Here is a 144,179-nt window from a genome sequence, read left to right on the forward strand (position 1 = left end):
AACATCATATAAACATATCATGATCATCATCATGTAAGTCCTCATCCAACGATCCAATAAGCATAAAAAATAAATAGCCACATATAAATCCATGAGACATAAAGTGCATCATATCTAGTGTCATAACAAACCAACACCATATAGGGTCTAAGCCGATGAGAAACTTAAAGCCATAAAATATGGAAAGCGAAAAAGAGAGCGAACACTACATTTGGAGCTATTGACCCCATGGTTAATGAAATTTGCTGCTTATTTTTTAGCAGTCCTCTTAAATGATATTTCTATATGAAATCCTTGAAAAATATTTATTACAAATAAAATTTCTAGGCAAAATCAAAGGCAAATAAAAAGGAGAAGAAAAAAATGGTAAAGCCACGTGTCCCTTTTTCTAATAAGCAGTGGTTGCTTATTTTAAGCCCCTCCCTTTTTCCTATAGCCTATTTTCAATTATTAAGCAACCGTTGCTCCACAAAAATAGTAAAAGATTCCAAATTTTCCTTTTCTCATAATTAAAAGATTGCATGGGGACACTCTCACTGCTTATTTTTATGTAGAAAATAGAGTTAAGTAGTCGCACGAGGACATGAGGTTAGTTTCCATTCTACTCCTAACAATAATGCTACTTGTATGTAGATTGACATATTCTAGCATCGATTATAATGAAGTAGACATGCTTCTAAAGTATGCTAAAAATGATTGTATAATAAGATGATTCGCCTATAAATAGATATTTGAATAAGGAAAGACATTTTCAATAATATAATCAAATACTTTATCATGAGACTCTTATATTAAACATCAATGCTATTTTCACATTCGAAAAGATCTTGGGTGTCATACTAGATATGTTACTTCTAAGGTTATGCGAATATATTATAATATTCAAACATTAAAAGGTTAAGACAGTTTCATTTAGCTATATATACCACCTAGCTACCTCAAAACCATCTATAATAAGACTTTCCCATCTTTAACTAGAATTTTCAATAGTCTAGTAAATTAGAATATTTTGTAGAAAAACAAGTTGGAAACTTCTAAGTAATCTGGTCATGAGAGGGGAAATTTGGAAGAATGAAAAAAATTCATTAAAATATAAGTTGAGGATTGCAATCTCTTAGCCATGATTAAGCATTTGCATTTCGGCCATCCCTCAAATTGCAGAAAACAGTTCTCAAAGATGTAAACCATTTCCATGTTTTTAACACAGTCAAAGCTCTTATGGTGCATACTGGCGTTGCTAAATGAAACAATTTGAAAAATGGGCTTACGACATATTAATGTCGTTGTTTCAATTAGCCATAAATAGTGAAGGAATATGAGGAAAAATATAGTCTAATGTTGCAATTACCACGCAATTACAATATCCTACCAACATGCATGCAAAACGTGGATGCACAAACAAGGCACGCGATCTGTTTGTCGAAATGGATGATAATCATACAAATCATAGGAATCTACAGCCTGTTTGATATAAAAACATAGAGGTCGATACTCGTAGGAATCATGAAAACTTGAAGAGGTGATGCGGTCTCATGGACTGCAACAAATACGGGGTAGGCACAAAATGGATTACTATTAAGGCTTGAGAGCTTTCATGAAAATTCAATTGGCAAATACAGGCCCAAGTTGTGGCCTGTACTGGCACGATCCATGCCATTAGTAAATGGAATCTTGATGTAAACATCGACCAAGCACAATGAACGCCATTTTGTTGAGTATGACAGTTGAAATCATATGGGTGGACATGCATTCGAAACAAGTAAGCATACAGATGGTTCATGGACTGTTTTGGAATGGTTAAAAAATGTCATACAAGGAGGATAATGTAGAAAAACCTAACAGATTACTAATCATACATAGAAATATCTCTTTATCTGCGCAGTTAGCTTAAGAAGATGGTAATCAGAATGGATAGACAATGATGAACAGACAGAATTGTAATTCATCTTAAACTCATGCTTTGATACACCCTACAAAATGCCTTACTCTTCACCTTTGATGAGCTCTAAATCATAGCACACACATCTTATTCAGATTTACATTCTATAGATAGCGACTTGAGCAAGTATAAAGTTCAGATAAAAGGTAGCTTGGGTACTCTTTAAATGTCAATGATCTCAATTCAAGTCATAGGTGGAGATTTAAGCAGAGATAGATGAACGAAATCACATGAAAATTAACGTCGTTTTCCCTTGATAAATGGCTCTGTAACATTTAGGTTACTTCTACATACCTTAACAAAAAGCATCACACAACATTAAGAAAAAGAAGTATTTCCTCTCTCCCAAGGTTCATATGTGTTTTTCTCCATTCATGATGATCTTCCACTAAAATTTTATCCACGATAGACCTGGCATGGTTGCTCTTGGCTTTGCAAGATATTTAGCTGCCACCGTGAATGCTTAATGAATTCATATACTTAACAACTCACAAAGAGTACAAGCGTCACTGCCTTAATGGCAGAGTTTCCTTTCCCCATTAGGGTCAAATTATTTAATGGAGTGTGAGGGAGTGGGGAGATTTGATCCCCTGTTCGACTTCTCAAAGCTGCTTAAAAACATAGAGATGGAATCCACCCCTCACACATGAAAAATTCATGCAAAACATCAAGTATTCCCTCTTCATAGTGAGGGAATAAGAATATTTTACCAGTTAGAATGCATGCCAAAAGTGTGCCCACTTTTCTACAGTCATGCTTGGTTGTGTCACAAACCAGTTTTATGATAATAAGTTTTAGATTAAATTATTAAGTTAGACATTAATACTATTGATGATATTTGACATTATGATGTTTGACGACATTATTTAATGTGATGTTAATTATCATGCTATTTGATATTATTGATGACATTTTTTATTTAATGTTAATTATGTGATGATGTTAATGAATTTTTATATGATATTCTGACATATTTGTTGAGTGTGAGGTGGATGTAAGGTCGACCATCGAATGCAAACATATGATTGTGGAGGAGTCTCCTATTTCGTCGAGAATAACTCACGACCTGTACACACATAAATTAATAATTATAATTAAATAAGATTTATTACATTAAAATCAAATTAGAAAGTTATAATAAATAAAATTATAATATTAATTAAATTTGAATTTGTGATTTCGAACATTAAAATTATTAAAATTTAAACATGTTTTAAAATTAATACATGAGATAAAATTGGAACAAAAAGTTGAACTCTCGCTGACTCTAGTCTAACCTATCAAATTTGCATCACTTTAGGAGAGATAACAGAGTCATCTCCAGGAATGCACAAGTTCACCAAATTTGGTCTCCTGGTAACTGGCAATTCCAATTCAAATTTTCTTCACTTCACCTTAGCCTTTCATCAATTGAGATCCATGAATCTTGGATCGAATTTCTCAACCAAGAAAAAAACTTGTTTTTTCTTCACTTCGTACCCCTCCCCTCTACCTCTCTCTCCAAGCATTTTGATCAGCCTGCAAGGGTTGTTTTGGGAGGTCGATTTGCTAGAGGAGTCGCCCTACTTCACATCACCATGTACCTACTAAGTATCACTAGTATTTATTTTGCATTCATTACTTTATTTTCTGCAAAACTACTGAGATTGTAGCATATACATTACCCTCTGGATTTTGATTTCCTAGTTTTGCTGAAGAATTCAAGTGATTTTCTTGTGCCCAGTTATCTGTACGTGATATTTTCACATGCAAATTTCCCTTAACTCTCTTTTTGACTTCCTAAGCTAAGCACAGAAGCTCCCAAATGACCTTCTTATGGATCGATTTTGGTGCGTTTACAGTACTGTTGGCAGGATTGATACCCATCTGGCTAAATCACCCCCACCACACATATTTATTCTCTTCCATCTGCATTTTGATGAATGGTCGATCTGCATTATATACTTTGGATTTAATTTTGATCGCCTTATATTCATTTTGGACTGATTGGGTTGCTGGGATAAATATTGAATTGGTTGGGCAAAAATTGAACTCTTGTTTCATATGGTTGGTAAAACTGATATATTGGGGGAGGATTCCATAAGATCACCCCTACACTCTTCTTTTCTCCTTATCGATTTTTCCTGTAGAGTTCTTTCCTGCACCAAAATCGCAATCTATGAATTAGTTACTGTGAATTGATTCTTAGCTCAGAAATCTTATTGATTTAAAAACATTTGGTTTTTAGCTGGTAATTGATTGTTTTGGACAGATTTTAGACAGTTGATTCCATGAGGCATATTTCGCTTGCAGGTTTCCTTAATTCATTTCATGATTTAGACTACCTATACTAATAGTTGAAACTTCCTATGCATTGTTGATGATTTGTCAAATTTGATTAATATCCTTTGTTATTGTTGTCCAGATCTAGTTGAGGTGGACACAATTTCTTGAAATTATTATTTACTAAAAACGATAATTCTTCCCTCTGTGTTTCAATTTACAAGCTGAAGACGGGGATTCATTTTTTGACTTATAGCTTGATAGGCCGAGTGGTGTCTCCATTGATAAGTTGGGTATAAGATTAGAATTCAACACAAATCAATTGATTTTAGTGTTGTCAACATATTTACATAATTTATCCATTTATATTGGAATTTAATGAAAATGAAATTCTGTAAAATGGATGTGATCAAGAACTATGAAATAATAAATAAATGTATCTAACTGGGTTGGGTGGTTTTATTTAACTGGGTTGGGTGGTTTTATTTTTCTGTCTTTGATGGATGTATATTGGAAAGATGTGCTTGTTTATGGGATAAACCAAGGAAAGGTGATTTTCTTTTCATCTACCCCAAAAGGGTTAATTTGGCCAAATATCTTAATTAATTTCTCCTTGCCATAACACATGTAGTTAAGTTCAACATTTTGGTTGTTAGATACTACATGCACGCACAGGTTCCATTCTCAACAATTGATTTCGTTTTGCTAGGAAACTCTGTCGTGAGGGACGAGAGCTTATCATGAGCACTGGGAAGCGAAAGCTTCATTTGGTTCAGCGGATAAAACACCTGGGTCATATGTCCATCTTCCAGATTGCAGATGGAGGTGAGTCTGATGGCAATGGACACGCTACATCCAGAGATAGAGATTCATATTATAGCATTGTAAAATCCTATGTATTGATGTATATTGTGCTATTGTTTCATTGTAATAGATCAACAAGGTCTCATGATTATAGGCTAAGTAAGTCATGTAAATGATCTACGAGGTCTAATGATGTAAATACGACAGGAAGTCTCTATGTGAGATGTAACTAACCAGAAAGTAAGGAAAACTACTAACCCACTAACCTACTAACATGTGTCCTCCGTGTGCATGACTCGTGGTTTATGTGTTTTCATGCTTAGTTTTATATCTTTCATTTCATGAATGCTTGGTTATGTTGATGCTTGTTTAAGTTTTTCTAAGTTTACTTTAATCATATCCATGAATCATTGCCTATGTGTTTCTTTTGATGAGTTATCTTTTCCTTGTGAATGCTTAATACTTAGGATGGATGGTTAGGATGATATTAATTTAAGTCGATAAAATAATCTTATTCATATGCACACTAACTATAGGTTACAATATTTATCAATTTTGACATGATATTTCATACTCATTATCATCTAGCTTTTACTTTACTTTACTCAATTCTTTATGCATGAATGCTTAATCTTTCCCTTACGTTAATGGTGATTTGCATTCAAATATTTAAATGCATGATAGATATTAATAGGATTTAATTATGATGGTTAAATTAAGGTTAGGACTAGCGGGTCCTTACAGGCTAAGTGCATAACACGTTTCTTTCACTATTTATAAATGCATTTTTCTTTGACTATAATTAGCCTCTAATTTGCAACTAAAATATTTTAATGAAGATTCTCTAATACTTATTTTGAATGCATGTATTAGGTAAATAATAAATACAATGTCGAATAAATTGTTTAATTTCTATTTAAAAAAATAGGGTTGTGACAAAACTTGTCTTTAGCAAGGAAGATTATTGGATTGGCGATGGAAGTTAGAAGGATGAGTCAAAGCAGTAAATGGCAACATAATATTTTTTGTAATGAATTTCGACTGTTGAAGGATAGGCCACTGGTTTTAGTTGCTATAGTAGATTATAAACTAAAATGTGCGCTTGTAAGTCAAGGAGTCTACAATTAGTATGTTTATGGAGGTTGCATTATGTGCACAAACTGGCATCTGTGTTCAGGCTATGGTCACATATATAATTTTTTACTTTTAGTATTACTATAAAATATATCTTTTATCCATTTAAAAAAATTCCATATTATAAAAATATGTTATATTTAAGTACTATTTTCTTTGGACATATAGTGTTGCAGTTAAAAAAATTTGTTGGTGATGCGGCCACCAAGGTTCAAATCCCTTTTGCACCACTGTGCTCGCAAGATTTGTGTCTTCATTGGGTCGTTATGCTCGCATGTTTGAACAAGTGAAGTGTGGGGATGAGGTCCTCTATTTGTAACCTTACCGGTTCATAGCTCTAGGTCAAAATCGTTTCACGTGGAGTCGAAGGATGTGTCATGCCAACATCATTAGTCACCTTAAAAAGTTTACTAGACATTATTTAAAAAATAATATATTTAAGTATTATCAGTATAACATAAATATGTTATATTTATATATTTTTATATAATATTATAATATTGTATATTTAAATACTATATATTTAAATATATTTATTTTATATTTAAAATATATAATATATAATATAATTTATATTTTTATTATATAAATCTTTTTATTATTTTTAAAAATGCTTTTTATTACTTATTTTATAAATGAATTTTGTTTTGAAATTTTGAATTTTTTTTATTTTGGATTATAAAATATTCTAAATCTAAGATCAATGTTATATTTAAATATTTTTTAACATGATATTTAAGTATTACATATTTAATATTTACATAAATTATACATTATTGAATATGAATATAAAATAATATATGAATAATATATATAATATAACTTTTACATAAGAGAGAAAGACCTACTTTTGATAATCAACCATTGCTAATTTCTCTAAATAATTTATTTGATGATAAGACTCATTAGCCCATGTACTTCTTAGGTTAACGATTTAGGCTAATTGAAAAGTATGCAAATCAATGAAATTAGTTTTGTTTAATCCTAGATTTAGGACTCTTTGAGTTTATATGGTGATTTTTGTAGCTTGATCAACAAATAAATTTCTCTTTAGGTATATAGAAGTTTCTACACACATAGGCTCAAGACTTTTAAATGTATTGAGAAGCATCATTGAGATCTCTCAAATGACTTTGATTCAAAAATTGTTGATCTAAAAAGGGAGAATTTTATCTTCAAGCTCTGCAAATTTCCCACCTTTCCCTGCGTTTGAATCTGATCCATCTGCATGACCACCTCCTCTGGGAAGGTCCCTTCCTCCCTACAACTCGACCCCCAACCTGATACCACGATCGGTTCACATGCTGCTGGTTATGTTGCTAGGACCCCACTATCTGCAGGTCATACGGAAAAAACCGCCAAGTGTGATATTCCTTCCTCCTCTTCATCGGTGGTAATGACGGACTCTGGCCTGAATGATGGAGTGAAGAATATACCACTCCTCGAGCCGAAATCGACTGCCGGACAGAAGAATGCAAAGCTTGGTAAGAAAGATTCCAAATCCAACTGGAAAAATGCCCTTCTCGGGTCCACTAATACGACTTTGGAAGCAGATTTGGTTAACTTTACCCAAACTAACGAAGGAACGAAGATCAAGCTCCCAAACAGTCTCATGGATAAAATCATCTCATCTCTTCACCTGGCGATAGTTGGACGCTTCTTCTCCTTCAAGCCATCTATTGACATGATTAGGAGATGGGCCAAATCAAGATGGAAACTAAAAGGTAGTTTCGACATCTCGGCAATGCCAGGTGGTCTCTTCCTTTTCAAGTTCACTGCGGAGGAAGACCTGATGCTTGTCCTTCCAGGCTCCTGGGCTTATGGGAAGCATTTCCTAACTCTGACTAAATGGAAGTCTGGTTTTGACCCCTCAGCTGAACTCAACCGCATGGCTCCTGTTTGGGTTAGACTACCTAGCCTACCACGAGATTTCTGGGAGGAATAGATCTTCCGCTAGATTGGGAACTCATTCAACAACTATGTTACAACAGACTCGATCACTCTGGCTAAATCCAGGTTGGTGTATGCATGTTTTTGTGTCAATGTTGCGATTAACAAAGCTCTCCCTAATTTTGTTTCTCTAAACTCGAAGTGGGAAAAATGGTCTGAGGCCATTGTCTATGAAAATGCTACCCTTTTTTGTCAGAAGTGTGCTAAACAAGGGCACATTTATGCTAAGTGTAAAACCCAGGAGTCTGCAGAACCCAGTCTGAAGGAAAAGGCTATTATTGATGAACCCATTAGTCCAAGTGCTCCCTCTTCATCAGCCCCCTTGGGACTGCCTAATGCAAACGAAGTCCCTAATGACTACCCCCACACTGACAAGATCCTTGAGATCTTAGAAACCCCGGTTGATCCTGCGAAGAATGTTAGTCTAGTTGTATCCCTGGAAGAGGGTGAAATCCCTCCGGTGTCTAGCCTTCGGCTATCCTCTGATCCCTCTCCATCCCCCTCCATGGTTGCGGGTAATAACTACCTCTCCCCTGTAGACACCTAAAAATGTCTCATTGATCATGTACTAATTATTCTTCTAATTGATTAAATAATTCTTTAATTCTTTAATTAAGTTAATTAATCATATTCTTCTATTTCATATTTCCTCATCATCTTACTAATTATTCTATTTTCTATTTCTATTATCACTTAATTATTTTAACCATTTTTCTAATATTAATTAAATATTTATTATTTAATTAATTCTGATTAATTCTCCAATTTAAATAATCTTTATTATTTAAATAGATTAATTAATTCTCAATTTCATCTAATCATCTAATCATCAACCCTTTTCTAAATATTAATTAAATATTTATTATTTAATTAATTGTGATTTAATTCTTTAATTTAAATAATCTTTATTATTTAATTAAAGTCCATTTCTAAATAATTAAATAGTTTCTTTAAATTATTTAATTTAACTAATTAATTCTTCTAGTTCTTCAAATTATTTCATTTAATTAATTCTTCTAATTTCTTCTAAATTCAAATACATGTGCATGATTTCAAAAATCAAATTGAAAATCAAAGTCAAGTTCTAAATATATTCAAATACTAAATTAAATTGAATAAATTTAATTATTTGAATTAAATCTCATGCAAAGATTAAATTGAAAATCCAAGTTAAAGTGCAAGCACATGCTAAATTAATTAATTAAATCATTTATCTCTCCAATCTCTATTTTCATCTTTTAGTTAGCTTTTTTTAAATAAAGCTCTCTTTGTCATCTTCTTAATTTCCTCCAGTCATTCTTTTTCTTCCCTCAGTTAGCTTTTTCTCAATCAGCTGACTCAATTAATCTATTCAATCTATTCTGTTTCACCTCTAAATCAGCAGTTCAACTATCAATTTTCATGTTAGCTCACCTGTGTTCCACTTGATCAATCTATTCCACCTTTCAATCAATCCTCTCTAGTTATCTATAAATTGAGCATTCCATCCTCACAATTCTTTGGAATCACGAACATTGAATCTTTGTGTCAATTGCAGGTTGCCAGCGCAATATCTGAGAGCCACCATACCACAGAGAGGAAAAGAGCAATGGAAGCCATGATGCATAATAGAGAGTTTTATATTTTTTAATTTTATTCTATAACTACAGATAGCAATCTTTATTTCAAAGGTTAAGGTGATAAAATATTTATTGTTGTTGTGTATTTTGATGATATCATATTTGGAGGAGATGATAATGTATGTAGAAAGTTTTCAAAAGAGATGCAAAAGGAATTTGAGATGTCTATAATAGGCGAGCTTTCATTTTTCCTTAGTCTTCAAGTCACTCAATCAAAAAAAGGAATTTTTATTTCTCAGACCAAGTATATCTTGGAGATGTTGAAGAAGTTTGGTATGGAGAATTCTAAAATGGTTGCAACCCCTATGGCTACTAGTTGTAAGTTAAGAAAGGATGATGGATTTTTGGATGTTAATAAAAAATAATATAAATCTATGATTGAAGGATTATTGTATTTGACATCTTCAAGACCATATATTATGCAAATAGTTTGTTTGGTTGCTAGATATCAAGCTAATCCTAAGCAATCTCATGATCAAGCAGTGAAAATGATATTTATATATTTAAAAGGGACTCTGAAATATGGATTAAATAGTATAAGAAGGATGATGATTTCACTTTGAAAGCATATACAGATGTTGATTGGACTAGATGTGATGATAACATGAGAAGTACAAGTTGCAGTGCATTTTTTCTTGGGAGACAGATTGGTCTCTTGGTTGAGTAAGAAAAAAGATTCAATGTCATTATCTACTTTAGAAGAAAAATACATTGTAGCAACATTGTGTTGCACTCAGATTATATAGATGAAACAAAATCTTAGTGATATTAAGGTGAAGTATGATGAGGCGATTCCTATTATGTGTGATAATACAAGTGCTACTAACATTTGAAAAAATCTAATAATGCATTCACAGACTAAACACATTGCAATCTACTATCATTTCTTAAGAGAGAAGGTTGAAAGAAGGAAGTCAGATTGGAGTATGTACCTACTAAGGAACAAATCGTAGATATCTTTACTAAGGCTTTGGCAAATGATACCTCTGGGTATCTCCAACAGAAGTTGGGGGTTATTGACCCTTCTTCTTTAAACTAGACGAATTTAGATGGTGCATCTATCCAAGGGGAGTTCTAGAGTTCATCTTTTGCTCCTAAATTGATGTGGTGGCTAATTTTAGGGAGAGCAGTGGGTGATGTAGTTATAAGAGTTTATCAGAAAGGGGGAGAGATAGTTTAGAAGTGTACCCTTTGTCCTTGATGTCAAAGGGGGAGAGAGGTATAGATTGGGAGAGATATCAATTATGGATTTAATTTGGAAGTTTACCCTTTGTCCTTGATGTCAAAGGGGGAGAGAGATATAGGTTGGGAGAGATATCAGGGTTGCCATCAATGACGAAGGGGGAGAATCTTGGAAACTCGAGTTGTTGTGTTGTGTTGTCATTGATGTCAACTTGTTTGGTGTTGTCACTATGTGTTGTAAATTTTATTGAAGTGACTGTTGTTGAAAATATGAGTTTATATGGTTGTCATTGATGTGAAACTTGCTTGTCTAGATGGATTCAAGTCCAAATATGATCCTATATTGTTGCAAGTTTATCTATCTTATGTTTTTGGTGTTGGTTGTGGCAAGTTCAATATGTAGGAAAGAGTACTCAATGTATGCAGGAAACAATATTTGATGCCACGTAGGTTGCATTTGTCATCCTTAAGTACATTTGTCCGTTTTCAAAATTCGCAAAAATCCAAAAAAATAGGGTTGCATTTATCATCCTTAGTTGCATTTCATTTCATCCAAAATCTCATAAACTCCAAGAAAATATCAACAAAGAAATCAAAGCATTGGCTCAATTTCATCACCAAACATCCTTTATCTTAGTCCAAAACAAACATTATGACTTGGCATTACTAGTATCGTAGAGAAGGTGACCCTCCAATTGAAAGAGTATCATCCCTATATCAACCTTCCAACTCGCATGGGACCATGTCATGACAATCAAATAATCAATGATGAAAAATCAACTTATACTATCATTTCCAAACAAATGTCATCCCTATTTCTCCATCACCAGAGAAAAATCTATCTCAAGAAATAGAGATCTTAGAGCAGGAAGTGAAAAATAGTGAAAAGAGTAGATACAAGATGTCCAAAATACTTCAAAAATTTAAAGGTCCAAATTCATACTTTAAGCAATTTGACACACAAGCTCTCATCTCACAATTAGATATACCAGCTCTTATCTCACAAATAGACATGAAAAACCAATTTTAGACAATGGCCACTAACTTCAACCAAGTCCCAAGTCAAACCTCATTTGACCAATTCTCAAATAAAACCTCATTCAACCAAGTCCTAGACCAAACCTAATTTGTTCAAATCCCAAATCAAACCTGATTCAACCAAGTCCCAAATCAAAACTTATTCAATCCAAAACAACCAGAGTTCAACCTGACATAACCAAAGGATAATATCATACAACTAGAGTTTGGTATGATTCAACTAGGATCACCACCAAATTTTGAACCCATTTTTCTTCCATTGAAACTAGGCGTTCCTCAAACAACCACACAACCCCTAGTACCACAAGTAATTATATAAATAATTCAACCCCTACCAAGGTCACATACAATTACACAACTAACTTTGCCTTTGGTTGCATCACATGTCAATGAACATCCTCTTATGTCCTCAAATGCACCATCAAGGGTGTTACAAACACACCACCCTTTGGACATCAACTAAACATAGTCAATGTGTCACCCATCGTGCAACAAGGTAAATCAATAATTACATTGTAATACACAAATTTTGAAGTGATATCACAAACAAGATCAGCCAAACAACTAAAATTGCAACCCAAAACTTGCAAAATTTTGCTTCAAAAACTAGGTCATGCATAGGAGACTATTTCCAAACATGATCATTTACCCATGTCTAGCAATGACACATTTCAAAGTAATCACACTAATGACACGCCCACCTTCCATCAAGAAATTTCTCCTCGAGTAGCCTCCATATCTCCCACCATTTCCTCATCCCCTAAATTTTTACAAGAGCAATCTACACCATCTTCATCAAATGATACATCCAAATATGGAACCTCCCAAGGGATATCCACAATAGGTTTCCAATATAATCCAATTCATGATGCAATTCCCTTCCATGCTTTAGAAATGAAAGACCCAATGCTACCATATGTTCCCATTCTAGAGAGTCCCATGCAAAGTCCATCCCCCACATGTCAAAACATTGAATCCTTTCTATAATCCCCCATACATATGAAAAATCTACCCCATGTCAAGAGGATGATCCAAAGCACAAAGAAACAAGTCCTCAAACAAATCAAGATAAAGATCCCAAAACTTTATCATTCCATCTGATTGTTGACCAAGATCTCATCTTCCCAGAATTTTATGATGATCTCACTGTTCATGTCCATCCTATCCAAGGAGATCCCTTTCCATCTCAATAACATAGTGTCCCTCCAAGTCCTTTGACACTCTGATTTCTAAGCAAGATCATGATGTCACTTTTGTCCTCCCTAATGATAAACAAACCCTTAAAATGGAGTCCAACGATCCCCTTCCAAGCCAAGATCAAAGTATCCCTTCACCTTCATATCTATCACAAGATCCCATCTTCCCTCCAAATCCCCATCAAGATCCCTCCATCTTTTCATCTCCATGTCTTAATCCTCCATATCTCCCACAAGAATCCATCTCCCCATATGGACCTATCATTCCTCCTATTCCACCTAAAGACCCCATCAATCCTCCTAGTCCCCCTCATGACCCCAACACCTCTACACAAATTGTTCATGAACCTCTTACATGTCAAATGGGTTCCTCTACTTGCATCGACTCTAGTCTACTTCATGATCCTATCATTTCTTCCATACCATATCCACCTCAAAATGGTCTCGCTTCTTCTTCTTAAAGCAAAAAGTATGCCATTAGTCAAAATATTATCTAGGTAAATGATCAGGCCTCCATGAACAAGGTACACTACGATCCCTCCATATCAAAGTAAATCTTGATTGCAATGGACTCGATTACATACCTCACTATCAAGATGTTGGTATCCCTACAAAATCTAAGTCCAAATATATGCCTTGTTCTTCATCTCTTCCATCCATCTCAGGTCAGTACATCCCTCCATCCACTAGCTCATAATTGACATATCTTTTTCATAAATAAAGATCATCTAAAGCACTCATCTGTGAGAGCCTTCCACCTATCCAAAAACCTCCACATCATTCCTATCCACCCATGAGTGGCATTCCTCTTTCAATAAATTTGGATGCCAAGCATAAAACCCATAATTGTAGCTAAAGATACAAAAATCAAGCTTGAGATCTTATGAGAGAAGATCCAGACGATTCAACATCAAACAATGAAGTTTTCCTGCAAATCACACAAATGCAAACTAAAAAATATAAACTAGCACACATGCATGCTATGACAAAAATACTCCATTGCACTCCTTAAATCAAGGTCTCATGTAACTAAAATTGCTCTCAAAAGCACGTGCCAGAAGCTATGGTTTATTGAAGATTTAAAATGCAAAGCAAAATAGGCAGCTAAAATGAAGAAAGCTTGAGAAATGCAAGAGCACAAAAGTGAGATAATTGCTAAGTTGCTAGATATCCTCAAATGAGAGAGGGGGTTGGGTTTAAATAGTTGTCTTCAGGGTGGATCCAGGTTGTAGGATGAATGTGGGATAAAATATTGGTTTGGAGGTGTAAGTGTTTATCCCATATTCATTAGGTGGATGAAATAGGTAAGAGTGGAAAATGATAAATAGAGGGTGAAATTGATATGTAGGAGGTTTGGAAAATGTTTTTTTTTTTTTTTTTTTAAATTTTTTATATTGATTATAAAGAGAACAATAAAGTACATATCCACCAAGAAGGTCCAAAAAATGAAGAGGCAGCATAACGTAGCTACCTCCAACCCTAGGAGATGTTACAGATATAAGATTATAAGTCAGATATATGCCAGATATACATATATACACATCAAATATAAAAAATGAGCCCATCTGATCAGCTATATACATGACAAAAGGTCTCTCAAATAACTAAGTATAAACCCAAAAAGAGATACAACTAACTAACGAGAACCACCGAGGGGCTAGTGATCCATCCATGTTGTCTAGCCCAAAGGCCCCTCCATCCATACAATCCTCCTGCCATCTCCCATCTGAGCCAGCTGAGCCAGCTATTATCGCACCACATATCTGTTTCCTTGGATTTCATCCATGAGTGCATCAAGAGTGTTGACAAATGGGGTGTTCTCCCTACTGGTTCTCCCCCAAGTGTAGCAATGGGAGAGTTCATAAATAAAAACCTTGGTGTGGCAATCTTGGAGAAATCTCCGAACTTAATTTTTTTTCCAGCCACGTCATGATAGTGACTTGCGAGACAATAGTATAGTATGTGAGTCTACGAAAAGACTCAATAAGAACTCTAGCCCTGCCTTGAGATTTTTCATCATTCCTAATTTTCCATATATACCAAAGAATGTCACATGAAAGAATAAACCAAAAGAGATTACTATCCTTCTTAGCACCATAGATGTAACTAGAAAAATTTCCAAAATATTAACAAAGAGAGGATTAGAGAAACCAAACATTAGCCATATTTCTCTAGCAATAATGCAATCAAAGAATATGTGCCTGGTTGTCTCAGCCACTTTGCAAACACTGCATATATCTTCATTATGCTGCTTAAGTCTAATAGGCATCCTCTTAAGCATTAAAAGCTACTTAAAACATTTATTCTTGGGAGCAATGGAACTGCTCCACATCCTATTGAGCATCTCATGCCATTGAGAGAGAAAAATCAGAATGCCAAACAAAACTTATATGAAGCAAAATGTTGTCATTATGAGTGATAACATTGTAAAAAAATTTAGCTTTAACATTACATAACATAGTACCTTCCATCCATGTATAAGTAAGGAACCTATCATTACTATTCATACATCTTTTAGGGAGCTGCAAAAAATGACAAGCATCACGGATCATATTATAGGTCCTTCTATTGGACACAAGTAAATCAAATTTACTAGAGATCTTACTTGAGGAGAAAATATTATCATTAGTAATTATATCCTTAAACAACAAATACCTTTGCTAGTCCACCTTTTGGCCGAGCAACCTTGAGTGATTGCAAGGGGCTTAGATTTACGGAAGAGGTTCCACCAAAGTGATTGTTCTCCACAAATGAAATCATTACTACTACCCTACTATTATAAATTTGGCCGCTAACATATTCCCAAGCTTTCCAGAGGGATTTGAAGACAAGCGAGCCCGCTATAGAGATGGGAAAGCTCCCAGCAACCAGACCGCAGAGGGGGAGAGATTTACATGACTTGGAATCCTTAGGCACTATCATGCTGATATTATTCCTAACAAGGACTTTGTAGGGCTCATTCCCCTCCAGAGCATGAAAATTACACTTCACAGCCAGGGCAATACCTTGGATCCTAAGATACCTCAAACCTGACCCACCACTTTTCTTCTCCATGTAGCACCATTCCCATTTGATAGAGTGCATCTTCCTATTGCCTTTCCCATAAGACCATAGGAACCTCCTTATTGTTTTCTAAATATCATTAACCTGGTAATTACTAAACATCCACACCGAGGCATAGTAGATGTTGTAGGAGGACAAAATCTTCTGGAAAACTTGAAGTCTCCTAGCTAGGGAGAGATAATGTTTATCCCACTTGTTCAACTTGCCCTCAATTTTGTTTCTAACCCACAACCACATATATTTTAAGCAAGGGGAAATAGAGAAGGGGATCCCCAAGTACCTCACCTGCTTGATACGTCCTCCCCATTGATATCCATAGTGGCACAACCAGTCAAGTGGGTGTTCTTACCACCCTAATAGAGTGGATTTAGACTATGATATTCTAGCACTAGAGGCCTCACCAAAGAATCCGAGCTTAGTGGCCAAGAAGTCCATATTGTTCTTAGATAACTCAAGGAATAATGTTGTATCATCTACAAATTGAATATTAAGTGGATTAGAACTGTCTAGGAGAGTAATGCCTCTAATTTTGGGTGAGAGGTTGCCCTCTCTTAACAAATAGAAAAGTACATCTGAGGCAATAATAAACAGCGCAGGAGGTAGAGGGCATCCTTGTCTAATGGACCTGCCAAGTTTGAAGGCTTGTTAGATGGAACCATTAACTTCTATCTTAGCAGAGTCATCATTGAGGAGGACCTGAACAAACTAGAAAAATTCCTTGGGGAGACCAAAGGCATCAAGCACCATGGTGATGAATCCCCATTCCACTCTATCATATGATTTCTCAAAGTCCAGTAAGAACATAGCAACCTTTTGATTTGTCACCTTAGCTCGTTCCATGGCCTCCCAGCGAGTGATAAGATTTTCAAGGATGTATCTACCTTTAATGAAACTAGTTTGTGTGGAGAAAATGAACTTAGGCAAAATACCTTCAAGTCTAAGGGCTAAAAATTTTGCCAGAATCTTGCATGAAACATTCAAAAGGGTAATGGGATGATAATTCTTAAATAAAGTTTTGTCTCCATCTTTGGGGAGTAGTTTAATGATACCCTTATTTATTTAAAGGCCTAGAGATCCTTTCTCTAGAGCTTCTTCATAATTTTTTTGAAGATCATCGTTAATCCAGTTAATATTAGCCTTGTAGAACTCAATGGGGAGTCCATCAGGACCACGGGCCTTATCATCCTTAAATGTTCTGATGGCCCTTTTGATCTCATCCACTATGATGGTTCTTTTAAGCTTTTGGTTATCCTCATCAAATATATGCTTAGGGATAATATTTCTCCACCTCTCTCTTGCTTCATAAGAGGAGGGGGAGTCTTCAGAAGAAAATAGATTTTGATAGAAAAATAAGAATTCATTCTTGATATCATCCACATTAGAAATATCTTTACCATCAACCCACAACCTGTCAATTTTCTCTCTACATTGTTTTTGTCTAAGGATATTGAAAAATAATATAGATCCTTTGTCTCCATGTTGCAACCATTAGACCCTGGATCTGGTCATTTCTCCAACAACCTTAGTGTGCTAGAGCCTCCTCAAGTTATCTCTTTCTTGAACCATAAAATGAGAGAGTTTTAAGTTGATGGGGTCCTTTTGGACTAGCTCTTTAGCATTATGCAGGTTGTCCAAGATGATCCTCTCTGAGTATCTGAGTTCTTTTCCTATCTTCTTGCCAATAGTTTTCAATAGACACTAACAACTACTAGTATTTTTATTCCACCTCATAATGTGGGAGTATGAGCCATTATTCCACTTGTTGATATGTCTGATAATGAAGACAACAACAAGAACATCCTGGTCATCCAACATCTTAGTGTTCAACATAAATTTCACATAACTAGCAACTTTGGATGGTGCACTATCACTCAGATAAATGTGAGTAATAATTGGGCGGTGGTCAGAAAGAAATACTAGCCACACCGCCACAGAATTGCCTTGACCATCAGGCGTAAAGGAGAATAAGTCCTTATCAACATAAAACCTATCAAGTCTATAATAGATCCTATTGTGACCTTTCTGATAATTGCACCAGGTGAACCAAATCCCCTAATATTCTTATCTCAAATCCTCAAGAGGGTCAAAGAGCCTCCTCATGCTCTTCATCATGTCCCAGTGAAGCCTCTCACCTCCTTTCCAATCTAGGCCAACTCCACCCATTTTGTCTTCCTGATTCTCAATCATATTGAAGCCCCCCCCCAAATCTAAGGAATCTTAGAAAGGATGCATAACCACCTCCATATATCTTCCCTCTATCTATAGTCATTAGGTGCATATATTAAGCATATTCCAATAGTAGAATTGCCAATCTTGAGAGAGACCCAAGCTGATTTATTACATGGAGAGTGACTAGAACTAAGTATGGAATCCCTCCATTTACCATTAATTAAAAGTGTAGTACCTTCTTTCCCTTTATCATGCTTGGTGAAAAATTTAATAGCATCTCTCTAGATGAAGTCTAGATTCACTTCTAGTGTGAAGTTGATTGCTTTAACCTCTTGCAACATCACTAAATCAAAATCCCTATGTTGGTTGAGGAATCTCCTAATGATGTGCTTCCTGTCAGGGGATTTAATTCCTTGAATGTTCTAAGATATGATTTTCATCATGCACAGAGGATCTTACTTGGACTCCTTGGTAGTCCTGAAACTGCTAAGACATTTGGGGAAGTCAAGTCAAGTCTTCCCATCAAGCTTCTTGGGAAGGTGAGAGATCTTATTCTTAGAACCTCTAGGTCTTCCCCTCTTCCTCCTAGGATGGGAATCGGGATCATTACTATCCATTTGCTCAATCTCACCCAAATCAGTCTCACCATCATACATTGAATCCTCACTATGGTCAAAATCCCCACTTGTGACCGAGCTTTTGGAGGTCATTTCGGTCTCCACCTCAGACTCACAGATGTCATTAGTGACACCTTCTCCACCTGCATATGCATTAGAGATTCCTAGGCTGGACATGGTAGGAATATTATTAGGGTTAGATTTTCCAACATAGGGGTCAAGAGTAATGATATCAAATAGAGTAGAGTTTGCATCAGAGCCAACATTAGTCACCGAGGAGGTAAGTGTTGTATCATCAAGGGGTTGGGTGGTGAGAGGAATTCCCTCTTCCCCATGAGGATCCAAAGTCACACGGTTTTCAACCGAATTCGTGGTCAAGGGCGGGGTTTCAGACAAAATGTCAAATTTATTAGAGACCTTAACAGACTCTGGATCACTAGGGGGGGTAGAATTCCCAACCCCACCCAGCTCATTGGTGGCATGGTCTAAGCCCTCAAATTCATGAACAATAGATTTAACCAAAGCATTATTTTTATTTTTACTAGCAAATTTAATATCAAGAAAAGTATCAAAAGCATCATCATCCATGGGCGTCGAGGTAGAATCCTTACACGAGGGAATAACTAGTGAATTGTCACCCATGTTTCTTATAGTTTCCCTAATCTTCTCTAGGGCCAACTATTGTGCATTCTTCTTTCTATTCTTCTTAGATTTAGGCACAACAACAAGCTTAAAGCCATTTTTCTGAGGCTCCCCAAGTTGGGAAATGGCTTTAGAGACTGCAAAGTGCGGATGGGGGTTCGGTGTTGAAAGATCTAAAAACCACATTATTGCCAAGCACAAGAAGCTCTTTGGGAGGATCAAACACAACCTTATTAACTGCCTCCCTCAAAGAATCAAGTTTGTCAATCAACAAATGGGAATCCACAAGCTTAGTCATCAACAAGGGGGGTCCTTGTTGCTTTGGTCTAGAGCCACATTACCATCCTTCGGATTTTTTAAAACCCCTCCTAAACGAGAGAATATGGAAATTTCTTCTAATATGCCCTTCTCTTCTGCACAAGAAGCACACATTAATCCCACCTAGGGTTTCAATAAGGTAGGAGATGGGCTCATCATCGATTTTAATGTCGATGAATCTAGGTATATCACAACCAAGATTAATAGACACCAAAAACTCTAGCATTCAAGTGAGGGACAAGGTTGGGGGAATTATCCATCCTTATGACCCTGCCAATAGGTTTGACAATCTACGAGATAAACTTCTACAAGATGGGTGGTAGATTCTTAATTTGAATCCACCTAGGGCATGATAATGCCAAAATTTATTCACTAACTGCATCATGAGTCTACTTTAGGGCTCAAAAAGTGCATTTACCTACGACCCAATACTGTTTTTTGATAATCTCCACCCGAGATTTATGATCTTTTAAAAAAATAACAAACAAGCCTTTTGTATCATACGACATAATGAAATATGAAAACCAAGTTTTTTATTCCACATATTTTAAAACCAATCATCTAAAAAATTTCCAGCAGGGCATTTATCAGTATCCACTGCCGCAAAAAAGATTGCAATATCTTTCAACCTATTTTTTCCATGTCTATGGCTTTTGCCATTAATTCATTAGGCATGTTAGACAAAGTCAACAAGGGAGGGCTAGGGCACTTACCTCTTCTTCTACCACTGCCATCGCTCTCTGACTCGGAAGAACTTACCAGAAGAAATTTGGCTTTGTCAGGGATATGGAAGGCTGAGTCAATCACAACCTCCTTAAAGGATTTAGAATTAACAATCTCAACCTCAACCCGTGAGGCGTCCGGTCACTCAAAAATAACTATCAGCTTGTCCAAAGCGTCTCCCATTGGAGATCATACACATCCGCACATGCAACCTAATAGATAACCAACAGAGCACACAAGGGAACTAAATGTAAAAGTAAAGGTAGAGCGAGAGCCTTACTAGCATGGAGGAGGCCTTACCACCTCCTCCACAAGCAAGGGGTGACCCCTCGACAAGCCCTCAACCAAGCGAGCCACGTCAAAATTGTAGAGCCCCCCCCACAAATTTGTCTTCTTTGGAAAATGGTTTTAATAATAGAATATATTTTAATGGATTAAATAAATAGTAATATAATATTATTATATAATCAAGAATAATAAGATAATATATTGATGAATGAATATTGTAATGTAGTGAAGAATAATAATGAATAATATATTATAAATAATGGATAATGAGAATATTATATAACAAGGATTCACCTGTTAAAGGGAAAAATTGAGGTCGATTGCTAGGAAAATTGTAATGAAATTTTTATGTAGATACATAAAAATGCAACCTCCGGATATGTTGAAGTTTATGTTGTGGTTTTATGGACATAATTATGTGGTTCGTGCAATATTTTCAACATGTTTCTCTAGTAGTGTTTCTATTCTACAAATGAGTTATGTTGGTTTGTGTTTGATATATTTAGTTGGGTAATGGTTTAGTGTGTTCAGTTGGATTATCTTGTTTGGATCATAACTTTTGACCTAGATATGCATTGGAGAATGAATTGGGATTTTGTTATGGGTCTCACCATGGTGTGTGGAGATCCGCATGGTATAATTTATATTGGAAGATGTTATTTGGCTAACTAATTGCTAAGTTCTATTGTTGATCTACATGTTATGTTTGGTAGCAATTTTGGATGATGTGTCAGCATGTGCGGATTGTTGGATTCATCTTGGAAAAATGTGTTGTGATATTTTTGGGTCCTCTATTTCTCCTAGAGTGGACCATTTTGATTTTTTTTGGTCTGATGGGCTTATCTTGTGCAATAAGATATATTTTAGTTGTGGTTGACCCTCGATTAGTTTCTTTGATGGTCTATCTTATATTTAAGGATTATGGTTGTATGAGTTGTGTATAGGATTGTGTGTGAATTGATGAGAAGTGTATGTGAATGATGTGCAAGTAGATTTGTGATTGTAGATGTGCTAAATTTAGTTTGTGAAGAGCTTTGAAGGTGACATATTCAATGAGACAGTGTGTTGAGACAAAGATATTGTTAAAAAATGTTTGTCATGATGTTGGTCGCTTGATATAGATGTTTAAGGATAATTTCATGATCAAGAGATCCTTCTCATTTCAATTCTGATATTTCCCTTGTTATTGATTGACTATGAGTCCTTCGACACTACTTTGTTTCTTGCCTTGAAGCAATGTACCTCAGTTGAGCAAGTCTATGTATATTGACCTAAGGTAGTGTACCTTAGTCTTACAAGTCCATCAAGTGTGTGTTTCTCCTTGGAAATAACCCTAAAATTTTGTAATCATTTCCATCCATATTATGAGTTTCATTATCCCTATGGTTTTTCCATGTTTGGGTTTTCCACGTATATATAGTGTTCATGTGTTGATGGTTAATGTGTTTTCAGTAGTGATGTAAAAATTTTAAATGTTGAACATTTATAATTAATCTATTTTGATGTTTCAAATTGATTCACCCCCCCACCTCTTAGTCCCATCATGGGTTCAACAAGTGTTCTTATGTTGCCATGTAGTCTGATGGCATTGTTGAGACGTTTTTGGAAGGATTGGTGTAGTGAAAGTTTCAATGTGCTCAAAACAATGTTTATTCAAGAAAAAGTTTTTAATGTCCTAGTGGAAGAATGCTTTGCATTCCTCTAGTATGTGAAGATTATGGAGTGTGGTTCTGGACATAATGTTTATGATCTCTGTATGTTGCACTATGAAATTTTTAGGTCCTTTGTTGCTCAAATAGTAGAGTTAGTTATTGTTGTTTCTGATAGTAGGGTGTCTACCAAAACTAGTCAGGATAATGCTAGGAGGCTCACTAATAGGTATTTTTTAGTGTTGCATCTTGGATGACATGTTCATTTGGTTTGTGCAATGTTCCAATTAAATTTTCTAATGATTGTTTGATTGGAAAGTTAAATTATAGTGTTTTAAGTTATGTGCTATCAATTGGGTTGGTTTCTAATTGACTGAGGTGGTGTATCCTATTTGGATCATGCCATTTTGGTCTAGATATGCTTTGGTGGCTGAGTTTGCATGTTGATATGGGGGTCTTATTGTGGCATGTGGATCCACATTATTTTTTGTGCATTGGAGAGTGCTTTTGGGCCGACAAGTTGGCATGCTACATTGTTCATCTACACATTTCATTTGATGCCAACCTTGGAGGATGTGTTAGTGTGTGTAGTTCATTGGAATCATTTAGGAAGGATGTGTTGTGATGTGTTTGGGTCCTCTTTATCTCTTAAAGTGGATTGTAATGGATGTTATAGGTCTGGGTGGTTGAATTTATGTAATATTATTTATTCTATCTGTGGTTGACCCTCAACTAGGGTTTTAATGAACTATCTTGTATATATATGATTACAAATGTATGAGGGTTAGTTGGGCCCCTGATCCAGCCCAAGCTATACTAGCTGGGGACCAAGGAAGAACACTCATTGTTTACGGCATAGACTACCATGGTATCTGATCTTGTTTTCTCCCGATGCTTTCACACCCCAACTTGAGCATGGGAGACACATTTTGCCCCTCTTTGAGACAATACAACATGTCACGTTATTTCAAAGAAAATTATCAACTAATACATGTCCCAAGGATATCCTCATAAGGATGATGATTGATTGGTTATGCCCCCTTGAGAGATTGATCGAACAAATTGATGGAGATTGATCTCTTGACAAATTTTAAAAGGGATATTGGATGATTGATATTGCACAAGTGATTAAGTTGATATGAAAATTTAATGGAAATGCACAGTTGATGGGGCGTAATTGAACAATTGATGGAAATGAACAATATAGCCAAGTTGATAAGTTGATTAAGCCAATTGAGTTGATTAAGCCGATTGAGTTGATTAAGCTGATTGAGTTGATTAAGTTGATTGAGATGATTAAGTTAATAGGGATTCATCATAGCACAATATAAGGTGATCTAAGGATTGATTGCTTGGTTGATCCATGGGCGTTAAGATTGCAAGAAGAAAGTTGATTGATTTGATAAAGCGATTAAAGATTCAAAGACATGCATCAGTTGGATAAAGTGGTTGATTTATCTCACTGCAATGAGAAGAATGAAGAAGATGATGAAAGAAATGATGAAAAATAGAGATGAAAGGGGTGATGAAAGAAGAAAAGTGATAAGAAAGAAGAATGAGTGATGAGAAAGAGGATATGAAGGTGATGAGAATTCTTGTGCTTGTATCATCATCGAGCTTATTATATCAAAAGGATAAAACTCATCTAGATATGAATAAGATCCAAATGAATCATCATACCAATTGCGTGAAAGAAAACACATCAGATAGGAAAGGATTGCCTCAGTTTGCATTAGACCATTATGTCCTCGATGATCATTTCCTAAGATGAGTCATCATAGTACTAAGGAACAACCCACAAGCAACAAACAGGTGAAGAGGCCCCATCCTCGCCTTTCTAGTCAAAGACATCCTAGAGATAAAATCTCTAGTCAGAGACATCTTGGAAAACCTAAAAGACATGTCACCAAAAAAAAAAAAAAAGATAGAATCAAACAAACAAATGGTATACTTTATGCCAAAGTGATTTTTGTCACAGTTAATGTGTTTGGTTTTGATAAGTTGATCAGATGTTGTTATGTCTGCTTAATTGTTGTCTTGTCACGTCATGATTTCATTGAAGTTCAAAGTTGCATGCTCATCTGATGTGTTTGTGTCTCGCAATATTTATTAAATATTTTTGGATTTTGATGAAAAGTTTTATGATTTTTAGGGTTTTTTCAGGTCATTTTACGTTTTTTTAGATATTTTTTAAGGACATTTTATGATTTTTAGGATTATTTTATTTTAGAACATTTATGATTTTTAAGGACATTTTATGATTTTTTAAGGAGATTTTATGATTTTTTCAGGACATTTTATGATTTTTATGATTTTTTAAGACATTTTATGATTTTTATGATTTTTTTAGGATATTTTATGATTTTTATGAATTTTCAGGACATTTTAGAAGATATTTCCTCCGATCGTGAGATGCCAACTATCCCAACCCACTGTTAAGGTTGAGGAAATGCTCCAATGAGGGATAAGACTAGCTTAGTGGGGAAAGCTATTATTAAATGGGAGGGTAGATACAGATGGGGCATGATCAAGTAGAGTACTGAAAGAAAGAGGAGAGAAATCTTTATGCATGGCGTCAGTTGCTCGATTTTCACTAGTGGTAGTTGCCCAAGGCGCCTGCTTGCCAAGTTTTCACCAATGGACGAATTTATTTTTCTTTACTTTTTTTATTTTTCACTTTTTTTTGGTGTCACAAGGCACCTATTTGCCAGGTTTTCACCAAAGTGACAATTTTTTTCAGGTTTTTTTTCTCATTTTTTTTCTCATTTTTTTAGGATCCTTTCTTATTTTTTTGTATTTTTTCAGGATCTTTTAAAGAAACTCTTTGAAATACTTAGGTGTATAACCTACAAAGGTGAATGCTATTGGTTGGATATTCGAGTAGTTCACCCTTAGGAGTAGCCAGCTGATATGCTCTTGATCCATATGCAACAATGATAATATATGGACCAAGCCAATTAGGTTCAAACTTTCCCTTTTTCTCTCTGTCTTGTTGATTCTTTGGATTTTCTCTAAGGACAAGATCACCAACCTCAAATGTGTGAATTAGACTATGTGGTTATAACTTCTGCACATGCTTTGTTAATATGCTCTAAGGTGATCAAAAGTTGTTTGTCCTATTTCATCCAACAATTCTAAGTCATGCAAGCGGGAGACTCTATAGTCTTCATAACCGATCAAGTTGCACAAAGAGACCTGTAGGGAAGGTATCTCGTCCATAATGGATAATGTAAATTTAGAACCATAAACGAGGGAGTATGGAGTGGCGCTTGTATGAGTGCAGACATTCATGCAATAAGCCCACAAGGTGGGGTTCAACTGGATATGCCAATCATGACCAACTTCATTGATCATCTTTTTAAGGATTTTGAGGATATTTTTGTTAGAGGCCTCAACCTAGCCGTTACCTTGAGGATAGTATGGTGTGGAGAAATGGTATTGGCTAGGGAATTTCTCACAAAGCTCACAAACATCCTGATTCTTGAAGGGACAACCATTATTAGTAATGATGGAAAGGGGGACACCATACCAACATATGATGTAATTCAGGATAAATGTAGCAATTTGTTTTCCAATGATATGGGTGAGAGGAACAACTTTAATCCATTTCATGAAATACTCAGTAGCAGTGATGATAAATTTATGGCCATTGGATGAGGGGGGATGGATTTTTCCCATGAGGTCGAATCCCCATTGATAAAAGGGCCAAGATGTAATAAGTGGTTGCAATTCCTGGGCCGATGCATGTATCAAATCTCCATGCATCTAGCATTGCTTGCATTTCTTAAAAAACTTATAAGTGTCCTTCTCCATAGCAAGCTAGTAATAACCAATACGAAAGAGTTTCTTAGTTAGGGTAGGACCACTCGAATGTGCCCCACATATACCTTTGTGCACCTCTCGCAAGGCAATGTTGACTTCCTCACACTCAAGACATCTAAGGTACCATCAAGACCTCGATGATATAGGGTATCAACTAAAATGGCATAATGGGAGGCTCGGTGAATAAAGGTTTTTTGGGCTTTCTTGGATAGATCAGGAGGTAACGTATTATCATGTAAGTAGGTATAAATGTCTTCGTACCTTTGTGAATTAGGACCGATGATGAGACATATCATTTCAGATTGTGGTACATTGTAGAAAGGCTTCAAGAGTGGTTCAATCGAGAACTCACAAAATTTGACATTATTACAAGGGATGCGGTTGTAGCCATTGCATCAGCTGCTCTGTTATTGTCCCAAGGAATCTGCTCAAAAGTAATTGTGGTAAAGTAAGCCTTGAAATCATCCATAATTCTCTTATATGGCATAATCTTGCAATCTTTTGTCTTACAATCATCATCAACTTTTCTGATCACTAATTGGGAGTCACCAAGAACACTCAACTCCAAGATTTTCTATTGTACAGCCATACAGAGTCAACAAAGCAATGCTTCATATTCTGCAATATTGTTAGTACATGGAAACTGTATCTTATTAGCCTTAGGCATTCAATCCACTTATGGTGTGACAAAGAGAATGCCAACACTAGAACCACCATGTGTGAAGGAGCCATTAAAATATAAAGTCCAGCGATTTGAAGACTCCATGTTGAAGATTGACTCATCAGGTAACTTTGTGATAAGTGGATGATCATTTGTGAAAGGAGCATCAACAATTTCATTGGATATAGCCTTTCCTTTGATTGCTAAATTCTCTCCCCATACTCAATATCAAACTCATTGAGAATCATTACCCATTTAGCTAGTCACCCAGTAAGAGATACTTTACTTAGAAGATATATAAGTGGATTGATTTTTGCAATGAGCTTTGTTTGGTGTGTAAGAATGTTATGTTGTAGTTTCTGTGAGGCAAAAACTACAATAAGACACACTCTCTCAATAGGAGTGTAATTAAGCTCATATCCCACTAGGGTACAAATGATTTAATATATTGCACGTTCTTTTCCTTCAGAGTCATGTTGCGCTAAAAGTGTCGTGAGTGTTGTGGTGATTGTGGATATATACAATAGTAAAGGTTTGTCATTTGCAGGAGGTACTAACAGTAGTAGTGACATTAGATACTCTTTGATTCTTTGAAAGGCGTGTTCACATTTGTCATCCCATCTGAATGAAACACTTTTATTGAGTGGGTGCTAAATGGTTGACACTTATCTGCAAGTTGTGCTTTAAAGCAGTAGATAGATTGGAGTTTCCCTTCTAAAGATCTCATCTGATGGATATTCCTCAGTGGCGACATCTCAAGTATGGCTTTTACTTTTTTAGGGTCATCTTCAATTCCCTTAGATGATACAATGTATCCAAGGAGTTTCTCGAAGGTTACCCCAAAGACACATTTTTTTGGATTTAAGCGGACTTTGTATTTTTCCAACCTTGTAAAGATTTTATCTATGATTTCTAAATGTCCCTTCTTGGTGTTAGATTTTCCAAGAAGGTCATATATATAATCTTCCAGATATATATGCATCATGTCATGTAATATAGTGGTCATTGCATGTTGATAAGTAGCTCCGACATTCTTCAATCTGAAGGGCGTGATGTTCCAAATAAAAAGTTCCCCAAGGACAAGTGAATGTTGTTTTGATCTGGTCTTCAGGATCAATTTTGATCTGATTGTAGTCAGAGAACCCATCCATGAGGAATAACATCTTGTGTCCTTCAGTAGAATCCACTGTCATGTCAATATTTGGAAGTGGGAAGTAATCTTTAGGACAAGCTTTATTTAAATCTCTGAAATTTGTGCAAATGTGGACATTCCCATCAAGTTTTAAAATTGGTATCAAGTTTGAAATCCAGTGAGCATAGTCAACATGCCTTATAAATCCAACCTCTAGCAACTTTTGTAGTTTTGCCTTTACCAATAGTGCCACGTGAGGATGCATTTTTCTCAATTTTTGTTTGATAGGTTTCGCCCCTAGTGGCAAAGACAAGTGATGCATAACTAAATTAGGGGAATTGAGTCCCAACATGTCTGCATAGGACCATGCAAATTTAACTTGTCTTTCCTTGTAAAACTAGATATGCTCCATTCTCTCTTCAAGGGTCAATGATTTTTCTAGATGTATAATATTTGGTTGCTCTTTTGTGCCCAAGTTTGTTGGTACTATATTTTCCACTAAGATGGATGAATTCTCATGATATAATGCTAGAGGAAGTGTGCCAAGCCTTCCATCCTTAGGTGCCTCGAAGAGGTTTTCACCTTCAGATACATCCTTTATTTTTACTTTTTTCGGGTCTAACAGTGTCGCAAAATGGTTTTCACTAGAATACCTATTGATATTTTCCATATTTTTTTGACTGAAAGTCTTGGCAACTTATCCAAATTAAGCTACACTGTTGAGTTCTATGGTGAATCCAACCCTATGATCTTCAAGGGGTGAATCACTTCGTGCTCCAATAACGATTATATTTCCTCATTATTTTGAAAAACATCTAACTCGGGTGGTCCTTTTTGGTCCCAATCAATAAATTACAGGTGAACAAGGGATAAAGAGTCATGATTAGGCTCAAGGTTATGAATAGGACCAAGGGTATAGATAGAATCATAGTAATCTATATCAATGAAATCATCAGAGTCATCAATGGTACCTTCCTTTTCAGTCTGTGTTGCATTAAAAGAATCTCCTACCTCACTCTAGTTACCCTTAGTACTCAGGGTCTTATCTTTTTGCATATCATACCCTAAACCAGGAACCTTACGTCTACCATCAACTGTGATTGGCTCAATTATACCTTGTTTTTATAAACCTAGAGGACTGTGACCATAATAGCCATATCTTTTCATTATCTTTAGTCCCTTTCCATATTGCTCAGCTGGTATTTTGACTTTAGGTTCTGTAATTTGTTCTTTCTCTATATCTTCATCTTTGTATAACCATCTTAGGAGATCCTCTTCTTCCATTTCATCATACAAAGCTCCCTATTTTTTAAAACTGTAGGTATACAAACCATAGTAGTGGTGTTTGATGTGGTTTCACTCATTTGTGGTTTTCCATAAGTGCAAGGGGACAAATGTATCTTTCCAATACAGAGAAAATGACTCATAGAATATTACCCTACTCCAAGGTCTTTTACTTTTATTTTGATCTCAACTTCATTATATTTGGAGGTGGATGCTCTTAAGGATTCAAGATCAATGTATGTTTGGGAAGGAGGTGCTTCATGACTCCTAGGAATGATGGATTTAGTCTTATAACTCAAATTATTGTAATACATAAAAGGGTTTGGATCTCCTGGTATAGTTACTTTGACTCCTTTGTGTGGAAATTTGATACATTGATGGTAGGTAGAAGGTACAACTTGCATTGCATGGATCGAGGGCCTTCTAAGGAGAATGATAAAGGTCAAGGGGAGATCAAGGAATTTGAAAACCACATCCTTCACCACAGGTACCACTTTAATAGACAATATAACCGACCCCTTAGATGAGCATTCCTCTTCATCATATGCCTTTGTCATAATCTTTTTCCTTGGATTAACTACACTTTCATTGGACCCAAGCTTTCTAATCAATTTCAGTGTACAAATATTTAGACCCGTTCCTCCATCTATCAAAACTCACTTGATATTAACTCTATGGACAAGGACTTCAATGTGTAAGGGTGCATTATAAGGTTTCTACATGGATGAATCATCATTCTCGATAAAAGTGAGGGTATGAGGAGAGGTGATATGTCCCACTATAGCTTGAAATTGATCTACATATAGGTTTGTAGGCACTTTAGTCGTAGCGAACACTTTATTAAGGATAAATTTATGTTTAGGGGATAGGTGTAGCATCTCAAGTATAAAAATTTGTGCGGGTATCTTCCCTAAATTCTCTATAAGGTTGTAATACAAAGATGGTGCAGCGGGTTTAGAATTAGAGCCCTTAAGGATAAACATGCCTCTGTAGATGGTAGCATTGCAATCAGGTTCTTTGCCCTTTATGATGAAAGTGTTCACATGATTATCAACCTCACTGATGTTGTTTATGGTATAATTATATTTAGCATTGGTATAGTTCATGATGTCACAAGATTTAGGGGCCTTCCCTTTATCCTTGTCATGCGTAGGGATAGGATTTTTGAATATCTCACGATCAAAGTTACTACAAGGAGTATATCCATAAGCCAAAATCTTTCCCTCATCAAGAAGGTCTTGTATCATATGTAAATTTTTATTGAAATTGTTAGTTATGTGACCCTTGTGTCTATAATACTTGCAAAAGTGATCAACATTCCACCATGGGGGTTTGACTTGTGCATTATATTCTCTCATCTCAAGCAATGTTATAAGATTGTTTTCAAGAAGTTCTTTCAATGCCGACTCGAGCGGTTGTCCAAATGGTGTTAAATTTTATTTAGGGAAGCTTATTTGTTTCTCTTTTTCTTTGTTTGAGGATGAACCCTTAAGGTTGTAAACAAATGATGATGTTTTAGCATTTTTCGCATCAACAACTTCATCATTAAGCACATTCTTGTTCTTAGCCCAATAGTGTGTTTTGTGGTTTGAACTTGATCCTTTGTGATCTTTATCATCATTTATATTTATAGTACCATCAACAATAAGGGTTTATTCAATGTGGAATCCCATGTTTATGACCTCATCAAAGGTGTCCAAACACTTGAGGTGAAGTTCTCTTTGGATTTATTTATTTAGATCAACAAGTTTCTTATTAGGAATGTCATAAGGTGCTCTTTTGGTTAAATGTCTCCATCTTTGTAAAAATTATATGAGGGATTCCCCATGTTTTTTTAAGTATTGAATAAGTCTATCATGGTCACCTCATGTTCACAGTTGTAAGTTTATAAGGTGGAAAATGGTGATGAAAACTATTGCAAAACCACAAAGATCCAACCACAAACAATCTTAGTCCTACAATGAAACATTCGCCATACACCAATGAAGATACCTAAGAACATGCAAATCAACAAATTGAACAATAATACCCTTCACATGTCAAGTAGGGTTTGATCTCTAATGTCTCCTATCTCCATTGATCTTGTTTGATATATTTGCTCTCATATTTTATATGTGCACAACAGCTCAACAAAGAACAGATTGTGGTTGTAAAGTCTCTTGATTGCAAGAAGGCTTGATTGCATAAAGTACTAATTAGGGTTGTGAAAGGAGGAGAGTATCCTCGTATATAGAAGACACTTTAGAAAATGAAGGTATAAGATTAAGAGGTGAGAAGATAAATGTTCAGCTAGGATTAAAGGGTAGGTAGAAGAAATAATAAAACAATGAAGGGAGAAGGTAGAGGAAAATTAAGAAATAAATGACATGTGTCATGAAGAGTTAAAAACTAATGAATTAATTAAATAAATAAAGATTTATTTAGTCAATAGAGGAAGTGAGACCAATTAAATAAATAAAAATATTTATTTAAATGAGGAAAAGCTAGAATATGCTAAATGAATTAATTAAATAAATACAAATTTATTTAATTAATAGAAGACTTAGGATAAAATAATTAAATAAATAAAATATTTAATTAATTAAGCAGGACAATTTTAGGTGTCTACATTTTGCCCCTCTTTGAGACAGTGCAGCTTGTCGCTTTGGCTCAAAGAAGATAAGATAAACTGATAGAAAGTTACCCCAAGATAGGAATGATATGCCCCCTCGAGAGATTGGATTATTTTTTTGAAAAAAATGCAGATAATCTCTCGTTAAGAAAGAAAGGATAGCAAGGATTGATAAAATAGAGTGATAAGTTCACATAGGAAAAAGACTTACTTGAGAAGCAAGGAACTGACATGACAGACTAGGCTTAATCAACCTATATATACAGGCTCAAAGGAAAATATCCTCATTGGAATCCATAGCACTCAGGAGATCAGAGCAAAGTAGAGCACCTAGAGAGCAGTCAACGATACAGGAGAGATGGTAGAGAGGATCCACATATTTGATCACGTTCGACAATTCCAAAGGTTAGATGACATGGGCTAGTTGGTATGTACCCTAACCTTGCTTAATACATTTTTGCATTTATGGCACATTTAATGCTTTCTAGGTCTAGTTATGCAAAAACGTGGAATCAGGTTTTTGGTCCAAAACGCGTCTAGGTTGGGTTTAACCGCGTCAGTGACAAACAAGCGCGTTTAGGTAAGCTAAGGGCACGTATACATATTTAATCACGTATGTGTCAAGTATAGGTGCATTTGTGATGAACAAATATGTCTATGTTTGGAAAGCACGTTTATGTAGAACAATGTCGTGTCTGTGTTGTTAAAGCACGTCTATGCTGCAAAAACATGTATGGGTTGGGTAAAAGCACGTCTTTGTTGCAAAAATGCATCTAGGTCTAGAAAAAGGCAAACAAATGACAGTGTTATGATGAACATACAATCTCAACTGGATAAGTTGTTGAGAGGACTCACTCAAACAGGTGCCCTAAATAAGACAAACTAGAAACAAGGCTAGAATTGACAATTCAGTGATAAACATGCATTGCCAATTGGATAAGATTTTGAGAGGATTCACTCAACAGGTGCCCTAAAAACATATAGGTTTGCTAAGATAAGTATAGGATAAGCCATCAAATTGATAGAATCAGATGAGTGCTCTAGCAAAGCAGGTTATAGTGCAATGTGACAAACATATACACTAGGATACAACACCATGTGATAAACATAAGCACTAGGATAGACAAGATAAGATACGTAGCACTATGTGATGAACATGAGTACCACTAGGATTGACAGGATTGGTTTGATTGATTGTAGGAGGAATTTCCCTAACTAGAGTCATGAGAGAGATTCCCATTGACTCAGTGATTATGATCAAAGTTGACTGGCGATGATCATGCCGCTATTGATGCTATGGGATTGAGGCATTCTTAGTTCATTCCAAAGATTCAAAAGAACACAGGACTATTGACTGCTCTTGGAGAGAGGTGGAATTTAGAGATGTGCATATTTCATTTGCCGATTGGGGAGACCTCAGTCACATTAGAGGATGTATACAAGATACTATGGATATCGATCCATCGAGATCTAGCAGTATATGACCAGGAGGGAGATAGGGATGCACTCTGATGAGTCTTTGGAGACCCAGATCTAGAGGTGAGACCAGGACATTGGAGCTGGGATGTCATGTATTCTAGTGGACATACATTGGAAGCAGTGCTAGGGGGTATGATCAGCAGGTATCTATGTCCCGACAGAGCGACACACGGACTAACCATCAGATGGGGGAGGACACTAGAGATATTAATCACTAAGAGGAGGAGATTTGCTTGGGGTCTCTATGTACTAGTGTACCTGTACCATGAGGTGCATCGGTTTGTTTACCTTGGTGGCTACGGGTTAGGGTGTGGAGTGACATCACTACAGGTATCATCCTATGAGCATATAGCAGTGACGAGGCCTATCCATTTCATATCAGGAGGGCATGGACAACCATATGTCCATTTGTACAACATGATCACTTCCTAGCTATGGACTGGGAAGTTAGAGTACTGGCAGCACGTCATTGATGATATAGACAGTGTTACATAGAAGTCGTATATTGATTGTGAGGCCTAGGAGGAGGAGGCTACAAAGCTGCCATTTTGTTTTCATAGTAGGTATCTCATCGAGAGGACTCCGTACATTTTGGACAAGCATTTGATAGACAAGGTCACTAGGTAGTTCGATAGGAGACAACAAATGCCATGGGGTTAGGAGAGTTTGCATGGATTATCAAAGAGAAAGCACATTGGGGGCCGATTTTATCATATGATATGGCAGTGACACAATTTCAGGAGATAGTGCCAATGCCATGGGACATTTTTCCAAATATAGTTGATGCAGGGATGGATGATGAGTAGATAACATATTTTGGAGCACATCCAGTTCCTAAGTTGACAGATCCAGGTGAGCCCATACCACCTATAGAGGAGGATGATGATGATGAGGATGGAGTTGGCCAATGGAGGAGGTGGTGGAGAGGAGGGGCGAGGAGGATTGTTCAGGGGAGAGGAGGATAGAGGGATGGAGGGAGGATAGAGGGAGCATAGGGAGGTGGAGAGGGAGGAAGACCACCAAGGCCACCTAGAGGGAGAGGAGGACAGGTATTACAGATTCTAGTTCAAGTACATGGACAGGTACAGGTTGGGTAGAGATAGGGACAGGTAGAAGGATAGGGTGGATAGGCAGAGGGAGCCCAGGGAGGAGATGAGGAGGAGGATGTGATTCTCATGCTATTAGAAGTCACTTAGGGACAGGCCGATACGATCGAGGATCTCAAGAGAGGCGTGAGTCGATTGAGGCAAAAACTATCCAAGATGTAGAGGGAGAGAGCTGAGGCCATACAGTGGTATACAACCACAAATGATGATTTGAGGGCAGGATGGGCTGTAGGATCAGGTGACTCTGGAGCAGGTTTTTCTTTTTGTCTCTAAGTAGGAGAGGAGATAGCATACTGGAGGAACTTATACTATGTCGCAATTCCTCCACACTTGAGGGCAGGGAGCTATAAGAGAGCCTCCCGCTCTACTACCATCAGCAGGGACAGATGAAGAGAGTCTACTGGAGGAGTGATGGGTCCACCTACACCAGCAACAACAGGGGGATAGATGGGATGATCCTAGGGTTGGGACTTCGAGAGTTCAGATTCCATCAAGACTAGTCGGCCCGAGGGAGGGTCTTCATCATAGCTCTCTTGGATCCATTTTGTATTAGTTTTATTGTATGATGATGTAGACACCTCCGGGTGATTTTGTAGCCATATATGATATTTTGACATCATTGTATCATGACACTGATATTTTTTTGATATATATATATGAGATGACCTATCCTTGCAACGATTATATGCATGTGTTCTTATATGATGCTTTTGTATGCTTTATGATTATGTGATTCTATATGATGATGTTGTTTATGTGTGATACATGTTTTATTAAGATTCTATGATGCTTATGATTATGCAAAATATGTACATGATGTGATGCATTGTTTTTATGTGCTTTTATTGCATGTGTGATGCAAAGGAGTTTATGAAAGTGATGTTCTATGATTACTCATATGACTCTCTATATACATGATGGGATGCATTATTTTTTATATTATTTTTATGATTTATATGAGGATGCAAATGCTTATATGAGATACTAATAAGTGGTGTGTGTAGGATGTGATGTTATTATGATTTGTATATGCATATGGTGAAATTTACTAACATGTAATGATGCAAATAAACACTAATGAGATGCAAATGTTTTTGGTGTGTCATTATACTCAGTCATGTGATAGCGAGCTACATGGACTCAAGAAGGACAATGGAGGACAAAAGGAGAGGGGGATGGAAGCTATAATATATCGAGGTGCAAGAGCTTCTTGTGCTATTATCATTATTGAGAATTATTATAGAAAATAGGTTATGACCATTCAGGTATAGGTTCGACCTAGAAAGTCATTGTACCTGTTTGCATGGAGATCGGACAATCACAAACAAGGAATGCCCCAGTTCACACTAGACTCATAGTGTCCTCGTATCCTTGGACGAGCCATAGTAATACTAAGAGGAAATCCACAAACAACAAAATAGGTGAAAATACCCCATCTTCACCTTTCTAGTCAAAGACATCTTGGAGATAGTATCTCTAGTGAGAGACATCCTAGAAAAGCTAAAAGACATGTCACCAAAAAGATAAAATCAAAAGAAAACCAAGACTTGACACCAACATAAATTGTAATCCTCAAGTGATTTGTGTTTCTTGCCACATATGTTAATATGTTTGATCTGGTCACTGTTGTTTTCCTGATAAAGGATAGATAATGCTGAAAAACCATGTTGTTGCCAAAGTCTGTTGAAAGATTTGATTTGTTGAAAGCCCACTGCTAATTGTGTCTCACCTGAAACTGAATGAATCCATGAAACTGATAATTTTATTGCAGAGAAGAACAAAAATTTATTGTGGATTGGTGAGGCAAATGATCTTTTATTGTAGATTGTACACGAAAAGGAGGAATGAAAAGACAATGCTCCTCAAAAGGTGCGATGCTCAAGGTACCACTTACATCACTAGATTTAGGATTTTGCCCCAGCTATAGATTAGACCTATTTATTATGGAAGGAAAGGGTGAAAAGGGATTTATTATGAATGGCTAACCAATCTTAGGTAGATCAATAACAAGCCATTATGGGAATGGATAAAATTATTATGAGATGATAGGTTGTGAGTGTGTGCAAAGTGAAAAGATTAGATTGAATCCTGAAGGAGGGAGGAGTGTAATCTCTACACATGTCATCGGTAACTTGGTTTTGACCATGGTACTTGCGCAGGGTGCCATCGAAGTGGTTTTCACCATTGGACAAATTTATTTCTCTTTACTTTTTTGATTTTTCAATTTTTTTGTCACAAGGTGCTTGTTTGCCAGGTTCTCACCATAGTGAGAATTTTTTTATATTTTCTGATTTTTTTTTGTATTTTTGATATTGGGATACTCTGAAAAGCTATGTGTAAAACTTGTAAAGGTACATGCTATTGATATGATCTTCCAAAGGTTCTTCATCTCATGTTGAGAGATGATATGCAGTGAATCCATAAGTCATTGTGATGACATAAGGGCCAAGCCAATTTGGTTCAAACTTACCCTCCTTTTCTCTGGCTTGCTGATTCTTAGGATTTTCTCTGAGAACTAAGTCACCCACCACAAATGTATGAGGCTTTACCTTGTGATTATAAGTATGACTCTTTCATTGTTGATATGCTTTGAGGTGATTAAAAGTAGTTTGTCTATGCTCATCCAATAAATCCAAATCTTGTAAGAAGGACACCATGTAGTCTTCATCATTGATCAGATTGCACAAAGAGACCTGTAGGGTTGGTAACTCAACCTTAATAGGCAAGATAGATTCAATACCATAGACAAGAAAATAGGGAGTGGCTTTGGTAGGTGTGTGAATACTTGTGTGATAAGCCCAAAGTGTAGGATTGAGTCGGATGTGCCAGTTACAGCTAGTTTCATCGACTATCCTTTTGAGAATTTTGAGGATATTTTTATTAGATGCCTCAACTTGACCATTACCTTGGGGATAATATGGAGTGGAAAAGTGGTGATGAATATGAAAGCAATCACAAAGCTCACAAACATCTTGGTTCTTGAAAGGACACCTGTTGTCTATGATAATGGAAAGGGGAACATCGTATCGACAAATGATATATTAAGGATAAAAGTTGCAATATGCTTTCCAGTGACTTATGTAAGAGGAACAACTTTAATCCATTTTTAAAAATAGTCTATAGTTGTGATAATGAATTTATGACCATTGGAAGGAGGAAGGTTAATATTTCCTATGAGATCAAGTCCCCAGTGACAAAAAGGCCATGGAGTAGTGATTGGTTGAAGTTCCTATGTTTGTGCATGAATAAGGTCTCCATGAATCTAACATTTTTTACACTTCTCGACAAACTAATATGATTATTTTTCCATAGTAGTCTAGTAGTATCCTATCCTCATCAATTTCTTGGCTAAGGTTGGACCACTAGAATGAGTACCACATATACCTTCATGAACCTCACACAACATAATCTGAGCTTCATCACTTTATAAATATCAAGGGGAGTACCATCTAGACCTCGATGATAAAGAGTATCAGCTGAAATGACATAGTGGGAAGATTGACGAATAAAGGTACGATGTTGATTGTTGTAAAGGTCAGGCAGAAGGGTATTGTTGCGGAGGTAAGTGAAAATGGTATTGTACCAAGGAGAATCGAGACTAACAACACATCATTTCTGCAGGAGTGATCTCATATGAAGGAACCAAAAGATTATCCACCAAGAACTCATAGCATTTTTCATTCTGCGACATATCAATCAAAGAAGCAATGGTAGTCATGGCATCTGCAACTCGATTATTATCCCTTAGAATCTGTTCAAAGATTATCTATGTGAAATATTTCTTCAAATTGTCCACCATTTTCTTGTATGGCATTAACTTTTCTTTAGTTTTATAATCATCTTTTTCTTGATGAATCACAAGTTGAGAGTCCCCAAAAACATGAAGTTCCTAGATCTTCCACTGAACTGCGATTCACAGTCCTGTTGTTAATGTTTCATATTTTGCTATGTTATTTGTGCAAGAGAATGACAATCGATATGACTTAGGAATGGAGTCCCCTTGAGGTGTGATGAATAGGATACCAACTCCTGCACCATGCTACATGTATGAACCATCAAAATATAATTGCCAAGGCTTTGATTGTATTACCGTGAAGATGGATTCATCCGGGAACTCTACGATAATAGGAGTATCATCAATCATAGGTGCATCTTCTAGATGATTTGTAATAGCTTGTCCTTTAATTACTTTTCTATCAACATACTCAATGTCAAACTTGCTCAAGATCATAACCCATTTAGCTAATCTGTTGGTGAGTGTTGCCTTATTGAGAAGGTATTTAAGTGGATCTATTCTTGCAACGAGCTTCATTTTGTGAGTTAGCATGTAATGATACAATTTCTATGAAGCAAAAACTACGACAAGACATGCACACTCAACTAGAGTGTAATTAAGCTTGTACCCAACCAATGTGTGACTAATGTAATATATAGCTCTTTCTTTGCCATCATTGTCTTGTTGCACCAAAAGCACCCCCATTATTGTTTGTGTAGTTGCTATGTAAAGTAATATAGGTTTTCCTTGAATAGGTGGCATCAATAGTAGTGGATTTAAGAGATAATCTTTGGGAATCTAAAAGGTCTATTGACACTTATTATCCCATTTGAACTTGATATTCTTGTGAAGTAGATGTTGAAAAGCATGACATATATCTGCAAGTTATGCAATGAATCTGTGTATTGATTGGAGTCTTCCTTATAGAGACCAAATTTGACTAATATTCTTTGGTGGTGGCATCTCTAATATAGCCTTGACATTTTTTGGACCTGCTTCAATTCTCTTTTGTGAGACAATTTATCTAAGGAGTTTCCCAAAGGTCACCCCAAAGACACACTTTTGGGGATTTAATCTGACTTTATACTGTTAGGAATCCCACAGATACTGAGAGGGGGGGGGGGGGGGGGGGTGAATCAGTATCTAACCGATGAGTAGAATTTCTTGAATTAAAACATGCAGAACATATTATAATAGTGTACCAGTATGCAAGAAATAATACAATAAATAGAATTAAGAACATCCACATGAAAAGCACACCATAACACAAGGTTTTAATGAGGAAACCTGGTGTGGGAAAAACCTCGGTGGGATTTGTGACCCACAATATTCACTCACTGGCCAATAAGAGAATATTACTTATAATAGGGGCCTATACATGCAAGATGGCCAACTGCCTAGAGCTCACTGCTCAATGGGAAGTCTCACTGACTTACAATGAGGATTATACAAATCCAATATCTTGTACTACTTTACAATAGCATCTATAATTCTTGATCCAGTACCGGTTGCTGCTCTGCTTCTTACATAAACCCTTAGCCTATATTTCACATAATAGGTCTGCCTAATATTTTTCCTTAATGCTTCCTCATTTTTTTTCAATGTCTAGAATGATCTCTTTTATATATAAGAGTCATTTTACAATTTTCCAAGACGGCTTACAAAGTTTTTACAATAATAAACAAAATATAATATAACAAAATTTTGTCGGCCTCTGTGTTGGTATACTTCTTTTCTTTGTGTTGGTGCCGGTGTCCTGAGTGCCAGTGTAGAGTGTGATCTATTGATGCTGGTATAATGCCTTTGTCGGTGTCATAGGATTGTAAGGTTGCCATCAATGACAAAACCTTCAATCACATACAATGTCTCATTGGAGTGTGTATATGCCAACAATCTCCCCCTTTGGAAATTGATGGCAACACTCATGAGAAATTTCAAAAATGTATCAAAAAATGTGAAGTCAAAAAATGTTACCAAAAATGTGTGTGCTCCCCCTGAGCGTATGATTCCCGTGATATTGAATTTTCTCATTCCACTACTCCCCCTTTGGCATCAATGACAAAGGTTATCAAGATGTCAGTAGAGTTTGTAGTTTCAACCTTGTAACTGGGTGGTTACAATTTGAAAAAATTCTCCCAAAATCAAGTTTATACTGTCCATAAACTTCTTGCTATCCTTTATTGCTGTCTCTATTCTCTCCACTGTACCGGTGAGATGTTGCAAATGCTCTGTCGGCATTTTCTGTCCCTGTATTAGTGCTTTAGATACTTCCTTTCGTAGTGATTCTAGATAGTCCAATCTTGGACTTAGTTTTAATAATGTTTTGCCTTATTCACTATTCTTTCTCTCTCTCTTTCCAATTTAAGTAAATCTTCTTCAAAATTTGTTATCTTCTCCTCAAAAACTGATAGTGTATCAGGTGAGTTAACAAAATTATCTACAAGTTTATTGATCTCATCCTGTACCTTGCTCATCTTTTTGTCTATATCTACATTCAAAAAGTTTGTCTTACAGGTGTCTTTGTATAGAGTTTTGTACCCTTTCAATAAATTACACAATTCTAGTAGAAGTGTGTCAAAATCTCTGTTACACTTCTTTATTTGCTCATCAAAGAATTTCTGTTTTTCAATTTCTACTTTATCTTTTAATGACTCTTCCTTTATTTTCTCAATGTTTTCTGTGATATATTTACACAGTGTATCAAGTTGTCCTAAAGAATCTTTGTTGTCTATATTACAGTTAGGAGCAATTACCTTCAAAATTGGTATGGTATCATCAATTGCCTTGTAAGCTTGTGAGCTACAGTCTGTTATCTTTTTGATTGAATTTAGTAGTACCTTAGTCACATTAGTTGATTTGTAGCCTGATGATGAACCAACATTCTGAGTACCGTCAGTGGAAGTAACCAAGCTTGTATTGACCTCTGGTAGGTCTGTTTGTGTCTGCATTTCTTTAAGCAATGGTTTTTCTATTTCTCCAGTTGTCGGTGGCATTATTTCCTTATGTTCCTGTTCTTGTTGCTATTGTTCCTATTCTGGAGCCTTTTGCTCTATTTGTTGCATTGTCTCAATCTGAGTCTCTACCTTTTTCTCTTTGTCTTCTGCCGGTTTCTCCTGTGTGTTTTCAATTTGCTCAGCTATCAGAGGCTCACTAGCCATGACAATCTTTTCAGTTGTATCTTTGTCTACCACTATGTTGATCTTTTGAGTATCAACATCCACAATATATAAGACTTCAGAATTAGGATTACCATCCTCTACATCCATACTCTCAGCTGCCAGTTGATCTTCTGTAGTTGTTGTTTTTACCGATGGAGTAATCAAAGGAGGTGGGGGTAAGTTGTCTCTAACCTTGATACTAGGTGGTCCACCAGCTTTACCTTTACCCTTGTCTCTATCTTTCTGATAAACTTTTATGGGTTTGGGGTTCCTATATTCTTCTTGTTTCTCTTTTTCAACTAGGAATATATCCCATCCATTTTATGTTTCCTCAGTCACCTCATTAACTCTTCCAACCATTAAAGCAATGTGTTGGTGTGCAGTAGAAAATACTGACCGATTGGCTTGAGCAATTAGGTCATCAATTTCTTTGGGTGAATTTACCAGATAAACAACAAGTAGCTTTTCAATCTTTATTTTCTTGTCCAATTCTATTACTGCTTGTCTTCTTGCTTCTAGTCTCTTAAATAGTTCATCTGGAATTTCATTTACTACTTCCATCAAAAACTTCTTATACATATCCATATGCAATATAACACTATTTTCAACTTGTTCTTTTTCATCAACTGTTAAAGTGTCATATATTTTCTCTATATTTTTCAATTTACCTTCCTCTGTAATTTCTTTCAGCAGTATATCAAGAGGGGCCAAGTCTTTGTTTGTCCTCTTCTTCTTTTTGGGTGTCAGTTTCTTCTTCTTTGGTGTAGCCTTTCTTACCGGAGATCTCACTACTTTTTGTTTTTGTCTTGTCCTCTTGGGTGAGGGTGTGGTTGCTGGTGAGGGATCTCTTTTCCTTACAACTCTTTTGAAAGTTGCAGTCATGTCACTCCCCGAAGAAGTACCTACCAGTGATAGGTGAGTTTTAGGTTGTGGAGTTGCTAACTCATCCTCTGTTATACCAATTTTCTTCAACATGTCTTCTTTGATGGCCTTTGCTTGTCTGGAACCTTTCCTTACAACTGCCTCAACCTTTTTCACTCTTTTCTTTGATTGTATTTGGCTTTCAATAGTTTATGCACTACCAAATATTTCTTCCTTAGGTTCTCTGGGGGCTTCTAGAAGTGCTTTAGCATATGTTTCAATTATATGATCATCTATTTCATAGCCCATCTCGGTTACCCAAACTGTCCTAGGGATGACTGCTTCCATCCAAATTTCATCCTTCTTGATTACAAAGCATATTTCATCTTTGTATTTGTCGATAATCTTTTGTGATAACCTGATTCTTTTCTTCATTTTTGCTTTTAATGCTTGAAAGAAGTCATGAATATTGTTTTCCTTGTTTTCTCCCATGTTATTGAATAGTTCTATTAACTGTTTACCTACCGATATATCATATCCAAGTTCTTTGTAGCCTATACCAGGAACCTGTTTGGTTATATGTAGCATCAGACATACTAACAGATTTCCAAACCTGAAAGTTCCTTTCTTGTCCTTCTTAATCTTTCCAAGGTTGTCAATTAATTCATCCTTTAACCACTCACATATATCAATCTTTGTATTATCTGTGACCATATCATAAGCACTCTTAATGCATAAACTTGAAACTGAATTGAGTCTATTTGCATGAGTAGCTTTATACCCTAATATTATGCTGATAAATCTCACATTAATGTTTGTTACATCATTGACTCTTAGGGACCTTTTGTTGAATGATGCACTAGTTAGGTTTGTAACTAGGTCATTGGATACCTTCTTGGTTTTATTTGGCCTTTTACCGGTGGTCGGTAACCCTGTGACAACTTTCATAGCTTCCTTAGTGATTTTGTGGACTGCATCTATCCAGAAAAATTCACCATGTACCCTACTTAAGACTATCCTAATCACATCCTTAGGGAATTTAGGAATGCTAAGGATCTCTATAAATCCTAGGGTTTCAATGATCTTGTGTTCATCTTTTACATTGCTGATTTTATCACATTGTAGCGTCCTAAAATTGTGACACTTGCAATTTCGACTGCATTTCGGTCTTCACGATGGCGACGCAACATGCAACCTGAATGGAGACCCCAAAACTTGCTCGCGACACTGAAAACTGCATTTTTCAAGCACCCTGGCCTGAACCTCCTTGCACCCTGCTGTCCGGGGAGGTGGGACCAGAGCGCCCAGTGCCCTGGTCCCCAGGACCATGGCGCCCAGCGCCCTGGTCCCTGGGTCCTATTTTGGGCCCTGTCTCCTAAAGGGCTCGGGTCTTTTTGTTTGCAATTTGGAAATTACATTTCCTGGTCGGCCTAAGGTCGGGAAAATCAGTCTATCAGCCCTAAATGACAAGTATATAAACTACATTTTCCTCTTTCATTCGATATGAGGGAAAAGGCATGGAAATTATACTCAAGCATTCAAGCATTCAAGCATTCCTTCAAGCAATTGATCATTTCAAGTCTCCATTCAAGGCTAAGTGTTGCATTCAAGACAAGGATTCAACCATTGAAGAGGAGATCACTTACTACATGCTACATACAACATACTACATACAACAACATACAACATCTATACCTTCGCACATAAGGATACAAACATCCTTAGAACAAGGTATTAGTACTTGTTTTACAGTCATTTACATTTACAGCTCTTGCTCATTTCTTGGTTAATTCCAAAACCGGGGTTTGACCTAAAGGCAAACCCCTAATCCCTAACCCCCCAATCATCTTCGCTTTTCTGTGTGTAGGTTGCAGGTACGCGGCTGAAATTGAAGATCTGGAATCCTTGTGCAGAGACGAACAGATCCCCCTTCGTTTCGCGGATTTTTCGGAGGACCGTGGCGCTGGGCGCCATCGTCCCCACAACTTTTGCTCAAATTTGCAGGACAGCGCTGTATCGACATTTCACTGCTAATTCCAGGTCCGCAGCTTCATACTATATTCCTATCTCAGTTTATAAGCGAATCTTTGTCACTTTCTATGTATTCCTAGCTTAATTCTTCTATGCACATTCTTTACAAAAGAGGGTAGCCTTGCTTTCTTAACCCTTGAAACACATTTAGCATCCAATCTTGCATTGCGTGGGATTGGATCTTGTGGGTTTCAACCCCTCTTTTGAATGTAAAGTCTCTCCCCTAAGTGAAAACCATCGAATCCTAGCGAACCTCCCTTCCCTCTCCTCGGAGTTGGAAGAGGGGAGAACAACTAGGGTTCAATCGCGATTTTCCGCTTTACATTTTGGTGAACCTGACGTGAACATCCTTTCTGATTTTTCATGCTTAGATCTGAAAAAATTGATTACATTTCCATGTTTGATCTTTTGCAAAATTTTAGAGGTGATTGCATAAAAACCCTAAAATTTCTTTATAGTAATTAAACTTGTGAAATGCTTAGTTGTTAATGCTTGTTTCAGATCTGCCCTTCTATTACAAATTATCAATTCATATCTGTGCTTTAATTTTGAAAATTAAGTGGTTAAATATCAAAACCCTAATTTTTGAAACCCTCTTAATTCAACCTTTGTCCGACAATTTGACCGATCAAAACATCTCCAAATCATCTGTAACTTTGGATTCTGCAATAAAATCACAATATCCTTCATCCCTGAAAATTTGGAAAAAAGTTGCGAGGACCGTGTTGCACTCCGAGCGCCATCGTCCCCGACATTTTTTCCAAAATTTCGGGAGCGAGATCTTGCTGTATTTTCCTGCTAAAATCCAGAATTTTGGTTGATCTTGTCAATTATCACACTTTCAAAATTACAGTCAAAGTTGGTCTTGCGATTGCTTGGTCTAAGGCTTCTAATCATTCAAAAATTGTTGAAATTGAAATTTTGTGTCAAAATTGTGTTCTTACTGTCCTAAATCTGAAAATTGTGTTTGCATTCATTCGAAATTTCAGTGCTTTATTCAAATTCTTGCATTTTGTGACTTTTGAAATTAAGTGCTTAATTACAACAACTTTGATTTCCGCTTTCAAAATTGAATTTTGCGTGAAATTGAGTCAATTTTCAAATTTCAAAATTTGCATTGCTCTTGACATTCCCTCTAAAATCATAAAATTCAAAATTTCAGTTTCCCTCTCTTTTTCAAAATTCAAAATTTTGCATTTTTCGACAATCTTGATAGGGTTCAATTTTGAGATTGCAACTTTAATTTGGCCTATCTACAGATCGTAAAATCACTCAATTTTTTTGGATTAATCATCATACCTTTCATCCATAAAAATTTTGAAAAAAGTTGCAAGGACCGTGTTGCACTCCGGGCGCCACGGTCCCGGATATTTTTTCCGAAATTTCGGGAGACTGTTGTGATTGCATTTAACAGCTTAAATCCAGAAGATTGGCTGATTTTACTGAAAATTGCTACCTCTAAATTCAAAACTTTCTCTCTCTCTCTAGTGCATGAGTTTTACAACAATAAGCCCTACTTACACTATTCCCGTTAGACGAAGCCGTAGAATTAAGTCTTTCCGAGGTTTAACTACCGAGGAGATGGAACCTAATTTGAATAGCCTTTTTAACGAGGACATGGGTAATTCCTCTAATCCTCCTAATGATGAAGAAGCTCTCCATGAGGTTTCTGTAGAACAACTTTCGAAATTGGATAACCAATTTGACGATTTTCGACAATGGATGTCTCAAGAATACCCTAATAGTCAAGCTCTTCCTTTAATTGAGGGTCTAAAATGTATGCTTCAAAGTGATAAGAATGGAATTGATATTTTGCATGGTATTGCACACATTGTGGATTCGAATGTGATGCCTATGAAGAGTTGTGCCGAAACCTTAGGTTATACACAACCTCCTACTCAAGATAATCATTCTATTCCTTTGATGACTTCTATTGCTAGCATACCAACCTTTACATCAAACATAATGGCTACTTCTACACAAGACATTCCTCCTGTGATTACCAGTCATGGGGGCAATCCTCCTTCTTCAATTAACCCTCTTCCTTCATTCAATCCGACTTCTTCATTCATTCCTCCAATGAGTGTTCCTATTATATCTCCACAAATGAACATGACGCAAGGGGGCAATTCGTTTAACCAATCCATTCCTCCTTGTAGTGTTCCTCCTGTCCAATCATCTCCTATGACTAATTATCATAGAGTCCCACCACCTTACTCTTTACCTTCTTTCAATAACATAACACCTCCATCTCAATCTAACACATCCAATATGAATTCTTCGACTGAAGCGACCATTAACAATCTTGCACAAACTGTCTCTTCTTTACAGCAGCAAATTGCCTCCATGAATCAATCTAAGTTTAGTGTGCCCACATTTGACGTTGCGAGCCCACTTTCTCTTGACATTGTTCGAGCTATCCCTCCTAAACATGTTGAAATCCCGCATTTGGAACTTTATAATGGTAAAGGAGATCCTCTAACACATGTTAAGACCTTTCAAACGATATGTACCGATTTTGCTTATGACCAAAGGTTGCTTGCAAAACTGTTTACTAGAACATTAAGAGATAAAGCCCTACAATGGTATTGCTCGTTGCCTTCCTATTCTATTTCTTCTTTCGAACAACTTGCAAATGCTTTCATTCAACAATTTCAAAACAATATAAGTCCTAAAGTTACTTTGATTGATTTAATGCATTGTAAACAAGGTGTTAAAGAAAAAGTGACTGATTTCATTGGTAGATATAAGCATTTGTATGCTCAAATTTCTTTTCCAGTGCCTGACAATGATATTCAAAGAATCTTCATTTCTAATTTACAAAAAGATATTCGAGACAAACTTCTGTTTTCTGAGTTTACTTCTTTCCAACAGTTGTGTGCCACTCTTCACAATTATCAACTGACTGTGAGTCAAATGGAACAATCACATCCTATGGCTCCGAGTGATAAGGGTGATAGCAGTCAACAACCATTTGGGAAGTTTAAACCGAACAGAGATTCCATCAAATTCAATGAAAACATCATCAACAACAATGTGAATGCAGCATCAGGTGTGCCTCCTATTTCTAAATTTTTCAAGAAAGAAAGAAAGTATACTCCTTTGAATGAATCATTGCATAGTATTATGAATAAGTTATTGGAACAAAATGTGCTTACTCTTCCTCCTATAAGACAAATTGATCCTGCAAAGATTACTTCACCTTATTTTGATAACAAAGCCTTTTGTCAATTTCATCGTCAGCCTGGTCATGATACTGAAAAATGTTTTTCTTTAAAGGGTAAAATTCAAGATTTGATTGATAATAATACTATTTCTGTTTCTGGAGTGAATGATAAAGGCAACACATCTGTAGCTCCTCCTAACCAAAATCTTCATATTTTCACTGATCCATTACCTTCTCATACCTCTAATGCAATTGAGGCTAATGATTCCTCTCTTTCATCTGATGGTCTTGTGTCTATGACCCCGAATGTGATTAACTTTGTAGAGCAGCAAGAAATCCCTGAAGAACCTTCCATCACATTTGATTCTAGTGAAACCATTAGGGCACCTGATGGTCCTTTATACATAGTTGCAAAAGTCAAGAATATGCCTTGCCGTGGAGTGCTTATTGATCCTTCGTGCATGATTAATGTTATTACTGAAGAATTTCTTTTTACTTTGCAATTGAATCAAGTGATCTATGACAAAACAGATGTGATTGTGAAATTATTTGATGCATTTTCTTCTCCTGCAATTGGTTCTATTACATTGCCTATTGAGGTCCATAACAAATCTCTTGATGTGAACTTTGCTATTATTCCATCTTCTGAACAATTTCGTGTGAAGCTTGGCTATCCTTGGCTATCTTCCATGAAAGCTATTGCTTCTCCTATTCACAAGTGTTTGAAATTTCCCTATAATGGTGAAGTTGTTACTGTCAATCATAGTCTCTTTAAACCAGCTGAAAGAACTTCTAGCGTTCCTATTGATTACTTTTGGCCTAAACAATTCCAATCTCTTCTCCCGCGAAGTGATCATCTTTTCAAATCTTATCAAAAGTGGAAAACAGATATGATCTTATCTCTAAGTGAACCTAGAACACCTAAGCTTGACATTCCTATCATTCTTGAGAAGGAAGTTCTTCCTTTGAAAGATAAAACTAATGTCTTTCCTCAAGAAGATTCCCAACCCATCCCTATGGATGTGACTATGTCTATGCCTAATAAACCTTCTAAAAGTAGACCTATACCTCCTCGTCATGATGGACTTGGTCTTCTCCCTAAACCAAATATTCCTCCTTTGTATGGAGCAGTTCCTCCTCCTTCCTTTTATAGAGAGAAGAGACCTTCTTCTTCTCCTATTATCCAGCCTAAGAGACCACAACCTAAACACCCAAGTGCTAAGGATGAGAACATTCCTCCTCAGTCTTCTCCACTTCCTACTAAGACTAGACGTAATCGTTCTGCACGTGAATGCCGACGAAAACGTCGTCTTAGGGCTCAAGCAGCCGCTTCTCCAAATTTACAATCTCCAAAAACACCTTCAACAAGCATTATTCCATTTTCTCCTCAGCCGGACATTGAGCCTAAATCTCCTAAACATAAGATGCATGATGATCTTGATCCTGTGCGAGTTAAAGATCCTATTTTTATAAATCTTGACGACGATATAGATGAAAATGTTATGCATGATGAAAATTTTACTCCTCTTGCTTCTGATAGTGAATATGAACTTGTTGATGTTGATAACCATTTATCTAATGAATTTTCTAAAGCACTTATCCTAGCTCCTAGACAAGAACAATGTGGCTCGGAACATGAACATAGCCCTTGTTTGGATCTTGTGATAGCTCCATCTGCTGTGTTGGATGTTCCTCCTCTAGCGTGTTCCCTGCCTTCCTGAAACATTGATCAGCAAGATCGGGGGGTAGATGACGTGCTAGACTAGTTACATTAGCATAGCAGATTCTCTCCCCCTCTCTTTTGTTACTTCTTCTATATGTTATTTTCATTCTTCTATTTGTTGTCCTTGGTGTTGTCTACTTGAGGACGATGCAAAGCATTGAGATCTCGAGATCTCTCTCATGTTGACTCAAAAGACACATGTGTTCCCTTCTTCTAGGTGACCTTCCTTGATTGGGGAATGAAGAACAATTATGCATACATACATATGATATATATACATGAATTATCATACAACATACTGACCCCGAGGAAAGTGAAGTCACCTCGTGCTTTATGTTTTGTGTCTATTATCCTTGGGTTTATCTCACACTTGGGGGCTAAATCCTTGCGATAACGTGCTCCTTTCCTTTCTCATTCTTATGTGTATCACTACGTTAAAACAATCACCCCCGGTGAGGCGTGTGCGATCGCTTTAACGTAGGGGGGCATACATCCCGTTCATATCTTTTCAAGATACTTGAAAATTTCTTGACAAATTTAGCCTTGCCTTGAAAATTTTTGATATCTTTCTTGCATGACTCATAGTGAGGGAACCTTACTACTGACAGTCATGGTTCTCCCTCGTGATCTTCCCTTTTACTTTGTCAATCGAAGTCGTAAGATCCTTAGTCCACTGGGGGCTTGGTGTATCTTGCCTCCTTGACGTGGTGAAAGTCTTTCAATATTGTTTCCTTGTACTTTACCGGAAGTATGAGCATACATACTCCCGCTAAAGTGGGGGCTAAATGTAGCGTCCTAAAATTGTGACACTTGCAATTTCGACTGCATTTCGGTCTTCACGATGGCGACACAACATGCAACCTGAATGGAGACCCCAAAACTTGCTCGCGACACTGAAAACTGCATTTTTCAAGCACCCTGGCCTGAACCTCCTTGCACCCTGCTGTCCCGGGAGGTGGGACCAGAGCACCCAGTGCCCTGGTCCTTCAGGACCAGGGCGCCCAGCGCCCTGGTCCCCAAGACCATGGCGCCCAGCGCCCTGGTCCCTGGGTCCTATTTTGGGCCCGGTCTCCTAAGGGGCTTGGGTCTTTTTGTTTGCAATTTGGAAATTACATTTCCTGGTCTGCCTAAGGTCGGGAAAATCAGTCTATCAGCCCTAAATGACAAGTATATAAACTACATTTTCCTCTTTCATTCGATATGAGGGAAAAGGCGTGGAAATTATACTCAAGCATTCAAGCATTCAAGCATTCCTTCAAGCAATTGATCATTTCAAGTCTCCATTCAAGGCTAAGTGTTGCATTCAAGACAAGGATTCAACCATTGAAGAGGAGATCACTTACTACATGCTACATACAACATACTACATACAACAACATACAACATCTATACCTTCGCACATAAGGATACAAACATCCTTAGAACAAGGTATTAGTACTTGTTTTACAGTCATTTACATTTACAGCTCTTGCTCATTTCTTGGTTAATTCCAAAACTGGGGTTTGACCTAAAGGCAAACCCCTAATCCCTAACCCCCCAATCGTCTTCGCTTTTCTGTGTGTAGGTTGCAGGTACGCGGCTGAAATTGAAGATCTGGAATCCTTGTGCAGAGACGAACAGATCCCCCTTCGTTTCGCGGATTTTTCGGAGGACCATGGCGCTGGGCGCCATCGTCCCCACAACTTTTGCTCAAATTTGCAGGACAGCGCCGTATCGACATTTCACTGCTAATTCCAGGTCCGCAGCTTCATACTATATTCCTATCTCAGTTTATAAGCGAATCTTTGTCACTTTCTATGTATTCCTAGCTTAATTCTTCTATGCACATTCTTTACAAAAGAGGGTAGCCTTGCTTTCTTAACCCTTGAAACACATTTAGCATCCAATCTTGCATTGCGTGGGATTGGATCTTGTGGGTTTCAACCCCTCTTTTGAATGTAAAGTCTCTCCCCTAAGTGAAAACCATCGAATCCTAGCGAACCTCCCTTCCCTCTCCTCGGAGTTGGAAGAGGGGAGAACAACTAGGGTTCGATCGCAATTTTCCGCTTTACACACATATCACAATTTTAAACATGGTTTTAATCTCTTCATCTCCTAGTTCCTCAATTTTGCAGTGGATGTACATTTTGGGGTCTTCAGCATAAACAACTCCCTTGGGAATTTGAGAAAAAAAACCTAAGGTATCATCTTTCTTTGCTACCTCGGGAACTAATTGAAATATGGGCCTAGGTCTTTTTATCACTTCAACAATAGTAGGGTTTGCTATATATTCAATTGTAGAGGTGGATGCCATGATTAAATGCCTTTTACTGCCTTTAGGATGGATGATTGTTTGGAGTGGTCTTGCCTCTTGCTCGAAATGCCTTAGCTCGGAATCTTCACGCTCTTCGTAGGTTTGAAATCTCAGTGAAATGGAATGGAGCCAAAACCTTAATTTTATAGTGTCTTTTTGCCATCTACCACATTAAATGCATGCCGGTTAAGTATTCTCTTAACATTGTTTGTCGGTAAAAAGTAATTTTCAACTTCTTATCTCTAACCGAGGGAATAATAGCACATGTGTCATTAGATTTCCAAACCCTCAAGGAAACTTTCTTCAATTAGATGAAGAGCTTCCTGCCAGTGGAGCACTACTCTGTCCTACCGGTGAAGCATCACTCTGTCCTACCGGTGAAGCATTGATTTGTTCTACCGATGCAGGAGTATTCCCAATATTTAGATCAACTTTTCTAATCCATTGTTTTGAGAATTCTTGCTTAACCTCTTCAACTTTTTCTTTACCTTTCAAGCTAGAATTTTTGTTGTCTACTGGTGTTCCTTTACTTCTACAGAATTTTGCAATATGCCCAATCTTGTTACATGCATAACAAGTTACATTATTCTTCTGAATAGCTTTCCCATAACCTATGCCGGTTTGTGTTCTGCATTGATTAGATAAATGTCCAAATCTTCCACAAACATAACATCTCACATTCATTCTGCAGTATTTAGAGTTGTGACCAACTTTGTTGCATTTAGAACATTGACCAGTGGGTGTGTTGATATTCTGTTAATTTCTAGATCTACATTCATTTGCTCTATGACCATACTTATTACAGTTAAAGCATTTTCCATTGAATTTATAAGCATTAGGTTGTCTTACCAGTTTGCTGTGATCCTAAGTATTTGCAGTACCAGAGCTCTCACCAACTTCAAAGCCAATTCCAGAAGTGTCACCTTTAGGTTTTTTATTCTTCAGCAAGGTTGCAAGTTCCTCTGAGCTTTTCTTGAATTTTTCTTTATGTTGATTTGCAGTTTCTAGTTCTCTTTCTAAGACTTCTTTTTGTCTCATCAGTTCATTTGAGTCATTCTGAGTATGCATTGGATCTGTCTTCAACATGTCATTTTCATAGCTAAGTCTTGTGTTCTCATTTGCTGCATCACTTAGTCTTCTGGTCAATTCTTCTTCATTCTTCTTCCTATCCTCAATCTCTTTACAAAATCTCATAGTCATATCCTGCATCTCATTCTTTGTTGTCATGTTCTCTTGTTTCAACTTGCTTATCATATCATTAAGTGATTCCTTTTCATCATTCTCATTTTGCAATTTTTCACAAAGTTCTCTTCTCTTATTTCTTGCAACAATAAAATTTTCTTGAAGTGCCTGAATGATATCCTGAGCTACCCTTAAATCATCTTCTAGTTTGATAGTTTTCAATTTCTTTGCATCATAGTCTGAAAGAGCTCCTTCAAGTTGCTTCATCAGATTCTCCATCTTTACCGGTGTCAAGATCTTCCTCAAGCTGTTAGGCTTCTGAAAATAGAGGACCAGGCTCTGATACCAATTGTTAGGAATCCCACAGATACTGAGAGGGGGGGGGGGGTGAATCAGTATCTAACCAGTGAGTAGAATTTCTTGAATTAAAACATGTAGAACATATTATAATAGTATACCGGTATGCAAGAAATAATGCAATAAATAGAATTAAGAACATCCACATGAAAAGCACACCATAACACAAGGTTTTAATGAGGAAACCCGGTGTGGGAAAAACCTCGGTGGGATTTGTGACCCACAATATTCACTCACTGGCCAATAAGAGAATATTACTTATAATAGGGGCCTGCACATGCAGGAAGGCCAACTGCCTAGAGCTCACTGCTCAATGGGAAATCTCACTGACTTACAATGAGGATTATACAAATCCAATATCTTGTACTACTTTACAATAGCATCTATAATGCCTGATCCAGTACCGGTTGCTGCTCTACTTCTTACATAAACCCTTAGCCTATATTTCACATAATAGGTCTGCCTAATATTTTTCCTTAATGCTTCCTCATTTTTTTTCAATGTCTACAATGATCTCTTTTATATATAAGAGTCATTTTATAATTTTCCAAGTCGGCTTACAAAGTTTTTACAATAATAAACAAAATATAATATAACAAAATTTTGTCAGCCTCTGTGTCGGTATACTTCTTTTCTTTGTGCCGGTGTAGAGTGTGATCTGCTGATGCCGGTATAATGCCTTTGCTGGTGCCATAGGATTGTAAGGTTGCCATCAATGACAAAACCTTCAATCACATACAATGTCTCATTGGAGTGTGTATATGCCAACATATACTTTTCTAAGTGTTCAAAAGCCACAGATAGAATATCAAGATGTGTTTCCCTTGTTACTGATTTTCCCAGGAGGTCATCAACATAGTCTTCCACAGTGATGTGTATGAGACCATGAAAGATAGTTGTCATTGCTCTTTGATATGTAGCACCCACATTCTTCAACCAGAAGGGAATAAAATTCCAATAGAAGATACTCCTAGGACAAGTAAATGTTGTTTTGTGTTGGTCCTCGAGTTCAATTTTGATTTGGTTATACCTGGAGGATCCATCCATCAATGATAACATTGCATGACCAATTGTAAGACCCACTATCAAATCAATATTTGGTAGCAGGAAATTATCTTAAGGACAAGCCTTATTTATGTCTCTAAAGTCCATACATATTATGATGCTACGATCTAGTTTACTGGCAGGTACCCAATTAGAAATCCACTCTGGGTAGTCAATCAGTCTAATGAACCCAACATCCAATAATTTCTCCAGTTCCACTTTGACTAATAGTGTCACATGTGGATACATCTTTCTTAATTTCTGCTTTACCGGTTTAACGCCTAGAGTGACTGTCAAACGGTGCATTACTAAATCAGGATCCATCCCAGGCATATTAGCATATGACCATGTGAAGTTGATTTTTCATTCTATGAAGAAACTTATGAACTTCGGTCTTTTCTTTTTTATCAAATATTGTGCCAAGAAGATGTTATGTGGTGTCTACTCTATGCCAATGTTTGTCTTAATAGTTTCCTCCACCAACATTGATGATTTTTCCTCATATGATGTCATGGGGAGGGTGTCAAATCTTCCATCCTTAGGAACCTTAGAGAGGTTTTTACCTTTAGATATGTCCTTTCTTTTTACTTTTTAGGGTTAGACAGTGCCACAATGTGATTTTCACCATAAGACCCCTGATTTATTTTTATTTTTATGCTTTTGTGACTGGAAGATTTGACATCCTCTCCAAAGTATGCCATGCTATTAAGTTCTATGATGTATCCTGCTTTATGGTCCCCTAATGGAAGATCATCTCATATTCCCAGATAATCAATGAATGCATTATCATTTTGGAATGTGTCAAGTTGTAAAGGCTCTTGTTGGTCCCAATCAATGAGTTGTGGATGAATGAGGGGAAGTACATTGGTGTTTTCAAAGTCAACGGAGGTGAGGGTAAAGACACAAGAGTTCTTAGGTATTTCAATGCAATCATCGGGATCATCGTCATAACTCTCCTCATCGGTGTTGATCATGAACAAATCCAAATCAACATTACGAGCAAGACATTCAATAATGGGAGTCTTCACTCTACGTGGTTTTGGCCTAGAACCTAGAGATGTTGAGGGTTTGGGATCCCAAAATGATTTTATTTATGGTTCTCCATTATCTTTCTCTTCTTGGGGTGTAGAATCACTGGATGACTTATCTGAACCCCATTCCCATTCATTAGAGTCCATGGAATAAAATTTCTCTTATTTTTGGTCTTTAATGCAGGTAGAATTTGTGATTTATAATTCTTTTTTAGAACCAAGTTTGCTTAATCGTAAGGGTCTAAAACCAAGTCCTTTGGTGCACTGTTTCTTTGGTATTACATCTAGTTGCAATGGCTCAACAATCCCTTTCTTTTGTAACCCAAGAGGGCCTTTAACATCATATCTAAATTTTTGTAAGAACTTGAAACCTTTGTCATAATTCACACATGGTATTTTGATGTGATCTTGTGTAGATTTTGATGAACTTATAAGGTACTGAAAGGGGGGGTGAATCAGTGCAAGTAAAAACAATACAAATTTGATTATCAATTTCACCAACTTAAAACTCAATAGGCATATAAGAAATAACACCAAGTAATCAATCACCACATAAAGCATAAACCACATGACACAAGAGGTTATATGTGGAAACCCCAAATGGGAAATTCCACGGTGGGAGTTGGTATCCAAAAAGATCCACTATCTGCAGTATAGAGATCTAACCGGTTAATTTCTATAACACCCGGTTAGGGGCACGCCCTGTTAGAAGTGTCTAAGCCCGGTTAAGAGTTGTACAATAAGGCCTGTGAGGACCAGCCCTGTTAGGAGCTACCCACGTTACTATGATTTGCAAATATAAGTTAATGTGTCACCTGGTTAGAGGATTTAATGATCATGCCTATTAGGATCCGACTGCACCATGTTAGGAGTGACCTTGGAAGAGGATTTTGTTGCTACAACTGCTAGGGAGACAACAAGTACAAATGATCTCAGTATAACACCTTCAATGTCTGATAAGATCCACTTCAGAACATTACAACATCACATATAATTCACCGCAGGACTCCTCTGATCATCGCACTATCAGAAATATGAATTTCACTAATGATCTCTCACACATTTAATCTCATACTCATATATGCCTTCATACCTCATCACACATTTTAAAAACATTATTAGGTTGGCTAGAACCTTGTAACAATTCCCTAGGTTCAATGAATTTAGACAATATTGCATTACACGCCTTACTTATGTTAGCCATCGACATAACAAAACAAATTTTGTGTCGTTTTATCGATCTCAGTGATTTTCATCACTATCGGTTGAATGCCCATCAAAATACTTGCTCTGTCAATAAGATCTTGTTCACCTAATCAAATCACCACATGCGGTCATGAACATGACTTCATCTACTAGTCTTTATTGCTGTTGCAAAATCACATCATCCCATTCTTCATAGATTTCCTGTACCAGTTGTCGGAATATTATTTTGTCAGTCTTTTACTGGTTAAAGTCCTAATTACCGGTTTTGATAAAAACTGTCTTTGCTTACCGGTTAAGCCTTGTCAGTTGACCTGTAGGACTCAGATGACTGTAGAAACATAGTTGCCATCAATGACAACATACAACATAGTCATCATGCAACAATATAATCTCTTTACAAATAAACATGTATCGATTGCATCAAGCAAACAAACAATTACCAGTTCAGACCAATTGATCAAATGCCAACAAATTCCTCTTTAAGTTCTTTATAAAGTATTTTATGAAGGTTCTCTTCTTCCATCTCACCCAATTTTTGGAATGTAGTGGGATCCCATTTTATTGTGATTGCTGATACCTTTTTAGAAGGATGTAGTCGTCCATAATCTTTAGTAGAATCCATTATTTGTCTTAAATACATTGTTTGGTTCAAAGTATACTCTCCCATGCCATTGTCCTTGTATTTGCCCTTCAGTTCTCCTTGTTTTAATGTAGAAGGTTTTAATGACTCTGGATCAACATATGTTGATGATGGAGTTGCTTCTCTATTAATAGGGATTATTGTCTCTAATCTTGGTCGCAAGTTATTGCAATAAATAAACGGATTTGGATCATCTTTCACCATTACTTCAACTCCATTGTGAGTAAATTTGATATATTGATGATATGTTGATGGTACTGCTCTCATTTCATGTATCCATGGATGTCCCAAAAGTATATTGTAGGTGAGATCTAAATCAGAGACTTGAAAAACCACATCCTTTTTAATTGTCCCAACACTTAAAGGTAAGGTGATTGTTCCTTTGGATGAGCGTTCTTCGTCATCATACGCTTTGATAGTGATTTTATTTCTTGAATCCACAATTTGTTCAGAGTATCCCAATTGTTTAATAGTATTCAATTTACAAATATTTAGACTTACTCCTCCATCTATCAAGACTTGTTTCATGTGGCTTTTATGGAGAGGTGCATTGTGTGGTTAGCATATGGATGTGTCATCGACTTATGTAAATGTAAGGCAATGTGGAGTGGAAAGATAACCCACCATGGCTTGAAATTGGTCCATGTTCAAATCAGTGGGTACAAAGGTCTCTCTAGTGCTTTGTCAAGAATAGCCTTATGTGAAGGGGATATACGTAAAAGCTCAAGGATGGAAATAAGGGCGAGTGTCTTCCCTAACTGGTATACAAGGTCATACTCATTTTGCTTGATTTTGAGGCTGTGTTTTTGGGTGGAACACCTTTCAAGGTGACTTTACTTCAATAGGTCATGATGTTACTTTCAGGGGTTAATGATGATGATAGTGAAGAGGATGGTCCTATGCCTTTCAAAACAACTTTACTCCTTTGGGTGAAACCTTCAGAAGTTGTGTCCTTTATAATAATAGTAGAAACATGATTGTCCATTGAAATGTGGTTAATAGTATAATCATAGGATATCTTAGTATAATTAGCTTGATTATCTGCTTTGGTTTTCCCTTTATCATGTTAAGGGAATGATTTCTTAAACATCGCATGTTCTTCATTGGAAGTGTGACCATCAACTTCTAAGTCGCCCTTGTCAATAAGATCTTGTATGATGTTCTTCAATCTGTGACAATTCCTAGTCTTATGCTCTTTGCTCTTGTGGTACTCACAAAACTCATCATCATTCCACCATGTTGGTTTTACTTTTGGTTCATAATGTGTATTATCTAGTATTGTTATAAGCTTGTTTGCAACTAATTTCTCAAATGTTGTCTCAATTGGCTCTCCTAATGGAGTATATTTTCTTGGAGGCTTTGATGTCCTTTGAGCATTCACTTGATTATTCAAGTTGGATGAACTTGCATTGGGGAAAGTCACCTTTGGTTTCACCATATTTGCATCTACTAACCCATCATTGACTGCGTTCTTATTCTTGTTCTAAAAAAGGGGTTTATCTTTCCGATTTGATTCTCCTCTGTTATCCTTGAATAGCTTAATGGTGCCTTGTTCAATAAGGACTTTCTCAACTGCCAATACCTTTCCAATGACTTCCTTAAAAGTGGACAAACAAGATTTTCTTAGTTCATATCCAATATCCCTATTGACATTTTGAGTAAACATTTTCACCATTTATTTTTGTGGGATATCACAAGAGAATCAACTAGAAATACCTCTCCATCGCTGTAAGAATGAAGCAAAGGACGCTCCATTTTTCTATTTGGTATTGCACAAAGTGGTCACTGGCACATTTGTTTCAATATTTTATGAGAAGTGTTGTATAGAAGCTTCTGTTAGATCATTCCATGACTTAAGTCTAGGTGGAAGTTGAGAGAACCATTCCATAGCTTGTCCACCTAAAATTTGTGGGAACAATCTCATCAAGTATGTTTTCTCGTTGGCTACCTCAATACATGTGGTGAAAAACTCTCTTATGTGAGCCTTAGAATCTCCCTTGCCTCTATACTTATCAAACTTTGGTGTCACAAAATGTGGAGGAAATGGAAGCATTGGAATACTTATATCAAATGGATAAGGACATATGTCTTTCATTGTATACTCTTGCTTTGGTGCACTCATGTCTGCCATTTGTTTTTGCAAGTCATTCTTAGGTGGTTTCTTTTTGCTTTGCGTTAGTCCCATGCTTGAGCCTCCAGGTGGAAGAGGAGGGATATAATACATAATTGGATGATATTGGTCATAGATGTGCTCATATGGAGGAGGAACATAGTTGTAGCTAGTATATGGACCACTTGGTATGGTATTGTAATGAGGAGAACTAGGTCTAGGTCGATTATACATGTCATGTCCATGAGAATAGGAGGTATCATAAGAATGGTCTTGAGTATTGTCCCCAAATATGACACAGAGTCTTCTCATGTCATGATTTTGAATATTCCCTTGAGTGTAATTGTATGCATTGGTATGATCTTGGGTGTTATCATGAGTATGAGCATGTTTATTTCTCCTCCATGCAAAAGGTCGACCACAGGGTTGTTCATGAGAATCTCTAGTAAAATTGGTGTGAGTATGAGTGTTGGTGACTTCTGGTTTTTGAAACAAGGATGATGGTGACTCGAGCATGAAACGTTCTCTCCTATTACCACCATATTGTCCTTTAGGATTTTCATGTGTTTAATTCACTTGATTTGGATCCTCCTCTAGAATTTGTGACATATCAAAATCATGAGGTAGCTTTGTTCCACTTTGTGCCATGACTTGAAATAAGTATTGTCTATCCCTTCTCATGATTTCTCAACCAATCTATTGAACCTTGGATCTATGATAGTCTCTTCAATATCTACAGAGGTAATAGATGCATTGTCATTGTCATTTTCATTTTTGTGCTCATTATCATTGTCTGGTATATTATTTTGGGTCTCAAATGGGTTGTAAAACTCATCTCCATCAAACTCATAGGTACTCATATTGAGAGATCTTATATCTTCCTCATCTTCTCTTCTAGACCTTTGTGAATGGGTTTCAACCATGAACTAAACCTTGGATAAAATCAAAGATGGAAGAAAATGTGAAGACTATAGAAGACCAAGAAGGAATATGAGATGGAATGATTCTAGGGTTGTCTCACAATGTCTAAAAGTGTAAGTCCAAGATATGTGTGATCTAAACTAAGGTGTGGCTTCCAAAGAGATGATAGATCTCTTGATGAGGTAAGTTGACCTTGACTAAAGAAAACCAAGTGGGACCCTAACATGCTAGATCTGATGTGGGAACCACCTAGTGACATGTTGTAATGTGTTTGCAAGATATGATTAGGACAACAAAGCAACCTTTTGACTCTAACTTCAAAGATGTGTTTTTGCAAATGCATGGAAATGGTTGAAAATTTATGACAAGGTTAAGGATCGATTGACTAAAGATGAATCCCTAAAGGAAGATGCCTTAGAAGCTCTTTTGATCTCACAACCTAAGCACTCTTTTTCTTGACAACTTTTACAAAATTTCTCCTCTGAAATGGAGACGCATTTCTGCCCTGCGGAGGCGTGGTTTTGCTTTCGACTGATAATTATTTTTTGCATAGACGTGACTTAAAGCAACCCAAATGCAGTTTAATATGTCATAGATGTGATTTTCATTGTTTCTAACAATGTTCAATCTCTAATACATAGACGTATTTCTGCTCTGCGCAGACGTGGTTTCCAAACACAATAGTTTTAACTATCAAAGACAAGGTTTTTGATTGCTTCTGACAATGTTCAATCTCAAATACACAAACATGTTTCTACTTTGTGCAAATGTGGTTTTAACTATCACAGACATGGTTCTGAGAAAATTTTCTAAATCTATCCAAATGTATAACTGTTGAATGTGACCAAATCTTGATGTTTAAATGTCCTATGGCAAGAAAACACAACAAACAATGAAGACACAATGTTTGAAGGTGTTTTTGTCCAAAATGTATGTGTATGTTCAAAATATTACCACTAGTATAACAAAAATTGAAGACACTTCAAGACATGCACAACCTAGGCTGGAAAGAGAAACCATTCAGTGGGCCCCCCTCGACATATAAATACCTCAAACAAGTGGACAACTAGAGATTTTGGTAGCATTGGCTCCCCATCATGACACTCACTTCTCCAGCATACCAGATTATCTTACGTCAAAAGACCAAAGATCAAATGGGGGATTATTGTCTCAACATGAAAGGGTACATGAGGGGTATCTACGGTGTATGATCTCCACTCCCTGAACCATCAAATGTAGGGATTTTTGGCCTCTAAAAGAAAAGGTGTTTAGTGGGGGAACTTCTACGGTTCTTGATGTCTACCCATGTGGTGAAGACTCATTTAAGAACCCAATCCCCAAAGAGAATTTTTAATGCATCTAATGCTCTGCAAAAAGGATTAGAAAATCTATTTGATGGCAACATGCACAAGAGCACAAGAAACAAATGTTAGTGTTAGCAACAAAAGATTATCCTAAATAGGCGTATCAAGAGAGATATTAAGCATGAAATAGAAAGCATATAAACATAGAATAAAATAGCTAATCAAGATGCTCATAGTTGCTCCTCCCTTGTTCCTCTCCTCTCCAAGTCCCAAATGAGTGTAGCTCTCAGCTTTTAGCACTAGCCATGGATGTCATATGGAGATTCAAGATGGTTGAATATGATAAGCAAATGCTATGCAAGTGTAGACAATGATGCTATGAGAAAGCTCTATGCTAATACCAGTATAACAACAATACTCTAATGCTTCCTCTTGCTTGAGGAGAAGGGTTCTATTTATAGAAGAAATGGGGAAATGAAGGGTTAAGATTGAATGGTTTAATCAAGGGCCAAGTTTGAAAGTTGGGGATCCATGTGCACAATTGGCACCAATAAAATGGTGACAAGTGTCAACATAGGATTGGGTTGAGAGAAGAGGTTGGAGACATTAAAGGCCTGAGAAGACCTCATGGTTATCTAGAGGCTAAGGGTCAAGTCCAAATTAAGATTACCCACTGGATTAAGAGTTAATCCAAGGATAAACCTTTGTGCAAATGTTTAAGAGATAATCATGGTCAAAGCATTAATGGCCTGATGAGACCTTTGGGTTGGGTAGAGGTTGAGTCAAAACAAATGTTTTAACCATGTGGGAGGGTTTGAGGTAACCATTAATGGTTATTGGAGACTTTGGGGATTAAGTGGTTGAAGGTTGAAAGTCTTCAATGGTTATCAAAGACTTTGAGCCATTTAGTGGTTGAAGGTTGAAAGCCTTCAATGGTTATCAAAGACTTTGAGCCATTTAGTGGTTGAAGGTTGGAAGCCTTTAATGGTTATCAAAGACTTTGAGGGTTTGAGAAGTGACTTCCCTTTTGCTTAGGAATGTGACAAAGTTTAGAGAAGGGGTTAGGTTATTTAGAAGTGATTAGAAAATTCTAGAAGGGGTTTAGGCATGCAAGTGGATTTTGTAGGAAAATGCAAGTGGGAGAAATTTTGGTATTTTCAATTAAAATAAAATCATTTATTTCAATTAAATGGTGTAATTTGCATTTGGATAAATATTCAAATAAATATTAATTTATTTAAATGAGAAAAATGAAGATAAAGCATTAAAATGCTTGAAGACTTTGAGGGAAACCATTAAAGGCTTGAAGACTTTAAGGAAAACCATTAAAGTCTTAAGAAGACTATAGAAGGAAGCCATCAAGTTTGAAGACTTTAAAGCCATCAAGTTTGAATACTTTAAGGGAAACCATTAAAGGCTTCAAGTGGGTGAGGATAAATAGGATTTTAAATAAATAATTTATTTAAAATAGTTGTGCAACTTGCTTTTGTAGGAAAATACAAGTGGGTGGAGGATAGAGGTGATTTAAATAAATTATTTATTTAAAATAATTGTGCAACTTGCATTTGTAGGAAAATACAAGTGGGTGGAGGATAAAGGTGATTTAAATAAATGTTAATTTATTTAAATGTGAGAGGTGGGATTTTGGGGGATTTAAATAAATATTAATTTATTTAAATGTGAGAGAAGATTTAATTAAATAAATATGATTTATTTATTTAATTAATGGTCTGAATTTGGTTAAGTGAATTAAATCAAATAAATTGAATAATTTATTTAATTAATAGGAGAAGAGGGTTAAGATGAATTAATTAAATATTAATTTGATTAATTCATTAATTGATGGTTAAATAATCAAATAAATACTAAGTATTCATTTAATTAAGTGGACAGATTTATGTGACTACAGCATCCAACACAAGTGTGGATACTAGGGAGAACCATCGGTGTAGATACACGTCACCAAGTCATCGCAACTTTCGCTTAATGTATTAATCAATATAGTGGGCACAATAAGTAGCACTTGGGTTGTGCTCTCTCACTTGGCCTTATGGTCTACTTGAGAGACAAGTCCTCCTAGCTAAAAAGAAGATAATAACAATTTCTCTTACACCCAAGGTCCAATGGAAGGTGAGGAGAGAGGATACTTTTGTTATCACCTCTAGGGTTACAAACATAAAATGTGAAAAGCACACCAAACACTTCAAACAAGTTCTTTAATGCCAAATAAAAAAATGTGACCCTAATTAGACTAGAAATCCAAAGACACAAACCTAAATTACCCCTACAATTTAGTTTTGATAGATTACCCCCGCCTACAAGCACACACATTAGGTTTATTTTAGAAATTCAAATCCAAATGTGAAAAAAGGGCCTTCGACAATGTGTTTTTCTTCTTTTCAAGATAATTGCACCACTTATTAGTCCAAGCAAGGGACTAAGCCAAAAACCAAGATCTAAAAACTCTAAAAAATCAAAAGCCAAAATGAAATTTGAAAATCAAAACGTGGTGATACCAAACTCGACGCACTTTCTGATCGTAGGCGTGATAATACCGAATGTAGACACGGAAACAGGGACAAAACTTGCAAACACAAACAAAAGATAGATGTTAGCATTTGACATAACTGATACAGATGAGGTGATGTAGTTGAAGATGGATGACTACACCAATAAAGGATAGAAGTCTATTTGTGATGAAGAGATTGAGATTTTGTGATTACATGACTTGATCAGTTATTTATGTTGTCATTGATGGCAACTGATGTGAAATGATGATTACTGATATTCCTGATGTTTTCTTTTGTCATCTAAGTGATTTGGTTTACTGGAAGACATGGTTTACTGACAGAGAACTGAAGTCTGTGAAATAGGACTTTAACCGGTAAAGCAGAGATGTTTTGATTGAATTGGACAATCGGCGATGATTGGTGATTTGCAGTTTGGAATGTGAGCTTGTATCATGGAAAGGAGTATCTGACCGGAACCAAAACTTGTGATGATTTCCGAAAGGCGTGTTTCAAATTTTTGATGAAGTTTTCCTAAGGTTTTAGTAGGGTTTAAGATCAGTGAAGAAATCATCAAATCGGTAATGATTTTTGTTATGACGATGATCGACGGTGAGTCTACATGGCACAACCCACATGATATGTTTGATTGTTGTTTTGGCGCGATTCAAGGAATAATTTCTTAGGAAACAACGAAATGCTTAGTGGAGTGTTTTAAGGCTTTGACTTTGGTACAAATTGGATTTTTGTGATGGGTTACGATTAACCAACGATTGATATTGCATTGTAATTTGATGTAATGATCTATATATTGATCTGAGATGATCTCTTATGATTTGTATTGTAAATTCTTGATTTAATTAGGGTTTAGTAGTTGACCTAGTTCAGATGGCTATTTAGATGGCAGAGTTGATGTTTATTCTGTCAGTGGTCTTGAGGGAATGTATTGAGTTGTCCAAGAGAAGTGTGAGATTTACCTGAGAGTTGCAAAGTGTTGAGCATAACTGAATTTGATCGAGCAATTTGAGAAGTACAAGTAATAGATCACGTTTTCACTGTTGTTCACTAATAGTTGCAGTAGGTTAAATCCCTTAACCGGGTAGGTCCTAATAGGCCTTGAATATTTAAGTCCCCTAACAAGGCAGCTCTCAAAAGAGTGTTAAATCATGTCATGAGGTTGATCCTAACAGATCATCAAGATCCTAATCAAGTTGCTAGGAAACTCCCTTAACCGGGTGACTCCTAACAAGACGTATTGTAAGCTCCTAACAGAGCATACTTCAAAAGAGTACAAATATTTGTGGGTGCCAACTCCCATAGTGGTTTTTCCCTATTTGGGTTTCCACATCAAAAAATATGGTGTTTATGTGTGGAATGCTTTTCATGTGATGTTCTTGTTTATGTTACATTTCATGCACTATTTTTGAGTACATCGGTTATGATGTTTTATCAGAGGTTTATCAAAGGCTACTGGTACTGATAAGAGTTGTTAGAAAAATTATTTGATCTTATAAATGAGGATAATAAGTTGGTAAATGATCAAATTTATATGACTGCTTAAGTGGTGAAAGAATTGATAGATGTGGTAAATGATTTGATTAATGAGTTAGCAAATCTCATAAATAGGTTGTTAGATATGATAAAAGAAGTTGAGATATTTGTTAAATGATTTTAGATCTAGTATAAGTTTTTTTTTGGTATAAAGTTTCAATTTGTACTAGACTGATTCACCCCCCTCTCAGTAATAATTGGATCCTCATAGGATTAACAACATAAACACAATGCAGATGCAAAAATAGGAGCCGAGACCTGCAAAACACAACAAGAAAAATGTGAAAACCACAAATGAAAACACGACTTCTAATTGCAAACGTGATAACCCGCAACCCAGATGCAGAAACAAAAACCTAAACCTAGAAAAAAAAAAAAAAAACACAAATGCAAAAAGAGATAACACAAACACAGTTTTTGATCACAGACGCAAAAATGAAAGTCGCAGACTCGAAAATACTTTGAAATCATCGCTAATCTGACCTGCAACTTAATAAAAACCAAATCTGCCAACAAAATGTTAGAAATAGAAGGGAAAAGAGTTCCACCAAGCATACCAAAATGTATACGATGTAAAATGATGATGAAAACTATTGCAAAACCACAAATATCCAATCACAAACAATCTTAGTCCTACAATGAAACATTCACCATACACCAATGAAGATACCTAAGAACATGCAAATCAACAAATTGAACAATAATACCCTTCACATGTCAAGTAGGTTTTGATCTCCATTGTCTTCTATCTCCATTGATCTTGTTTGATATATTTGCTCTCAGATTTTATATGTGCACAAGAGCTCAACAAAAAATGGATTGTGGTTGGAAAGTCGCTTGATTGCATAAAGTACTAATTAGGGTTGTGAAAGGAGGAGAGTGTCCTCTTATATAGAAGACACTTTAGAAAATGGAGGGATAAGATTAAGAGGTGAGAAGATAAATGGTCAGCTAGGATTAAAGGGTAGGTAGAAGAAATAATAAAATAATGAAGGGGATAGGTAGAGGAAAATTAAGAAATAAATGACATGTGACATGAAGAGGAAAAAGCTAATGAATTAATTAAATAAATAAAGATTTGTTTAATTAATAGAGGAAGTGCGACCAATTAAATAAATAAAAAATATTTATTTAATTTAGGGAAAAGGTAATTTAAATAAGTAAAAATATTTATTTAAATGAGGAAAGGCTAGAAGAGGCTAAATGAATTAATTAAATAAATAAGAATTTATTTAATTAATAGAAGACAAGATAAAATAATTAAATAAATATAAAGACAAGATAAAATAATTAAATAAATAAAATATTTATTTAATTAAGAAGGACAATTTTCATAGCACTTCCCCCAAGACTACGAGAAGATAGTTTCATAAGGTATATTTCGTCCACTACAAATTCTAGGGTAGCAACACAAAATTCTCTCAAGTGATCTCTAAGGTTTCCTTTTCCTCTATACTTTTCCAGTTTCGGTATCTCCCAATGACTAGGAAATGTGGCATCAAAATATTAGGATCAAAAGGATAGGGGCATATGTCCTCAATAGAAAACTTGTGTGATGATGCCTTCTTATTCTTGAGAGTGTCTAATTCCTATCTCAATGCTCTCAATTCATTCAAAATGGGATCATTGGTAGGTATATGTTTTGATGTTTTCGTAGATCTCTTGTATCCTAGTTGCAAGTAGAAAGGTTTATGATCCTTTATCCTCTCCTCACTATTTTTTCTTGTAGTTTTAGATTCACTAGCTCTCTATTTGTCAGTAACTATGAGCAATGAAATGTCAAAATCAGGTAGCAATTTAATTCCCTCATCAACAAGGGCTTTGAAGTATGCTCGTGGATCATGTTTAACCACCTCTTTAAGAAGTTTAGTAAATCTGTGATCATGAAACTCTTTTTTAATGGTAGATTGAGTTATTTCTTCATCACTCATTTCATTGCTTTCACTAGTCGCAACGCTAATATGTTCTTCTTCATCAAAATCAATAAGGTTGTCTTCATCTTGAAATAGATGATTTTGAAACATTTTGATTCTTGAGTTAGGAGACATAAGCGATTGTCCTAATATTTGACCTAGGACTAGAACTATGACAATATAGTTGACTTAGGATGGAATGTAAACCCTAAAATGCAGATTCGACTATATGATAGGATACTTATGATATGAGGCTCTAAATGAGGTATCAACAACCAATGGTGAACCTAATATGATAAAATGAAAGGATTCAAGTAAACTCTAGGTTTGAAGGAAATTGTGATGCAAGGTGTTACTTGTGCTATAATGGATATACACAAGGACAAGTGATCAAGAGAGGGTGTGCTAAGTAGGAGATGATAAAATCCAAGTGGACCACCCAACTCATATATTCTAAAAGGTTCCCTAATTGAAGGATGATGTGCCTCAAGTGATAAGGGAGGATTGATAACCAATGGTTGTTTTCAAGACCTTTTAAGAGAAACCTAGATACAAGGCTAAGACTTGTTCGACCAATGAATGAGTGCAAGGATTGAATATGCAATGAGATGAAGCGATCTAAAGGATGCAAAGACTAAAAGATGTGAAGCAAGGATTGAATGTATGATTGAATGGGATGATACGGATATGTAAAAGACTAGGTATGACTAAGTGAAATATGCAAGGATTAAAGGTGTGAGTAGGTGGAGACTATGCAAGGACCTAAAGGGTGTGATAAGCTAGAACGATGTGACTATGAAAGGACCTAAAAAGATCAGAATTACAAAATAATGTCTCTACAAGCTTACTAGTGTCAAGAGATAAGATGGTCGAATGTATTGTCCTTTTTTATGTGCTTGTGATAAGGCTCTTCTAAAAAAGAAAGATTATGATCTCAAAGGTTCAAGTTCAAATTATGTTGTAAAACCATTTTGGAAATCTTGATAACGATGTAGAAATGTGCGATGTTTCAATAAAAATTAATGGTTTTTGTATAAGAAGTGTCTCCTTTTTTGAATGACCTTTGGGTTGGACTACTTTTTCCTAGAGTGACGGTATATGGACTTCTTCACAAACTTGTGGGGCATAAGTGTGCTACTAGATAGAACGATAAATGTGCAGGTTTAATGTTTCAGTTTCAAGTGTGTTGTTGATTGTTAAATGTTCTTGTTTTTTGTGCACACACTCAGAAAATACATTAGACAGAATATTTATTAGATTAATTAAATAAAGGCACATTCAAGCATAAATCCTAAGGCTAGCCAAGACAATACTTGTTGAATCCCCTTGCCCAGAATAAATACCACATTCAATTGGATAGAAATAAGCTTGGTAGTACTAGCTCCACTCCATGACACTCACTCCTCGGGCATACCAAGCTTCAATTTTCTAAAGACCTGAAGATCTCATGAAATTTTCTATACGAAGATCACAACACTTGAGTCAACAAGTAGAAGATTTTTTGGCGCTAAACAAAAGGATTTATAGTACGAGAGTCTCTTCCAGGCGTCCATATACGCTCTCTCCCTTGGGATGTTTCCTTCCTGTATTATCGCTCCCTCTCACAAATCGGGAAGTAGGCCCTTTAATTAAGATGACAACAAGTTCTCTTGCACCTAAGATATTTTGGAAGGTGAGGGGAGAAGATACTTTTGTCATCACCTTGGGTTAACACTAAGCATATATGAAGAAAAACACAGGACATATAGACAGAGTTCTTTTTAAGTTCCAAAATGAAGTGTTCTCTATACTAAAAAGACAATCGGTTTCAAAATCAAGTCTTCGTCAAACATCCCGCACCAAATGTCATCAGTAGTTCCAATATATTATCTTCGACACATGAGAATAGATACCCTGCACAAGACAAAATTCAAAAGATCAACCTCCCAAGATTTGAAACAAACTCAACAAACAAAACAAACCTTATAGCTAACAAAAAAGTTTAAACACACCAAATCTAATTAAACAAAACAAAATAAATCTAAATTATCAAGACAAAACTAATTACATCTACTTAACAAAAATTAAATCTAAATTAACACAAATTAATCTGAATAGACTAAATTAATCTAAATTAACAAAATAAAAACTAATCTAAATTATTGAAAAACAAAAATAACAAAACAAACCCCAGACTTAAAAGAACTCACACCAAAACAAATCTCATGCCAAACACCCACACTCAGGCTAAATGAACTAATAGCCATGCAGCGACAAATAAAAACCTCACACGAGTAGATAGGCATACATTAGTTGCAATAAATGTCTCAAAAGAAAGCGCCCTAAAGAAGGATTGCAAAACATGGCGACAATAGACAAGGTTGGGCAACAGAGACGTTATTGTAAAAATATGTACGTATAGACAAGGAACATGAATTGTGTGGCAAAATATGTGGTCTCAAGCTTGTGTGGAGGGAGAGCTTAGAGAATGCTATATAATAGCCTACTCTAAGTGATCGAGCATAGACTGCAACTATTTTGAGTAGTCCAACAAAGTATGATAGAAGTAATTATTGTGTACATTTAATGCTTTTGTGATTGAGTTTGTTAATGAGTGTTGAAAAATGCCACAACCTCTGGCAATTCCTGCAAGAGGAGCTTGCATTATGTCCCTCCCCCTTTCATTTTCATTATTCCTAGAGCGAAGTAGGAGGTTTGCATGGAGAAAAGGAAATTTGACATAGAGAAAGGGAATGTAGGGAGTGGTGAGGCATGAGTGGAGAAGGGGTGGAAGGGAGGAGTAAGGAAGGCATGGAGTGATAAGGGATGTGTGGGAAGGGTGCAGGGAGGTATAAGGTGTGTAACAAGATAGGGGGGTTGAATGGAGGTTGTGCGGAGGAAGATGTAGTGAGGGTGTGAGGGAGTGTAACGTATGGAGGAAGGGGAGATGGGTAGGAAGATTGTAGGGCGTAGGGTGTGAGTCAAGAATGCGTAGGGAGGTGTAGGGTGTGAGGCAAAGCATGGGGAAAGACGACAAGGGAGAAAGGGAGATTAGAGCTTATTCTATCATCAAGGGATTTATTATGCATTACACAAAGAGTTCAAAGCTAGGTTATAGGTGAGTGAATATGTTCTAAGGCTAAAATATTTTTTGATGAAGGTGTCACCAATGTTCAAAATAAAGAAAACAATCAATAAACTTTTGGCACAGGAGATACACATAATTGACTTTAGGTTATGATTTGAGTGCAAAACTTAGGGCAGTTGTCTTAGGTAGTGTATGCAAGCAATAAGAGAAGTCAAATGACTTGAGTGGAGATGGAAATGGAAATGGAAATAGAAAGCTCAGGAGATCAGTAGATCAATTGAGGGAGCTTTCAATAAAGAAGCCTCGTATGACAATAGTCATTGGGGATGATGCAGATAAGGATGAGTGGGGTCTGTAGCACAAAAGTTGTAAGGAGACACAAAGAACTTGAAGACAATTTCCACGAACCTGAAAAACAAAAGAACTGAAAAAACAACCTGCAAACAGGATAACAAAAGAAAAGCTTCAAACACCCTTGCAACAGAAAATGTTAAGCAACCATGCAACCAAAATAGATTATGATGTTAAACCTCAAACAAGAAAAAATAAAATATGCACATAGGTCCCACCAGGCGTGCCAATTGTAGATGCAACAATCAAGCCACAATAAAGTTTTCCTGCAAATCAAACACATGAAAATCAAGAAAGTGAAAATGAAGAAATATTGAGAAATGCAAGAGTGCAAAAGTGAGCTAATCGCTAAGTTGCTAGATAGCTTCAAATGAGAGAGGGGTTGGGTTTAAATACTTGTCCTCAAGGTAAATCTAGGTTGTAGGATGAATGTGAGATAAAACATTGGTTTGGAGGTGTAAGTTTTTATCCCATATTCATTAGGTGGATGACATGGGTAAGAGTGGAAAATGATAAATAGAGGGTGAAATTGATATGTAGGAGGTTTGGGAAATGGTTTAATAATAGAATATATTTTAATGGATTAAATGAATAGTAATATAATATTATAATATAATGAATAATAATAGATAATATATTATTAATAATGGATAATAAGAATATTATATAATAAGGATCCACCTGTTAATGGAAAAAATTAAGGTCAATTGCTAGGACAATTGTAATGAAATTTTTTATGTCTACACCAGCAATCAACATATATTTAAGGATCGACATGTCCTATTTAATCGACACGCAAAAACAAAGAAAAATATGATCCAAAGAGAAAAAAAAATATCCAAAAGGCCATAAAGACCCATTGAGCAAAAGAAAGAAAATCCAAAAGCCATATGGGATCCTAAGTCACTTGTAGAAGCAATGTGTTACAAGGAATTGCAAAAGAAAGAAATGTCAAAAACCATGTGGATTCCCAAACGGATCCTCAAAGCATAATATCCTAAAGAAAAATCAAAGTTGGCATCCAAAATTGCTACGACTCCATATCTCTTACTTTCAAATCCATTTTGAGTCCTTATGTCCCAAAATCCACATCCACTCCATTTTAATTTTAAAATTCAAAATTTGGTTTTCCTCCATTAGTCCACCACCCCTCAAGATGTGTGCCAATGTTGATCTTGCCAACATTTTCCTCCACTCATACACAAGTCTCTCAACATCCCATCTCTTATCCAACACCTATTTTCCACCCTTTCATCCCTCCTATCCAATCCTTGATAGAAATCCTTACCCCATTTCATCCAATCATCCATTTCATTATCCTACCAATGTCTTTAAGCATACCTTCATAGCCAAAGGGGACATAGTCACAAATAAAATTCAAGTGTCAATATCTTAGTTTCCAACCAAAACTAAAACAAATGAACCTAAAACCTCCAAAATGCATATCAACAGAGATTAAGTATACAAAATGAAGAATAAACACAACAAAAGAAAGAAGAAACACCCTAAAATGCTCCCATGTTGCTTGATAGCTCTCCCTCATTCTTATCCTCTCCAAGATCCAAATATGCGAGTGTAGCTCTCAGTTTAGCATGAAGCAATGGATGCCAAATAGAGTATTAAAATGGTTGAATATGAAATCCTATTGCTATGCTAATGCAAAAGAGTAATGTTTCTATGAGAAATCTTAAATGTAAATGTCTATGCAAGTATAATAACAATGTCAAAAATGCTTCCTCCTTTGCTTGAGGAATGAGGCTCTATTTATAGGCAAAATAGTGGATTGGAGGGTCAAGATTTATTTGGCTTGTGAAGGGCTAGGATTACATGATTCTCAATCCATGTGAAATTTTCAAACAAATGCAACGGTGATAAGTTGCATCATAAGAGGGATTGAGAGGAAAGGAAAGAAGCATTAAATGCTTGAGAGGACATGAGGGTTACCATCCATGGTTGGAGTTATGGGATAAAGCTATTTGATAGTCCTAAAAAATGACTATGCAAAAAAAATTCATGCCTTGGGCAAAATATTGGTCATTTTGAGTTAATTTTTCTTTCTATTGTTATCCTCAAGTTTACGGTTTAGGGTTCTTGCATATTTTACTGAGTCTTGCTAAAACCCTTGAGCTTGTTCTATTTCACCATTACCTTTTTTGCCACTTAAGCCTGAGGGTCTTATACTGTTGGTGAGGCCTTTTATTTCCTAGCATTAATATTTCTATTGGCCCTTTATATTTTTCCTAAGTCTGGCCTTTATCTTTTTGGCCAACGACTTTGTGGTAGAAGTTGAGTTACTAAAGGTGCATGTTTCTGCACATGGTAAAATTGAATGATGATGTTTTAATCCCGATCCAAGAAGTACTCGAGAGTTAGCGACCATTGTTAAGTGATCGTTGTGGCTGGCAAGTAAATAGTGAACCAATCCAACAACCCTTGTAACCCCATGATCAAGAGATGCAAGGGGATTATGGACCGCAGCATCACGATATGATGCCACATGTCCTAGGCGGGTCGGGTGAGCCGATAGTGGATCTGCTGACTGAGTTGAGGTGAAGGTGAGTTGATGTTGCTATGTCACATGATTTGATGGGTCCACACACCACGATGGAAGGTTAATGTCAGATTGACCATTGGTGATCCTATGATTCGCTAGGATGGGCAAGATCTACGATGGAGTTTCAAACTAAATTTAAAAAGGTAATTAAAGGCATTGTTTGTTAGGAAAGTTAGAACAAATAGAATGTGGGCTTGTCAACATGGAATAAATAGTAACAAGTCGGGACACTTGGATGCTGACTCATTCCTGAGGGACTAGTTTGAAGGTTTCTATTGAGTCGAGGTTGATTCAACAAGCAAGGATGATAATTTCAGAGGCATAAGGGGATTGGGATAACTTTTGAGTTGGAGGTGAAAGATCATGGATTTCTCGGTAAAATCAGAGGTCGCTTGTTGTCAGGGATTCTGAAGCAGAAATTGTACAATCAAGGAAGAATAAGATCAAAATAGAATTGTTCATGTAAGATGAGCCTTAGCAGGAGGTAGTGGATTGATAGCTTAGATGTGATAGTGTCTTGGATTTGATAGGCATGACTTCTAGAGTCCATAGCTGGCGGGGTGAGTAGATAGCACCAGAATGATGTTTTTTCACATGAATGAGCACTGCCATTTGAATTGAATTTTGACTATAAATATAGTGAGGTGGTAATTCAGTGGGTAGAAAAAAACACAAACCTCTTCATTTTCTGAGAGTAGTTTTTCATCAACGAAGAAGATGGTGTTTGAGCAGGATCGTGCAGGGAGCTACTGTGTGCTTTGTGATACCAGATGGATGTTCTTTCTCTTGTGTGAGTTTTCTTATTGTCAGAGGAGTTGTGAAAGTTTGAAGGATTGTCAGAGGGGGTGTGAAATCCGTTTCTTATTAGAAAAAGCCACTCATGATACATCCTCAGCTTCTACTCTTCCCTTAGCTGGCAGGTGGTTTGAGGAAGGAGCCCACAAGGGAATGAAAGAAGGATTTGTTTGAGTGGGGAGTGGCAGCCATTTATCTTTGCGACGGAATCAAAGTTGCGACCCCTTCCTAACATATTATGTTTCCCTATAAGCTCCTCCTTCCACTTTCTCTGATCCTGGGTTTAAAGGTTGAAGGTCTTCCTCTAGTTTGGGGGCAATTTTACTTCTTGTCAGGATCTAGTTTCCCTTCTGGGAAGGGAAATGCTCTATAGGGAAAAATGACGCATCTCACACTCCATCCAAAGGAATCAAGGTGATAATGACATGACTCAAGCACTTTTGTTTCTACCAATTTTTCAATTACAATTTTGATTCTATTTCATCATGGGTTCTAACATATGGATAGTTTTAGGAAGTTATAAGGAATATTTTTGTAACAGAATTGCATGTGGCCTTTTAGGCCTAATTGCTAAGATTAAATCTTTCAATGACATGTGTCTCTCTTGGCCCATAGCTTCTTTTCTCCCTTGTTTCTATAAAAGGTAAATCATGGCCAAGAGAAAGGGTTCCAAAATCTCTGAATAGGGTCTCTTGTGTAGGTCCAATCTGCAAGATTAGGTTCTAGTTTTGAGAAGTCATGAGTAAATAGCAGAGAATTGTAATGTCATTTTGTAGAGAAAAATAGAAGATAGTCATCAGTTTCAAATTTCAAATGGGTTCTCCAGTAAATGAAATATATTTGGTTATTTGATAGAAGATAGCTTTTGAAGTTAATACAGATATAATTTCAAATCCTTACTCTCCTGTGTACGATTTTATTTTCTTTTGGGCTAAATAGAATCAAAGGTTTCATTTGCTCGTTGCATTGTTATGATGTATGTAATTTTTTATTTCATGCTTTAAGACAAGGGGCTAATTAAAATGCTTGAATGAGATTACCGAGGGATAAAGCTTGTACTAGGATTTGATAAGTAGTCCGGGTAAGAAATTTCAAATAAAATGATATTGTAATGCAGTATCGTTTAAGATTTAATTAGGGATTAGATAAATTTCTATCAAGTTCCAGTGATATTTCAGAAACTCAGAGCCCAATGGAGTAAGGCACTGATATATGCTAGCATATGTCATTAGGTTATCAATTTCTTGTCTATTTCACTTATGGTTTGTCATAAATCATTAAAATCAAGACATATTTCCAAGTTTTTATGTATGTTTGAGGTGTAATACCATCTCATGCTCCAGATAAGGTTGAGGATCATTGAATAATTCCCCATTCTTGAGCATTCTCCCTATTGTTGAGTCCGCATATGAGATTATCTGCTTTGTTTTAGCATAGTTCATGAGTGTGGCGCAAAGATCACAAATTTGCTAAGGGATCACCCTCTCGGGTCTTGCAGAGCCCAAAGTGCAAAATGATTTCCAGATCCTTGTTGCAATTAATGCAAGTCTGAAGGATATTGATAGTTGGAGTTGGCTTCTCCATGAGTATTTGAAGAATCAACTTGGTTTTTGCCTCTCGCAGTGTAAACCTGTATGGGAACCAACACTATTATCCAAGGGTAAGGTTATTACCCAATGGGTAAACTCTTGTGCAAAGTTTACCCATGGTTAGGCTTTGACCAAAGGGACAAAACCCATGTGGGTTAGTGTGTTGAAGAAGCAAAGCTATTAAGACTTTGTAAGAGCCTTAAATGGTTGAGATGATGGGTTGGGGGTTAATCTTGGATTAGGATTGTGCAAATGATTAGAAGGGGGTTTAGGCTAATTTAGAAGGGCTTAGAAGAAACTAGAAGGAGGTTAGTAAGCAAGTGGGTTAGGAGAATAGGTCTTTTAATTTAATGTTTTATTTAATTAAAATAGTGAGTGCAACTTGCATTTGTAGGAGAATGCAAGTGGATGGGGAGTTTTAAATTACTATTGATTTATTTAAATAGGGATTTGATTTGCAATTTTTTTTTAGACAAATGTTAACCTATCTAAATGAGAGGAAAGGGGGAATTAAATAAATTTATTAATTTATTTCATATTTGGACTGTAGTTAGTAATTAAATAACCAGAATAGAAGAATAGGATGAGATGAATTAATAAAAAAATTAATTTAATTAGTAGAGGGATATTAGTGCATTAAATAAATATTTAAATATTTATTAAATTAGTGGATGGATTTATGTGTCTACAGAAATAATTCATCCACTGGTGAAAACTTGGCAAATAGGCACCTTGGGAAAGTGCAATGATGAAAACCTAGCAAACAGATGTCATGTGCAATCCATCATCCTTGTCTACTCTACATTTGGGGACAAGTTTTATCCATCCTATCCCACCTATCACATCTTCCATCATCCTTCATCCTCCATTATCCACCATCCTATCTTCATCCATCTTCCCTTTTTCCATCTTTGATCTTGACAAGGGTAAGGATATTCATAAGCATGCATCCTATTAACTTTAACTTATCCACACATTTTAGTTTGTATCCCTTATTTTATCATTTTATTGCTTTCATCATCCATTATCACCTTTAATATTGCTTATGTTATATGTATCCTATCTCCATCCATATTCTCTTTTTCATCTTCGATCTTGATCTATGTTAAGAACAAAAAGAAAAGTGAAAAAAAAAACATGGTTTCAAAAACCTCTTGACATGTCCTTTCTTGTGGACCACATGTCATTCAACGCACCATGCCATTGCCTTACATTGTCAAATCCCTTAGCTTGTATAAACATGTTATACCACTACGAGATAGTCCTTGGAGCCAACTGAGCTCTGATTCCATAATAAGCTACCACCATTTTTCTCCTATCCATCTCCATCTCAACAATTCATCCATCCATTCATAATAATATTTGCCTTGCTAGACATTGGGGACAAACAAATATATCTTGCTTGTAATCTAAAAAAGCTTTAAAATCAAATAAAGTCTTTAAAAATCCTGAAACATTGCATAAACTCCTAAAAAAATCCTAAAAATCAATTAAAGTCTTGAAAAAATCCTAAAAACATTTGTATAAAGTCCTACAAAAATAAAAAAACATTCATAAAGTCCTAAAGAAAGCATTAAAAAAACAAATAATCCCCAAAACCCTAAAAATTGAAAACATTCAAAAATCCAAAAGTAATATGTTGTTTTATTTCATCAATAAATTCTCTGGCAAAGGCAAACATTTGAGTAGACACGGACAGGAACCGTAAAAACACTACGCTTAACAATCATGCAACAATAGACAAACTATCCAATGACATCAACAATCAAACAAATCAAACTTGTCATCTCAATAAATCAACATTATTAGTCCTCTATCAACTATCATTTGTCTTATACAAGGTGTGGTATACTTGAAACTAGACTGTGTCTATCCTAAATGGGGTACTTCATTCCTAAAACCATACATCATGATTGTCCTATTGAACACAACCTATCAAATTTAACAACAAGATTAGAATGGTTGTTGACTCGCTTGGTCTAGTGAGTCTTATCTTTTATTGATTTATTTTTGGTCATGTTCATATGCTACTAAAGGATATCCACAAGTGATGAGAGTGGTCGGGATGGTTCATGATCTTTTGTTTTTGTCTTCTATTTGTGGGATGTTCTAATGACATTCTGGGGCAAGTATGTCTTGGGTGTCTATGTTGGCACATTCATTTTGTGACTATCAAACATACCTCAACCTTTAACATACACTTGTTTTAGGATGAATTAAAACATTCCTTGTCTGTAATGTGTGTTTTTATAAAGGGATCACATTATTGCTCTGTATTTATATGTCACGGTGCAACAAAACTGCTTGCTATATTAAATAAAGCTCTCTAAAGATAAAGTACACTTATGAAAGTAAGGTTTCATCATTTGTAATTGTTCTCTATCTAATTCTACTTCTTACTAACACTTCTTTAGTCATTTTTCTTGGTCTTGTGCTTTGGTACACAAACTGTAAATCCAAGACCTATATCTTACTCATTCGACTTTGATTTCACTTTTGTTCGCATTTTTGGAATCATGGCATTATGTTCAACAAATTGGCCTCTTGTTTTGATATTCGAGGGGGCACCCTTATAACTTGTAATGGCTAGAGCATATTTTATTGTGTTTTTTCTTTATTTTCTTCAAAACAATGCGCTGAATTGCATTGTCTCAAAGAGGGGCAAAATGAAGACACTTAAAGATGGTCAACGTCCGCGACTATACTTTTTAACATGTATCCTTATCGTGTGTTTGGTCTTTATCATTCGTTGATGCTATTTCATTCTTCAATTAATTTATTGTCCTCTAATTTTATCATTTCCTATTGTAATGTGTGGAAAATTAGGAATTAGGGTTTTACTAAGTAAATCCACTAAATATCCCAATTAATCAAATTACATTTTGGTACACAAACTGTAAATCCAAGACTTGTATCTTACTCATTCGACTTTAATTTCACTTTTGTTCGCATTTTTGGAATCATGGCATTATGTTCGACAAATTGGCCTCTTGTTCCGATATTCGAGGGGGCACCCTTATAACTTGTAATGGCTGGAGCATATTTTATTGTGTTTTTTCTTTATTTTCTTCAAAACAATGCATTGAATTGCATTGTCTCAAAGAGGGGCAAAATGAAGACACTTAAAGATGGTCAACATCTGCGACTATACTTTTTAACATGTATCCTTATCGTGTGTTTGGTCTTTATCATTCGTTAATGCTATTTCATTCTTCAGTTAATTTATTGTCCTCTAATTTTATCATTTCCTATTGTAATATGTGGAAAATTAGGAATTAGGGTTTTACTAAGTAAATCCACTAAATATCCCAATTAATCAAATTACATTGAGAGAGGGTTGAACCCAATAGATCTAGGTTCAATATCAATGAGAAAGAGACTAAAATTCTAATTGGATTCAGCTAGTTCATATTGATTAGCCTCTTTCTTAAATAAAATTGTAATGTAATTGTGAAATTAAGGAAAAACCATGAATTATTGAAGTAAACTACTAGAAATAGTAAGCTATAGATATCCCACTAAGCCACAAATTTGGATCTAGGTAAAAGGAGATGTTTAGAACCTGTTCTTAGAAGTTTGACTTGATTTTTCGGGACTAGGTAGCATAGATCTGCCCCGGTCCTCCAAATTTTCGTTGTCAAAAACTGAACCTATTCATCACTATTGACTCTCTCGGAATTCCTGAGTATAACTCTGCACCTATTTCCTGCATACAAAAAGAAATAGAAATATGCTGGGAATAGGGGTTTGCCTTAGGTTAAACCCCAGTTTTGGAATTAACCATAAAATTGAATTGAAAAATGCAATGAAAGACTATAAGAAAGTACTTTCCATTTGAGGGAAAGACTGAATTTGAAATGTAATAATTAAAACCACAATGTTTACCTTGATGAAGTTTTGTTTGTCTTCACATAAAGATTTTAGGGTTTCATGTAGGAAGTCTTCATAAAACATTGATCATAAATGCCATCTTCAATGCTTGAACTTGAATTCACTTCTTCGTCTGTAATTGAGGGTTTACAAACTCAATTTTCACTTAATTCAAATATATAAATTCTTGATCCACAATATTGCATGGTTATGTTCATTTACCATTGAAATTGTAGAGCAAGGTTCACTTAATCCATACACAACTTAATGAATTTAAATAATTATTTAGATGTAATTAAAAATTCAAAGAAGGAATTAAATTTGAACAGAATAAGAGAGAAATAAGAGATAATAGCAATTTTTAAAATAGAGTTCACCCATGTGTTCGGGCTACGTCTTCGGGTCTGCTTCTCAATGTAGGACTACTTTATTAATGACGTCAAGCATAAACCACCTTATTACATCATCATATATTCAAACCTAGATTATAACTTCTCACACAATGTCTCTCAACACCTAAGACTCCTTCATATTATCCTTTATTTGTGCCCCAAAGATAGGCTTCAAATGCCTCAAAATCCCAATTACACTTAAAGGATTCAAATTACAAGTCTCTCTGCATATACCAATCTCCAAGATTCCTTATCTCCCCAATTTCCTCTCAGGAGCATTCTCCTAATTTCTCTTAAAGTAAAAAGGTCCCCCCTTAAATACAAATTCAAAAAATATTTGACGATTAACAAAATTATTCCCCATATTTGGGTTAGTTTTCATATGACCTGGTCAATCCTTCTTTTTGGAAACTTTGACTAGCCATATCTCGCTCATATGGACTCTGATTGACACAATTCAAGTGGAATGAAAATTATTTCAGTGAACCCTTCGGCATGGCATTATTTTTGTTTGATTTTGAGATGATCAATTTTTTGGCTTAGAATCTTCCTTTGGAATCCCTAGTCCCATCGAACTTTGACTAAACATAACTTTTGCATACGACCTCCTTATGATGGGATTAAAGCTACCTTAGGATTGTGTCAATGAGCTCTATCCATTTGTTGGGTTTTGAGATTATGAAATTTTTAGGTCTTTTGGATCTTTGTAGATCACTTCTTCTCCAATGCTTGATGAGTGATCAATTGCTTGCTCACTGGAATTTGCTAAAGTTTAATTGAGATCTTGATCTCTGTTAGATTCAAATGAGATCAGTAGACCTTCTTTTATACTTGTATGCCCAAAAATTTAATTAAATTTCTAGAGTAAGTCGACACAATATTAAAATTCCTACTTATTTGTGATGACCATTACGAGGCTTCAATTTGGGGCCTAATTAAGAGGCCCATGGTGTGGTACTAATTTAGGACCAGGGCATGGTACACCTTGGTCTTGATTTTGGACCAGGGCATACCAGGGCATGGTACACCTTGGTCTTGATTTTGGACTAGGGCATGGTATGCCCTGGTCCAAGAAATAAAGACTCCAAAATGGGTGGGGAATTGGGAAGATAATGAAAATGCAGGGTAGATACGTAGGGTGAGCAAAATTAGCATTGCAATCATGACTTAGAAACTAGAATGCTAAAGTAAAGCCTAGGTGAGGACAAATTTGTAGGCAGGTACAATTTATGATACTACATTTAGTCACTACTTTAGTGGGAGTATGAGAGTAAGCATACTCACAGTAAAGTACAAAGTTGCATTTGAAATTTTTTCACCAAGATATTAGAGAGAGAAGACGCACCGAGCCCCCAGGGACTTTAGGATCTTACTACTCTAATATTGAGACAAAAGGGACACCATAAGAATGGAGGAGAGAGAACATGATTGCACTATCCCAATAAGATTTGTTTACTATGAGTTATAAAAGAGAAAAATACTAAATTACAAATCAAAAGGCTCAATTTGGAAAGTAACTTGAGGATGAAAACATGTCACGGTGTATGCATAAACTGTAATATTGAGCAAAGTGTATGCCCCCACATTAAAGCGATTGCATATGCCTTATCAAGAGAAATTTCTTTAAGATATCACACATCCAAAAGACAAGAACATTACCATAAGAACATTCCCCCAAGAAAGGACAAATCAAAGGATAATGGTCACAAAACACATATGAAAAAGCACATAAGGCATCCACTAACTTTGGGGTCAATATATTCTTATGATAAATAATGTATATCAAGAATATTTGTATTTAATTGACCTCCTCCCCCAAATATAGAGGAACTACAAAAATAATGGAAGAAGAGAACACATGTGTCTTTTTGAGTCTCTGTGTAAGAGACCAAAAGAGGTCTTAACATTTTGCATCATCCCCAAGTAGACAACACAAGGGACAACATATAGAAGAATTGAGATACAAATAGAAGAATATCAAAATAGATCCAACCTATTTATTACCTTGCACCAATGGAGTAACAAGGGTCTTCCAAATAGAACCTAACATTACACAAAAACATATCAAGTAGCACATCACGAGGGAAGTACATTACAAACAAGAAAACACATAAGAGAAGATCTATGACATGAATGAAGCTAGTCAAGAAAATCATCTTCCTCCCAAGCTTGTTGAACATAATTTAGGGAAGGTGGAAAAGATGCAAGAGGAGATACTTTGAGCATGATAGATGAAGCTACTACAAGCTCAAAACAAGGACCATGTCTAATGATGAGTCACTTTGCCTGTCATTAGGATCTAAGGTTAATGCTTTTGAAAAATATGAATATAAATCATGATTAACATCAATAAGCTCATACAAATAATTAGAATCATTAGAATCAACATTGCTAGCATGAACAACATCATAATACATATAATCATCTATATTAATAAAAATAGGATCTCTAATGTGAAAAGAGAATGAACCATCATTTTTTTGAAGCATTTTAAAACTTGGTGTGTTCCTAGGGTTAGGCAAATGTTGGACAAATGGGATCAAGTCAACTTCTAGTGTCTTTGGAAAGGAAATGGTTTGAGAAACAAGTTCATGACCCTTACTGTGATATCTTCATTGATGTTCTCTCGCACAATGGTTCCTTTTAGTTTTAGTCGATACTTGTGAAGTTTGAGGATCAATGGACATAGGCTTCTTGTCTTGCTTTAAAGGAGGATGAAGGAATGAAATCCCACTAGGTTGAGTCATAAAACATGCCAAGTGCTTTCCTTTGTAAGATGTAGGAGGTGAGATTAATGCATATATGGGAGGAATAGCATGAGTAGGAAGAATCCGAAGTCCATTATGAGGAGGAGGAATATCCATAGGTATAGGATCTCTAGGCTTTCTCAAGGACATGGTCATCTCATTTTTCTACTTCGGATAAGATACAAAAAGGATATCACTCCAAGGCTTAAGAGGTTCGAGTTGTTGAGGCCAAAAGTAATCAAGGGTGAAATATCCATACTTTGTTGTGGGTTGGTAAAGGCTATGTTTATGATAGTTGCCATTATGAGGGAGTTTTAAACATTTATGTATTGTAGAAGGGATAGCTTTCATGGAAGAGATCCAAGGATGTCTTGACTTTGCACAAAACTGATCCGATGTAGGAATGATAGAAAAAGTCACATATAAGCATTTAGTGCCAACCTCAACAAGTATAGTAATAGAACCAATATTAGGGAAAAAGAAACCATCATACACCTTGACCCCAACATTAGATATATCATATGTAACTTGATGCAACTAAAAAATGTAAAGATATTCTACAATAATCACATTCACCATACACACTAGATCTATAAACATCCCTAGTGAGAGCTTGTCTTTGATCTTCATAGTGATATACAATGGGTCATTAGGTGCAACAATAGTCTCACTAGGATAAAAAGTAATGCATAGGTCTTTAGGAGGCATGTTTTTATCAATGAGATTCACAACATTGTTAGATTCCATATCAATATCATTGGGAGAAAAGTAAGAGACTCAAACTCAACAACATTAGTGGAGTGAGAAGACAAAGGATTGGTAAATATTTGGAGGTTATGATTAGGAGGAGATATGAACTTGTTTCCCTTTCCATTTCAACCAACTACGTATATAGTATTATTATCAATGAAATATTGAATCTTATTCCTCAATTTATAACATTTCTCGGTATCATGGCCAGGTTGACGATGATATTGACAAAAGGCTTTGGGATCATGATAGGGTGGAAATGGTTTAGAAGTGTCAATTGGCTTGATGTGAGGATGTTTCAAAATATTAGCATTTATCAACCTCTACATTATACTATGCAAAGACTTAGAAAGAGGAGTTAGTTTTTTTCTAAAGTATTTGGATAAAGGGGCCACACTTGATGTCATGGTTGCCACTTGAGTGTTGATGTTATCATTTATCTTGATGTAACCTTTGTTCAGTTTAAACTTCACAAACAATTGTTGAGCACCCTCATTCTTATTAATTAGAGTCATTCAAGTAGATGATTTACATTGACTCACTTGAAGTTGATAATTATGAAGCACTACACACAATTGCGCAAAGGAAGTAAACTCATAAAATAAAAACTTATCTAGATAATGTATTAGCAATAAAAATTCTTTGAACATCATGATTGGGTACTTGATAAGCAATTTGAGAATGCGAATGTTTATATCTAACGATAAAATTAGTCACTTTTTCTTTAACTCCTTTCTTACAATGAATCAAATTAGACAAAGTAATTTTAGGACCACTATTATTTTAAAATTGTTGAATAAAAGCATTAGTCGATTGTTGAAATGAAGTAATAGAAATAAGGATACAAATAACAATACTATTGCAAAGCTCTATCCCTAAAGGTTCTAGTAAACAACTTATCCATAAGTCTTTGCTTGTGAGAAAAATCACTACACAAAGTTTGAAATATATTCACATGAGTCGAGGGGTCACCTTTTCTATTATACAACTTCAATTGAGGGACTTCTATATGTTTAGGGCGAGCCACACAGACCATGTCATTGAATAATGGGCTCACTACATCAAACATTGGAACATTGAACTTGGATTTAGTAATGGAAGCCAATTGTATTTGTAGGGATGTAACAATTTGGGCTAGATTACTGATGGTTGCGTTGGTGGATGGATTGGAATTGGACATGTTGGATTGTGATGGAGGAGTAACATTGTTTTACATAGGTGGAGGTTGAGAATAAGGAGGTGGAACATTATGGCATGTTGGTATGGAAGATGATTGGGATGTGTTGGGAAAAATGGTGTCTAAAACTTGCATTTACATGAGGTTACTATTTATAGTAATTTTTCATTTGAGCATGAAATGGTGCAAAATTCTCCCAGAAGATTCTGGTTGGCTAGATAAGCATTATGTTAAAGTTACGTTGCAAGATCATAAATAGTTTTGAAGATGTTAAAGAATTCATTTTGGAGGGGTGCAATGAAAGGTTTAAATTTAATTTTGAGGACTTTAGAGGCTCTGAAACACCCTGAATATTGGGCATAAATAGCGTAGCGATTTACGAGGTGATAGAACACTTCGCAAGCTTTGGCTCTTGAAATAATTCGTCAATAGGACACACAGATCACAAATTATGGCCTCCGAAAGTTGTAAAGGGGAGGGACACATGTTGATGTGTGTTTTGACACGTCATAAGGCATCTAGATTGGAGATAAGCTTGGCTATACCTTATTGGGTGATTTTAGCCCATAGTTTTGTAATACCATTTGATGGTTTCTTGTATTGTATCTCCTATATATGAGGTGCGTGAGATAGAAGTTGGGTGTAAGAGTCTTATGGCTATCGAGTTACCTTTGAGCCACGAATTAGTGGTACTCCCGTGAAGAGTTTTCTCTACAAGTATATTGTAATCTGATTGCTGAATAATATATTCAGCTGCTTTTGGAGTGTGGAGTTTTTCTCTCGAAAGGGTTTTCCCCACGTAAATCACTATGTTGTTGTATTGTGGTATGCATGATATTATGATTATTTCTGTTAAGTTTTTGTAACTGTTGTAACGATCTATAAAAAAATTTGCATTACCCTCCTCTCAAGGTTAGTGTAGGAAGTTGTTCCGCTATTTAACTTCCTTACAAGTGGTATCAGAGCCTAGTCACCTTTGGTTTCAGTTGTGGGTTATTGGGCTTTTTGAACTAATGCAAATTTGAGTGGGACCTTGTGCAGAAGACACTTTTTTTTTATCTTGTTGCGGGTGTAGACACCCAAAATTGTCATGTCTAATTAAATAAATATTTTATTTATTTAATTATCTAAGCTTAATTCTTCTATTAATTAAATAAATCTTTATTTATTTAATTAATTCATTTATCCTCTTCTAGCCTTATTTCTCATTTAAATAAATACATTTATTTATTTAAATTATCCTTTTCCTAAATTAAATAAATATTTTTATTTATTTAATTATCCCGCTTCTTCTATCAATTAAATAAATCTTTATTTATTTAATTAATTCATTAACCTTTTCTACTAATGACACATGTCATTCATCTCTTAATTCATACACTACCTACCCCTTTCATTATTTTATTATTTCTTTTACCTACCCTCTAATCATAGTCGACCTCCTTTTACACCTCTCAATCTTATCCCTCCATTTTATATTGTGTCTTCTATATAAGGAGATGCTTCCTTCATTATCAAACCCTAATCACTGAGTCTAAGGAATCAATTTATGCAATTGACTGCACTACGATCCTACTTGCAACCACATTCCGTTCCTTGTTGAGCTCTTGTGCATATAAAATCTGAGAGCAAATATGTCAAGCAAGATCAATGGAGATAGGAAGAATGGAGATCCAAACCCTATTGGACATGTGATGGTATAATCTTTGTGATTTCATTTGATTTGCATTGTCTTAGGTAATCTTCATATGTTATGGTGGATCTTTGTTGTTGTTAGGCTAGGGTTTTGTGGTTGAATTCATTTAGCCTTTCAATATTGTTATTGTTGTTATCCATTTTCACCATATACATTTTGGCACGTCCGGTGGGACTCTTGTCCCTTTTGCATTTAACTTCCTTGTTGCAGATTTTGTAATGTGAAGTTGCAAATCTGACGTTTTCGGCAGCATTTTGATATTTTCGCATCTGCATATTTTCGGATCGCATTTTTGATTTTCTGGCACGTCTGTGACGTCTGGATCCGTGTCTGTGTTTTGGCAATATTTTATTTTTGCAGGTTCCAGGAAGCGCGTTTGTGTTGTAAAGTCACGTCTGCGCTGATTTTAACCGCGTCTGTGTCCGGAAGCCGCGTCTGTGCTCTATAGTCGCGTCTGTGCTTCACAGAACCATGTCTGTGTTATCCAGTCACGTCTGTGTTGAGGGTAATCACGTCTGTGCTCACCAGTTTCAAATTTTAGGTTTTCATTTATTCAGTTTTTCGGATTTTGCATTTAGGGTTTCAGATCTGGTTTATTTTGAGCTAACATTTTCAGATCTAGCTAACGAAATTGGTGTAGCTTGTCTTGAAGGCCCCTATTTTCACAAAGTCTTTTGGGTTTAAAATTTACCTAACTTGTGTGCTTGCAGGAAGGGGTGATTATTTCAAACAATCCAAACTACTAACAAATCTTTGTTGCAGGTCCTTGACAAGGGTTTTTGGATTTTTATTGTGTGCCTTGTTTTCATAGACTAGCAAACACTTCAATTGGTGCACTAAAATTGAATCATTGTCTTTTGTGTCTTGAGCAATAGGCTTTTTTTGTTTAATCTTTAGAGGGCCTGTCTTCCCGTGTGGTCATTAGGACTACTAGTGAGAAGAGAACGACCCAAGTGGTAGCGAGGAAAACCCACCTCTTCCGAACCACTATAAAACAAATGTATTCATGGTGAAAACTATGAATAACATGTGCTGATTAGTTCATACAGACACTATGTCTCCCCATAAACCCGTTTGATCAAATTTATTTGATCAGTTGTAGGGCGTAACCCCTACCGGCTGGGAGCCTTCTGTATTTACAGAGCTGAAAGTGCTGCATGTATGGCCACACGAGCGGATGCCCTTACTAGCACCTTTTTGTTTTAGAAGCCCAAATCCTTCTAATTGTTGGGGTAGGAGGTCGGACCTCTGGTAGCGGCCCACACACATACGGTTCTTAGTAGAGATACAAAGTTCGCCACGGGGAGTTTTCGTGGGGACTGATGCTTGGCTGACCCGAGAAGTGAGTGCCGAGGGTGGAGCCAGTGAGGTCAAGCATCTAAGTATCCGCTCTGAATAGCGTAGCCTCGGGGGTAAAACCCCATGTGGGATCAACAACTATTGTCTTGGCCAGCCATAAGAATTGTGCTTGACTTATTTTAGACATTCAAAACATTCAAGACCAAACAACAAAACATTGTGTCTTTTGTGTCTTCAAGTGTATGCAAAACATTTTTACATCAAACAACACACTTTTCTTGGAGTCATTTTGAGTCTAGACACTTGCAAACATTGGGTCTTCATCTACACTGTGTCCTCTTGTCACGAAAAATAGTCGAACAGTCAGATTTGGTCACAACAAAACGACTTCACAGATTGGAAAAAATTGCACAAATTTTATAGAAACGCGTCTGTGTCGGACATAATAGTGTCTGTGTTGTATAACAACGTCTGTGAAGGGCAGAATCGTGTCTGTGTTCCAACAGTCAACATTACACCTTTGCAAAAAAATCTCAGAAACGCGTCTGTGTTAAATAGAGCCGCGTCTGTGTCGAGAAACCGCGTCTGTGAAGTATACAGGCGCGTCTGTGTTTAGAATTGAAAAACTGTTACAGTCCAGCAAACAAACACAGTCAGTTTCAGAATTCTTGAGCTTCCTAGGTCATTTCTCCAGGGTTCATCTAGCATTCAACCTGCCTTGGGGTCTCACATAATCCATCATTGCTTCACATCTCACTTTACAGCCACACTTGTCTAAACTTGAGTCAAAAGGTCACTTGCTTGTCCTCATCATACTTTGTCAACACACTACATACAACAACACTTTGCTAAGTGGTCCCTCATCAAGGTTTCTTACCTTTGGGTCTCATTTGGTCCTACTTAGAGTCAAGGTCAACTTACCTCATCAAGAGAAACTATCCTCTCTTTGGAAGTCACACCTACTCTACTACATACATACTTGGTCTTACACTTTGGACATTGCAAGTACACTTCAGATTCATTTACATTTCATCCAACTCTTGGTCTTCCATACTCTTTCCATTTTTCATCTAGTCTCACACATTTTGGTCAATACCTAGTTCATGGTTGAAACCCGTCTTCAAAAATCTAGGAGAGAAACTAAAGAGGCTCAAGAGTCCGCAAACATGAGTTCTTATGAGTATGACAATGATATCTTTTTCAATTCTGATCATACTACATTACCTGACATGGATGCCTATAGAAACATTCCAAATGTTGAGAACATGGAGACTACAAACAACAATGCTACACACAATGACAATATGGACAACTTTTCAGTACATTCAATAGATGTGGAAGAATCCATTATGAATCCCCATTTCAATCGATTGGTTGAGGAAATAATGAGGAGGGATAGACAATACTTTTTACAAATGATGGCACAAAGTGGAGCCAAGATACCTCATGATTTTGACATGTCTCAAATAATGGAAAATCAACCTTTGCAACAACCTCACTCCAACATGGATCAAAGGAGACCTAATAGTGGAGGAAATAGAGGACCACATATGGTACTTGAATCACCATCAGCTTTGCTTCAAAAACCAAAGGTCCCATATACACATGGTCAAACATATGATACTCACCTTCGCAGACCATTATGGAAGTCTTATGGAGAAAAATATGCTCAATCACATATCAATGCTAAGGATCAACCACCAAAGCAAGGGGATATTCAAAGGCATACTCAAAATTTGGACACAAGGAAACCCCGTGTCAAATTTGGGGGCAATACAATAGAACATGACATGCCTGTAGAGTGTGGTATACATGCACAAAATAGATATGGTGTTCCTCAACATGAGTCTATACCAAGTGGTCCACATACGCAGCAACATTACAGACCTCCTCCACATGAACATCTGTATGATCAATATCATCCATATATGCAACATGCTTCTCCTCCAATTGGTGCCTCAAGCATAGGGTATGGTCCAAGAAGTCGATCTCCACCTAAGATCAATTTGGAGCAACAAATCAGGGACTTACAAAATAAAATGGAGGACATAAATACACCAAAGCCAACATACACAATGAGAGACATATGTCCTTATCCATTTGACAAGAGCATTCCAATGCCTCCATTTCCTACACACTTTGTGAGACCTAAGTTTGATAAGTACAGAGGAAAAGGGGATCCTAAGGCACACATAAGACAGTTTTTCATAGCTTGCATTGAGGTAGCAGCAGAAGAGACATATTTGATGAGATTATTCCCACAAAGCTTAGGTGATCAAGCTATGGAATGGTTCTCCCAACTTCCACCTGGAATTAAGTCATGGGGTGACTTAGCAGAGGCATTTATTCAACATTTCTCCTACAACATAGAGACAGACATATCAGTCACTACTTTGTGCAACACTAAGCAAAAAGAGGGAGAGTCTTTTGCATCATTTTTACAAAGATGGAGAAATCTAGCCAGCAGATGCTCTTGTGAAATTCCACAAAAACAAATGGTAGAAATGTTCACCCAGAATGTTAACAAAGACATTGGCTATGATCTAAGAAAAGCTTGTTTGTCCACCTTCAAGGACGTCATTGAAAAAGGCTTAGCGATAGAAAAGGTCTTAATTGAACAAGGAGTCATCAAGATATTCAAGGAAAACAAAGATGACTTTAAAGGAAAAGACAAGCCAAGATTTTGGAATAAGAACAAGAACACAGTCAATGATGGTGTTGTTGATGCCAACACAGTGCGACCCAAATTCATCTTTTCAGGATCAAGTTCTACAAACAATCAAGTGAATACTCAAACAACTTCCAGATCACGAAGGAAGTACACCCCATTGGGAGAACCACTTGAGTCAGTCTTCAAGAAGCTTGTGGCAAACAAGGTAATCACAGTTCCAGATTTTCCTCCATATGAACCAAAGGTTAAACCAAATTGGTGGAATGATGATGAGTATTGTGAATTTCATAAGAGCAAAGGTCATAAGACAGGAAATTGTCATCGACTGAAGAACATCATACAAGATCTCATTGATAGAGGTGACATTGAGATTGAGGGACATTCGTCTAATCAAGAACATGAGATGTTTAAGGAACCATTCCCAAAACATGACAATGGAAAAGCTAAAGCCATAGAGGATCAAACCAACTATACCAGAGCATCCTATAACTATGATTCAACCATCAATCACATCTCGATGGACAATTATGTCTCTACCATTATCATCAAGGACAAAAACCCTGAGAATTCTACCCAGAGACCCAAGATTGTCCTAAAAGGTGTTGGATCTTCTTCTGAACCTACCTCTGAATGTAATGTCACAACTCGTTGAGGTAAAATCACTTTGCAAGGTGCTCCAACTAAAAACACCGCTTCTTCATCAACCAAACCTAAGTATGACCTTGTAGAACAACTAGGGAAGACACCCGCGCTCATCTCGATCCTTGAGCTCCTATGCATATCTCCCGCTCATAAAGCCATTCTTGACAAAATCTTGAGAGATACTGCCGTCCTACTGATCTGAATGTGGACCATTTTCAAGCCATGGTGGGATACCTTTCCATTCCACATTCACTTACTTTCACAGAAGTCGATGACGCCTCTGTAACTCAGCCACATAATGCACCGCTACACATTGAAGCCTTCATACACAAACATAGAATAAAAAGAGTCCTAATAGATGGAGGAGCAGGTCTAAAAATTTGCACATTAAGCACTATTACACAATTGGGATATATTCTGATAAAGCCGTGAATTCTACAAACAAAATCACCATCAAGGCATATGACGATGAAGAGCGTTCATCCAAGGGTACAGTCACCTTACCTCTCAGAGTTGGGCCAGTTACAAAGGATGTGGTCTATCAAGTCCTGGATTTGAATCTCACTTACAACATATTGCTAGGATGCCCTTGGATTCATGAAATGAGGGCAGTCCCATCCACATATCACCAATGCATTAAGTTTCCTCATAATGGAGTGGAAGTAACAGTTAACGGTGATCCTAATCCATTCATATACTGCAATAACCTGAAATCAAAGACTGAGACCATCATTCCCAGTAATCATGAGGCTGTTCCTTCCTCGGCATACATTGACCCTGAGTCATTAAAACCTTCGACATCAAAACAAGGTGAGCTTAAAGGCAAGTTTCAGGACAAAGGCATGGGGGAATATACTTTAAACCAGACCATGTACTTACGACAAGTCATGAGTTCCCCAAAAGAATATGGGAGACCACATCCTAACAAGCAAGTATCCATCATGATGCTCAAATGGGACCCTACTACCTTTCAAAGATGGGGTGAACTAGAAGAGGAAGATTTATACCAAATGCTTTTCAGAGACAATGAAGAGGAAACACAAGAGCACATTAGTCTACCATATGAGAAATATGGCAAAGGCTTCAAAATTCTACAAAAATTCGGGTATGATGGAAAAAGCCCTCTGGGATTACGAAAGGAAGGCATCATTGAACCTTTACAACCTGAATTGACTCTCAAGAAGGAACGCTCGAAAGGACTTGGTTTCTTAACTTCCAAGGTCCACACCCAAAGGACAGAAGAAGCCTTACAAATCAAAGCTATCAAAATTCAACAAGAGGATCGCTATTCCACAAACTCCAATGAATGGGAATGGGGTTCCTGTTGGGACTGATTAAAACTGAGTCAAGTTTATAGGCCTATTTCAAAAATTTTGCTCAGTATGTCAGAAAGGCACCTAAACGAGTCAGTTTGAATGACCTAGTTAGCAAGGGGGTAAAATGGAGCTGGTTGATTTTCAGAGGGTAAGGCTCAGGATTCATGTACTACACCTTTCATTTGGCCTATTTAGTGTGTTGCAACTTTCAGAATTCAGTTTGGAGAAGTTTATCAAGTACCCATTTTGAGGGGTGAGCTGAAAGTGCATTCTAGGCACAAGTGCAAATTTTATTAAGTAGCCTACTTTGAACGATTATATCTTTTGCCCTGTTGATCGTCATGAAGAAATTAAAAGTGGATTCAATTCTATGCAATGATGTGAGGTGTAGTTGTGTGGAATGGAGTTTCAAATGTTTTATAAACTTCCAAGTAATGCAAACGAATCTGGAAAACGCCATTGGCAAGTCTCAGAAACCTCCAAAATGTAGTCCCAGGCTTAATGTTTTAATCCCACATTGGCTGGGAAGTGGGATATTTTAATGTTTATATGCAAAAACGCACTATAGTAATATGTCTAAGCCATAAAGGCTTTTGACAGATAGTGCCTATTGGCGCCCAAGGTGGGCCCATGCGTGAGCACGCTTCCCAAGGCAACGGAGGAGGTGAGTCGACGAAGACCAAGTGGACCCCATGTAGGCATGCTTCCCAAGGTAGACATGTGAAATTTTGCAGAGGAAGGCCGGGTTAACGAGTGAGCAGGTTCAAGATGGATCAACGGTGCGCGCTATTTTGCGAAGGGAAGATGCACGTCGTTTAAACCCCGCGAAATAGCGAAAGTGAACGAGAGTCATCCACGTGTCGTGATAGGTGGCAGTCCAGCAGGTGGGTCCCAGTGAGGTGGCACACAGTTGGCGCACAGGTGGCAGTCCAGTGGCGATGACGTGGCGGCCAAGTGGCAGTGACGAAGCAGATGATGTGGCGGTGATGAGGTGTCATCCCAGGTGGCGTCCGGTCAACCCCATCGACCAATCAGAGGCCGCCATGTGGCAAGGCATCAGAGCACAAATGGAGGCAAAAATCAAAATTAAAATGAATAAATAATATAGTTCTGACTATATTAAAATTCGAAATATTTAAATGACTGAGCACAAATGGGAATTAATTCGCCCAGGGTCTAAATTTTGGCCAAAATATAAAGTATTATATATCGCCGGAAAGCTCTTGGAGTGAGGAATCTGATTATGAGGTTAATTTTGACAAATGTTGGATATCTTGGAGGTAGTTTCCACAAGAACAAAATTTAGTTAGAGAGGAGACACTTGGCAATTCAGTTGTAGATTTGATTTGGTTCCCTCTCCCTTTTATTCCCAATTCTTCTCAGTTGTAAGGGTTCCAGAAATTTGGAAAATGCTCCAGATTTGATGGCTTCCACTTTCTGAATATCATGACCCAGATTTGTGATTACTTCTGTTTGGTTTCAGGGTACAGAGATTGCAGTGCATTGTTGTAAATGTGATTTTAGTTGCAGGTCTTGCTTGTGTCAGGCATGAGTAAATTCCTCACAGTATTGTCTCTAAGTATGCATTTCATTATCATAAATTGAATCCTCAAGGAGGATGAAGATTTGTCAATTTTAAGGAAATTGTGTGACTGTTTATAGGTATCCTTCAAGGAAGGTTTTAAATTCTATAGTCAGTCATGAATGATGAAATGTGTATCCAGATCTGATAAATTTGTGAATGAATCAAATAGTGCATTAATATAAGGTATTGGTGCATGAATATTTTGTTTAAGGAAAATAAGCTTGCATCTATGATTCATATTTGTAGTTCTATCTGTGACTCTGTTGCCCAATGAACAAGGCACTGGTCTTGCAAGTTTGGGGATGTTTTCAGATATATATTTTAAACGACAAATCTAATTTCCCTTCATGTTTAGGGGTGTTTGTGTTCCATTCTTTCCAAGCTCTATTTCATCCTATTGTTTGTACAAATCTAGCCAATTTTTAATGTTTCTTAACCTGTTGAGCTTGTGAAATGATTTATCTGCTTAGTGTTGATGCAGTTATGTGTCTGTAATTGTTGTATTTAATGCATCAAAAGGGTGTCCCCCCTAGGTCTAGCAGAACCTAAAGTGCAGGAGGATCATTAGGATCCTATGTTATGTTGTCCTAGCCCTGAAGTGTTTCATTGATTGAGATTGGCTATCTCATAGATAGATTTACAGGTGTCTTGGGTTATCACTTTTGGTGAACAACAGTTCCGACAAGTCTTCCAGTGACTACGAGCTCACTGAGACATTCAGAGAGCCAGATGAACCCACAGAAGAAGAGGAGTTTTATAACAAGTTCAGAGTTGGTCAAGAAACAACCCATGAGGAGTCTACACAGTCCTTATCTCAAGGTTCTAGGTTGAAATCACATAGGATGAGAACACCTGTCCCAGAATGCGCTACTAGTGATGATAATTTGGATTCGCTCGCGATCGAGACTGATGAGGAAAGTGCCATCGATGACCTCAATAATTACCTTGACATACCCGAATATAACTGCATCTTCACTCTTAGCCCTGCTAACTTCGAAGACATTAACGGCCTTCCCCTTGTTCACCACCAACTCATTGACTGGGATCATGAAGGACCTGCACAGTTTGACACATTCCAAAACGATGAAGCTTTTATTGATTATCTGGGCATACGAGATGATCTTCCCCCTGGAGACCATAAAGCAGGATACACTATAGAACTCAATAGCGTGGCATATTTTGGTGAGGGTGTCGGACCTTCTAGTCGCAAAAATGTGAAAATAAGAGCAAATCAAGGGTCTTCTGGCGAAAACCACATTGTGGCGCTATCTGACCCCAAAAAAGTAAAAAGAAAGGACATATCTGAGGGTGAAAACCTCTCCGAGGCACCCGAAGATGGAAGGCTCGACATTCTCCTAGCATCATATGAGGAAAAGTCATCCATGCTGGTAGAGGAGACTATCAAAACAAACATTGGTACAGAAGAGGTTCCACACAACATATTCCTAGCTCAATCACTGATAGAGTCCGAAAGGTCAAAATTCATAAGTTTCTTCAAAGAACGACAAATCAACTTCGCCTGGTCATACGCTGATATGCCTGGATTAGATCTGGATTTGGTAATGCATCATTTGACAGTCAAACCGGGGGCAAAACCAGTAAAACAGAAACTAAGAAAAATGCATCCACAAGTGGCATTACTAGTCAAAGCAGAACTTGAGAAATTACTCGATGTCGGATTCATACGCCCAATTGATTATCCCGAATGGATCTCCAACTTGGTACCTGTTAGTAAACCAGATTGCAGCATCAGAATATGTACAGATTTCAGAGACATCAACAAAGCTTGTCCAAAGGATGACTTCCCATTACCAAATATTGACTTGATTGTTGATCTCACCGCAGGTCATGAAATGTTATCATTGATGGATGGATTCTCTGGTTATAATCAAATAAGGATCGCACCCGAGGATCAACATAAAACAACATTTACTTGTCTGTGGGGAACTTTCTGCTGGAATGTCATGCCTTTCGGGCTAAAGAATGCAGGGGCTGCATATCAAAGAGCCATGACTACTATCTTTCATGATCTCATGCATGTAACCGTGGAAGATTATGTTGACGACCTCTTGGGCAAATCAATAGATAGAAATACACATTTGGACATACTTTCAGTCATCTTTGATCGGTTGGAAAAATACAAAGTAAGATTAAACCCCAAGAAATGTGTCTTTGGAGTAACCTCCGGGAAGCTCCTAGGATTCATTGTATCCAAAAGAGGAATTGAAGCTGATCCAGCAAAAGCTAAGGCCATCTTGGAAATGCAACCTCCAAGAAATATCAGTCAACTTCGATCCTTACAAGGCAGACTCCAGTCCATTCGAAGATTCATAGCACAACTTGCAGATAAGTGTAATCCTTTTCAACACCTGCTACATAAAAATATCAAATTCAAATGGGATGATAACTGTCAACAAGCTTTCCAGATGCTCAAAGATTATCTTCTAAATCCGCCAGTTCTGATGCCACCAGTTCTAGATCAACCACTGTTACTATACATATCAGCTACTCCAACAGCACTGGGGGCACTCTTAGCACAACAAATGACTGAAGACAAGGAAAAAGTAGTATATTATATCAGTCACACATTGGTGGGATATGAGCTAAACTACACACCAATTGAGCGTGCATGTCTCGTTGTGGTCTTCGCTTCACAGAAATTATGACATTACAAGCTTACTCATAAGACTAAGTTAGTTGCAAGAATAGACCCATTGAAATACCTTCTCAATAAGGCAACACTTATTGGGCGACTGGCCAAATGGGTAATGATCCTGAGTGAATTCGACATCGAGTATGTGGATAGAAAAGCAATAAAAGGACAAGCCATTGCAGATCAATTAGCAGATGCTCCGATGATAGATGATGTTCCTCTAAGTTCAGAATTTCCAGATGAATCCATTTTGACAATGTCACATGCAAAGCCATGGCAACTGTACTTCAACGGCTCATACACACAGCATGGGGCAGGAGCTGACATTCTCTTTATAACTCCTCAAGGGGATTCTATACCAAAATCATACCGCTTATCATTTCCTTGCACTAACAATATAGCGGAATATGAGGCATTAACAAGAGGATTACGAATTGCAATTCAATGGAAGATCCAGGAACTTTGTGTTTTTGGGGATTCCCAACTTGTCATCCGTCAAGCAACTAATGATTACCAAACAAAAGATGAAAAGTTAATGCCTTATAAACAAATGGTGGACGACCTGAAACAACACTTCTCAAAGATAGATTTTGAGCAGATACCAAGAGAGCAGAATCGCACCGCAAATGCCATGGCTACAATTGCTTCCCTGATTGATTTACCTCCAAATGAGACCCGCTATGAGTTCTTGGTGGATAACCTTTTGGTTCCTTCATATGAGATCATGCCTACTGAGATGATATGCATTGTCGGTCCCGAATCCCAGTTATATGGTTCCATTTTCACATACCTACGTGACAATACTCTACCTCTTGATCTATCAAATAACCAACGTCGCACTTTCATTTGCCAATCCTCTCGATATGTCATTTTAGTTGATATCCTATACCGACGAGGTCTAGATGGCACTCTTCTTAGATGTTTAGAAAGCGACGAAGCTCAGATTGTGTTACAGGAAGTGCATGAAGGGATATGTGGTCCACATGCTAGTGGTCCTACCTTGGCCAAGAAACTCATCAGGACTGGCTATTACTGGCCCAATATGGAGAAAGACTCATATCAGTTTGTAAAGAAATGTAAGAAATGTCAAATTCATGGAGATCTCATACATGCACCAGCACAAGAACTTCAACCACTTACATCTCCTTGGCCCTTTTGTCAGTGGGGACTCGATCTCATAGGCAAGATTCACCCTCTTCTTCCAATGGTCATAAATTCATTATCACTGCCACAGAGTATTTTACAAAATGGATTGAAGCTGTGCTTCTCACACAGGTTATAGGCAAACAAATTGCTACATTCATCCTCAACTATATCATTTGTCGATACGGTATTCTTGTTTCCATTATCACTGATAACGGGCGTCCCTTCAAAAATCAGGATGTTCGTGAACTTTGTGACCGCTTCCATATTTTCCATCGTTTCTCCACACCATATTACCCCCAAGGTAATGGCCAAGCTGAGGCGTCTAATAAAACAATCCTGAAAATCCTAAAGAAGACAGTCGATGATGCTGGTCGTAATTGGCATATCCAACTTAATCCTACACTTTGGGCCTACCGCACAAGTGTCCGCACGCCTACAGGAGCTACACCCTATTCACTTGTCTATGGCGCTGAAGCTATCTTGCCTATTGAGGTCGAGCTACCCTCTTTATGGGTCTCTTTGCAAAACATCATCAGTGACGAAGACTATAGGGTCTCTCGCTTACAAGAGCTAGAACTACTGGATGAATGAAGACAAACTGCTTTTAATCATCTCAAAGCTTACCAACAATGAATGAGTCGCAACTACAATCACAAGGTCAAGCCTCGCACATTTGAGGTAGGGGACTTAGTTCTCAGAGAAAATTCTAAAAATCAACAAGACAGAGAGAAGAAGGGCAAGTTTGAACCAAACTGGCTTGGTCCCTACATTATTACAGCAGCATATGGATCTAGTGCATATCATCTCTCAACTATAGAAGGTGAACCTTTGGAGGATCCTATCAACAGCATGCACCTTCGCAGGTTCTACACATAGCTCTTCAGAGTATCCTAATTCAAAAATACAAAAAAAAAAAAATCAAAAAATTTCAAAAATACAAAAAAAATTATAAAACAAAAAAATTGTTACTTGGTGAAAACCTGGCAAATAGGAGCCTTGTGACACAAAAAACATTGAAAATTTGAAAAAAGTAAAGAGAAATAATTTCGTCCAACGGTGAAAACCACTTCGGTGGCGCCCTGGGCAAGTACCATGGTGAAAATTGGGTCACCAGCGGCATGCGTAGAGACATTGCTCCTCCCTCTTTCAGGATTCTCTTTCATCACTTCACTTTGCACACACTCACGACCAATTCATCCATCATAAACTTACCCATTCCCATCATGGCTTGTTATTGATCTACCCAAGATTGGTTAGCCATTCATAATAAACCTCCCTTTTCACCCCTTTCCATTCATAATAAATCAGATCCTATCTGTGGCTAAGGCAAATCCTAAGTCTAGTGATGGGTGTGGAACTGAGAACATCACACGTTCTGAGGAGTATAGTTTCTTCCAGTTTCTTCAATCTATCCGCGCACAATCCGCAATAAAGCAACATCTACATCGCCAGATCCACAATAAAGTTTCATCTTCTCCGCAATAAAGTATCAGTTTCATGGATTCAGTCAGTATCAGATGAGACACAGCAGCAACAATGGGCTTCAACAAATCAAATCTTTCAACAGACTCAGACAACATATGGTTTAGTGCTATCTATCCTTTCTGTGAAAGTAAACATTGTGACCACAATCAAATAAGACTTATACAAGTGACAAGGGACACTAAACTTGAGGACTACAATGGATGTTGGTGTCGAGTCTTGGTTTTCTTTTGATTTCATCTTTTTTTGGTGGCATGTCTTTTAGCTTTTCCGGGATGTCTCTGACTAGAGATTCTATCTCTAGGATGTCTTTGACTAGAAAGGCGAGGATGGGGTATCATCACCTATTGGTATTTGCTATCGGTGGATTGTCTCTTAGTAAGGCTATGACGTGTCCAAGGATATGAGGACACTGTGAGTCTAGTGTGAACTGGGGCATTACTTGTTTGCAACTGTCTTATCTCCATGCAAACAGGTACAATGACTTTCTGGGTCGAACATATGCCTCAATTGTCATAACCTACTTGCCATAATAAGGCTCAATGATGATAACGCACAAGAAGCTCTGTCACTTTCATATCTTCTGTCTTCCATCCCCCTTTCTTGATTGACTTCCATCATCCTTCTCAAGTCCGTGTAGCCTGCTATCACATGACTGAGTATAATGACACACCAAAAACATTTGCATTTCATGAAGTTGCACCTGCATTTCCACATATTAAGCATTTCATACATACATATAGATATCACAATTGCATCACATCCTGCACACAACACATATTAGAACATTTTACATTTGCATTATCATATTCATTTGCATTACATATATTTACATTTTCATCATGCATAACATGTTAAAACATAAAATAACAAAAATATTGCATTACATCATATACATATTTGCATCCATCTCATAAACAAACATCACATAAGAACATCTCATCACATTGGTACACATGCATATAGCTGCCGCAAAGATGAATAATCTCATATATATATAAAAAGTGTCATGATACAATGATGTCAAAATCATATGGCTACAAAAGCACCCGCAGGTGTCTACAATGCAAAAATGGTACAAAAACTGATACATAGGGAGCCCTCTATGGCTATGATGAACTCCCTCCCTCGGAGCTGCCTGGCCTAGGTGGAATCTGAGCTCTTGAAGGACCCACCCCAAGATCATCCTGTTTGTCCCCTCTATCTGGTGGTGGTGGAGGACCCATAACCCCACCACTCGATGCCTGTCTCCTCCGGCTCCCTCCCGTAGCTGTCGCTGTGTGTGATGGTCTATGGAAGCTCCTCGCCCGCTGATCTGCTGGCACTGCACCATAGTAGAGGTCTCTCCAGTAGGCAATCTCCTCCCCTGCCCATAGGACATAAGCATATCCTGCCCATGTATCCTCCGCTACTTGTCTCCCGGCCCTCAGTGCTGTCTCAGCCTCTGTATAGCGCTAGATAGCCTGATCTCGCTCCCCATAACCCCACCACTCAATGCCTATCTCCTCCGGCTCCCTCCCATAGCTGTCGCTGTGTGTGATGGTCTATGGAAGCTCCTCGCCCGCTGATCTACTGGCACTGCACCATAGTAGAGGTCTCTCCAGTAGGCAATCTCCTCCCTTGCCCATAGGACATAAGCATATCCTGCCAATGTATCCTCCGTTGCCTGTCTCCCGACCCTCAGTGCTGTCTCAGCCTCTGTATAGCGCTAGATAGCCTGATCTCGCTCCCGCTCAGTATCTCTGAGCCTCCTCCTGAGTCGATCCCTCTCCCTCTCTAGCTCCTAGATCTCATCTGCCTGGCCCTGGCAGATCTCCCTCAGATCTAGCAGCTCATCCTCCACCGGGTCAGCCCCCTCCACCTCTGCCTGTGGCTCCCCCTGTACAGGTGCCTGCCCCTGTGCCTATACCTGTACTTGTACTGGTACCTGTCTCTATCCCTATCCCTACACCTGTACCTGTCTGGGACCCTGTGCTACTCGCACCTATAGCGGCAATCCACCGCGACCCCTCACCACCCGAGCCTGCCTCTCCTCGCCACCCTCCCTCTGAGGTGCAACCCTCCTCTCTCCAACTGCTCCCCTCCTCCTCCGTCGGCCTCTACCCCCATCGCCTCCACCATCATCATCATCCCCGCCCCCATCTCCCTCTAATGGCTCTCCCGGATCTGTCAAGCGTGGGAAGGGATGCTCTGCCCAGTATGTTGTGTACTCAGCATCCATGCCGGCATCCTCGATCTTTGGCCACATATCCCAGGGTAGGGGTATCATCTCTACCAGCTGTGTCACTGCCTAATCATATGACAACAAAGGCCCAAACTATGTCTGATCCCTGACTGTCCACGCATACAAGCTTGAGCCCTGGGGCATCCTCTGAATCCGGCCAAATTGTCGGCCAATCTTGTCCACCAACTGTTTCTCTAGCACATAGGGCATCTGCCCAATCAGGTACCTACTCCGGAAAGTGTAAGGTAGCTCGACGGCATCATCCTCCCACTGCTCGCAGCCCAGGTATGGTCTCCATATGACCATGTCAATGTCATCTATCACTCACCGCCAATGCTCTAGCCTGCCAATCTGTGGCTGTGATGTGATCATATCATATAGGTGCACAAAGCTGCGTCCATGTCCCCTGCCCCTGAAGTGTATCGGTCGGGTAACCGGCAGATGCTCATAGGCCCATACCTGCAACAATGTAACTCCGCAGCCCAATCCCACTGATCCATGGTAGATAAACTGATGCAGCTCGTAGTAGAGGTGTGTCAGCACACACGGTCCCCAAGCATATCTGGTGTACTGTGTCACCAGTGTCTCCAGTGCTCCTCCCCAACCCACAACCAACCCCCGTGTCGCTCTATCTGGACACAGGAACCCACTGATAGCTCCTCCTATCACTGCCGGCAATGCTAACCCTGTGGCTATCATGGTGTCCCATGCCACATGTCCTGCCCTCATCTCCAGTCCTGGGTCCTGGAACACCCGTCTCAGGGCCTCCCTATCTCCATCTCGATCGTATGGGATCAGCTCCCCATCGATCGGTATTCGCAGAATCCTATATACATCCTCCAGGGTGACTGTCATCTCACCCATCGACAAATTGAACGTGCACGTCTCAGAGTGCCATCTCTTAGCTAATGCAGTCAGCAAACCCATGTTCGCCCAAAACTCGGGCACATATAGAACATGTCTCAATCCCATCTCCTTAATAGCAGCTCGCTCCTTGGCTGTCAGCTTAGGTCGCAACCTCTGAGTCGACGAGAATCTCTCCCGTGACTCCAGCATCGGCAAATACTCCTGTAGTCAAGCAAATCACTCATGTCAGTCATAGTGGCATTCACTGTTCATCACAAAATGCTACTTTTTATCTAAATGCATATGGCATTCTATCTTAGTGACACTCACTGTTCATCACAAAGTGTTGCTTCTATCCTAGTGACACTCACTGTTCATCACAAAGTGTTGCTTCTATCCTAGTGGTACTCCCTGTTCATCACAAAGTACTATGTGTATGACACTCACTGTTCATCACAAAGTGTTACTCACATTTGCACTTCCTGTTCATCACAAAGTGCTGCTTATACTCTAGTACTCCCTGTTCATCACAAAGTACTCTATCTTGGTACTCACTGTTCATCACAAAGTGCCTTGATCTATCCTAGTCTTCCCTAGAGGACCTTCTTGAGTGTATCCTCTCAGCAGCTTGTCCAATCGGCAGCATATGTTCATCACAGAACTGTCGATTTGACCTAGAAGACGTAATTTCACACTTTTTAAAACATAAACGCGCTTTTAGACTGCACAGACGCGCCTGAAAAACACAGACGTGTCTATGCTCTGCACAGATGTGCCTGGGCGACACAGACGTGCCTTCTTGGCACAGACGCGACTGACCATCACAGACGTGGTCGCATTTGACACAGACGCGGGTTCCAACGCAGACGCACCTGGCACAAACACAGACGCACCTCGCGAGCACAGACGCGCCTGGACATTTTTAGACATTTTTTGGACCCTAGTCTAAGCGCATTTATTGCTCTATCTACTATGCATTAATGAAAAAATTAAATGCGTCGAAGTACGAGGAGGTTTGGTGGTACTTACCGGCTCTCCTGCCTCTGCTGGCCTCTGGAATCGGCAAATGCGATCGAATCTGTGAATGAAGGCCATCACTGCTAACTGCTGCTGCTCTATTTTCGCTCTGCAATCTGCTCTTGTGGACATGTAGATGACAATGAGGATGTATTTTCCCCCATGGTCTATCTTATAGCCTATCCTAGCCCTCGCCTTCGTTTCCCGAGTCAGTCTTCATTATCCCGTGACTTTGTCACTTTATCCGATCAGTCCATTTTAGCCTTTCTTTCTTATCGAGAGATTGTCTGCGATCTTTCTAGACATTTTTATCCAATCTCTCGAGGGGTCATATCATTCCCATCCTGGGGCAACTTTGTATCAGTTCATCTTATCTTCTTTGAAACAACGCAACAAGCCGCATTGTCTCAAAGAGGGGCAAAATGTAGACACCCAAAATTGTCATGTCTAATTAAATAAATATTTTATTTATTTAATTATCTAAGCTTAATTCTTCTATTAATTAAATAAATCTTTATTTATTTAATTAATTCATTTATCCTCTTCTAGCCTTATTTCTCATTTAAATAAATACATTTATTTATTTAAATTATCCTTTTCCTAAATTAAATAAATATTTTTATTTATTTAATTATCCCACTTCTTCTATCAATTAAATAAATCTTTATTTATTTAATTAATTCATTAACCTTTTCTACTAATGACACATGTCATTCATCTCTTAATTCATACACTACCTACCCCTTTCATTATTTTATTATTTCTTTTACCTACCCTCTAATCATAGCCGACCTCCTTTTACACCTCTCAATCTTATCCCTCCATTTCATATTGTGTCTTCTATATAAGGAGATGCTTCCTTCATTATCAAACCCTAATCACTGAGTCTAAGGAATCAATTTATGCAATTGACTACACTACGATCCTACTTGCAACCACATTTCATTTTTTGTTGAGCTCTTGTGCATATAAAATCTGAGAGTAAATATATCAAGCAAGATCAATGGAGATAGGAAGAATGGAGATCCAAACCCTATTGGACATGTGATGGTATAATCTTTGTGATTTCATTTGATTTGCATTGTCTTAGGTAATCTTCATATGTTATGGTGGATCTTTATTGTTGTTAGGCTAGGGTTTTGTGGTTGAATTTATTTAGCCTTTCAATATCGTTATTGTTGTTATCCATTTTCACCATATACAGCGGGAATTTTTTAGATGGCAAGTTTTTTAGGGAGAATAGAGGTGGAGAAATTTAATGGTAGTAATTTTGAGATGTGGAAATTGAAGATGGAAGATCTACTAATAGATCGAGATTTGTGGGATGTTGTTGATACAAATTTCTCAAGACCCTCATATCCTACTGCGGCTGCTCAGCATGATGTCATGGACCAAAAATCCAAGGGTCTAATCAGATAGTGTCTGACAGACTCTATTTTAATCAATGTCCATGAAGAGAACATTGCAAAGAAGTTATGGACTAAGCTTGGTGAAATGTATCGATAAAAATCCTTATTAAATCAAATTTTCTTGAGGAAGAAATTATATTCCTTGAAGATGGAAGAGGAAGGATGAATTGCAGATCACATGGAAGCATTTAATATTTTGGTGGCTCAATTGGTATATGTTGGTGTTAAGATGGATGAAGAGGAGAAATGCCATACCTTGCTTTGTTTTTTACCTGATTCATGGGATTCTCTTGTTATGGCTATCTGTAGTACTTTTGTTGTTTTGCAGTCTGAAGATGTGGTGGGTGCCCTACTTGGTGAAGAGATGTGAAGCAAGGTATCCATCATTTTGAAGGAAGCCCTAACTGTTCGTGGAAGACCTAAGAAAAAAGGAAACAAGAATGAGAAGCGCAATTGTCATATGCTTAAAAAAATCATTGCTAAATAGAAAATAAGGAAAACCACAAATTCCTTAACTATTCAAGCAATTCAAACATAAACCAATGAAATAATAAAAAACAAAGCAATAAAGATGTAAAGTATTGATCAAAACTCCCCATTCCATGATCGCATATGGCTTCCATTATTCTTCTCTTCTTTGTGGTATGATGACTCTCAGATATTGTACTGGTAACTTGCAATTGACACAAAGATTCAAAGTTCATGATTGTTCGTGATCGTTGAAAATGGAGAATTGATCTTGAATTTATAGAATTTCGAGGAGGATTGATTGAGAGGTGGAACTCAAGTGAGCTCATATGTTGATTGATAGTTGAACTGCTGATTTGGAGGTGGAACATAATAGATTGAATAAATAAATGAGTTAACTGATTGAGAAAAAAACTGATTGAAAGATGAAAAAGAATGATTGGAGGAGAATTAAAGAATGATCTAATTAATCAATTAAAATAGATTGAATAGTTAACTGATTGATGGTTGATTGAAATCTTTTTGGAAAAAATCAAAGTGGAAGATAGAAATAGAGATTGGAAAGATAATTGATTTAATTGAATTAATTAATTTAGCATGTGCTTGAACTTTGACTTGGATTTCAATTTAATCTTTGCATGAGAATTGATTTAAATATTGAATTTATTTTAAATTCAATTTGTTATTTGAATATATTTAGAACTTGGCTTTGGTTTTCAATTTGATTTTTGAAATCATGCACATGTATTTAAAATTAGAAGAAATTGGAAGAATATGAATTTGAATTTGGAGAATTAATGAAATTAGAAGAGTTAATGAGATTAGAATTTGGGGATTTGGAATTTTAATTAGAAGAAATAATTAGCTAATTAAATAATTTAAAGAAACTATTTAATTATTTAGAAATTGAATTTAATTAAATAATAAAGATTATTTAAATTAGAAGGTTTAAAATCACAATTACTTAAATAATAAATATTTAATTAATATTTTAGAAAAGGGTTAATGATTAATTGATGAGAAGATAAAAATGAATAATTAATAATGTTATGAAGAAATATGAATTTAGAAGAATAAGATTAATTAACTTAATTAAAGAATTATTTAATCAATTAGACGAATAATTAGTACATGATGAATGAGACATTTTTAGGTGTCTACTTTTGCCCCTCTTTGAGACAATGTCAGAATGATGTTGTTTCAAAGAAAATGAAAAAATCTACCCCAGTATGTCCTAGTGACGCTTAGGGTGTAAATATGCCCCCTCGAAAAAAGTAGTCAAAAAATTCTAAAATTGAGACCATTTTTTCAATACCATGCTAGTGAGCAATCGTGTGAAGTTCTGTGCGATTTTGAGTCCGTTTAACTAACCTACAAGTGTTTTGAATTCCAGGGGGACCACAGCTATTGGAGTGAGAAAAACCCTAATTTTGAGCTTTAAATAGTGATTTTGACCTTTCATTTGCTCATTTGCATTGTTTCATATTCTTGGAGTTCATTATGATTTTTGAGATTTCCTACGAGTGTTTTGATCATCATGGTTGGCATTAGAGCACAACAACATTTGTCCAAGCGACGTGGTAAGTATCCAAAATTTTGCTCAATTTTTTGCTTGATTTTGTCAAATTTTCCAATTTTTTCTAGAGCTCAAAACTTTTATCTGACACGCATACATATTTCAAATTTTATACATTAGCCTTTATTGTTACACATGAGTGTTTACTGTCACACAATAGTCTAACTGCCATGCATGCTTGTTAACTATTACACAAGAGACTGTCTTTTTACACATTAGTAAATTTCTTTACGCATGCATGCTAATTGTTACACATTCACTGTAAATGTAACACATTAGTTGTAACTGTTACGCATTTGTTGGAAATAGGTGTTTTGTTATCATGCATATGATAATTTTTTGTCGTGAAGTATAGTATCTGACATTCCCATCATTTTTTATTGTGCAGGAGAATATTGGAGTGCTATATTGCAGACAGAGTAAACCCAATGGCCTCAATCTTCGTGATTAGTCACTTGATGAGGAGGTTGCACATATCCGACATCTAGGCTTATATCATGTGTTGCATCTTCCAGAGATTATGGCCAAGAGGGTCTTGATCACTACGTTAGTTGAGCATTGGTGTTCCGAGACTTGTACATTCCATCTTCCTACTAGTGAGGCATCCATTGCATTAGAGGATGTCTAGTAGATTATTCATATTCCCATTCATGGAGACAGAGTTGTGTATGATCATGATGATGGTTTCGCAGGACTGTGTGCCCTATTTGAGTGCGATGAGGACTTACAGATCAGTGGTCATTATGATATACCATAGGCGCGTCTGGACTATGATGATCCAATAGTAGTATTATGCAGTATTGTAGGAGATCTACTTATCCCTGATAGGAGAGGTCACAGATTCCCAATCAGATGGGGTAGAGTGCTTCATGATATGATCATTCATCAACATGTATATGCTTGGGGTCCTTGTCTCTTAGCCATGGTATACTATCAGATGCACAACATTGTATATTTGATATACATATCTATCAATTGCAGTGTGACACAACTCCAAACTTGGGCTTGGGAGCACATTTCTATCTTTAGGCTTGTGATTCATGTGGATTTGCAGCTTGAGGAGCCATACGCTTACGAATATACACCCAAGATTAGACATAGGAGCTTAGGTAACATATTATATTGGTGACATCAACTTGATATATTACAACAATTTATTTGGAGACCGTACTTAGATTGCCCCGGTTGGGTAGATGATGATCAACATTTACCATTATGCAGGCATTAGAGGTATCTCATTGGTAGGACCGTGGAGACGTAGAGGATCATTGAGATGTACTTACCAAGACATGTACTTAGACAGTTTGGGGAAGTATAGGGAGTACCTACTGTGACAACTTATTTTCCTTGGGTTACTCAGGAGGTATCTTATTGGGGAGCATGCATACTACTGCATGTGGCTGGTACAGAGTTTGATGCGCTTTAGAAAGTACAGTGGTTGAAGAGAAGGTGTAGAAGATCTAGGGATGACACCTTAGTATGACGCATGGTGGGCCAAACATAGGCCTATTCGACTTATTGATCCTACAATTTCTATCACACCTCAGCAAATATGTCATTAGAGACAGTCAAGGAGGGATGATGAGGAGGGAGGAGAGGGAGAAGGGGGAGATTATGGAGGAGATGGGGGTGGGGGAGGAGATGGGGAGGGAGGAGATGGAGACGAGGACATAGACATCGGTGGAGACACCGAGTCTAACAACAATGGATATGATGATGATTCGACTTTAGGATCAACGAGCAGCGAGGATGGGGATTATACTAACATGCCCAAGTTGGAGGATGTACCAGTTGCAAAGGGAGGTGGGGATGGAGGACAGGGTGGTGATGGAGACGATGATGATTCGCAAATTTTGAGAGAAAGGATTCAGAGTTTGGAGGATGAGGTTGTGAGACTAAGGCAATGATAGAGTGATCAGTGGGAGTTATTCCACAGTGATTATGCTGCCTTAGAGAGGGAGACAAATCAGATAACTAGTGAGAGGGCTCATCTCCAGAGAGAGATATGACGTAGTGAGGAGGGATGAGTTAGTTCAGGATGCATATGACCAATATTTTGCTCTGGGTATAGATGTATGAACACAACTTGATAGGCTTTATTATGCTGCACAGGAGACCTTGTATTATAGACAACTCTATCAGGGCATTGTACCTAAGGGACAGAGAGCTCCTAGTTTCAGTGAGTTCAAAGGTTGATCGGGTTCTAGTAGGTCTACTTCAAAGAGGACTGGTAGTAGGAGTGTTGTGGGTCCACCTCGAACATCCTTTGGACATCTTGGGGAAAGATCTAGTAGACAAGATCCACCCGGAGATAGAGGTAGTGTCGGTTGAGACACTTTATACCATGTTATATGAGCCTTTGGACATTCCTGATGATTGTATTACCATTTTTGAGTTATACATATGATATGCAGTTTTTTGGCGGTGATCTATTATGATTTGTGTTATTTATATGATGTATGATTTTATGTGGTTTGTGTGTTGCATGCCTATATGATTAATGAATGTATGTTTATATGATTAATGTAATGATTTCTATGTGCTTTTGTTACGATGATTAATACAATGTTTAATGAACTATATGGATGCAACTTAAATGAACTAATGCAATCAATACTACATGAATATGATTTAAATGAATGCAAGTTAAACTATATGACTATATTTTAAATGAAAGTCATTTAAATTATATGAATGTGTATAGAAAGACTAAATGAATGCAATCTATATTTTATGAAAATGACCTAAAATGAATGCAATTTAGACTATATGAACATGATCTAAAATGAATGCAATTTAGACTTATATGAAAATAATCTAAAATGAATGTTGTTTGCATGCTTGAAAATGTGTTGAATATTGATTAGAGAAAAAGACGACCACAAATCTATCTAATCAAAACATACAAACATGTGCAATGAAAATAATAAATCTTAATGGAAATGGAAGAAATTAAACTAAATTAAGAAACTCCCTATTCCAGATTTTACTTCCATTGTTCTTCTCCAAGTCACTTTTTGATGGCTCTCGGGTATTGCACTGGGATTTCTTGCATAGATTAGCAACTATTTTGAAGACTATGATCTAGCTTTAAAATGAGAAAAGAGATTGAATTTATAGATTTTTGAACACAGAAGGGGTGAGAATTTGAACTCAAGTGTTGATTGATAGTCAACTAAAATTTATTGATCAGTGAACTCAATATATTGATTTGTTAAATCAATTGATTGATTTGTTTAATCATTTGATTGGGGAGTCAACTAAATAGATTGGCTAGTGGACTAAATAGATTAGTCAATTGACTAAATTGAATGAGAGATAACTAGTTAGTCAGAAAAAAGGTGATTGAAGGAGATTGAAGAGTTAACTGAGTTAATTGATTGGTTTAACTAATTTGATCAACCAATTATGATTTTCAACATGTGTTGTAGGAGATTGACTTTAAATTCAATGTTATTTTGATTTGCATTTGAATTTGGGTTTTTTAATGTTGAATGCACATGAGATTAACTGAAATTCACATTTGGTGAAATGTTAATTTGACGAAATGAAATTAATTGGAATTAGGTGAAATTCGAATTTGGGAAAAGCTGAAATGAAATTAGATGAAATTAGTCAGAATTAGAATTTGGGGAATTGGAGGAATAATTAAATAATAATTTAAATTAAATTATTTAAACATTAGAAATGAGCTTAATTAAACAATAAAGATTATTTAACTAAGGAGTAAATCACAATTAATTAAATAATTAATATTTGAGATGGGTTTGAATGACGAAAATATTAAAGAATGGAAATTAGATAATTAGTAATGTAGAATGTGATGATTTGAATTAGTAAACTAGCTTAATTAAATAATTAAATAATTACTTAATTAAATAATTAAATAATTACTTAATTAAATAGACGAATAATTAGTATGCGATCAATGAGACATTTTTAGGTGTCTACAAATGCAATTTGTTTTTATTTGATAATGTGAGAATATTGCTTTACCTCTTTTGACTCAGATATCCCTTTGAAGAAATGTTAGTAAGATGAAATAGATTGATGAAGGAATAATGTTAGATAATAGAAAAATAATTTGATGAGAATACGATCTTGGGATAGAATCAGCATAATGAGATAAGAAAATGAGGTGAAATGGGAATGATTGATTCATGAACTTGTGTCATTATTCATAGTGCAATATATATTCATCACTGAGCCTTATTATGTAACAATGGAGCTTTGCACATCAAGGTATAAGGAACCAAGATGTAAAGATATCCCATTGAAGAAATAAACATGTAGTAGACAAGGAGTGAACCCTCCATTCAGGGAATAATGCGAGGAGTCGAGGTATGTGTGGCGTTTCAAAATATGAAAGCTCTTATTACGGACACCCATAACACCTATCCCAAAAATTCATTGGTTCGCACCACAAACAACAAACAAAGAAAAAGATAATGCCCATCATGGCTCCTCTAGTCACTTGTGGACATCCTTGAGTAGCATAGGAACATAATCCAATGCCAGATGATAAAAGATAGAAACTAACTAGGACAAAATTCAGCAGCTATAATAATCTGTGCCTTCATTCTCGATTCCTTGATGTGATGGTTGATAATGTCTGATCTCAGAAAGTGTGAACCATGCTTAAGACTGACTTGTCTAATTTTGAGTGTATCCATCTCTGTTTAACAGAAGATAATGATCACTTGATATGGATATGATACGATTGATAAGACAATTTGATCAGTTGATTGCATATATTTGATTAGATACTCATATCCTTTGTTAACTTCGTGTGAAGTGTTTGTTGGATATCTGCTAGGGTGTTTGATTCTTATGAGACATTTTATTGCAAGTTTTTTATTGATTTTTTATTGCTTTTGGTTTTTGTGGATTGATATTTGACTGTTTTTTATTGCTATTTTTTCAGGATCATATGTGGATGTTTTTGGTTGATTTTTTTGTTTTCTCAATGTTTTTGGGATTTTTTTCAATACTTTATATGCTTTTTAGGGTTTTTTTATGTTTTTCACCATTTTTGGATTTTTTCAAGACTTTATATGCTTTTTAGGGTTTTTATGTTTTTCACTATTTCTGGATTTTTTCAACTATGCCCCCAATATGCAAACCCGATATGATGATCAATAGAATGCATGTGGAGATAATGATTTTGACATGACCTATGTTAATGCAATATGCATGATGAAGACGCATTTCCTATTTCGACAAGGATGGCTATGTTTGTTTAGCATTTTGTAATACACCAATTGAATTGGAGGTGCAAAACATTTCATAGATAAGCGGTCAATCGATCCTTAAGATCCCTTGGAACATACAAATTAACACATTTAGTGACTAGGATTTATAGATGGAGATAAGGAAATCTTCCCCATTAATTCTTGAAACTTTGATCTTCGTTTGCCCATGTGTGTGCAAATGAGTTAATTCATTCTCTTGTGTTCACTAAAGATCCTTGGCATCCTATATGACTAGCTACATGGATTATTCTAACTTCAAAAGCATCTCGGATAGAGCCTCGTTGGCAGAAAACCTTGAGAGCTCTAACGAGGTTATACACTGCAATCTCTCAAATATTACTCCATTTCTAACAGGCGTCCATAGCCCTAATGGAGTTATTCGCATGCTCCCCTAGTCAAGCTTTTTGTCGCACTTGTATGCGTGATATTTCAGTTATATATCATTGCTCTTTTAACTTGAGATGGATATTGGCATAGCACTTTTTCTTTGTATTTTCTTGCCTTGACTTGTAAGTAATGAAACCCATAGGGGTGTGATGATTACAACAACGTTGAATTACAATATTGGATTTTTCAATATGATCAACTAGGTGTCTAGAATGAATTAGAGATTTTTTGTTAATGTGTTTGAGATATAGCAATTGATAGATTTTGGGTTAACAAGTCTCAAATAGTGAAATCTCTACCCAACCAAAAGTAAATTATTGTCACAAGGTGATGTTGAAAATGAATGACCTTAGGATCTCAAAGACCTCATGCCCGAATATCTAAGAAAGGAGGCGACCCTTGTTTCTCTTGAATGCAAACGAATGATAAAATTGGACAGTTGTCTTGTTTTTGTTGATGTTGCTATATGTAATGTAGAAACTTTGTGAATGCGATGCATTTGAAAAAGAAACCACATGTGATGCAGTGATTTTAAGAAAATGATATGCAATGCGAAAAGTAAAACCTAAACTAACCCAACCCTTAGATGTAGTATCGTTTAAGGTGCATGTTGTTCATAGGGTCAGGAAGTGGATCTCCCTCCATAGTAGCCAAGTTATATGCTTCATTTCCTCTGACCCTTGTTATGATAAAAGGACCTAGTGAGTTAGGTTCAAACTTTCTTGGCTTTTCACATTCTGTTAGGTTCCTTTGGTTCTCCTTGAGAACTAGATTTCCTACTTCAAAATTCCTTGGTCTTACTCATTTATTGTAACTCCTTAATCTGTTCTAGTAACCTTGCAAGTGATTTAATGCAATTTGTCACTTTTCATCGAGCATTTCAAGCTCTTGTAATCAAATAACTCAATAGTCTTCCTCTGATATGATGTTTTTTAAGGAGATTCTTAAGGAAGGTAGTTCTATCTCAATAGGTAAAATTACTTCTGTACCATAGACCAATGAATAAGGTGTCACTCCTGTAGGTGTGCATACCTTTGTTCTGTATGCCCAATGAGCTAGATTTAATTAGAGATGCCAATCCCATCCTACGTCTATGACAACTTTCTTCAAGATCTTCAATATTGTTTTTTTTTTCCCTCTAATTGTCCATTACTTTGCGGATAATATGGCCTTACAAATATATGTTGTATCTAGAATTGTTTGCACAATTCTCTCATTTCTTGATTCTTAAATGGACGTACATTGTCAGTCACTATACAAATCGGAATCCTGTACCGACAGATGATGTAGTTAAGCATGAATTTTTCTATCTGCTTACCAGTGGTGTATGTTAGAGGGATTGCATCGACCCATTTGGTAAAATATTTAGTAGTTGTTAAGATGAATTTATGCACATTGGATGAAGTAGGATTTACTTTACCAACAAGATCTAACCCCCACTATGAAAACGACCATTGTGATGTGATAGGTGGGAGATCCTGCGTCGATGCATGAATGAGGTTCCCATGTACTTGACATTGTCTACATTTTTATACATGTTTGTAGGCATCCTTTTTCATTGTATGCCAATAGTATCTAGTTCTTAGTAACTTCTTTGATAGTGTAGGGCCACTTGGATGTGCACCGCAAATTCCATCATGTAACTCTTTTAAGGCAAGTTGCGCTTCTTCAAAATTAAGACATCAAAGAAGTGTTCCATCAAGTCTCTTTCTATACAATGTGTTAACAATAATGGTGTTTCTAGATGCTTGATGAATAAGAGTCTTCTTTTGATTCCCTGACAGATTAGGAGACATATACTGATTATGCAAGTACATGTGTATATCTCATTATACCATGGGGATTCAGGACCCACAATTACACACACATATTTTGATGAGGGAATATCATATGTCAGTACCATCAATTGTTCTACAATAAACTCGAACTGAGTTTCAATGTTAGGCGTGTCTAGGAGAGACCCTACTATAGCCATGGCATTTTCTGCCTTGTTCTGCATTCTTGGAATCTTCTCAAAAGTGATTTTGATGAAATGTTGTTTGTAATCTTCTACCATTTTCTTATAAGGCATCATTTTATCATCATTTGTGTTATAGTCATAATTGACTTGATTGACAATTAGTTGTGAGTCACCATCCACTTGTAGTTCTTTTATCCTCCACTGTATAGCAACACGAAGTCCTATGATGAGAGTTTGATATTCAACTATATTGTTTGTACAGGAAAAATTGATTCTAAATGACTTCGGGGTAGAATCCCTTTGAGGGGTGATGAAAAGAATTCCGACTCTTGCTCCATGATTTGTGTAAGAACCATCAAAGTACAATTTCCTAGTGGTGGATGCTATCAATGTAAGCACAGATTCATCAGGAAAATCCACTAGTAGCGAGTGACTGTCTTGTAAGGGAGCTTCTGCTAATTTATTTGCTATAATCTACCCTTTGATTGCCTTTTTGTCCACATATTCTATGTCAAACTCACTTAAAATCAGGACCCACTTGGCCAACCATCCAGTTAATGTTGCTTTGTTTAACAAATACTTGAGATGATCAAAGTGTGCTATGAGTTGAACCTTGTGACTCAGCATATAGTGTCTAAGCTTTTGAGATGTGAAGATCACTGCTAAACATTCTCGTTCTCTCGAAGTGTAATAAAGATTATATACAATTAGTGTTCTACTTATATAGTAGATTTCTCTTTCTTTTTCTTGATCATCATGTTGTGCCAAAGGGGCTCCCAAAGAAGAGTTTGTTACTGATATATACAGTAATAAAGGCTTGCCTAGAGTGGGTTGAACTAATACTAGAGTAGTCAAAAGACAATCCTTTAAAGCTTGAAAAGCTTCTTGACACTGCTTTGTCCATTTGAAGGTGAATCCTTTCCTGAGTAAGTGTTGAAATGGGTGACACTTATCTGCTAGTTGTCCTATGAACCTTCTTATAGAATGTAATCTTCCTTGTAATCCCCTTAACTTCTTGAGTGTTGATGGTGGTTGCATATCAAGGATTGCTTTGACCTTTGCTCGATCTACCTCAATTCCTCTATTAGAAATAATAAAACCTAGACATTTGTCTGTTGTGACACCGAACACACACTTGTTTGGATTTAATTTGACATTGTACTGTTCTAATTGATCAAATATCTTAGCAAGGATTTCCAAGTGACCTTCTCTTGTTTTTGATTTAGCTAGTAGATCATCAACATAATATTTCATGATATTATAGATCGTGTCATGGAATAATGTCGTCATAGCCCTTTGATATGTTTCTCTAGAATTCTTAAGACCAAATGGCATGACATTCCAGCAGTATGTTCCCCACGGACAGGAAAATGCAGTCTTGTATTGATCTTCTAGTGCAATCTCGGTCTGGTTGTATCTTGAGAAACCGTCCATTAGGGAAATCCTTTCATTCCCAGCAGTTAGATCAACTATCATGTCTATGTTAGGTAATGGGAAATCATCCTTAGGACATGCCTTGTTTAAATATTGAAAATCTATGCAGATTCTTATGCCCCTAAAGGGTTTAGTCATATGTACCAGATTAGATATTCACTCTACATAGTCAATAGGTCTGATGAAGCCCACATCCAAAAGTTTCTATAGTTCCACTTTTACCAGTAATGCGATCTGTGGATGCATATTTCTAATTTTTTGCTTGTATGGTTTGATTCCTGGTAACAACGACAAGTGATGCAATACCAATTATGGGTCTAGACCTGGCATATCTCCATATGACCAAGAAAATTTGATCGGGCATTGTTTGAAGAGCTGTATGAACTTGTTCTATTCCTCTTGGTTTAATGACTTAGTTAAGTGGATATTGTATATAACCTCTCCTTCTGCCATATTGATTTCTTCAGTCTTTTCTATAAGTAATGCAAAATTTTCCTATTCAATAGGGAGGTTGTCTAACTTGATTTTACCATTGTTATCAATTTCATCTGCATCTTCTGACATAGAGGAACTTGCCTCCCCAAAGTATGATGTTCTATCCAAGTCTATAGAAAACCCTTCCTTATGATCACCATAGGGAAACCCTTCTCTGACACTAAGTAATTATGTGATAGCTTCATCATTTTCAAACCAGTTCAGACTTGGTGAATTTTCTTGCCCCCAATCAATTAAATTTTAATGTATAAGGGGTAAATCATTACTTTCCTCTACTGAAGAAGTCTCTGACATCATGCACACCTGGTTATTCTGAGCATATTTTACTGATCTTGGGTGAACTGGTATATCCTTTTAAACAATTGCATCATCAATGAGTGGTTGGTTGTCATATGTCGTGTCTATTTCTCGTGGGCCACTGTCGTGAATGGATGGAAATTTTGTTGTCAATTGACACTCAATTGATTGGTTCAATATGTTGGCATTCATGGCAACATGTTTCGGCTTCATATTTTGGTTTAGTAGTGTACCGACAAAAACTTCAATGACACCGACATCGGCACCAGCGGATATCTTCAACGGTTGGAAGGATTTATTTGGTAAACAACATTGGAGGCCACCATGGTTTATATTCAGGTTATTGGTATTGGAGGTCGACATCATTTGGGAGATCCAGCATCGGAAATTGATTTTGATATTCATGTATTTATGTTATTGAGCGGACATGTATATTCATATTGTAAATATCTTTGTAAGCCGACATAAGGCATGAAAGTTTGTAGAGGTATATAGGTCAGTTGATTAGATCATTTTGTAATAGGAAAGGATATGAGATGTGAAAAAGGATATGTGATATATATGAGAGAGATCATGTATGTGAGGATATATATGTAAGGAGGTATTCCGGTAAGGGTTTAGGGTTTCAAATTGGAACAAACAAAGCTTAACCGGAACTGTATTCAGGCATAGAAGATGCTATCTTTGCAGTTCAATCATTTCTTTAGATTGTAGTCTAGATTTGTATGTATTTAGTGAGGCTCCTTTTGTGATTGAGTAGTGTGCTCTAGGCTGTAAGCCTTCCTGCAAGTGAAAGCCCCTATATTTTGTAATATCTCTTCATATGGCAAGTGGATTGATATTGTGGGTCACAAATCCCACCATGGTTTTTCCTCTTTGAGGTTTTCCATGTATAATTATTTGTGTTATGGTATTTATTTGTATGATTGGCTTATTGGTCACTTTACTTCTTTATATTCTATATGTATTGGTATACTGGTTGGTGAATGCATGCTTTAATAAGGTTAAAATTGATCATTCTGGTAGAACAGGGATTCACCCCCCCCACCTTTCTCAGTGTTCTTGGATCCCAACAAATTCATAGTCATGAGATTCTATCACACTTTCTATATATATTCAAGTGAATGACGTTGTGTCACTTATTTCATGGTGTTCTTCAATGGGTGGTAAGGAAACTTCAGTTGTGGTAATACATAATGGAATTTATTTCTGATTTGTGGATCTCCTTTGTGTGGTGTAGACTCCCCTCAATCCTGGTATTAGACTTTCCAACCTTTCTTCATCTGACTCATTTGGTAGACCTAGGTTTGTTTCCCTTGGTAAAAGCAATGGAAGAATCCAAGTTTGAGACTCATTTGTAGGTGCCAATCCAGTTTTTGTTACCATATTTGTAGATGCTAACCCAGTCTTTGTGACAATATTTGCTTGTGAAGATTTTTCAGGTACCATATTGTTGGATAATGCCACATTAGTTTCATGTAAAAGGCGCCTGATATCTTCACCATTTGATTCTTTACTAGGGTATGTTGTTGCCTTCTCGCTTCTATGAGATAAAGGAGGAAATACCGCCATTGATAATTGATTTTGAGGTATATACTCTGACGCTAATCTAGGCTTATTCAATATGTTAAGTGTTCATTGTATTTCCTCTGTTATCTTTGTGACATGTTTATATCCTAACCCTTGATTCTTTGGGTTCTCCTAAGGTAAAACAGGTTCTATTCTTCCTTGTTTTTGTAATCCCTATTGGGATCCAAGAACACTAAGAGGGGGGGTGAATCAGTGTTCTATCGGAATGAATAGTTTTTAACTTTCTAGACCATGCATATATAAACCGGTAAACAAATAAGCATATAACAAGAAACAAATAAACCATCCGCATAAATGAACACCATAACACACAAAGTTTATACGTGGAAAACCTCAATGAGGAAAAATCATGGTGGGATTTATGACCCACAATATCAGTTCACTGACCATATGAAAAGATATTACATATAACAAGGGCATGCACTTGCAGGAAGGCACACTACCTAAAGCATACTGCTCATTACTAAAGAGCCTCACTGACTACAATCTTTCTGCCAAAGGAAATTACTGAAAAATGAACTCAAGAATGCATCTACTATGCCAAATAGAGTTTCGGTTCTGGTTCTGCTTTGTACTAGTTCATAAACTTTGAACTGCTACCGGTATCTCTTCTCCTCCAAGAATGCTTTCCAAGCTATCTATAGATCATTGCATGATATAATATTCGCATACAAAATGATCTTCATACATATGTTTTGCAACATATAGTTCTGCTATATTCTCCTATATCCACACATTTCATATACCTTTTCATCCTTTCTTTACAAAAATAACCTAGCAGACTGACCTATATACCTATTACAAATGATATGCCTTATGTCGTCTTACAATAAATTTACAAAATATATTCAATGTCGGCCTTGACAATAATAATTACAAAATGATTTAAGTAAATCCTCCTTGATGTCTGCTTCCAAAGAAGTATTGATGTCGATGTCGGTGTCGGTGTCGATGTAGCCTTGAATGCTCCAAAATCGGTATCTGTCGATATATTCCTCCTAGTTTTGATGTATGAATTTCATCATATCTTGTTGTTATCAATGACAACAGAATGAATCCAATGAGTGTCAATTGCCAACAATTTCGCCCTTTGGTATTGATGGCAACACTCATGTGAAAAATGGATTCCCTATCGGTATGTTGCCCCTGAGCAATACACTCCATTTGAAATGTGTTTCCCTGATATTTTTCACATATGAACATACTCCCCCTTTGACATTAATGCCAAAGACTAGTGAAAGAATTGAAAGAATACTATTAGTTTTACTAAAGCTTAGTCATCTTCAGGATTTTTGGGTATGCCTTTTGTAATAACTGAAGATATGTATCCCATCCAGATTTGAAGGTATCAGAAATAGATGCAAGTCCACTTAGTAAGTGGGCAAGTGTTTCCTTCTCTTGGATATATGTTGGTGCGGGTTTAGCTATCATATCCATGCACTCTTTCTTGTGAACACCCAATGAATCTAGTCTAGGACTTACCAATCCTCTTAGATTTCTTGCTCTTCCCATGATTTTATCTCTCTCCTTCTCAAAAGCAAAAATTTGGTTCTCCAAGGAAAAAATTTGTCCATCAATAGATGTGGTTAGTGTAGTTAATCCATTAAAAGAGTTATCAATTTTAGCAATCTTATCATATAACTCCTTCAATCTGCTATCTACATTAGCTGTAAGACTTTCTATGTTACAACACACTCTGTAGATATTAGTACATTGTTTTAAACAAACCTCAATAGGGATAAGTTTTTCCTCAATTTTCTTCTTCCCCGTTTCTATAAGCTGATCAAAAGTTGTTCTTTTTGATGTTGTGAAACTGTCGAAAGCCTGTCGGTCTGCTATCTGCCTCAGAGATTGAAAATTGTTGGATATGTGCTCTATTATATTCTTGAGCTTACTGGAAGGGCTTGCTCCATCTCGAATCTGACAGCCAGGTAATAATCTGTACAACACAAAGACTGATTGATCAATTAATCCTTTATCTATGGTACCTTCCTTCAGTAATTTATGAGTAGCCATCATCATTAATTTAGTTAGACTCAACTTAGAGACTGATTTCTTCTCAACCTGAGAAGTGTCAATTGCCAAAACCTTTGTCGGGGAATCAGTTTTACCTGTCGGTATGGACTCGGTGGCTTTTACCTTATCCATCGCAACCTCTATTGCATTGGTGGCTTCATCACTTGGTGCAGTGTCGGTTACTGCTGGTGGAGTATTATCCACAATATTTTCTGCGTCCTGTACATTGCCTTGCTCAAAAATGGTTTGTGTCGGTATAGACTGTACACTCTCCTTAGGTGTTGGTTGTGTTTGAGTATCTATAGTTACTACCGGTTGTGTCAAAACTAGAGTTGAACTGCTCAAAATACCTTTCCCTTTTGATTTGTCGGGAATGGTGGAAGTGGTTGCCCTTGCAAATTCTTCTTGAGATGTGAGAAAGTCTAGATTTTTATGAAAGAATTTGGTCCATCCCTTACTTGTCTCATTTACCACCTCATTTACTCTCCCCATCATAAGGCTTATCTATCAAGATTTACTACTCGATATTGTCATGTTTGTAGTGTTTATACATCTTTTCATTTCCTCATTATTTACAGTACCACACAATTCCAAAAGTGCAACTTCTTTAATCTCCCTATCTCTCTTGACAGTGTCAAGTCTTCTAGCTTCAAGTTTATTATACAAGGATAAAGGTATCTCCTTCAAAATTTCAATTAAGGCTTTATTGTAGATGTCCATATATAACAAAATAGCCTCTTCTAATTCACTTTGCTCATTCTCTTCTAAATCTTCATAATACTTAGATATATTTTTCAACATTCCATCTTTTGTAATTTCATCAATAAGTTCAGCATGGGTCATTGTGGTCTTACCGATTCCAATATCATCACCCTTCTACTTTTTGCTTGTGGTTGTCGGTGGAAGATTGATAACTACTCGAAAGCTTTTTACAATGCTTCTGCTCGCTCTTGACTCACCTTTACTTCGCTCTGAATGCTTGAATGCTCGATGAGTGAAAATGAATTCACTTACCCTCTTTTATCAGCGAATAAAACCCTAATTTTCTGTAATAAATGCTTCACCAACAACCCTACGGATGTCAGTTTCACAATCATATGTCGAGTTAACCTTCATCGATGATGAACACAATTCTCTAGATCTCCTTAGATCTCTTCTGGAGCAATATGCAAAATTTAGCAATGACTTTGCCAACCCCTAAGGCTTATGCCTCAGTTACTGGTGGAATTTCCTGTCGGTGGAGGAATACTTTGTTCTACCAATGGAGTTACTGGTATAGATCCATCTCCACTTGATTCTTTAGATTTTCTAACCCATCTCTTGGTGTGATCTTTTTGTATTTCATCTACCTTCTGCTTTCCTTTCTCATTATCTTTATCATTATTAACTGGTTGAGTCTTGCTTCTGCAATACTTAGCAATATGACATATTTTGTTGCATGCATAACATGTAACATTGTTCTTCTGAATTGCTTTGACATATCTTGTATCATTTCTTGACCTACAATGATTATCAAAATGTCCAAACTTTCCACATGCATGACATTTAACATTCATTCTGCAATCTTTTGATCGATGACCATATTTCTTATAGTTTGTGCATTGACCGGGAACAAAATTGTAGTTTTGATTTGCCTTATTTCTACATTGTTTAGCCATATGCCCAAATTTATTGCAAACGGAACATCTACCATTGAATTCATAAACAATAGATTTCCTTATCGGTTTCCTCTATTCTGACGAGTTCTGCATACCGGTTGTCTGATCTTCATTTGTAGTACTAGAGATTTCACCTTGTACAAATCCAAGTCCTCTAGAATCATCAATCCGTCTTTGTCTTTTGAATAAGTCATCCAACTGTGCAGCATTGATCCTAAACTTTTCTTTATACTCACTTGTAGTAGTTAGATCATCTCTCAGAGTGGTTACTTGTCTTTCAAGTTCTTGTTCATTGTTCCGAGAGTGTGCCAAATCAGTTCTCAACAGATTATTCTCATGAGTCAATCTGCCACATTCATCAAATTTGTTCTTCAGAGATATAACCATATTATCTTCCTTCTTCTTTCTATCCTCAATATCTTTTGATAACCTCATAGTCAAATCTTACATTTCATTCTTCATGAGCATGTTTTCTTTACTTAGTTTCTGACATTGTTCCTTAAGAGCATTTTTCTCCTCATCATCCGGTTGTTGCAAAAGTTCTTTTCTCTTGGCTTGGGCAAATGATAACCTTTCTTGCGGGATAAGAATGAATTCATTTCCAGAATTCAATTCTTCTTGTAATTTCAAGTTCTTCATCCTTTCAGCATCATAATCCTCAAGAGCCATCTCAAGTGCTTCTCCATAGCCATGTTCAAAGATGTTGGTTTCAGGATCTTCTTCAATCTGTTAAACTTCTTCTGAGGTACCAGGATCTGATACCAATTGTTGGGATCCAAGAACACTGAGAGGGGGGGAGGGGGGGTGAATCAGTGTTCTGTCGGAATGAACAGTTTTTAACTTTCTAGACCATGCATATATAAACTGGTAAACAAATAATCATATAACAAGAAACAAATAAACCATCCACATAAATGAACACCATAACACACAAAGTTTATATGTGGAAAACCTCAATGAGGAAAAACCATGATGGAATTTGTGACCCACAATATCAATTCACTAGCCATATGAAAATATATTATATATAACAACGGCCTGCACTTGCAGGAAGGCACACTTCCTAGAGCATACTGCTCATAACTAAAGAGCCTTACTGACTACAAGCTTTTTGACAAAGTAAATTACTTAAAATGAACTCAAGAATGCATCTGATACGCCAAATAGAGTTTTGATTCTCGTTATTCTCTGTACCGATTTATAAACTTTGAACTGCTACCCATATCTCTTCTCCTCCAATAATGCTTTCCAAGCTATCTATAGATCATTGCATGGTATAATATTTGCATACAAAATGGTCTTCATACATATATTTTGCATCATATAGTTCTTCTATATTCTCCTATATCCACATATTTCATATATCTTTTCATCCTTTCTTTACAAAAATAACCTAGCAGACTGACCTATATACCTATTACAAATGATATGCCTTATGTCAGCTTAAAATACATTTACAAAAGATATTCAATGTCGGCCTTGACAATAATAATTATAAAATGATTTAAGTAAATCCTCCTTGATGTCGACTTCCAAAGACGTATTGATGTCGGTGTCGGTGCCAGTGTAGCCCTGAATGCTCCAAAGCCGGTATCTATCGATATATGCCTCTTAGTGCCGGTGTATGACTTCCATCATATCTTGTTGCCATCAATAACAACAGAATGAATCCAATGAGTGTCAATTGATAACAATCTCAAGCCTCTGGTACTATCATACCCACGTTTCTGTAGCATTTTGAAACCATTGCCATACTGATCTAAGGGTAACCTGGCTATTGTCATGTCATCTTCTTCTTTATATAACCATTTATTAACATCTTCATCTAGGGATTCTTCCTATAAGTCTCCCCATTTAATGAATGAGCATGAATCTGATTATTTGACTATCTATTTTTCCTTATCTTGTTTTATCAAATTAGTTTGAGGTTTCCCAAAAGATCTAAGAGAAATAGATAATTGCCTGACATTTGATGTACTTGAAATGGAATATTCCCCACAACCGACATCTTTAATTTGTAAAGAAGGTGTCGCAGGTGTAGCTTTTTATCCTTTTGTAATTATCAATGAGTCCATTTGTGTGGTGAGTGGGGCTTCGTGATTGATAGGTACTTCATTATCCACACTTGCCTTTAAGTGATTACAATGTTGAAAAGGGTTTGGATCACCATAGATGGTGATTTCAATGCCATTGTATGGAAATTTAATACATTGGTGGAATATAAAAGGTACGGCTTGCATGGCATGAATCCATGGGCAACCTAATAGCATGTTATATCCCAGTTCTCTATCCAAGACTTGAAAAGTAACCTCTATTGTGATAGGTCCTACTTGTACCGATAGTGTAACCACACCTTTTGAAGGGTGTTTTTCATCATCATATGCCTTGATGTTTATTTTCTTTGTGGGATCAATGTGAAGTTTAGAATAGCCCAATGCTTTGACCAACTTTAGTGTACAGATGTTAAGACTAGCTCCTCCATCTATGAGTATTCTTCTGACTTTCTTCTTATGTATATAAGCCTCTAGATGTAGTGGATCATTGTGAAAAGTTCTATCATTAGAAACATCTCATTCTATGAAAGCAATATGGGTAGAAGCAAATAGATTCCCTACGATGGATTGAAAAGCATTTTCATCTGTCCCTGGCAACCACTGAGTCTTGAAGTGCTTTATCTAGGAGATCCCTATGATTTGGTGATATGCACAATAACTCAAAAAGGGATATCTGTGTTGGGTTTTTCTTTAGTTGCTCAACTAGATTATAGTTTCATGCTGCTGATGAATGATTTTATGGTACTCCTTGTAAGGTTACTTTTGATCTATGCGGATGACTACACAATCTTTGTCTCTTAGATTTACTGTGATAGTAGCCACTATATTAACTCTTGTGAGGGATTTCCCTTCTTCACAATATGTTGTGCTATCAAGATTTATTTCATATCCCATCTTATAATCATCATGTGAAATTATGAAACCCATGAATTTTGCTATAACCTTGTCTTCTTTAAACCATCCTAAATAGGGTGGTTCTTCTTGCACCCAGTTTATAAGACAAAGATTCTCATCTTTATAATACCTTGGTGTTTCTGACATCATGCAAACCTGATTATCATAGTTATCAGTCCATTGACTTTTCTCATCATCATCAAGTTCTTCTTTTGGATCAATTGCATCTCCTAAGCTGATAGCATGAATGGTATAGTCATATGACTCCTTTGTATAGTTAGCAATGTTGTCTTGTATTTTTTATGTCGATGCCTTACCTTTGTCGTATTTGATGAAAGGGTCTTTAAAGATGGTCTAATTTTTGTTTTTCGAAGCTTTGTTTGTGTCCACTGTGATATCACCTTGGTATATCAAATCTTGAATTAGGTTCTTCAACTTATAACAACTTGCAGTCTTATGATCCTTTGTGCGATGATAGTCACAAAAATCATTATCATTCCATCAACTTGGTTTGAAAGGACCTGGTTCATACACTCTAATCTCTGGAAAAGTGATCACATTTGTTTGTATTAATTTATTTAATGTTTATTCAATGGGCTCACCCAATGGCATGAAATTCCTTCTTGGAGCATTCATTCTTGGGAATCTTGTGTTTGTAGCTTGTGCAACATTTTCATTTGTTGACACTGTATTGATTTCTAGATACAAACTTTTATTCTGAAAGGATGATTGAACTAGTCCTTGTAAAGGTACAGTTGGTTGAGCCCTATTCACTACGTGGGCGTCCACAACACCATCATTAGTCACATTCTTATTTTTTGACCAGAATTTGGGTTTATCATTGTTTGTATTGTTTGTAGAAGCTCCAAACTTTATGATACCTTCTTCTACAAGCCCTTTCTCACATTTTAAAGCCTTTTCAATGATTTGTTTGAATGAGGTCAAATATTGTATTTGTATTGGGTACTTAATCTTTGGAATTGAGTTCTCTGAAAACATGTCAACTTGCTCAGTTTCGAGAATATTAGTCTTGCATCTTCGATAGAGAGGTCTCCATCTTTTTAAGAAAGATTCAAATGTTTTGTTCTGATTTTGTTTTGTAGCACATAGATCCATCAATGTAACTAGGGTATCAATGTTATGTAACAAATTTACAATGAATTGATCAACTAGTTCTCCCCATGATGTGATCTTAAGTGGAAGGTCTGAAAACCATTCCAAAGCGAAACCTCTAAGACTCTTAGGGAACAATCTCATCAAATAGGTATCCTCATGTGCAACCTCTATACATGCAGTAATTTTTTTTCTAATGTGATCCCTAGGATCACCTTTCCCTTGGTATCTATCAAATCTTAGTATTTCAAAGTGTGGAGGGAAGGCAAGCATGCATATTGTATGATCAAAGGGATAAGGACGTAAGTCCTACATTGTATAACTCTTTTTGTCATTATCATTTTGCATAGTTGTCACTTGTTGTTGGAGATTATGTACATGTTGGGTTAGAATTTTTGTTTGAGTCAATGGTACATTCTTCTCTTGTATGTTTCCTACAAAAGGATTTGTAGTAGTGTAAATAGGAGTTTGTTGAAATGTACCATAATTGTAATTTTGCATGTTATAGCTTCCGCTAGGCGTTGTGAACTAAGCAAATTGTGAACTCATGTTTGGTTGGGTTGTACTCATTGTATTAGTGAAACCTGAATTTATGTTTGGATGACTGTACATGGAACTTATTGGGTGAGATATCGGAGGTTGTGTTTCACTTGTCATATGGGAAACATGTGAGGCTTGCATTTGACTTGATGCCAAAGCACTTGACAATGATGGTGTGGTTTGACAGGCTATGATAGCCTGTGTTTTTGCACTAACATTCATAGTTGAGGATGATGGACTTGCTTGAGAACTTGTGTTTGACACCAAAGTTGCTTGAGTCGACGATGTTGATCCACTTTGGGAGGAACTTGAAGTCATAGCTTGTGTTTGTGTTACATTTGGTACTTGACTGCTATTTTGCCCTAAGGTAGTTCCCGGTGGTAAGTGTTGGCATTTTGATGATGTCGTGATTGTCATTGATGGACACACACTTGTTTTATGATCACTTCCCTATGTATGAGTTATGCTCAACCGGTAATTGTTCCAACCGGTATTATGAATTATAGTCTTTAGACTATCAGTGTTTTGCAGAAGGTGTTTACCGGTCACAAAGTGGTATGAAGACCCAAAGTGGTATGAAGACCTCAAGCGGTTCAAGGATCCCAAAGCGATACGAATGAACAAAGCGTTTGTTAACATTTTTCCAATCTTCATTTTGACAAACAGGTAATTGGTAAAATGTACGAACCGGTAATCAGTAATGAACCAGTATTACTTTGTGATTAGTTACCAACCGGTATTTTTGTGATGAGTTATCATCCACTGACACTTTGGCAGTGATTGTTACCAAATGTGTCTAGATGCACTGAACCTAGGAACTTGCAATGTAATTGTATTGGACCGAAATGAAATCAGATTCCTTTATAAGGACATCATGTCTAGGGTTTTTTAAAATGATAGGGGTTTTAGCAGTGTACGAGGGTTTTTGTATGTGCGATCATAGAAGAGAAGATTAGGTCTATGTGAAGAAACAGAGTGTGGAGATACTGAAGATTGAAGTAATGCTAAATGTGCATTAATAATGAGCTATCAAGGATCTAACCAAGCATACTGTGCTAGTATCTTTTTTACTCACTTTTTGATTACTCACATCTTCGACAAGTCTGAAACCCTTAACCGGGTAGGCCTGGCAAAGCCTTTGTAAATCCTAGTGAAGAACATTATATGACCTTAACCGGTCTGACCTTAACCGGTCTGGTTACTATTCTGCAGATAGTTACTTGTGAGTTTCAGCTCACCGCAGTTTTTCCCATTTTGGTTTCCACGTCAAAACCTCTTGTGTTATGGTGATTGTGCTCTTGTGGGTGAATGCTTTCTTTGTCATTTGGTTTGCATTTGTCTTAACCGGTTTGTTAGTAAATTTGTTATACCGGTTAACTGCTAAATTGTTTAAGAGTTTAAGTTCACTAATTTTTGGTATACTAATTCACCCCCCCCTCTTAGTATTCATCAATTGGTATCAGAGCCAACCTTTCTATAAGTTTAACCACTTGGAAGGAGATATGGGGGAATACACTGTGAGGGAGATTACTCATCGTCTCACTCAGACTGAGAAAGCCTTTGATGAACTTAAAGTCAAGTATAAAGCCTCTCTAGCAAAGAGAAGAGAGCATGCTGAGAAACTGATGCAGCTTACTGAAAATAGTTCTTCTGATGAAGCAGACATGGAAGCCCTAGTTGAAGAAGTTGAAAACTGAATGAATCTAATGCTAACCTAAGAAGGGAACTAGAAGGATTGACTATCAAAATGTGTCAAGAGCTTGAGAACTGGAGGAAAGTTGGAGATCTGGTAAAAGACAAAGATCATGAGATCTCCAAGCTGAAGCAGGAAATCGGTGCGCTTACCGCTCATCTCCAAGTGAGTAAAGTGGAAAAAGAAGAAATGCAAGGTGAACTAAACATGGCTATTTCTGAGAATGCAACCTTGAAGGAATCCAATGCTGCTATTTCCAAGGAACTCACTGAGTCAAAGGAAATACTTGCCAAATTCAATAAGAGCACTGTTAAGCTAGAATAAAAGCTTGAATCAGCAAAACCGGTAAAGAATACCACTGGACTTGGTTTTTCTAGTTATGAGGAAGGTGAGACCTCTGGAACAAAAGATGGAGCATCAATGAAGCAATCGACACCAAAGGATAAAGGTAAGCAAAAGTTTAAACCTGTTTGCTTTAATTGTCTTAAGGAAGGACATACTGCTAATGTGTTGAGAAATAAGGCCTACAATAATTTTCCTTATTTTCTAAACAATAAGCCTAGATACAATAGATTTAATGGTAGTTGTTATGCATGCAACAAGTTTGGGCATAGAGCATTTGAATGTAGGTCTGTTATGCACAACACCGGGAGATATCCTCAAAGGAGTCAAGGATTTTTTCTTGAATCCTTTGTGAATCAGAATCCAAACCAGTATAATGCCTATGACCATCAGTCATGTGGTGGTAGCTATCAAGCGACAACTGGTTGGAGAGCAACCTGTTTGATTTGCCATGTTAGCGGTCACACTACTGCAACATGCAGGAGGAAGAATGGTAGAATGAACAATGGACCATGGAGAACACCTTGAATGGTATGCTATCATTGCAAAAAACTGGGACACCCTACCAGAACCCGCAGAATGAGAAAGAACCTATCAGATGACATACCGGTCACCCTAGAAGGGAAGATTGATGTTGAAACCATTCAAGCAGGAATGAATAAAACATGGAAAAAGAAACCTAAAGAAGTGTCACAAGATGAACTGGTTTCTGCACCTAGTGTGGAAGTCGTTGAACCGACAAATTGAGCTTCAGAAAAGCTCAGGGGGAACAAATCGATGAAATGTTTCGAACCCCCAGTTTACACCGGTAAAAGACCTTAACCGATATACGTTACCTATCAATCAACAGAAGATTATGAAGCGGTAAAAGATAAATTAGGGTTTGTTCCCTACCGGTGGAGCATTTATTATGGTAGGTGAAGAATTCATTTAAAAGGGATTTTCAAGTCATTTTCACTTATCAGTTTTTGAGCGAAGAATTTTTCAAGAGCAGAGCGACAAAAGGTGATTTGACTTGCGATTCAGAGAGATTTCAAATCTTGCAGAAGTATCCGGAGTCATTTACAATCAATCAAGTGAAGAACACCAAGCAGTAATCAAGCAACCGAAGTGGTGTAGTGTGAGTTGCATTTTTCAAACCCTAAATTTTGAAATTGTGAAGGTATTTCTCAGAATTTTTGTTTATCAGTTAAATCATGGCTTCATCGCACTCTAGTTCTAGTGCACCTATGGACTCGGCTGAATTTATTCAAAGAAAAATGAAATACAATGCCCTGTCCCAAATACCTGTCGGAGTCATTGTTGAAGGAGATATTTTAGGGTACATTGACTGCAAACTGGAAGACCTAGGATCCTTAGCAGTTCATTCCTAGCTAAGTCTGTTTTGTGGGGATGACAAGAAGATCAAACTGGAATACAACATTCTGGAGAGGAAGAAACTTCACAATGTGGTTTACTTCCTTGAAGAGTTCACAGAAGACCACATCTGCGTCATCCTAAGCAGATTGCATGGAGACAAGATGTATCTTGAAAGGACACATGACATTACGCCTAAAGAAATTCATGTTGTCACCAGTTTCTGCAACATAGGTGAGGTGCCAGCCCTAAGGAAAGTCATCAAGACAGAAATGACTAAGCTCACCGGTTTTGTGAGCGATCAACGAGGAATGACCGTCAACACCATCAAAGATGAGTTGGTCAAGTATGCTTGCATGGTAATAGGATACCAAACATTTTATGCCAATAGAATAAACTTTGTCTCTGCTATTACGGTTAATGCCGCTTACAGAATGATCATGGAGGATGCCTCATTTGATCTATGCACCTGTTTACAGAAGCAACTCCTATTAAACTTGAAGTCCATCAAATAGGATAGTACCCTAAGATTCAAATTTGGACAACTATTGGTGGGTCTGTTTTTCTACTTCCAAGGCTATTTCCCAGGAGTGGGTGATATTCAATGGTCTGTTGACCAACCAGTCACCAAACAAATCAAGGAAAGTCTCCAAGCGGTGGGAACCAGATATCCTGAAGTCTTGAATAAATACTTTGATGAATTCAAGCAGAAGATGAGCCAGAGGATGAGGATATCTGGCGATATTGTTAAGAAGTATGAAGAGGACATTTTCTTTACCATTAGAGTAGATGAGTGTGTAATGGAAGCGGTAGAGCCTAGACAGGAAGAAGTAGAACCTATGGGTTATGAGGTAATGTACGACATGTTGGATGGGTATGCCTCTACCCTGATTGCCTCTCCTTTAAATGCAAAGAAAGAGAGAATTGGTACCTAATTGGAAAGGGTAACACTAGTTGAAGAGCCTTCTATGAAAAAGGGAAAGGCAGTGCCAGCAACATCGGCACCGGTTACCTCAGCTAGCCCTAAAGTGACCAAGCGGTCACCTGCCAAGAAGAAATCGAAAGTTGCACCCGTGAAAGTATTTGAAAGGAAGTGGAAGGCCAAGAGCAACTCACCAAAATCTAAAGACACAGAATCAAATGTGCAACCTAAGAAGACAAGGGAAACAAGGAAAAAGACAAAAGTTACTGGCAAGACACTTGCATCATCTGCACCGGTAAATATTGACATCTCTTCTTATAAACCAATGACACATTGTCAAAGGACTATCAAGAATATAAGAAGAAAATTGCTTAGTGATCTGAAGGAGTGTTTTGATGACTTTACCGATAGTGAGAAAGAGGAAACAGAGTGGGAAGTCATTAATTATTTTTGTAAAAATGACCGATCGCCATCAGAAATTAGATCTGAGGCACCTGATTCTTTATATAATTCTTTGGACAACAAATGACACATTGCCATAGAGAGAGAACAGGAAATAAGGGAGAAAGTATTTGCTCAGTACTTTCTTGAAGCCTCCAATTCTGAATTATTTTAGATTATGGACATACATAAAGGTCTCTTCTTCATGAGAAGAAGAAGACTCGGGTTTCTTGAAGGTAAAACCTCTGAAGTAGAGAAGGATACTCATCTGCATGCCAAAGTTGTTGTCTAGTTGCATCAAGTGTTTGAGGCCAACAAGAAGGCCGAACAGGAATCGGAAACCAGAAAACCAGATGAGGAATTTGATGATGAAGGAGAACCGACTACAGAACAGGTGGACACCATTGATGTTGATGCTTTGGATGTTGAAGATGTCACTGCAGATGCTGAAAAGGAAAAGGCTGATAAAGAAAAAGCAGACAAGGAGAAACATGACAAAGAAAAAGCAGACAAGCACAAGTTGGAAAAGGAAAAGGCAAACAAAGAGAAAGCGGAGAAAGAGGAAGAGAAAAGGAAAGCGGAGGAGAAGAAGAAGCAAGAGGAAGAGAAGAGGAAACAAGAAGAAGAAAAGAGAAAAGAGGAAGAGAAGAGGAAAGAAGAGGAGAAGAGGAAAGTAGAGGAAGAAAAGAAAGAAGAGGAGAAGCGGAAAGATGAGGAGAAGAAGAAACAAGAAGAGGAGAAGAGAAAAGAAGAAGAAAGAAAGAAGGAGGAAGAGAAGAAAAAGCATGAAGCAGAACAAAGGGAGAAAGAAGAGGAAAAGAAAAGAGCGGAAGAGGAGAAGGAAGCAGAAAAGAACAAGCAAGCAGAGACTCCAAAGGCAACCGGTGGTCAAGCCAAACCGGCCGACATCACCAGTCCTCTTGACCTCCAATATGCGGATGAATCAGAGTTGCTGCAAGGCATAAAGCTAGCACAGGAAAGACTGGAAGCATTAAAAAGGAAAAAGGAGCAAGATGTCATTCACACTACTATTGACACCCTTACCAGTTTGATCCCAAGTACCAACCTCCCCGGTATCGATTCCTCTTTGGCCAAACTGAAACTTCTATGTACAGTGGTAGAGGACCAGGTACAATGCCTGAAGGAAGTTGTTGAAGCTAATGCACAAAAGAAGCATCAAAAGGCACTTAACACTGCCTTAGTAAAGAAATTGAATGAGCTCTAGTCTCAACTTTAGAAAGAGCAGAAGGATATTAGAGATGCTATGGATGAGGGAAAACTACTACTGAGCAAAATAAGCCAACCCCATCTATTATGTGATGATGTGCTTGCAGAAAAAGATAAACTGCAATCTGATTTGCAAACATACATAAGCAACTTTAAGACCCCGTATGATTCCTTCACCACATATGGGCAAACTATTCACCGATATCAGCTTCAGTTTGCCAGAATAGAGTTGGAGATTGGCATCAGGACAAGAGATTTGTAGGAACTTCAACTAGTTTTATTACCCAGACTGCAAATTCTTCAGAAGTGATTTCTAAATCTAGAAGCTTTAACAGCAACCCAAGAGATGAGCACAATTGATGCCATGGAAGAAAAGGTATGACAGATGCAAACAAAAAGTGAGGTGGCTACCTCATTACTTGAGTCATGGTCATTATCCATGAAGTCTTTTATGTAGGATTTTAAATCAGTTTTTTATAAGTTTCACTCATTATTGTCATAAACACTTATTTATTTTAATGATAATGAGAAACAGGGGTTATTCTGTAGTACTTTGTCATTGTTGGCAAAGGGGGAGTAGTATCTAAAATTTTGGTGAATGTTATGTATACTTTCATGTTATTTCTTTAAGGGAGTAGTATACATTGTATTTTCTGCAAAAAGGGATAGTGTATATGCTTAGGGGGAGTAATTTTGATTATGGCATATTTTTTTTGTAAAACACTTAGATGTCAAAATTTTCTTAAGTGTTGCCATCAATGCCAAAGGGGGAGATTGTTGGCATTTTGATGATGTTGTGTTTGTCATTGATGGACACACACGTGTTTTATGATCACTTCCCTATGTATGAGTTATGCTTAACTGGTAATTGTTCCAACCGGTATTATAAATTATAGTCTTTAGACTATCGGTGTTTTGCAGAAGGTGTTTACTGGTCACAAAGCGGTATGGAGACCCAAAGCGGTATGAAGACCTCAAGCGGTTTGAGAATCCCAAAGCGGTAGGAAGGAACAAAGCGGTTGTTAACATTTTTCCAGTCTTCATTTTGACAAACCGGTAATTGGTAAAATGTAGGAACCGGTAATCGATAATGAACCGGTATTACTTTGTGATGAGTTACCAACCGGTATTTCTGTGATGAGTTATCATCCACCGACACTTTGGCAGTAATTTTGTGCCATGTTACCAAATGTGTCTAGATGCACTGAACCTAGGAACTTGCAATGTAATCCTATTGGACTGACATGAAATCAGATTCCTTTATAAGGACATCATGTCTAGGGTTTTAAAAAATGATAGAAGATAAGATTAGGTCTGTGTGAAGAAACAGAGTGTGGAGATACTGAAGACTGAAGTAATGCTAAATGTGTATTAACAATGAGCTATCAAGGTTCTAACCAAGCATAATGTGCTAGTATCTAGATCACTCACTTGTTGATTACTCACATCTTCGACAAGTCTGAAACCCTTAACCGAGTAGGCCTGGCAAAGCCTTTGTAAATCCTCTAACAAGGTGGTTCACAACTGTGAATCTGAAATCCTCTCACAAGGTAGTCTTTAATGGGACTTATCTCCTAACAGATCTAGATTCCTAACAAGATCTGTTCTGGTGAAGAACATTGTATGACCTTAACCGGTCTGGTTACTATTTTGCAGATAGTTAGTTGTGAGTTTCAGCTCACCGTGGTTTTTCCCATTTGGGTTTCCACTTCAAAACCTCTTGTGTTATGGTAATTGTGCTCTTGTGGGTGAATGCTTTATTTGTTGTTTGGTTTGGATTTGTCTTAACCGGTTTGTTAGTAAATCTGTTATACCAGTTAACTGCTAAATTGTTTAAGAGTTTAAGTTCACTAATTTTTGGTATACTAATTCACCTCCCCCCCCTTCTTAGTATTCATCAGTAAGATCGTTGTGAAATCAAAATCTTGAGGTAGTTTGGCATTATTTTTTTAATAACAAAGAAATATACCTATCTCTATCATTATTTATAAGATAATTTAGCACCATAAGGACATGTGGGTCCTGTTAAGCTACCTCAATTTCTTCATGTGTTGAGTTTTGTTGTATCTCTTGTATTGTTGGTATGACATAAGGATTTAATTGTTTATAGTTTTGATTGTTTGATATACCCATGTTCCAAGTAGGGTTTATTGATGAGTCATTGTTTGGATCCATTTTACTCTTTGCCTTTTGTGACCTTGTGATGAGAATTCAAGACTGCTATATGAGGACACTAAGACCTAATGAAAGATGATGACAAACCTTGTGTATGAATGCAATATTATAGACCAAAAAGTGAGTTATGCAAAACTAGACCTAACTCTCTATCGAGGATTAAGACGTGGAACTTGTTGAGTACTTTGTTGAGGTGTTTATAATGCAAGTCTCAAGTTTTTGTCGAAGGATTTTTGTTGCAATTTCTCTATCAATTTTGTAGGCAAACTTATACTCTTGATCTAGTTAAATCCAACTCCTATGTATTGAGGTGCACTTGTCTTTAAATCCCAAGCCAAGTTATCTGAGCCATCAATGATTTCTCATTGGTTGTCGTTCGGCACTAGATTAGTTTGCTCGAAGGGGAGAAAACCATCACCTAGTAGACACATTATGACATATGCTATGACTTTCTAAGAAGAGTATGCAAATGATGACAGCCTATGATAGACGTATATGGAGTCTAAACAATGACTAAAATGAAGATTATGATGACACTAGAATGAGTATCTATGTAAAGGTATATTAGGATGCTAATGGGTCACAAATAATGACTTTCTAAGAACTATGTAAAAGTTACGCAAGAACTTATGTGAAGATTACGACAACATATATGGAAACTTTATGAGGACGATAATGAGGACTATGCAAGGACTATAATGCAAGGATTGATGCAAAGTAAGGATGTAAATAAGGACTATAATGAGGATGATAATGAGGACTATGCAAGGAATTATGCAAAGTAAGGACATAAATGAGGACGATGCAAGTACTTATGCAAAGACTGATGCAAAGTAAAGATGTAAATGAGGACTATAATGAGGATGATAATTAGGACGATGCAAGGACTTATGCAAAGCCTAAGTACTCTAAGAAAACCTATGGTCATAAGTATGTAAAATTTTGGACTTTGTTGGACTGTTTGATGTTTCAAGTAACTCTTTTTGTGGGGCAAGTCTTTTTTCAATTATGAGAACATTGTCTGAAGATAAGTATAGCTAGATGAATTGTGTTTTGACGAACTCTAAGAGTTCAAATTTATGCAAGGTAGGGCCTAAGATAGCCAAAATACTGACTCAATACTATTTTAGCACAACAATACATACAAAAACACATAAGGCAATCTTAGGCTGGATATTGGAAACCATTCAAAGAGGCCCTCACGAAATACTGAAACAAGATGAATAGCTAGAGAGCTTGGCAGCATTGGCTCCACTCCATGACACACACACCTCGTCATTTCCACAACATCATTTGGTGAACCCAACGTGAATCGAACACTTTAATAACCTCAAGGACATTTTTTTTAGGCTTGTGAGCCTACCATGTGCACTAACTTTTTGAATGTTTTAGTTGCAGATTTTCTAATTTTTTTGTGCGGGTTTTGGAAGGAGTTAGTTTAAAACATTGTTAATTTCTTTGGTTTAAAACAAATATTTCTTATTTTTCACAAAGGGATAAAAATAACTTCACATTTTCTATTTGGTGCAACTAAAACAAACTCAACTTTTCATTTGGTACATAAAAAAGAACTTCATGTTTCTTGTTTTTCAAAAGGGATAAAAATAACTTCACATTTTCTATTTTATGCAACTAAAACAAACTCAACTTTTCATTTCGTGCATAAAAAATAACTTCATCTTTCTTGTTTTTCACAAAGGGATAAAAAGAACTTCACATTTTCTATTTGGTGCAACTAAAACAAACTCAACTTTTCATTTGGTGCATAACAAAGAACTTCATCTTTCTTGTTTTTCACAAAGGGATAAAAAGAACTTCACATTTTCTATTTGATTCAACTAAAACAAACTCAACTTTTCATTTCATGCATAAAAAAGAACTTCATGTTTCTTGTTTTTCAAAAAGGATAAAAAGAACTTCACATTTTCTATTTGGTGCAACTAAAACAAACTCAACTTTTCATTTGGTGCATAAAAAAGAACTTCATCTTTCTTGTTTTTCACAAAGGGATAAAAAGAACTTCACATTTTCTATTTGGTGCAACTAAAACAAACTCAACTTTTCATTTGGTGCATAAAAAAGAACTTCATCTTTCTTGTTTTTCACAAAGGGATAAAAATAACTTCACATTTTCAATTTGGTGCAACCAAAATAAACTCAACTTTTCATTTGGTGCATAAAAAGAACCTCACATTTACCTTTTTGCTACAAAGGCTACACGGCTTTATTTTTGTTGACCAGGTTTGCTTTCCAAAGCTTTTCAAATGTCAAACATTTTGATATCTTGGTTAAAAATAACACCATATCTGTTGGAGCAATATCTCCAAGTAGCAAATAGATCACATTGTGATGATGGGTTAAAAAGAACAAGTGTCTTTGTTTTTGGGCACGCTTGTGCAAATTTGTAGAGTGGTCTCAATTCTAACACACCCTATCCTCTCCCTTGGCTCTCTTGGTCCTAGGTGCAAGAGAAAAGTGTTAGTAACACTCTAAATTTTCTATTTTTAAGTGAGGCCTGCCAAGAGACACATCACTCTTGGGATGACCTTGAGCGGTAAATCCTTTGAGCTACTATATAGATCAGTTGAGAGCAAAAGTTGTAGCCTTAGGTGTATTTGTTCCTATAGTGTAACTTGTCGAAAGGACATATGGGCCCCACCGTGAGTTACAAGGCTCTTAAGTGAGTCACTGAACTTACATCTAAAGACATCGAACATTACTAGATACCTCTTTTTTTTTAAGCCCACCCATTCTATTGATTGAGGATATTTGTGAAAAGTTCAATGCAAGAGCATAGAAGGTTTTTCTCCCAAGATATTCGCCATACATAGTTCATTGAGTAGAAACATGGGTTTTTGAAACACTACTTGTAGCTTGATGAAAGTGGTTTCTCCCCCATCATAGGGACCACCTATTTGTTATGCTCATGCAAGACTTGGTATATCACATCCTTACCTGTCACGACGGGATACATATGGTATGTAGTACCAAAGTTGAAGAAATATCAAGTTGTGGGCCAAAAATATCGCAACTGGCCATTACCTTAGGGATAAAAAGTTTTTGAGTTGTCTTTGTCTTGTTTCATACCAGTGGAAATTTGGGCCGACTTTAGGCCTATGAACATACACGCATTATCAGGATCAAAAATTTCATGAATGGGTTGATTTAGACCCACACCTTTTGTGCCATTTTTGAAAAAGCAAGAATATGTGCTTGTGTGTTTGATGTGTCTTCTTATCAAAGGATTCAAACAATTGAAACGAGTTACACCCCAACAATAATCTCAACAAACAAAACAACATTTTTGAAAGAGCCATCAATGCTTCACATTTGGAAATCTCTCAAATACGCCAAGAAGTCAATTTATCAAAAAAAAAAAAACAAGAAGCAAAGTGAAAAGAAAACCCAAAAGAGAATAGGTTTCTTGTACAAAAACCGTAAGTTGTTATTGAAACATCACACTTTCATCCATCGATATCACAATTTTAGTCATAGTTTTACCAACGGCTTTGAATTAGAACCACTTACATCACAAACTTTCTTTCAAACAAGGGCTCTATCATATCGTCACAATCATGGTCAACGCATTCCTCCATCATACATTCCACAACCCGCAATCACTTATTAGATATTCTTAGGTTCACAAGAGAATAAGATGTAGGAGGATTATGTGAACCTAGGAATCTCTAATAAGTGATTGCGGGTTGTGGAATGTATGATGGAGGAATGCGTTGACCGTGATTGTGACGATATGATAGAGCCCTTCTTTGAAAGAAAGTTTGGGATGCAAGTGGTTCTAATTCAAAGTCGTCGATAAAACTGTGGCTAAAATCGTGATATCGATGGATGAAAGTGTGATGTTTCAACAACAACTTATAGTTTTTGTACAAGAAACTTATTCTCTTTTGCGTTTTCTTTTCACTTTGCTTCTTTTTGGTTTTTTCTGATAAATTGACTTCTTGGCGTATTTGAGAGATTTCCAAACATGAAGCATTGATGGCTCTTTCAATAATGTTGTTTTGTTTGTTGAGATCATTGTTCAGGTGTAACTCGTTTCAATTGTTTGAATCCTTTGACAAGAAAACACATCAAGCACACAAGCACATATTCTTGCTTTTTCAAAGATGACACAAAAGGTGTGGGTCTAAATCAACCCATTCATGAACTATTTGACCCTGATAATGCATGTATGTTCATAGGCCTAAAGTCGGCCCAAATTTCCACTAGTATGAAACAAGACAAAGACAACTCAAAAACTTTGTATCCCTAAGGTAATAGCTAGTTGCGATATTTTCAACCCACAACTTGATATTTCTTCAACTTTGGTACTACATACCTTATGTATCTTGTCGTGGCAGGTAAGGATGTGATATACTATGTCTTGCACAAGCATAATAGATAGGTGGTCCCTATGATGGGGGAGTCACCACTTTCATCAAGCTACAAGTAGCCTTTGAAAAAGCCTTGTTTCTACTCAAGGAAATATGTATGATGAGTATCTTGGGAGCAAAACCTTCTATGCTCTTGCACTAAACTTTTCACAAATATCCTCAATCAATAGAAAGGGTGGGCTTCTAAAATAAGATGTGTCTAGTAATGTTCGATGTCTTTATATGTAAGTTCATTTTGCAGAGACTCACTTAAGAGCCTTGTAACTCACAGTGGGGCTCATATGTCCTTTAGACAAGTTACACTATAGCAACAAATACACCTAAGGCTACAACTTTTTCTTTCACTTTATTTCTATAGTGGCTTGAAGGATTTACCGCTCAAGTTCATCCCAAGAGTGATGTGTCTCTTGGCAGGCCTCTCTTAAAAATAGAAAATTTAGAGTGTTACTAACACTTTTCTCTTGCACCTAGGACCACGAGAGCCAAGGGAGAGGATAGTGTGTGTTAGAATTGGGACCACTCTACAAATTTACACAAGCGTGCCAAAAAACAAAAGACACTTGTTCTTTTTAACCCATCATCACAATGTGATCTATTTGCTACTTGGAGATGTTGCTCCAACAGATATAGTATTTTTTTTAACCAAGATATCAAAATGCTTGACATTTGACAAGCTTTGGAAAGCAAACCTGGTCAACAAAAATAAAGTCATGTAGCCTTTGTAGGAAAAAGGTAAATGTGAGGTTCTTTTTATGCACCAAATGAAAAGTTGAGTTTGTTTTAGTTGCACCAAATAGAAAATGTGAAGTTCTTTTTATCCCTTTGTGAAAAACAAGAAAGATGAAGTTATTTTTATGCACCAAATGAAAAGTTGAGTTTGTTTTAGTTGCACCAAATAGAAAATGTGAAGTTCTTTTTATCCCTTTATGAAAAACAAGAAAGATTTGTTTTAAACCAAAGAAATTAAAATGTTTTAAACTGACTCCTTCCAAAACCTGCACAAAAAAATTAGAAAATCTGCAACTAAAACATTCAAAAAGTTAGTGCACGTGGTGGGCTCACAAGCCTAAAAAAAAATGTCCTTCAGGTTATTAAAGTGTTCAATTCACGTCGGGTTCATCAAATGATGTTGTGGAAATGGGGACAAGGCAACAACAAAGTTCAATGTTAATAATTTAGTTTCATCCATAAAACCAAAACAAATAACTAAAAACTATTCCAAACATATCAAAAGAGATTTCAAAAAGCAAGAAAGAAATTTAACAAAACAAAAGAAAGGAGAAGAGCCTCCCTAAGATGCTTCCATGATGTCTTTTGATGCTTCTCCCTTGTTTCTCCCCTCTCCAAGTCCCAAATGAGTGTAGCTCTCAGCTTTTAGCACTAGTCATGGATGCCATATGGAGATTCAAGATGGTTGGATATGATAAACAAATGCTATACAAGTGTAGATAGTGATGCTATGAGAAAGCTCTATGCTAATACCAGTATAGTAACAATACTCTAATGCTTCCTCCTTTTCTTGAGGAGAAGGGTTCTATTTATAGAAGAAATGGGGAAATGAAGGGTTAAGATTGAACAATGTTAACAAGGGTTAGGATTGAAAGATATTCAATCCATGTGAGACTTTCAACCCAATTCCATACTGACAAGTGTCACCATGAGGAGACTTGAGAGGAGAGATAAGGAGCATTAAATGCTTGAGGGGACATGATGGTTACCCTAGGGGGTTGGGTTAGGGTTAGGTTAATGGATATTCCTTTTATCCAAGGGATAAATGAATGTGCAAGGGTTAAATGGTTACCTTAGTCAAAGAAATAAACGCTTTGAAGAGACCTGTGAGTCAAAAGGATGGTTAAGTTAGAGGAAAGTCTCTAACCAAAGGTAAAAGGTGAGTTAACCATAAATGGTTATGTAAGAGCCTTTAATGGTTTGGAAGACTTTGGAGGTTTTTGAGAAGTGACTTCTTTTTATTTAAGAATGTGACAATGATTAGGATAGGATTGGGCTAAATTGGAAGTGATTAGAAGAATCTAGAAGGGGTTTAGACATGCAAGTGGATTTTGTAGGAGAATGCAAGTGGGAAGAATTTTGGGATTTTCAATTAAAATAAGATCATTTATTTCAATCAAATGGTGTAATTTGCATTTGGATAGATATTTAAATAAACATTAATTTATTTAAATGTGAACGTGAATTTTAGATTTTATTTAAATAAATCTTAATTTATTTAAATGAGAAAAAGGGGGATAAAACATTAAATGCTTGAAGACTTTGAGGGAAACTATTAAAGGTTTAAGAAGACTCTAGAAAGAAGCCATTAAGTTTGAAGACTTTAAGGGAAACCATTAAAGGCTTGAGAAGACTCTAGAAGGAAGCCATTAAAGGTTTCAAGTGGATGAGGATAAATAGGATTTTAAATAAATAATTTATTTATTTAAAATAGTTGTGCAACTTGCATTTGTAGGAAAATGCAAGTGGGTGGAGGATAAAGGTGATTTAAATAAATGTTAATTTATTCAATTGTGAGAGATGAGATTTTGGGGGATTTAAATAAATGTTAATTTATTTAAATGTGTGAGAAGATTTAATTAAATAAAAATATTATTTATTTATTTAATTAATGGTCTGAATTTGGTTAAGTGAATTAAATCAAATAAATTGAATAATTTATTTAATTAATAGGAGAAGAGGGTTAAGATGAATTAATTAAATATTAATTTAATTAATTATTATTTTTTAAACAAAAGTGGCAAGCCAATGATATATATATATAGATAGATAAGAAAACTGATTCAAGAGATCAATAGGGAAAGAATCGGGAAGAAAACCCTATATCTTTGCTTATATACAATGTAAAAAGGAGAAAGGGCTATGAGAAGAAGCCCCCCGAATCCGGAGAGATAGATAAGGTTTGCCCGTAGAATGAGCCGCTTAGGGGCCAAAACTGGAATAACAGGTCGGGACGGGACCAGATGAAACCATACAAATCGACCCCCATAACTGGTTGTCGTGCAAACTAAGAAGCAGGAATCTGGTTGTCGGAACACTGAAGAGCTACCACGACCGGTTTCTGGTTATGTTGTACCGGTACTTTGATACCAGTCTGTTGACTTCATGACCGGTTCATAAAGAAGAAAAGTCTCCAATACCAGTGCTAGTTGATAAGCTAAGAGGATGACTCCTCTACCGGTCCTAGTATACCAGTGGAAATAAAATGCAAGAGCCAACACCGAAAAGCAAGGGGTAGTCAAATTTTTTTGGGTCATACTGGTTGCCGTAAGATTTTCCACCCGTCCAAAAAGAGCATATTGTGATTAGCAAAAAACAAAGTCAGAATATTTTACTCGACCATGGCAGCATCTTCCTGGGTTTGAATTACAGGGGCATCGAAGGCGGGCAGAGATGGGGTAGTCGATCCCATGGCTTCATCCTACACTGGTACGTTGAGGTCTGGAACCCTATCTGTAGCCTAGCCCCTTTCCACAGATTATGAAATTGGCACACAGGGGTCAACATTGTCTATTTTTAGGATCTCCATTAGAGCCCCAATTTTAATTTTGACTTTGTGCACAATGTGGTTGTCCAATTGTCTGCTGAATTGATGTAGGTTGTTCTTCACATGGCAGAAGTTTTTTCGTTCGAGGGCATGTTTTATTTGGTCATAGAGTACCATGTAAGCATGGCTAGATTGAATAAAGTAGCGTGGAAAGAGGCCCCCAAGGAGAGTCGACCCTTGCCATAGATTATATTTTGTCAGGGCTTTATGGAATGAGGCCGGAGCAAGCACATCTTGTCTTACCAACTTAAAGAACACTAATTCAAGCAAATAGATAGATTGCAAGAGATCCAGAGCATTTGACAGAAAGGAACTGAGAAGTTGGTAGGGATATAGAATCCTTTTGGCTTGAGGGGATAACATCTCCTCACCGATGAAATCTTTGACAACTCTTCTCAATTGCGGATTGTGTAGAAGATAAAGTCGGTCGAGGTCCCTATCATTGATGTGTCCATGAAAAGCCACTAAAGGTTCTGAAATTTGCACTAAAACCCAGTCGTTCCATGGCATATACTCCTAGTGTATTTGCCTGCATCCTCCGCAAGAGTCGTTCTCCATATTGCAAAGCAATGAGATACTTCAAAAATTTAAAATTTTCAAAAATTTCCACTGAGAGTTGTGTATAAGAGCAGGCTGGTTCCATTTATAAACAAAAATTACTATCTCAAAATGCAATAAATGATCGGACTTTAGGATCATGTTTGCGATTCTTGCATTAATTTTGTGACCGTAATGTAGTCGAGGGGGTGTGTGAGAGGCCTAAATCTGTTTTGCCCCATGTGAAGTGACGTTATGGAAATCCTCGGTACATCGCATTAAAGTTCCATACATGTCATCTACAAAATGCATTTAAAAGCATAAATGCAAGTGTCCTATCAGCCTTCTTGTTCACAGGCACCGGTTGAATGCTTACATGCGAAAATTTAATAGGAAGTGGCTTGTGATAAGAGTGTTGTACTTTCCTTCTATACGAAATCGAGTAATTTAGGAAAAGAAGACAGTTTAGTAGGAATTGCGACCGACTCCACTGAAATGCCATTGCAGCCCATATTTGCTAAAATGTCAGCAATGGAATTGCCCTCTCTTAATTAATTGTTGATCGATGATTAAATAATCAAATAAATACTAAGTATTCATTTAATTAAGTGGATAGGTTTGGGTGTCTACAAGAAGAAATTAGAAGAATATGAATTTGAATTTAGAGAATTAATGAAATTAGAAGAATTAATGAAGTTAAATGAAATTAGAATTTGAGGATTTGGAATTTGAATTAGAAGAATTAATTAGCTAATTAAATAATTTTAAGAAACTATTTAATTATTTAGAAATTGAATTTAATTAAATAATAAAGATTATTTAAATTAAAGGATTAAAATCATAATTAATTAAATAATAAATATTTAATTAATATTTTAGAAAAGGGTTAATGATTAATTGATGAGAAGATAGAAATGAATAATTAATAATGTTATGAAGAAATATGAATTTAGAAGAATAAGATTAATTAACTTAATTAAATAATTATTTAATCAATTAGACGAATAATTAGTACATGATGAATGAGACATTTTTAGGTGTCTACAACAATAAGTCCAAATCCAAA

The 144,179-nt window shown here is 36.7% G+C and overlaps 1 protein-coding gene across 1 annotated transcript; it reads left to right on the forward strand.

The window, feature by feature from the left end:
* Positions 1-38,204: 38,204 nt before the first annotated feature.
* LOC131857551 (uncharacterized) lies at positions 38,205-108,690 on the forward strand. Its single transcript, XM_059210226.1, has 2 exons — positions 38,205-38,249; positions 108,346-108,690. The coding sequence occupies exons 1-2, from the start codon at positions 38,205-38,207 to the stop codon at positions 108,688-108,690; spliced, it is 390 nt and encodes a 129-aa protein (XP_059066209.1).
* Positions 108,691-144,179: the final 35,489 nt, after the last annotated feature.

This window comes from Cryptomeria japonica, chromosome 8, assembly GCF_030272615.1.
Source record: "Cryptomeria japonica chromosome 8, Sugi_1.0, whole genome shotgun sequence".
NCBI lineage: Eukaryota > Viridiplantae > Streptophyta > Pinopsida > Cupressales > Cupressaceae > Cryptomeria > Cryptomeria japonica.

Excerpts from the sequence above, each read along its gene's own strand:
- LOC131857551 (XM_059210226.1), top strand. The coding sequence starts at position 38,205 with ATGTTGATTGTTGTAAAGGTCAGGCAGAAGGGTATTGTTGCGGAG. Across the intron at positions 38,250-108,345 it reads AGAAGGGTATTGTTGCGGAG|AGACAGTCAAGGAGGGATGA; the intron begins GTAAGTGAAAAT and ends ATATGTCATTAG.